The 133423-nt window shown below is 45.9% G+C and overlaps 3 protein-coding genes across 3 annotated transcripts; 2 read left to right on the top strand and 1 right to left on the bottom strand.

The window, feature by feature from the left end:
* The first annotated feature begins 3380 nt into the window (after positions 1-3380).
* Positions 3381-21256, top strand: CFAP53 (cilia and flagella associated protein 53). The gene is given in 9 exon segments (XM_027724333.2): positions 3381-3427; positions 3429-3615; positions 4637-4866; positions 7132-7308; positions 13525-13828; positions 17189-17407; positions 18471-18687; positions 19127-19229; positions 20666-21256. Coding segments are annotated over 9 exon segments (1707 nt in total). The 3' UTR covers positions 20889-21256.
* Positions 21257-26504: 5248 nt separating this feature from the next.
* On the top strand, positions 26505-132573 carry LOC120324665 (unconventional myosin-Vb-like; the record flags this gene model as incomplete). Its single annotated transcript, XM_039388403.1, has 20 exons — positions 26505-26624; positions 54967-55077; positions 58560-58731; positions 61126-61270; positions 76788-76944; positions 79426-79569; positions 80797-80878; positions 84286-84393; positions 86400-86509; positions 88069-88334; positions 93129-93210; positions 94751-94891; positions 101934-102056; positions 103312-103395; positions 108062-108211; positions 108809-108906; positions 113539-113625; positions 130811-130922; positions 132185-132445; positions 132496-132573. Coding segments are annotated over exons 1-20 (2538 nt in total), but the record flags the coding sequence as incomplete, so codon positions are not given.
* On the bottom strand, positions 115955-124042 carry LOC120324666. The gene is made up of 2 exons (XM_039388404.1): positions 123819-124042; positions 115955-119081 (listed from the first exon to the last, which is right to left on the bottom strand). The coding sequence occupies exon 2, from the start codon at positions 118951-118953 to the stop codon at positions 116221-116223; it is 2733 nt and encodes a 910-aa protein (XP_039244338.1). The 5' UTR covers positions 118954-119081; positions 123819-124042; the 3' UTR covers positions 115955-116220.
* Positions 132574-133423: the final 850 nt, after the last annotated feature.

Here is a 133423-nt window from a genome sequence, read left to right as displayed (position 1 = left end):
CAGAACCGGAGAGGAACTGGCAACTTCTGAGAGCCCCAGCATGGGAAGCCCAGGGCATGTGGGGCAGGAGGATGTTTGATCCTGCAGAAGGAAGGGGCCTTGGTGTGACCAAGCAGACACCGCAATCCCACATCAAAGGAATAGGCAGCCACTGTAGGAAAAAAAAATGGTTTTTATGAGGGGCGGGAAGGACTTTGGTTCCCTTAAATCAAGTTAATTTTTCTTCTAGAAGAAGAAGTTAAAGGTTTCTTTTGTACAAAGAGTGAATTGTTCATTAGTTGATATCAATCAACTTCTCATACTTCCTTGAAGAGCAGAAAGGCCCTTCTGTCCTTGCAATGTTTTCCCACCACAGACCATATCCTACATACATCCTATTCCCCCCCCTCATATATCCTATATCCTATACATATCCCCAGCGAGGAAAGCCAGTGACCAGGATCCCTTCTGGCATCTAAGTTAAGGAGAATCTGAGTTATTTTACATTAATGTTATATGAAACAACAGAGTGACAAGGCATCCTTAATGTCTTTGGACTAAAACCAGCTTTTTCAGGAGGAAATATTTTCAAAGCTGGTAGAGGGACTTCACAAAAAGCATTACTAGAGGGTTTAGAGGATCCACACAGCCCTGTTTATTTTTAGATTTCAAACAGATGGCAGTGCTGCACATTGGTACACATAAAACTGATCTCTGTTTTTGTATAGATGTTAAGACTAAGGCACCATTTCTCATTAAACATCCCATAAAATACTAGACAAATCAATAATATACCAAGAAAGTCATCCCTTCCTCCACTGAGATATGAGTTTTCAGTGGAAAGCTGCTCAAAGTTGTTTCTCTCCCCAGAATCTCAAAGACTTAGTCACAATACAATGACAGCATAACTCTCTACTGAAATAAACTGAAGAGATTCCAGTTCAAGCACTACCGTGGTGGTGTAACACATACTGCAGTGTCTAAATCCCATCTCTCAAACTGCTTTGTTTGATCATGCAAGGATCAAACTGACACCTGATGTAACTGCAGTGCAGTTTTCAGCTGGAAGAGAACAAGCTTTACAGCCACGTTAAACATTGACCCTTCCTCCCTGGCATCATTTTTTTCAACTTCTTATCAGCCAAGTCCTGATTATGTGCAAGAAAGCAAAGTTCCTGGCAGTGTGTGTGTGTTCCAGGGCTTCAAAGCTTCAGCAACGGCTTTTCCCTGTGGCTTCTTCGTGTGCAATGGGCTTGAAGCAATCACTGATCTACAGCCAGTGTTTTAGTTCCCATTCTCCTCCAGCCCGGGCAGCTCTGGACTCTGTCCATCAGCAGGACATGAATTGCAGGAGGTCTCTGTGACAGTCCTGACCAGGAGCTAAAGCTATGGGTTTACACCCCTCCATCACCTGTCATTAAAATCAGTTTTCATTTAATCGAATCACAGAATGATCTGGGTTTGAAGGGACCTTCAAGACCATCTTGTTCCACCCTCCTGCCATGAGCAGGGACAACTTCCACTAGACCATGTTGCTCCAAGCCCCGTCCAACCTGGCCTTGGACACTTCCAGGGATCCAGGGGCAGCCACAGCTTCTCTGGGCAACCTGTGCCAGGGCCTCCCCACCCTCACAGCCAGGTATAAAGCCCTGTCTGTTGGTCCACCCTCTGAGGTAACAACCCCCTTTGTGCCCCCTGGGGTAACAACCCCCTCTGGAACTCAAACACCGCCCAGGCACCAAGGTCAGGCTGACAGGCCTGGAGTTTTCCAGGTCTTCCTGGAAATCTCCTAGACTGCCTCTTCTCCGCTGTGTGGAGTTCCCAGCAGACGTCTGGCAGGTTAAAGTCACCCACAAGAACAAGGGCAGGTCTTCAGTTTCACCTTTCCTGCTGGCCCTAACACCTCTTAGCACAATGAACGTAAGTTAACTTCCCTCCCCTTCTCCCTTGTGTCCACGAGGTCTTATGGCTGAAGCAAAACATTATTTCGTTTCTCACACCATCATATTTCTCCTGTTTCTCCAACACTAACAAGAAATGGAAGCCAAAACAAGACTTTATCATAACCCAGTCCACAGCACCAGGAAGACTGACGTATGTGGCATTACAGCATCCAGAGAGCCTTGCCATTTACATGAAGCACCGGGACATGGACAGGAATAAATCCTAAACTCACATAGCTCCTCGTGGTCTGCTTTTTCCATGTGTGGCAAAGTTATCTCGCATCCGGAAGAGGTGTATTTACTTGGGAATAGTACAGAGTTGGCAACTTTCTCCATAGCCATATGTGAAATACTTACTTATCGATGAAACTGAGAGAGGACAAAGTTGCCGAAGCAAAACTGTTTATTGATACAAATCAGTCAGCTGAGCTGTGTCCTGGGCCTGGTTGAGAACAAAGGCCGTGCTGCCCTCCGGGAATCCTGCGGGAATCCTGTGGGAAGCCGCCTGTCCCCTGAGCCCCTGGAGACATTGAGGGCTGGAGAGTGCCCAGAGAAGGGCAACAAGGCTCGTGAAGGCCCTAGAAAACATGTTTTATGAGGGTTGGCAGAGGGAGCCGGGTTTGTTTAGCCTGGAGAAAAGGAAGCTCAGGGGGGACCTTCCCGTTCTCTGCAACTCCCTGACAGGAGGTTGTAGCAAGGTGGAGGTTGGTCCGTTCTATTGTGCTAAACAAGCCCTGGACATTTTTGAACTATGCAACTAATCCTGAGAACGCCCACTCATGCAAATTGTTGCTTAGAATGGGAATAAAAGATTATTCTGTCAGCTTTCATATCTAGGATATGTAGGACTTCACATTTTAGATTACAGAAATGTCACTAATCGTCCAGGGGAATGAAACACACTTTATCCTTGCACAAGTACTTCTTTGCTGTCTGTAAGGCAAACAGAATGAATAATAATAGCAGTGTTTGGCCTGTTTAGGATGGAAGGCAGCGTCTGTACCAAAATGCAGCTCATTACACTGAAATTGGCCTACTTGGCTAAAAATCCTTTAAGTGTATTAACATCCCAAATGCTGTGAGGAAGTAATAGGATTTTTTAAAAAGGTATGAGGGTGAATCTTCCTCCAGCATGCAGTACGAGCACAGGAGGAAATGGCCTCAACCTGAGACGGGAGAAATTCAGAGTAGCTATTAGAAAAAAACATTTTTCTCTGTTCGGGTGGCCATGCGTTATAACAGGCTGCGCAGGGAGGCGGTGGAGTCACCAGCCCCTGGAGGCGCTCCAGAGGCGCCTGCACCCACCAGGGGTGACGCGGTTTGGTGCCGGGGGGTTACAGCGGTAGCGCAGGGTTAAAAGGTTGGGCTGGACGATCCCTGAGCTCCCTTCCACCCCCGGCAGTTCTGTGACCCCGCGGTTCCACGACACTGCCCTCCCTCCCCTCAGACCCCGCCGCCATGAGGCCACTTCCGCCGCCCGCCCGTCCCCTCGGCAACGGCTGTGGCGACGCCTCCATCCGTCCGTCCGTCCGTCCGTCCGTCCGCCATGGCGGCGCCGGCCCCGCCGCGCTCCCAGCCCTGTTCCCAGCCCCGCTCCCAGCCCTATGCCCAGCCCGCTCCCCAGCCCCAGCCCCGGTCGGATCTCCCGCGACGCCGGGATGTCACCGGCCCCATGCCTCACGTCGTGGCGGTGGTGAGGGGCCGCGCCGGGGCTGCTCCGCTCCGCGGACCTGCGGGAACTGTGAAGCGGGAGCCCCAGACCGGTGTCGGGTGGTGCGGGACCCTTTGAGAGCAGCCGGGGGGGTCCCGGAGGAGCCCAGTGCAGTGTAGCGGGGTCCCCGGGAGCCCGGTTCTGTGTATGGGGGAACGAAGGAGCCCGATGTGCGGGATGCGGGTCCCGGGGAGTCCGGTGCTGCCTGTGGGGTGTCCTAGGGGAGCCCAGTGCTGTGTGGGATGGGGGTCCCAGAGAGCACAGTGCTGTGTGTGTGGTGGTCCCTGGGAGCCCAGTGTTGTGTAGGGGTGTCCTCGGGATCCTGGTGCAGTGTAGGGTCCCAGGGAGCCCTGATGTGCAGGACAGGGGTCCCGGGGAGCCTGGTGCTGTGGGGGCTCCTGGGGGATCACAGTGCTGTGGGGGGGGTCCCTGGGAGCCCGGTGCTGGGGGGGTGGGGGGTGTCCCCGGGAGCCTGGTGTTGTGCGGGATGGGGATCCCAGGGACCCCAGTGCTGTGGAGGGGTCCTGGAGGAGCCCAGTACTATGTGGGATGGGGGCCCTGGGGAGCCCGGTGCTGTGAATTCAACTGAAAAACCACTCAGAGTAACTGATTACATTTTCACCACTGACATTTCACAGAGCCATAAAATGTTAAGGATTGGATGGAACCTTTAAGCTGATCTCGTTCCACCCTCTTCCACTATCCCAGGTTGCTCCAAGCCCTGGCCATCCTGGCATTGGACGCTGCCAGGGATCCAGAGGCAGCCACAGCTTCTCTGGGCAACCTGTGCCAGGGCCTCACCACCCTCACAGCCAGGAATTTCTTCCCTGTATCTAGCCTAAATTTTCCCTCTTTCAGTTTGCATCCGTTAACCCTTGTCCTGCCATTGCAGTTCCTGTTGAAGAGTCCCCCCCCCCCCCCCCCGACTCCCCTGCAGGCCCCTTTGGATCCTGGAAGGTTGCTGTGAAGCCTCCACGCTTTCTCCATTTTCTTCCTCTTACAGATATCCAAGCCTTATAAGAAAAACACCCTTGAAGAGGAGATCTTGGCAGAGAGGGTGAGGGAGGGGGATCGGTGGGAATACGCTCGTGAGTTGCGGGTGTTCCAGCACTACCGAAACGTCTGCGACTGGCAGAAGAGCAGGGAGCACAAATGGGTGCACCGGGCGGCGGAGGAGAAGGCCCGGGCAAAAATGCGGGACTATCTGGAGGAGATCGATGTGAGAAGAGACAGGTAGCTAACAAGTAGCTAATACCAACAGCTGCCTTGCTATTTTCAACTTCACCCTGTGCTCAGAGGGCATGGGTGTGCCCTGGGGAGCCAGGCACCAGTGATAGGTGTTCAAACGCAGTAACTAGTGCTGTTTAGGTGCCATTTGGAGCCTCCTTGTCTGCCAAATGCAAGATGAAAGTAGTAGTATAGCACTTTTATTGCTTGATTTTTAGAGAGAATTAAGAGTACCTTGGTATAATCACAGAATGGTTTGAGTTGGAAGGGACCTTAAAGCTCATCTCATTCCACCCCCTGCCATGGGCAGGGACACCTTCCAGTAGACCAGGTTGCTCCAAGCCCATCTGACATGGCCTTAAATGCTTCCAGGGATGGGGAACAGAATCATAGAATCCCAGGATGGTTTGGGTTGGAAGGGACCTTAAAGATGATCTAGTTCCAACCCACCTGCCATGGACATCCACAGCTTCTCTAGGTAACAGAGAGTCAGAAATTCTATTTTTTGGGTTTAACTGAGGATTTTGTTGCAGTCTCATCAAGCTGATGTTTAGGTCTTACAAGTAACACTTTGCAGCACAGTCAACTGAAAAACTGAAATTTTTCAGAATTCTTTCAAAAATATTAAAGGTGAGGCATATTACTGCCCTGTAAACAACAAAATTGTGCTGTACTGGTCGTAGGAAAAAATCATACGGTTTAATTTCTCAGTTACTATTTCATGTCAAGTTACTTTGGAGCCATGAAGGTCATCAGCTTGGTGTCCTGGTCTGATGTGTCCCCAGAGGAATTGTACAGGGATTCCACAGAACACTGAGGTTGGATGGAACCTCCTGAGATTATCTGGTCCACCTCCTGCTCAAACAGTCACCTAGAGCAGGTTGTCCAGGAGTGTGTGTCCCTTTGGGTTTTGCTTATCTTCACACATGGAGATTCCACCACCTCTGGGCAACCTGACAAGTATCTGACCACCCTCACAGTAAAAAGGAAAAAAAAAAAAGTGTTTTCATGTGTTCATGTGGCATTCCACATGTTTAATTCATGCCCACTGCCTCATGTCCTGTCACTGGGCACTGCTGAGGAGAAGCTGTCTTTTCTGCATTCCCTCCCTTCAGGTATTTATGTACATGGATAAGATCGCCCTGAACCTTCTCTTCTCCAGGCTGAACAGTCGCAGCCCTCTCAGGAGAGAGAAAGAGATTCTCTTTTTAGGAGAGATTCTGCTGTCCCATAGTGTGCCTCCACTGGGCTCCCTCCCCTCGGGCTGCGTGTTTCTGGTGCTGGGCAGCCCAGGACTGGACCCACGCTCCGGATTTGGTCTCAGCAGCACGGAGAGGAAGGATCCCCTCCCTGCTTGCAGAGCTCCTCCTCTCGCAGCCCAAGGTGCCAGTGACTTTCTTTGCCACAAGGGTGCATTGCCGGCTTGTGCTCAGCTTGTCTGCCGGGACCCCCAAGTCCTTTTCTGTAGAGACACCGTGGCATTTGGGCTGGGATTGGTAATTTCTCAATTGTGTAGCCCCAGGTTTCTCACTGCTGGGTTTAATAGAGAGGTGAATGATGGCGTGTTTAAAAATCACCAGTTTGACATAATTTTCTCATGAAGGATATTTCAGGATGAAGCGGTTTATGGAGTGATGCTAAAATAACAAGAGGTAGTTTGAGAGAAGATACAATTATAGATGCATAGAAAAGGGAGGGATATCAGGAGAAGGCTCTTCCCCCAGAGGGTGGTGGGGCACTGAACAGATTCCCCAGGGCAGTGGGCACAGCCCCAAGGCTGACAGAGCTCCAGGAGTGTTTGGACAACGCTCTGTGGGACAGGGTGGGATTGATGGGGTGTCCTGTGCAGGGCCAGGGGTTGCACTTGGTGATCCTTGTGGGTCCCTTCCAATTCAGGAGATTCCATGATTCTGTGCTGAGGGATAACAGTGCTACAAAATCAAATTGTTATTAACTGGTGACAATTGTAGTCTGAAAATGAGATTTATTTATTTAATGGGGGACTGAAGTTGTAAAGCAACAAAGTAGGTTTGTAAGATAAAGAGTTTAAACTGTGCCTGGACAGAATCACTCGTGGTGTGCTGTAAGATTCCCTCCATGGACACAACTGGAATGATCCCCGACTTAAAATTTGATGTTCTCTTCTTTGGCATTTGCAAGAAGTGTTGAAAGGAGCCCAGTACCCATTTTTGTGCTAATAACAAATAAACTCAAACTTTATCCTTCAACAGAAGGATTTATTTAGCCTTTATTTAAATGTTTTCATTACAGGCTTCGTGAGCTTCTGGAGGAAGAGGAGATCAGGTACTTGGCTGAGATGGACACACTTGCAGCAATGGAGGCACAGGACAAAGAAGCAAAGATGAAGGAACAAACAAAATTACTGAGAGAGAAGAGGGAAAAAGAAAGACAACAACTGGTGGCTGAAAAACGAGAGCAGCAATTCAGGTATTGCCATAAGAATATCTTATGAAAGAGAATTTGCCCAAAGTAATTGTGAAGGGACAATTTAACAAGAACGTGGCAATAATAAATTGAGGAAGGAAAGACGAATGTGATTAAAACAACAAGGCAGAAAAAAATTAAAGTAGTTAATTCTTGCAAGTCTAGTGTGTCCTCCTTGTCCTGTGTGAGCATCCCTGCACTTTCACCTGCCAAGTCAGCTGTTTTTGTAATTCCTATTCCAGCTTTATAGTGTTGGAGTGAACAGGGAGCATGGAAGGTTAATTTGGCCTAAATCACACTTCCTAAGCTAATAGTAGAGTCAAAGATCCTTGAAAAGATTGTCCAAAAAACAAATGTTTTTGTTTATTGCATACTTTTCAAGAGTAGCAGCTGCAGTTCAGGTTTTAGTGTAGCCTGAAATTCTGTGCCAAGTCTTCCTGACTGAAGGCAGCAAGACTTGCAGGTGCTTATTAGGCTCTGAGGCCTTGGCATGAAATCTGAAATCTGTCTTGTTCCATTCTTGGAAATCTGGTTTTCCGAGGAAGGGATGAAAGAAATAATAATGTTATTTAATTGTAATCATTTGAAGTGTCTCTTCCCAGTCTCCCACAGTGCTGTGAAATCCACAACACCTGCTTCTCAGTGTGGAGAGGCTGGGGATAAAAGTCAACACTCGCTTTCACTTGTGCATAAACTCTAATTAACTAATTTCACAGGTAAATATCTCTTTAAATGTGGGGTTTGTTGGCTGAGGCAGGTGTTAGGCAGTGTATGCACTTCCAAGTTCACATGGTGGCTTGAAAACCTGGCCCTTGCCATTTACAGTTCCTGGTTTGTTCTCTACCTATCAGACAAAGGGATTGAAACTCACTTTTAAAATGGTTTAGAGGGGATGCTACTGGAGTGTCATTTATTTTGTCCTTGCCACTTGTCTTACACCCCAGGGAGATGTGACGTAGACACCTAAAGGTAGGTGGCTGAGTGTTGGTATCTTTATATTCCCTGGGAATCTGAATTCCTGTTCTACTTAAATCTTCACAGAGATCAGGACAGTTACAGGAACCTAATGTCACCCTCAAGGAGGTTTATCCTGCTCTGTCAGTTGAACTGCACCCTAGCCTGCACTGACTGGGATTAAGTTCCCATTGATCAGAGTGAGAATTTAGCACATATGTAGATTCGTGTTTAGATGTCTAATTTTAGGTATTTTAATTGCAAAATGAATCCCACCACCACTGGGTTGCATCATTTGGTGTCACATACTTGGATTTTCATGCTGCAGCATGAAATATCTCAGGTCCTTTGTCTTCCCAGTACAACCCTGTTGATCTATGGTTCACTCAGTCTCATGGGGTTATTTTATCCTATTATTATCCCTTTACCTTTCCCATTCTACTCTTGGATCTAAGCAATATTCATACCAAGCAGCATCCCATTAAAAGGTGTTGCTGGAGGTTTACTGGTGGTGTTCTGCTGGCTGCAGTTTTTCGGAGGATTTGGAGGCAGTGAAATCCTCTCTCTTCACAGCTGTTTTGAGTGTCAGTCTTGCAGTATCTTTGCAAATGAATCTTCATCCTGCAGGGCACAGAGTCCTTCTCTTTGACTGTCCTGATGTGATGGGAATATATTCCACAGTTAGTTTCTCTAGCTTTGTCCCTTTCTACTTTTAATTAAGGTTCCTATGATAGAGCAGAACTCTAAAATAAACACCAGCTAACAACAGTTCACTTTGTCTGTGACAGGTATCTCTCTTCATGTGTATTTTCTTAGTTATATTTTAAAGTCTTTTCTTCACTGAAAGGAAGTCTCTGCTGTGGTGATTGATTCTGATTATATTAGTAACTTCTAATATCTCAATCTGCATGTATTTTTCTTTAGGTAGCCCCAAATCTGTTTTTCCCTGGCTGTTAGCTGTTACTCTTCCTCCTAAATCATTGTAGTGGTTTGGACATCCTGGTCCAGCCAGAGATGTGGGAGCAGGCTTTGCTGCTCAGGAGACCAACACTTACTGAAAATCCACAAACAGGAATCTGTAATTGTGTCACACCTTGTCTTCTGGGGCAGTGGCCTCCAAACCTCTTTGACTGAACACCCCGAGCTGTAAAAAATTCTAGCACCACTACTACACTATTTACTTATCTATCAATTAAATACCTGTACTACTGTACTGGTATTCTGTGTGCACTATAAAACATATTCAAAAATAGAAATTAAAACAGGGTGGGGTAAAGAAGAAATAAACACTATTTTTTACTTTCTAATGTTATTTATTAATGGTACAAAACATATTCTCTTCCTGCACGCCCCACTTTGGAGATCATTACTCTAGGGCACACCCAGAGGAGCTCTGGGAAGTCAGTCCAGTAGCAGGTGGATATACACATGATTTTCTGTTCCTCTTTGCCTGTGAATTTACAACTAGTTTGAATGTCTTTCTGAAAACTGATGCAGACTTGTTTGTATTTCCTTTAACTCTAATCAAGGCGCTTCCTCAGACCTGAGGTATAGGAGCACCTTTGCTCCCATACATTATTCCAGAGTCCTAAAAGGTAGCAATTTTAGCAGCCCTGTAGGCTGGTTTGGAGCTGTGGCCTGAGGGTACAGGTTTAGCAGCTTCTCAGTAGTGATGTTAGCCAGGAGGAGTCCTTTGCCATGAGGTGACAGAGGGGACAGTCCTTGGACCACCAGAGTCCTGCTGGAATTCATGTTCATGGAGGGCTACACCTTGTATGAGAAGATATCCAGCCAGTGCTAGCCTGAGGGCTTGTTCATCACTGGTAACTTTAAAGAAAGTTGCAACAGCTTAAAATTTGCTTAAAACACGTATCACATCCTCTTTCTTGTGGTAACATCAGAAGCATCCATATGGGAATGTTGTTATCCCAGGAACTTCATACTGCAGCCATAGAATGAATAAATAACTGGTGTGGGGGGGTTCTGTCTTTGGGAAGTAGCCACATACAGACACAGTTTTAATGTTAAGAAGCTTAGGATAGCAAAGTGAGGAGGAAAACCAGCCATCTGGGGGAGCAGATGTTTATAGGTTGCTGTAAAAGCTGCTTTGAAGGAATTATTTTGATGAAATCAAGCAGTTACGGGGTTATTTTATATTAAAATTCTAGCAATGCTGAATGTAAATAATTAACTTCTCCTCCCCTCTGGGATTCAATTAATATCAGATTATTTTATAATCACAGAAAAGAATAACTAATTCTTTTGTCCTTCACTGCTGAGAGAACTTTTGAACCCATTGCGTTAAGGCAATACAGTTTTTGCTAATGGTGAAAGACTTCAAATCTTGAAAAGGCATGTGTCCCTCACAACATTTGAGAAATGTGTTTCTCATGAATACTAATTAGTGCTGTAGACTTTAATGACCACTAACTCCTGCCCAGGAGATGGAAGATAGATTCCAGTGGTAAAACATACGAAAACTAGCAATGCTGTAGTATGTTTGTTGACGTGTCCAACCTGGGCTTGGACACTTCCAGGGATCCAGAGGCAGCCACAGCTGCTCTGGGAAACCTGTGCCAGGGCCTCACCACCCTCACAGACAGCAATTCCTATCCCATCTAACCCTGCCCTCTGCCAGTGGGAAGCCATTCCCCCTTGTGCTGTCCCTCCATCCCTTGTCCCAGGTCCCTCTCCAGCTCTCCTGGAGCTCCTTTAGGCCCTGGAAGGGGCTCTCAGGTCTCCCTGGAGCCTTCTCTTCTGCAGGTGAACCCCCCCAGCTCTCCCAGCCTGGCTCCAGAGCAGAGGGGCTCCAGCCCTGGGAGCATCTCCATGGCCTCCTCTGGACTCTCTCCAGCAGCTCCACGTCCCTGTGCTGTTGTTCCCCAGGGCTGGAGGCAGCTCTGCAGGGGGGTCTCCCCTGAGGGGGCAGAGGGGCAGAAACCCCCTGCCCTACTGCCCAGGCTGTGGGATCAGCCCAGGGCATGGGGGGTTCTGGGCTGGGCCTTGTCCAGCCTCTCTCCCACCAGCCCCCAGGACCGTCTCCCTAGGGCTGCTCTTCACCCAGCCTGTGTTGATACCTGGGATCACCCCTTGTTCCATCTTGTCCAGGTCCTCTGGATGCCCCATCCCTTCCCTCCAGTGTGGGACTGCACCACACAGCTCGGTGTGATCGCCAGACTTGCTGAGGGTGCATCGATCCCACCATCCATGTCACCGACAGAGATGTTGAACAGTGTGGGATCCAATACCAACCTCTGCTCCTTCATTATGGTACTCGCTCATCCTCCTCTTCTGAAGCTGAGCTGAGGATAGTTCCTCAGTCAAGGAACAGTTTTTAGAGGATAAAAGCCCAGGTCTAGGGGAAGAGCCCAACATTTGGTTAGAGGTTGTGGCGTGTCCTAGGACTGGGGGAGAAAAGTGCAAAATGTGGCAGTTTTTTTTTTAGAGAGACCTGGTGTTGATAAAAGGGGACTTGACAACTATTGTAGTTTCTTCTCAGTGAAGAGCAGTGAAGTGGTTAGAAATAACTTATGGATATCAAGCAAAATGGCAATTTTACTTTCACAGCACTGCTCTCCCTATTATTGTTTGTGCATAGTGCCTTTCACCTTTCAGCACAGGCTCCATGGCATTGGGTGCTTTACAGATAGAGGATGAAGAGAGAAATGTCTTTGGCCCCAGAAAGTTACAGCTGAAATTTGAGGCAGCAAATGGTGAATGCCAACAGGGAGAAAATGTGGTGAGACCTCTGCTTCTTAGGCAATGGATTAATTCAGATTTTGTTTCACGAAAATTAAATAAATACGCAAATATGGAGATTGGTAATAGCATGAGGTAGTTGCCTGATGAAGATTTAATATTTTTACTACACAGGATTGTCACTAAATGTTGTATAGCATAATAGTATTTCACACTGTGCAGGTAACTACTGCTGCCATGCAGGGCTTCAAGATTCAGACAATGTCTGCCATGAATTCCTAAATAGCTTTGCAATAATCTGTAGAAGATGGTTTCATTCAGCATGAAGTTGTGAGATATCTTTTTACTTCAGAGCATTCATGTGTGTCTATCACACATCCTAAGAGCTTATATACCCTTCGCACTTGTGGGTCTTCACCATTGTCTGCCAGTTTCACATTCTGACTTTATCAAAATCTATATCTCGGTTGTAGAACAGAATTAAAATGCTTGCAGATTGTTCAAATTAAATAATGTTTGATAGCATGTGTTGATCTCAATAGTGCTTTGTTTGCAAAAATAAAAGCAGAATCTGCAATTAGTTCAATCTTCAACTGAAGATAAATTACCTCTTTATATGCAACTCAGTTGCAGAGGGTAATTGAAAATTGAAAACTGCATTACTTGTTGACTTTCTAGCTTCTTCAGGCTTTTATTGCAACTTGTCTGAATTATCCCACAAAACTTCACTTAAAAATTAATAAATTTCTAGTGGTTCCTGTTCAACCATGTAACCTACATTTCCATACTCACAGTATTTCCTGAATATGAATGAGCTTTCAGGTGACTTATAAACCTATTCTAAGTCTTCATTTGAATGAAAGAGCTACCCACATGTTTCCATAAGCATAGTGTGTGTGTATTTTATATGTAAAAAAAAAGGATATATACACAGAAACCTCCCACAACACATATTCCAGCTACATATATAATACACAATTTATACGTGGTGTGTGTATATATTGTGTGTTTAGAATCATAGAATATCCCAAGCTGGAAGGGACCCACGAGGATCATCAGTCCAACTCCTGGCCCTGCACAGGACATCCCAACAATCCTGCCCTGTCCCTGAGAGTATAATCCAAACCCTCCTGGAGCTCTGGCAGCCTTGGTGCTGTGCCCACTGCCCCGGGGAGCCTGGTCAGTGCCCAACCACCCTCTGGGGGAAGAACCTTTTCCTGAGATCCAACCTAACCCTGCCTTGACACAACTCCAGCCACTTCTTCAGCTCCTGTCACTGGTCATGGGAGTGGAAAGATCGGTGCCTGCCACTCCCCTTCCACTTTTGAGGAAGTTGAGGGAGGGTTTTTTTACAAATGCAAATTCTTCAACTCCTTAATGTCAAAATCTCCATCAAGCCAGGCTCCCTGTGGTTCCTTAGGCCTCACCCTCAGATCAGGTGCAGAACTGGGCATTCTGAGTTGTAGTCCTTTGAGTAGTTATGAGCTGGGAGCCTCCATCCATCACACACCTCCAGACTTGCTTATTGTTTTGAGACTTCTTTAAACTTTTCATGTTGCCTTTCAGAAACCGCTGCGACGAGTTCCGCACGCTGTGCGTGAGGAGGAACAAGAAGGAATCGAGTGACAGCCAGCTGGCCCAGCAGGCTCTGAAGGAGGAGCTGAAAAAGGAAGAGAAGATGGAGGAGCGGAGGCTGGAGGAGATCTGTGAAAAGGAACTCTTGGCTAAGGATCACCAAGAGGAGCTGGAGAAGCAGAAAGCGTCGTGGCGGATTCAGGAGATGCTGAATGTGCTCGATGCCCAGGTGGCCCAGCTCAGCGCCCGCAAAGAGGAGGAGGAGCAGCTGAAAAAAGAGGAGGCTGAATGGCTGGTAATTTCCATACCATTCTGTATTCAGGGTTGTGTATAAGGCCCTCCTAATGATAGGCTTACTAGACATTTAGACTAATCCATACCTTATTTGTATCTTCACTGATTCCATTAGTATCTGAGCCTGTCCTATTATGCTAAGCCTCTTTTCCAGAGCTGTGTCAAAGGCATTCCTGTTTACAGAGGGAAATACATCTTTTCAAACCTGGCATTGTAAAGGATTTTGGCCTTCAAAGCCTCTCAGAGTCGTTGTGGGAAATGGAAACATTTTTAAGCTTTTGCCAGACTTCTTTGCAGTTTTCTGATTTCCAGTTTCCTGCAGGATGGCTGGAGAATCTTGTTTCCCAGCTGGTATGTGTAACAGCAGATCTCAGACTACAACACATATGTTTAATCATCATGGTAAGTGCAGTGGAAGGAAGCAGCACAGAGGGGAAGGTGAGCCAGGAGCTGAAGGTGACGGCAGGGCAGGCAAGTAGTCTGTCCTCCTGTGCAGGAATCCCACAGCACCTGAAGGAACGGAACAGAGCAGGTCTGCTGACAGTAACTGGAGTCATCCAACAGTCCAAACTGCTTGGCATCTCTGTAGTGATGGAGTCCAAGACGAAGCCAGCAAGTCAAGTCAGCGGGTGTGGATGAGGACTGACCTCAGGCAGAGGTGCACCTGCAGCATGGCTCACGTAGGCACCAAAGGCAAGAGGCTGAGCCCAGCTGCAGCTCCTCAGCCCTTTCTCACATGCCCCTCCCAGCACTGATCCCAGGCTGGTGGGGGCTGGCCGAGGGCACAGGCACCCAGGGCCTTGCAGGGAGGCTGCAGAGCCTGTTGGTGCACTCAGGACCCAGTTACACACACAGGGAGAAACATTTATGTGAAAAATCCCAACTGCTTATGCTCCAGCTGGCTGAATTTCAGAATCCATGTCCTTTTTTTATTTATTTTATTGTTTTTAAAAATTAGCAAGCAGCACCTAAGCTCTCTCACCTATTAATCCTGGCCACTGTTGGGTGTCACATCATGAGAGTCATTTGGTTACTTTGGCCCAGCTGTTTGGCCACTACCCTCCCTTTAGCTCATACTTCCCTGTAAGTCTTGCTGGAGTGGCTTTAGTGGGGCTTGATAGTTCAGTATTCTGTGTTGACTTCGAGCTATGGGAGACTGTTTAACTCAGACTCAGTCTTCATTTTGCAGCTATTTACATGTAGAGATTGAATGATAACTCAGGATACCTTTGTTAGACACTGGAAGCTGATGTTGGCAATATATATATATTTCACTGTTATTTAAAAAATGAAGACAATAATGAATCTAAAGCTCTGACAGTCCCATCTGTGAAATGGTAGAGGCCTTATTCCAAGCTAGACTGTAATGTTTGGCTTATTGAAAAACATGCAGAATAGAGTTATTTCCTTGTAACGACTTCTAAGGCACTGCCAAACCTCCCAGGCAAAGAACGCTGCTACTTAACTGGCCTTTTCAGAAAAATGCTATTAGAATAGAAGACTGTGTAGCCTCCCCTGAAGACAGCTGCTCTGGGCTCTGTCAAGGAGATACATTTCTGGTGAAGTGGTTTATTTTCTGGGAAAAAAAAGCTTTCTTCAAAGGAGAGTTTCTGTATGGACAATGGGATGTAATCCTTTCTCAGCAGAAGAGGGATGTGGCAGATGGCCTCATTACAAGTTCCTCAGAGCAGAGCTGGTAGCCCCTAGTGATCAGGGGTTTCATCTGGGTGAAGGACACACTGTGAACAGCTAAATGTCTCTGTGTATAAAGGTTTCTCCTGTTTTTTTGCAATGAAAATAGATTATTTAGTGAAGCAAAACTCGCAGCTTCACCGTGATAGACCATATGTGTACATCAGGATATCTCAGAGAGGATGAGAAAACAGAGACAGCCATTTTTGCCTTAGCTGCATTACCTACATTAGCTACCTTCCTCCTCCTCTGTCCTTCCTCTCCCTTAAAGAATTGTGATTTCTTGAGAAAGTGGTGAAATTCGTGTTATCCTGGCTGTAGTTTCCTGAGTTTCTGCCATAGCTCTTTGGTCCTGGCTTGCAGGTGGGTGCTTGGTAACCATTTCTGTGTATATTTGCAATGTTATGTTACCCCAGTGTGTAAACTTTCATGGCTCCCATCCTTGGCTGCTCTCATACAACTTCACTGAGATCAGAATTCAGCCCAAGACATGTGCCAACTTGCACAGCAGACTGCTGACTGTTTCCACTTGCTTTCCACCTTTACTGTTCAAAGCTTTTTGGATTACTTATTCTGTTGCTCAAATTATATGTATTGAGTTTCAAAGCTGTTTTACCAGCTTCTGAAAGTGAATTTGACAGTTTGGGCAGATACAGAGTCAGCTTAGGCTCTGAAACGCTGCAAGAATCTGTGGGTGCTTTATGTCCAGCATAAAAAGGGATGTTCCTTAGGGAGTGCAGCTTCTGCTTCCTTATGGGGAAAATTAGCCATGCTGTTTATGACAAGCCTGCTGATGCATTTTAGAAGACTTATTCACATTACAAAAGAGACATTTAATTTAAAGACAGGTTAACAAAAAACTGTGTGCCTTCAAGATAGCTGAAGTATGATTTCTGAGAGCTGTAAATAAGCTAATGATGCTTCAATACTGTTTTATAACTATGCTTAAGTGCAGTTGTGCTTGTAGACTTATTCAAATGCAAGAAGTCCAGAAAACATGCTTATAAATTACTTAATGATGCTACTCTGGAATTTTGTTGGGGGCTTGAATATACACGTACCTGTTTGATCTTGAATAGTCATTTGCTATTTTTCATTGTTTCTTTCTTATGAACTCAGTTTTACTGTACATTTTTCTGTTCTTTTCAATATAAAGTGGAATGATTTCAAGCCATGGAAATCCACTAACTGCCCATCAGAACATAAGGATCCAATTATTGACTTGGTGCAACCTTATGTCCAGTAGAGATGCATCCAGGGCAGACACAGGACAGACAACATGCACAGAAACAGGAGGGACACATGACCCTGTTATTTGTTAGTGCTTGTGGCTGTATGGGAAGACTTGGATGTAGATCACACGTGCTGCAATGATATTGATTTCCCTAAAGAGGCGACTCTGTCTGTCTGCCTGAAACGTTTGGAAAACATCAGGCACACCGGTGTTTTTGTGTTGAAGCACATGTAATAATTACAGAGAAAAATCCTAAATTCTGATGAATGATATCTTAAAATATTCATGTTCTAACACCTAGTGGATGACACTAGTTCTGTGTTGTCAGCAAGAAGGGCTTTGCTCTTCAATGCTTCGGTGAAACTAACTCTATAGCCATCATTTAGTCCGAAGTTATGCAGTGATTTTACAAGCTGGCTATTTCTGCCCTTGTAGGAAGAAGAGAAGAACCTGGTCAGGCAAGAGAAAGAAGAGCTTGAGAGGCAGAAACGACACAAACAGAAGGAATGCAGGGAGACGTTGCTCAAAGCAGCAAAGGACAGGAGGGATCGTCTGAATGAAGAAAAAGAAAGCCAACTTGCCCAGGAGAAGATGATCTTGGAGCAAGATTTTCAGGACCCCCAGAGGGACGCTGAGGAGAAAACGAAAAAGAAAGTAAGGGTTTTCATTGTGAAGCTGGGGGGCAATACCTCATCTGGACTACTTTTGAGGCCCTGTGAACTGCACAGAGTAACTGAGAAGAGACACAAGCCCTTTTCCCTAGATGAGCTGATTCTTTTGTTGCACAGCCTGTTGCCTCTCCTCCTGCCAGTGCTCTGCAGCTCTGCAGAAGCCCATTATCTGTTAAAACCACAGCAAGCACTTTAAAGCATGCTTTGCAATCAGCAAGGTTACCAAGCTGGACAAAAGAAGTGGGGCTCCCAGGAAATCCTGGAATTTTGTCCCTCCATGCTGATTTCATTGTGTATAAATGACCTGAGGCTTTGCATCCTTATGCTGCATGGACGTAATGGAGGTTGGAAGAATGTTTTTTGTTTCATGGACCTGATTTAGTAAATGTTTTTAACTGCAGAAGAAAGTAAATATTTAACTTATTCTAATTAATTAATACTAAGAGACTGTTTTAAATATTTTATATCTATATCTATATATGCAAACCCTCATGTTAGATTTCTCAGAGATGCCACGAAATGATGGATATGTCTGTCACTTCTTAAATCTTAAACAAATAGATTGTCCAACTTCAGGGTGCAAATGGGTCTCAACGTAACTTTAAGACAGAGCAGGGACTTGCATCCATTGCTCTGCTCAAGGTGCTTGGAAGCTTATGTAGGTTATATGTTGTATAAACTCAGTGTTAGACCTTGGTGCAGAATTGGAGGAGGTGATATTTATTATTTTTATTGGATCCCACGGCTTCTAATGCAGGTGATGGTGAAGTAGCCTGGTCAGCTGTGGAAAATCTGTCCAATGTCTTCTGTTGTAGGCAGCAGAGCTGCTATGGGAGAAGGGATCACTCTGTATTTGTTCTGCTCATATGCTGTTGTCTGGCCAGGAAAAAGATTCTGAGCAGCTCTTTCCCATGGTGGGCTTTGGAATGGAGCTCTAGGCTCCCAGCTCCAACAATGGCTGTTGGAGAACCTCCACTTCTCTTCAGGCTTTGAAGGGCATTTTTGAACTAATTTACTCAGATCTGCAAATATCTGTGTGTTTGCAGCAAGAGCTGCTTAAGGACCAACTTACTTACCTGGCACACCTGGCTGAACAGCTGGAGAAGGACAAAGAGCAAGAAGAAATAGATGAGAAGCTTTTCAAGGAAGAGAATGATCAGGTTTGGGCCCAGAGGGTTGAGAAAATGAAACTAGAGAGGGAGGCTCGATTTCAGCTGCTGAGAGATGTCGTGAATACAAGACAAGAGCAGATGAAGGAGAAGTGTAAGTGGTAACACAGGTTGCTGCCTGTGCCCCAAACCTGAACACGTCTGTCCAGCACCCGGCCCAGCGTCCACGGGCTGTATGGTTGAGTGGACAACAGTGTGACCGTCCCCAAACCTGCCTCCCAAACTTCACTCCGACTGGCATTCCTTACGCTAATTTCCCACTGTTGTCACCAGAGCAAAGCCTGGTAAAGTAAGGATTGCATGAGCAAGCAGTCATTATTATTAATTATATTATTATGAAGTTCTGAATGTGAAAACTTTCAGATGAAACACAAATAAGCTGAGAATACACTTGCTGTTGTTTGCGTGCCTCTTCGGAAGCAACAAAACTCAGGCTTGCTCTTTAGGCTACTTGGCCTGAATGCTGTCTCACTGTCCCTTCAAGCTTAGCAGAGCTGTTATCTTCTAAAAGTATTTTGGGTTTTGTTTTTCAGTGCAGAAAAAGGCAGAGAAGCAATTAGAAGTTGCTGAAGAGAGGAAGTTATTAGCTGAAACGTTCAGAGAATACAAACGTTTGGAAGAACTAAAACGTGCAAGGTATTTTTCTTTTATGCCATCGGTTCCTTTCATTGCAGATCACTCTTTTAAACTTCTGAGTAAGCTAATTCTTATTTTTTGATAGCTCTAAGAGCACTGGGTGGGCTTTCTTCTGTTCAGAGGGGCTCTCCCACCATGCAGCTTATCAGTTCCAAACTGCTTCATACCAGACCTGTAATATTGCAGTTGGTATTAAACCACTAATTCTGATCTCAGCATGGAAATAATGGTACATAGCCTTGTTTTGGTCTTTTTGGATCATCATGTGACTTACATCAATTATGCTTATTAAATACATCCCCTCATACTCTGAGCTGTTGTTACAAGTACCAGAGGTTTGGGGAGGAGGGTTAATGCAGGGTTTGTTTGTTCCTTACCCAAGAGAACTAGTGTGTTCAGGCTTATTGCTAAACTCCACCCACACACATCCCTAAAACAATCATATATAATCAGCCACCAAAATACCAGACTAGGCCATGTAACCCAGCTGCACGGGGCTCTCCTGCCTTACAGTTCCTCTGGATGAGGGCATCCTTACACGCAGTAGCTGAAATGTTCCTCTGGGTGTCATGCAAAGCCTTGGGCAAAGGGCCTTATCTCACTTAATTCCCCTTTTGTACTCCTGCTTGTCCCCGTTTGTCTGTGGGACTGTAACAGAGCAGCTCCTTCCCGAGCTTCTGTTGTGCTCTCTGATGGCTTTGTTGGGAGCAATCTCCTGGCTGTGGCAGAAATGTCACCCTTCTGAAGGAAAACACGCTGGGCTCCAGCTGGGATATGCTCCACTTGGCCAAGATGGCATTCAGCACTGTCAGGAAGGGTTTGTGCCTCAACTCTTGTTGAGTTCCTGCACAAGTCCTGACCAGACTGTTGGCATTGTAAGTGTCTGTGTGACTCCTGCTCCAGAAGGCCTGATCATATGAGACTTCGCTGCCTCTCCAGAGGGTAGTGAAAGGAATACACGAGTCCTGAGGAGGGATGGAGGAGTGATTCCTTGTGACAGCCATTTCCAGGAACATCAGTGCAGCAGGAGCCTGGGCCCCACCGGCCCCACGGGCAGGGACTTGTTCTCCTCAGCAGAGGAGTGGGGAGGGGGGTCAGGCTGCTCAACACTGAGCCCGAGCCAGGAGAGGACTGAGACCAACACTGGTTGCAAGGGGTTGTCCTTGCTCTCGTGTTCATCAAGCACCAGTTTTTCAGTCTGCTTTATGAGATACAACAGAACGCAGTTAATTATCTGAAGAACGTAAGGTCAGCACGTGGCATTTGGTTAATAGTGGTAGTTATTCTTAACAGCTAAAACGAGTTTTGAATCGTTCTTTAGGCTAAACTCGAATGCTAACAGATATAACAATAACAATATCAATAATAATAATAATAATAACGTTTATTCTTTTTACCCACACTTCTTAAATGACCTGTCCATCTGGCATTTTCAGAAAAGTACAGAAAGCCAACGAGTACCGGGATCAGCTCACGAGTCAGATTTCCTACCGACAGCACCTCCGTGAGGAAGAGGAAAAGGAGAGGAAACGGGAATATGAGGCAGGTCTGGAAGAACAGAGGGAGTATGAAGAAAGGGTGCAGTTCATTCTGTCAGCGCCCCGGGACTCCATACTAAAAACCCACCCTATGAGAAAAGCCCTAATGTCTGACTCATAGGGGGCATCACTCACTATGGTATTTTAGCTCACTCAGTTGCCTTTAAAAACATTTTCCTAGAGTGTTTATACCTGACTAGAGTTAGCAGAAGTCTCTCCACTGTAATACTCAAAGTATTTAATTGGAATTTATAAGAAATGCAGTATTTTGAAGTTTATTTCTCCCCTGTGGATATTTTTTGGGAAAACGACTGATCCAATTCGAAGCGTTTGACATTTTAATTCAAGAATACTGTATGTTCTCTGCAGTGTAATGGTGTATTATTATGACACTTAAGACACTTCTAAGGCATTCTTTAAAATCTGCACGAAGAAAATTTGTGGAAGACTTTCAGCAAACTTTTATTAAAATGCCTTTCAAACTGAAAATATTTGCAGAATCTTTTTTTTTCTTTATATCTAGAGAAAACGTACTTGGTGACTCAATTTTAGCTGTTAAATATAAAACTATGAATCTCTTTTACTGTGGGATGGACAGTAAAGAGCTGATATTCTTTTCCATAAACTCTGATGGCTGTTGAATGATCTGTGGAATACCAGAGCCCAAAGCTAGTCTGTGAGTCCTCTGCTTGTGCAGAATTAATTGTGCAGGGCTGAAGTTATTATTTTCTTGTTATTTTCTATCACTTTCATGGCAAGTCTGCCTCTTTGGGTTCCTTGGATTGTCACCAACACCACAGTCTGAACAGATGGAATGGGGGGCCAGAGCACCAACAACACTTTAGGATGGAGCAACAAAAGAAATGGCTGGATGTCAGCAGAGGAGGGTTGGGAGGGTTTTGGCAGTGGGGAGCAGGGACACCTCCTCTCTGCCTCCTCAGCTCCCCATGTCAAAGGCCAGATTGCCCTGTGTGCAGAGGAGCAGGGGGTGACACGAGGAGGATGGGTGGGAGCAATCCATCTTCTCCCCGTGCCATTGCCCTCAACCAGCTCCTTCCTGTGTATTCAATTAGTTTTCTCTCAGTCCTTTGCAGAGGAGGGAGGTGAAGAATCCATTTAAAACCTCATATCCTTTCTTGCTCGTAGACTTTGTGGCATCTGGAAATGTTTCATATTATTTCTCTCATTTTTCCCCTTGTGTCTTTGCTGCTGCTTATCTGCAGCTATTTCTCTCTCCTTCAGCTTTTTGTCTTCTCCTCTCTTTGCTCCAGCCCCTGCTTCTCCACCCTTTTCTTCTTCCATCCATCTCTAACCACTTTCTCTACCCTTTTTGTCCTCCCTACCTTGCTTTTCAATGTTTGTTTCCCAGTTGGCAAATACCAGGACTTTTGTGTTTTTGTTTTGGGGGAGCATGAATGGTTGCACATTCATCAGAGGAGCTGATAAATGGCTCGGATCAGAGCCCAGGAGCCCCAGCTCCCAGATATCTCAGAACAAATCAGGAGTAAGCAGCCTGCAAAGTTGTCTCATCTTGGTTTAAGGCAGAAACCGAGTTCACAATTTTTATTTTTTTTTTTTCTGTGGAGAAAAAGGCCAGGTAGAGATGTATTAATCTGAAACAGTATCAGTGATCTTTGAACAACCCAGCTAATTCTGGGTGTAAATGGTGGAAGAACCTGGCCCTGCTGAGGGGAAAAGGAGCGTGGTGGGATTTTATCCTTGCTTACAGACAAAACATCTCAGAGAGGAGCGTCCTGAGTCAGCAGATGGAAGAGGGACAAGTCCACTGGCTGTTACCATCCAGGCAGGTGACCAGAGAGAGCAGAGCAGAGCCTCTTCATGTCTTATTCCTTGAATACAGATAGGGTTTGTGTCCTACAGATACTGAGAAAGGAAACCTCCAAGGAAGGGAAACGTTGCAGACTGGGAGAGGTGAGTTGTTAGTCGGGATGCTGAGCCCCTTCACGGTGCTTTTCAACAACCATTTCCAAAACCATACAGGGGATTTCAGAGCTGCTCCTCCTGTTTTGCTGATAGGAAAGGTCATCCCAGATAATGGAAATAGTTTCATCAGCCCAGAGAGCTGAGGTAGTCATAGGTCTGTCCTCTCACTGCTGGGTCAAATTGGCAGAATGATTAAGAGATTAATTTCCTGGTCTGCTGCAGACTCCAGGAGTGGCCCTATGCAAGCAATGTAGATTTTTCTTTACTACTGTGACCTCTCTTTGAAAAATGAAGATAATAGCACATTCAGAATTCCAGGATTAATTAAAGCATGTTATTAAAGGCTGTGGCATTTGTTGGGTACATATGCAATATGAGAGAGAAAAAAAATATCATATTGCTGAGCTTGGTGAATTTGAACCATCCAGAACCGTAATAAATTTCTTTTTTTAATAAAATAATAACTCAGAAGAGGTGGTCAGAGCTATCAAACATTTATAAAGTGTCTGAGCTCCTGCTCCTGGAGGCAAAATTCCTCTGCAGCGAACATGAGGTCTGCACAAAATTAAAAGATCAGACTGGAAGAAGTTTGCCTTCAGCAGGAGTGAATTCCCATGGGATAACGGGCAGCTAAGCTCTTCTGAGAGAAAACTGGTGGTGGATGAACATGCTGCTGGGGCTGAGTCCTTTGCTGCCAAGTGCTTTGTAGAATTCAGGTTGGTGCAGAAGAGCAGGTGAGGCTGGGTGGGTCAGCAGACTCCTTGAGAGGCACCCTCTCGCAGCCCCTAACAGTCAGATGAGCGATGCAGCAAGAATGGTATTCTCTGCCGAGACTGAAGAGTCTCCTCGATCCTATGGATTTCCCTCTTCTTCCAGTTCTTTTGATATCCCTGCAGTAAACTGGGCAAATAGGGCACTGAGTAGCACGTGCTTCAAAAGCATGGTCGTGCCTTTGCCTCCCTCGGGCCAGCGCTCACGTTACATTTGTGACTTACAGATCACCAGGCAATAACTGAGCAAAACGGATCTGGAATTGTGGCTCGCAGGTCCCAGGAACCTCAGGAGCGTTACCTACTGCTCATGAATGTGGTATTTCCTGCCTGAGTGAGCAATCCCGAAGCCAAACCATCTATTAAACCGAGAGCGCAGGGACAGCGCTGGTGAGGGAAGCAGCCTGGACCACGGCTGGGTGAGCTCTCCCTCCACCAGGGCTCTGAGCCACGCAGAGACAAAAACACTGGCATTTAAAAACCTGGCAGTTACAGCCTCTTCATTTATGCAGGTACTAGAGCCTTGCAAAATATTCTTCCTTGTATTTTCTAATTAAAGTTTCGACACTGACAGAGGAAGAGCAGCGTGGGTGATTTGCCTGTCCCTGATCCATCATCCCAGACCCACTCCAAGGTCTGAACCTACAGCCCTTGCCAAGGCTGTCAGACTGAGCACCCGTCTGCTCACAAGGGCTTTTATCCTGACCTCAGGGCTCTCCATGGTGATGTTTTTGGCCATGCAGAGGCACTGAGCTGTGGAGTGGTTCCTGGTGCCCCATGGCATGGTGCTGGCTTGGTCCCTGCTCCAGGGGCTGGGTTGCAGGGCTTTGGACAGAATCAGTTTTATTTGCAGGAAAATCCCTCCTTGTAAATTATTCATCGCTTTAACACCTGGAATAAGTTTTCATTACTTTAACTCAGGTAGGAGCAGTTGTTGCGGCCATGCCCAGGGTAAGGTGACACTGCCAGACCCAGCTCTCTCACATGGTGACTTCTGTGTGGCCCAGGAGGAGGGAAGTCCAGATTTGAGGTCTTTGGGGCAGCTTTGCATGCAAAAATTCAGGACCTGGCATTGTCTTTAGGAACAGTCAACTCTGTCCTGGTGACATTTGGAGCTGTCAGAATTGATGCCCCTCACTGCCCTGTGCTGTCATCTGTCCGTCCATCCATCTGTCCCTGGGGTCTCCATGTGTCATTGCAACACAGAGACAAGGCTGGGACCTTAAAATAAAGTCCAACGCCTATCCTGTACTTGCAAGGAACCCACTGGCTCTGCTTAGAGGGGAAAAAACCTAGTATTTGGTTCATTTTCACCTCTAAATGCCTTCAACGTAAATGCCAGAGGGGATACCATAAAATGCTATTTAAGAGCCAGTGCTTCTTAAATATGATCAACAGAAGTTTTGATTCCCAAACAAAAATAATCTATCTCCTGGATGAGACAACATCCAGCAACTCAGCATTTAGGATGTACTTCGGGGATTTTGTATGTATTTTGGTGGGTTTAGTTTCTGGCTTTAATTAAAATTTTAGATTAATGGAGAATCACACACGGCACCAGCTGGTATTTCATGGGAACTGCTGTGCTTTGCCTCTGGGCTATCACTGCTACCCCAGCTTCACTGAGCTTTGCTGCTGCTTGCACTGGTGCTCCATGTTTTGTTTCCACAGCTGATTTAGTGAAAGGAGAGGAGCAAGTTTTGTTTGCCTGACAAAGCTCTCTTGGAGGCTTTACAGAGATTACACTGTCAAATTTTCCCAGAGTAATTTCCAGCAGTGGTGCAGCTTTTTCTCCCCCTCTTTCCTCCTTCCCAAACTTCCCCCAGAGCCACCTGCAGTTTATTTGGATTCATCAAAGACATCAGAGCTGGAAAAGAAAGGTATCTGCGATGCCGGCTATCCTCCCACCCAATCGGTGCTGTGCTCTGCCAGGCTCTGGGGTGGAAAAAAGAAAAGATTCCGAAGGGGGGAATTTCACCCCCCAAGGGATGAGGAGCAGAGGGTAAGATGCCACCAGCAACGTCCTTAAAAGAAAGGCTGAGGGTGCTCTGTGAGCAGCACAGCCCGAAACCGCGGGAGGAGGGATCCCAGCGACGGAGCAAACAACTGTGACAGAGAACAGGATCCGCGGAGTGTGTTTTCTGCCTGCTTAGTTAATATGGAAAATGCCTTGAATGATAGAGAATGGCAATAGTGATTAATTAGGAACACTCTGCATTTGCATCATCCTTCCCGGGCTCTAAAAGTGCCTTATAAGCACGAACCGAAGCACAGGGTGCTCCCGCGGGATGGAGGGAGGCAGCATGGCCACGGATTGACAGGCTGGGATCAATTTTTGGCTGTTGCTGCCGAAGTAACAATTCCTTCAGTGTAGGAGTGTCACACAAGCAGTGTCCAGGAGCCGCGTTGGTGGTGGGACCCCAAACCCACCTCCAGACAGGAGAAGGCAGAGAAAAACCTATATCTGGCACGTTTCTTGAGTGGATTTTCAGTGGGTTCATGAGGGCAATGCTCTCGTCCCAGGGAACAGGTGTGTCTTGGCAAAGGACACCCCAGTAACGCCATTCCTCGCACCCCAAAATGTGGGTGATCCCCATGGTGAGGATGGGAGACCTCCAAACCACCGAGGGGCACCGCAGTGGGCTCAGTTACTCTTTTTCTGTGAGAAAGGAAGATGAATAAAAGGGGGGAAAAAAACCCCCAAACCCAGCACCAACCCACGGTGCCGGGGGGGTCCCTACCCCTGGCTGGGGACCGGAGCCGGGCGGGATGGTGGTGACCGCCAGGGGAAAAAAAAATTATTAAAAAGGGTTTTAAAAAGATAAATAAATTAATAATAAAATCCGAGGCGAAGCGAACCGAAAGGAGCCGAGCCGAGCCGCCCCATACCTGAGCGGGGCGCGGCGGAGGCGGAGCGGTGCTGCCTCCTCCTTCCTCTCCCCCCCCTCCTACTCCTCCTCCTCCTGCCGCCGCTCCCTTCCCTTCCCGTCCCCGCACCCCGGCCGGCCGCGGCGGGTGTAAAGGTCGGTGCGTCCGTGTGTCCGTGTGTCCGGCTGTCGGTCCGCCCGCCCGCCCGCCGCCCCCATGCTCCGCGCTTAGCGCTGCCGGCCCCAGCCATGTCCACCGTGCAGCTCTACACCAAGGTGAGCGGGGAGGGGTCTCTGTGCACGCCTGTGTTTTCCCGGGATCCCGGGCCGGGGGCTGTTTACCCGGTCCTGGAGGGGCCCCGCAACTTTCCCCGCACCCGCCGGGACGGCGCCCGCACGTGCGCGGGATGCGGAGGGGGCACCCCCCGCACCCCCACGGGGGTCCTCGTCCCCTCCCGGTCCCCTCCCGGTCCCCTCGCGGTGCCCTCGAGGTTTCACCCACCCAGGTTCTCTGCAGGAAAGGGTGAACTTCGCCCGTGGGTCGAGGTGGTGGCGGCGGCGGCCTCGCCCTCCGTGCGGTCCGTCACCTGCGCGGATAAAAGACTCTCAGCCTCCCCAAATCCTCCTGCCCCTCCCGCCCCCCCAACCTCCCGTACTCCTAACCACGGGGGGTGGAAGGAGAGGAAGACGCAGTCCGTGGAAGTGTCTTAACTCACCGAAGCGCTCCCGGGGCGCCGGGTTTCCAGAGTCCTTTTTTGTTCCGCAACTCCTGGATGTGATCCCTTGGCAGGGGTGTAAAGGGACGCACCCGCTTCCTCATGGCAGCCGGGGAAGGTGACATGGCTGGTGGCCTGGCTGGGCGCTGTGCTTCAGAGGGGCACCCAGAATTGCTCCTAAAAAGCGATCGTTGTGGTTAATGGGAGGCTCAGGTGCTGCTTTTTAAGCAAAGCCTGGGATCTAGAAAAGATATCGCCGGGTTTTTCCGTATTTTTTTTTTTTAATTTTGTTTTTATTTTATGCTATGGGATACTTGGGTATTCCCTGTCCGTGGCCAAACTGGGCTGTGGATGCATCCCACGCAGTTCGGGTCTTTCCGCCCCTCTTCCCAGCGAGAGGTCTGTGTCTGGAGAGATCTTTGCTGACTGACTTGTCCCGATGAAAGAGCTCCTCGCACGCAGCGGGAGATCTGCCCGGTACGGAGCGAGAGCGGATACGGACAGAGCCCTCTCCCTGTGCTCTGCATTTTCTCGAGGCTACCCGGGAGTGCCGCGGGCAGCCGGGATCCAGGGAATGTGCTCTGTAAAAGCCATCAATAACATTAGGCAGGGGCTCATCAGGAAAAGTGCTTGGCTTCAGAATGGGTTTTGCTGAAAGACTGTAGAGTGCCAGCATCATGTATTGTAATAATGAGAATTTTAGTGTTTTAAACTCTTCCCGTGACCGTGGTCAGCATGGAGATGCTGCCAGATTGCCACCAACCCTCTCAAGGAAGCACTTTTTGTCTCTGTGCTGGTCTCCCGGGCTTAACTTTGTTGCAGATTTCTGCTTCTCGTAACTCATTTTGCGAACAGCTTTTATGTAACATTGGGGGTTGCCACTTATTTTTTTTTTTTGGCTGTTGCTATCAAATGGGTGGAGGATGAATTGTGGTTCTGGCGGCTCCTCCTTTGAACCTGTGGGAATTGCAGAAGCCCCGCTGGACTGAGCAGGGCTGTCCGTGAAGTGGGCTGGCCTCCATCCTTCTTGGGAGCACTTTAAAAGCGGAGTCTCAGGTTTGGAAAAGCTTTTTCCCTTGGAAAATCCGAAAGGGAGCAGAAGTAAAGCTGTGGCTAAACTGCTCTGACCGCAGCATCTCTTTGGATGAGTGCATGGATGCGATAGAGCCAGCCTCCTTCCTCCCCAGGGATGCTTCCCAAGTGCTGTGGTATCCCTGGTCTCTGAGCTGATTAAAACTACCTGGTTAATTGATTCTTAACTTGATGATCAGCTAATTAACCAGTGTTGTCTTTTTATGCTGGCTTGGTTTGGTTTATATTCCTGTTGGTCTGTTGAACAAGGTGTAAGATGCCTCCTGGGGTATTACTTGGGATCCTGTTACTGTGTAGGGACTTTTCCCCTTGGGAAGTGGTGGGGATTTGGTGACCACCTGTGTGTGTTGTAAATTTTAGATTTATTTTTAACAAAAACAAAGATTCTTGGTGAGAGCAGGTGTTTCAGCACTGGCTGTTCTGCAAGTGCCTGTCTGTTTTGCAGCAACGTTTTAGGGATGCAGCTGTTTTGGTAGGTGGTGGGGCCATGGGTGATGCCTTGAACCCGCAAAGGGTCATCTGTGCAGCTGAGTCACGGTGAAATTTAGGACTGTCCTGCTGGGTTGTCTGCTGCATGGGGCCTCTGTGCCAGCTCGGGGCTTTGAAGCAGCAGGAAAATGTTTCCTGTGACTTTGAGAACACCGGGAAAAAAAAAAAAAAAGAGCAAAGAAGGCTTAAAAGTCACAACAAACCCAACAGCCTTGAGATGCTGAGCCTGGTGGTGGTTGCTGCCAGAGGTCCCTGAGAAGAGAGGGATCATTAAGGAGGGTCCTGGTTCTTGCTTGCACATCACCTCTGTGCAGAAGGTGACTTTCCAAGTGCTTCAAGAGGTGGGGCCTCCTGGGTTGCCTTGTTGGCAGGGTGGGGATGTGGCGTTTTGAGGGAGGATGCAGAAGGAGGGGAAGGCAGATGCTGTGGCTGGAATCAATAGTATCTTGCTAAGAGCCGATCGATCCAACGTGTGGTGTTGCATTAGCACAGCCACAACACTACCTCCCTTGGAGTTCTTCCTCCTTGAGCTGGAACCAGGGTGAGAGAAACTGCTGGAGAGCCACTTTGGAGTGTCCAAGTGGGACTTCTCCGGTTTTCCCACCGCTCCTTCTTACTGGACTGCAATGGGAGCTGATGTGTATTGAGTAGAGAGCCCTTAACTTCCACATGATGCTTGCAGAAGACTTTCTGAGACGTTGTGTGGACATGTAGCAGTGTCTTAGTGAATAAGTTCATCATCATGCTGGTGAGTTTGGTGTGTCAGACTGGGCACTGCCCTGAGGAACATTTTAAACTGGAGAGCAACCCATCCTTGAAACACCAGCAGCTCCAAGTTGCTGGTGGAGGCCCTCTCCATGTGATATCTCCCTATGCCCCTTTAAGATCAGGGCTGACTGGTGTTTAATAGCCCCCATCAAACAAGATAATTAGTAGCTGTGCCTAATTATGAGCATGAGAGTAGTTCCAAAACTGCATCAACCTTAAAGCACGTAGGACTCCACTTGGGTAAATAGTTATGGAGAGACCATTCGAATACCCTTCTCACTCCCAGTGCTTTATCTGGGGACTTTGGGGTTTATCTGGCTGTGGATTTTGTTCTGTGGCAGAAGCAAACAGGAGTTTAGTGCATGTCCCAGCAGAAGAGGAGCTGTGTGGCAAAGGGTGTGGACCTGGTCCTGGAGCTGCTGGCACCAGCATGTGCAAGAGGAGTAGGGCAGGTAGTGGCATCAAGGATTCCAGCTGGCAAAAACCTGTTCCAGATGGAAAGTGCTGGAGCCTTGCCCAACCGGTGTATTGCCCAGTTCCCCCAAGAAACACCTTTCTAGGGCTGCCTGGGCTGGTCCTGCTCTGCCACATCCCCGAGGTGCCCAGCTGCAGCACTGCAGGCAGACGGTTTGTTTCTGGGCAGGGCAGTTTCTCAAACCCTATTTACCTGCAGCAGGAGGCAAAGGCAGCTCCCTACATGCAGGGTTCTTTCCTTCCTCTCCAGCCAGGGCCCTCCAAAGAGACCTGTTGCTTATGCAGCTAAGCTACAGCCCAGGTAGCTGCAGTCAGTCCAGGTGAGCCTGTGCAGGTGCCAGCATTACCCTGTAATGAGGTAACGGGGATGCTCTGCTCCCTGGGCTGGGTGCTGGGCAGGATGGAGGAAGGACATCACCCAAGGAAGGTGCCATCCCCAGCAAAGGATTGATTTGCAGCATTAATTAGCAGAAATTAGAGTTGTTTGCATGGCTAGCCTTTGTTACATTGTAAGGCGAAGCTCTTCATGTGACTAAAACAACTATAATTGCTTTGGCTTCTGGGTGTTCTGCTCTCTTAAAGGTGCTTCTTAAAATATGTTAATTGTTCTTTTAAGTATAGCCTCTGAACCTCATGCAAAACAGTGCTTCTGCCAGGAGAGGGAATGAGCTGTGCCTTTCTGCTCCCGGGGTGTTGTGCAGCACAAGATATGCTCTTTGCAAGGTTTGCAAGCTCTGGGTAAATAAGAAACCAGGGTATTTATTTTTTATACTCTCTTTTTCCCTCCCATTGTACAAAGTGACTGTTACTTGCCAAGTATTTTCGCACAGAGGATAGAACTTAATGCATTAAAAAGTCTTCTTCTAATGGCTAGTGTTGAGTGTAGAAAATGCTCTGGTTTTCACTTAAAGTTGTATTAAATAAAGTAACTGGAATGAATTGGTGGTTTCTGACCCTGGGGAGAAACTTTTCAAAAGTGAATAAATGCTGCCAGTGTGATCACACACTGACTGAATCAATGAATTGGCATAAACCTTCTGGCATAAAAGCTTCTGAAAATGATTTATCCTTCAAGGCTTGGGGAGGATTCATCCTTAGTGTGTGCCTGTGTGCTGGATTGGGGCTGAGCAGCGGCTGGGAAGTGAGAGAAGATTTTCTGTGGATTGTGATGCCTAAAATCTTCGGGAGAAAAGACTCTCCAGGCAGTATTAGATAAAATAGAGAACAGCTCTTTTAATGAAGGCCTTCTGGCCACGGAGTATGAAAGGTGCTTACACTTTTGTATCTTTTGCTGATTCTGATATTAATTGGGACATCCAATCCTAAGACCCCTTTTGCTCTGGCACTACTCTCAGAACTGTCCCACTGGAGTCCCTCCAATGGTCTTGGGCCTTGTATCTTGTTTTTTCTACCATATCTCCCGCTATTCTGGTCCAGGTGCTCATCCCAACAGAATCCAATGGAATGCTCTTGCTAAACATTTATTGCCTTGAAAAAAGCTGTTGAAAAGACGGTAAACAGATGGTTAAATGGAAGCTTCAGGAATGTGACACGCAAGCTGTGAGAAAGTGGTGGTCTAAAGTGAAAGAAAACTACAGCTACGTGAAAATCTACAAAACCCCTCAAAGTTTTAAAAATTCTAAATTGTGTAGAGCAAACTTCTGGGAATAAGAGTGGGGAACAGGGCAAGTTTGGGGTTCAGCCCCCGCACATCAACAGGACCTCTGTTGCAGAGCTCCTGAACTCCTGCTGCTGCCATTTCAGCTGCTGTTAGGAAAAGCAGGTTATACTTGAAGGTTTTTGGCTTTTTTTTCCTCCTGTATTTTGGATTATGAGAACATGTCTGGGTCAGTCCACAAAGGGCAGGGACAGCTTGGAGGCCACACTGGGATTTTTATTTAAGGATGGGGCTGCCTCGCTGAAGGAGCTGAGTCTGTTGGCATCCCCGGGCTCCTCCTGATCCTGCCTCATTATGAGCTGCAGTCGCAGAGAGAAAATCATTGAAATGTAAAATATGATTGCTCCAGCCAGCTCTCTGCAGCTGGGGACCGTGCCAAGGGCACGGCCAGCGCCGCAGCAACTCGGGGGCCTCCTCGGCTTCCCCGGGATGGCACGGGGGTGATGAAGGGAGAGCCAACCTGGGGTTTAAAGACCCTCCAGTCCACTGCGTCTGAGGCCTTGAGCATAGGCAAGGAAGGTGGGAGATTGTGGCCTGGGGGGCATTTCCCCCCTCGGTGGGCATGGGATGGCCCGAGTTCACCCTGTGTCTGGCACTGCGTGGGTGCCCTCCTGGCACCACAGGGCACGCTGTTCCAGGAGCTTTGTGCTGCAAAAACAATCCCATTTTCTTTTCTGTTTGTGCAGTTTTTCGTTTTGGTTGTGCAGTTAATAGCCCCTGTGCTTGGGTTAGATGAGAGCCACTGAGCCAAGGAACATGGAGCTCAGTGCAGGTGCTGGGGCACAGCCCCAGGAGTGATTCCAGAAGGGATTAATTAGCTTGATTCCAGCTGTATGCCCTCTTGCTGGTTGGTATTAATCAGCCTGCCTATTTAAAAAATTATTTTTAAGAATTCCTGCCCTGATACTGTTTTAAGGGTGTGAAATTGGGGTGTGGAAATCCCAGTGCGTGCAAGCCCAAATGGCAGCGATTTGCTGGGTTAACTCCAGGGTGAAGTGTGGAAACCTGGGAGCATCCGTGGGGTCTGCAGCCTCAGGCTTATGCTGGTTTTTATGGGATGGGATGGGATGAATCATTCCTACCCTTTTCTGCACCGAGGAGGGAGTTTAACTGAGGTTATTTGTCACAGGCAGCCTGGCTGCTGTTGAGGAATGTATTTACAAGGGAGGATTTTTGCTTCGTTATTCTTTTCTGATGCCAATTACCTAGGCATAGAAAATAATGGCCCTGAACATGAATTTATGCATGTCTTCTGGTGACCAGGAAAGAAGTCTATGTATGTTTGTGTCCGTACTTTTATACATTATATTTTTTTTTCTTGAAGCTGATATTAGTTTGCTGTAATGTGGTGCAGTTCTGAGCAGGTTGGACTTCCAATTTACACACCACTTAATTTGTAGCTCTGTTCAGAAAAGGAGTCACATACTCTTACTGGGACAGTTGTCCAGCAAGGAATCTACAGGAGTAGCCTAACTTGAGCATGAAGGTGGACTTTGGAGCTTCCAAGTTAGCCAGCAGTGCAATGGGTATCAGGTAGCATAGATGAAACCCTGAGTTGGGTGTTTTTGTGTGGTGCTGTTGTCTGATCTTTGACCCTCTGCAAACACAGGCACTTTGTGGTGGTTAAAGGAATATCAGCGTCAACTACAATTCGGGTCGGGAAGATGACCGCTGTTACTGCAGCAAAACCTCAAGCTGTGGCAGACACCTGAAGTGTTTGCAAAACACTTTAGTGAGGAATTTGCTCTTCAGCAAAGCTGAGAAAAATTCCCTGTGAGCTTTCTGCGTCTCGAGCTGGCTGTAAAGCAGTTGCCCTCATATGCCTCTGGCCTGCTGTAAGACACGTTTTGTGGGGCTGGGTTGGGTTTTGGCTTAGCTTGATCCTTTAAATATGAGCAGGGACCTGTCCAGAGATGGTGGCAGGGCTGGGAAGGACTGGATTTGGTGGGTGATGGGCTTCATTTGGCCTTCCTCGTTGGAACACTCCTTAATGTGTTGCCTGGGTCACGGTAAACTCATCAGTTTTACTAATGAGACTTGTTAAGGGTTTGGTATTTCTGCTCTTTGCCCCTCCTGCGATATCCAGAGGGTTTGGAAAAGAGTGTCCCTACAGGAAAGAGCCTGCAGCCTGGAAATGCAACTTTATCTCCAGCTGTGCTCTCCTTTCTCCTTGGTTTGTCCATGTCCAAAATCTCTCTAGTTGACTGAAACCTGCGAGTCATGGGAATGGGTTAAACATGTCAAAGTCTGGACTGTAGGACAAGATACAAGCAATGTAGTCTATAAACCCTTACTATGGGCAATGTAAGCCCTTAATTGCAGGTTAGGACTCCAGACTTGTGGCATGATGCAGGATGACCCACATTGCCACTGTCCGCCACGACTTTTGACCAAATCCCATCTGATTTTTAAAAATTTTATTACTTATTTTCTCCTCCACAAGCAGTTTTTTGTAGTACTGACTTTTAGTCTCCTGTGTTCGTCCATGTGAAGCCAGTGGTGCTGCTGGGACCTTTACACCCTGCTCTGGCACTTTCAGCAGATCAACCACAGCACATGTAAAAGCTTTTGTTGCTGCCCCAACTGTTCATGGTGCAGGGCAGGTTGTAGGATGCCCTGTCCATCTCCTCCTTAATGTACAGGCATTGCCTCTTTCCTTTCATGTTCCCTATGTTGGCATTGGGGGTGATACCAATGGGGTGACTTTGTGTTCTCTGGGTGCTCCAGGTGTTTGGTGCTTACATGGCACCTCAACAGGAGACATGTGCTGTGTCACAGAATCCCGGAATGGTTTGGGTTGGAAGGGACCTTAAAGCTCACCCAGTCCCACGCCCTGCTGTGGGCAGGGACACCTTCCACTAGACCAGATTGCTCCAAGCCCTGTCCATCCTGGACTTGGACACTTCTAGGGATGGGTCAGCCACAGCTTCTCTGGGCAGCCTACTTCTCCAGACAACCTTTGCCCACCTATCCATCCTGATTTTTTTGATGTTCCTCTTGGCTCTCATCCATGAATCTCCATTTGCCACGTGCTTCCAGCTTAACTATTTCTTGAGAACATGCCTTTTCCAAGCTTGGGATTGACCAACCCTTTCAGCTCACGACCACTTCCCATCCTGCTGGACTATGGGCTGCCCCGTGGTGAGCGGATTTGTTTCCCTGGGTGACTCCACACCTCAGACCCAGCCAATCCATACCTTCACCCTTCCTGTGAGTCACTGCCCAAGCTCCTTGACGAAAGTGTCACCGAGGTGTGATGTGCTGGTAGGATGTGCTAACCACCACTTACAGGCAGCAGAATGTGTTGTGGGTGAATCACAGCCACCACTTATCAAAATGACACGTTACATGTCGGGGATGTGGCTCAGAGAGTCACCGCTCTTCAAAGGAAAGAGACCCTTAGTATATTTAAAGATGGGCTTTTTAAAAATCATGGGAATGTCCGGCTTCTTCCAAAAGCCCCACAGGGATGATGATTTTGGGTGGTTCAGGCAAACCTTCAGCTGCCAAATACCCGAGTGGGCTGGATGTGAGCAGGCAGTGGGGGCTGTTGACATGTGTGTTACCAAATGAGGGTTGAAAATTAATTTTTCTAAAGAAATAAAAATAAAAAAAAAAATCTGATCCTCGTGCCTGCTGTGGAGCCAGTCCTTGGTGCAACACCCCAAGCGAGCAGAAAGTCGGTGTAAGCACATCCCAGGCAGTGAGTGGCTGCTGAGATGCTGAGATGATAGAAGCTGTAATTTTCAATCTAATTAAGCTGAGTAACTCCTTGTGGATTTGTGCTTTTTAATTACTGTGAGCTCTGATAATGTGGCTGCTGTGGGCATTGCTGTTTTTTGGGCAGTGAGGGTGATGTTCCCCTGGGGTGGAGGAGTGGGTGCCCACTTTGGGGGTGGTGTGGGGCTCAGCCACGGACACCCAGTCTCCTGGTGGGGTGGGGCTGGAGAGCTGGAAGTGGCTTTCACATGGCAGTGCTGGACTGCTGTGATCTTGGATTGGTCCCCCACCTCCTGGTGTCCTGTTTGGGGAACAAGTTGTAGGAGAGCTATACAGACCTAGGTGGAAGGTAGATGTGGGAATACTGGTGTGGCTCTCACCAGCCTTTCTGTAGCTGGTGCTTGCTTTCACCACCACGTTTGGTGGTAAGAAATAAAATGCTGAAGGAAATGGAAGACCAAGTGCCATCATCCAGTGCTTGGTTGGCGCCTTGTGTCACCGTGCTGTCCCCTTGCCTTCCTGCCTCACCCGGTCTGGGAATAAATCACTTCTTTGCCTGGATAGACTGTGGACACCTGCACTCCCATCTTGTAGCTAATGGTACCATTAAGGCATGTTTTGGCTGAAGCAAGACTTTCAACAGCACTAAAAAGCTCTTCTGGAAGCCAGGTTTGCATGAGGTGTGAACATCTCACCCGGGGGCAGGTGGAGAGCTGCCCTCAGGGGTGTCTGCAGGGACTCCCCTACTCTGAATACTGGAGTTTTCTCACAATGGCTTTCAGGGGACAGAGGTCCCAGGGTGCTGGACCTGCCCTTGGCTCTCCCATAGCATGTGTTTTATGGCCCTGGGCATTATAAATACACTATCCAGAGAGATAAGAAGCTCGTGTTTTGCTCCTGTAAACCCTCGATATACCAGCTTTCAAATCTGTTGCTCTCCTTTCCTTTCTGCTTATTCTCTTTTTTTGCTTTTTCTTTCTAAAGCCTTTGTTTTTGTTTTCACCCTGCCTCAGCAAGGAGATAACTTGTTCCTCCCTGTGCAGGGTGGCGAGAGGAATGCTTCTGCTTCGTCTGCCCTGTCGTGGAGGATGGAGGCAGAGCTCTTAAATAAAATGCTTCATTTAAAAATAAACAAAAAGGAAGGAAGGAAGGAGAAAAATCTAGGTGTCTTAGGCATGCAAAATCTCAATTCTAGAAAATACTGATGATCAGGGTTAAAGGGCTGATGCTTTGGGTGCAACCAGTGGCAGGAACGGGGCTGTGGATTTCAGCCTCGGGGCAAGCCGGCCCTGCTCCTGCTCATCGGGAGCTGCTTTGAAGCCTCGTGTGCTCTTGCCATGCCAAAATAAACTCGAGGGTCAGGCTGTCAGAACTAATCTTCGTCTTTTGCTCTGCCCTCCCCGCTGTTCTTCCGGGGAGTGGTGTCTGTGCTCGCACCCCTTGCTTCAGGAGGTCCCTCCCAGGCGTGGGGACCCTCCCCTGTGATGCCAGCTGGGCAGGGGTAGTGCTTTGAGAAGCCTGAGCTGCCCGTTTGCTGGACTGTCAGAATGGGTCTGAATCATCTTTAGTCATGAAACCTGCTTGAATTTCCCTTTCAGCACGCAACGCTCCGTGCAGGAGAAGATGGGATGGCTGAGGCAACTCAGGCTGTGCAACTCTTGAGTCCCCAAAAAATGAGCTGCCAGCAGACTTTTCCTCCCCAGGCACTGCTCTGCCCAAAACAGAGGTTTGCATCCCAAAGAAGTCCAGCATCGGGCAGAAAAACCAGTGTTCTCACTCAAATGGAAACCTCCCTTTATCCAAAGTGTGGTGCAGAAATCCGTATTTAAAAAAAAAAAGACTATTCCTACAGAACAGACTATTCTGTTTGGCAATGCCAGAAAGTCTGTAGACTCTCAAAAAATAATTTTTTTTTAAATGATTTTTCTGTGTGTGTGTAAAAGGATGCTGTCTCCTGCCAGTCTTTGCTCTGGTACAAAGTTTCAGGCCCTGGAAGGTCGCGTGAGGTAAATCAGCAGAATGCAAACCCTGCTGTTACTGACTAAACTTTGTCCGGATCTCATCTAATCACCAACCTGACAAGTATTTAAGAGCTCCAGCTCTTTTCCTGTGAGAAGGGAGTTCAGTCCCAGCTCTAGTCCCTGGAGCAGCACTTGTCCCAGCTGAGCATCCTTACAGAGCCCTGGCATCGTTTGCTCCAAAGGGTGATATGTTTGCCTGAGTGATTCCTTGCTGTTATATCCCAATTTTAAATGGTATTTTCTTTTTTTTTTTCAGTAGCAGGTTTACTGTTTTTTTCCCTTTTTTAGTTTCAGATTATTCTGCTTTAATATTTAATAATTTGCAACATATTACCCAGATTTAGCCTGTCATTAATCTGTAGCAGCGTGGTTTTTTGATTTCCCTGTGTGAAGAGAAGACTGGATGTTGTGGCTGATAGAAAATCCCTGTGATATTAGTGTGCAGAAGGGCTTTAACCATTGGACCACACAGCTCATAACTAGTGAGGTTTCACCCTTCTGGCTTCTCTGAAGGCAGTTTCTTGTTTCTCTGCATTCAGTACCAAAGGCTGAATGTTTCTAAAGGAAAAACCTTCCAACAAAACAATATAATTTTCCTCGGTAATACTTTGGGGACAATCTGTTGGCGGCTGTTTTATCCAGCATGCCATCTCTCGGCTTATAACCCTCTTTGATGTGGCTCATTCAGGGGAAAAATGGCATTACACACTACCTCAATCACTCAGATGTCAGAGAGGATATCGCGTTTGACTAATCAGGGGAAATTTGGGAAGATTTAGTAATGCCAGGAGACATGACCCACTTCCAGTTAAACGCTTTTCAGACAATAGAGATTGTGCTAAGTGATGGGGGAGGGAGTAGCATTCACAGGGTAGGAATAATTAATAATTCTTCGTTATTTTACATTCATTGTGCTGACCCCTTCCCAGGTTTCGGATGGGCTTGCTTTCTTTTTCCGTTTCCCTTTTTTTAGAATAAGAAAATACTGGTGCTAACTGGTTTTCAGCAGACGTGTGTTACCTGGAGATGTCCGTCCCTGGGCTGCAAATACCTGTCCTCTTTGGGATGTGGCTGATGGATGCTGGGATGTGGCCTTTTTGGGTGGCTGTTGGGATGGAGGGTGTTGAGAGCTGTGGTGCAGCTGTTGGTGACCAATGTTGGCTGGGGATGGGGAACCTGGTGTGGGAGTTTGCCACTCAGAAGGTGCCCACCTGATGATGTGCATCTTAAGTACATAAAAACTAAAGAATATTAACCCATAAAGCCAGCTTTCAGTGCTTTCTTCATACCACAAACCACCTATGTAGCACATTCCTGTTCCTGTGAGCTTCTGGCCAAAACAGCAACAGAAACTGCAGAGTTGTAGCACTGTGATGTTGTAAAAGTGTGAGAAAGCCAAACCTTGATGCTTAAGTTTGTAGTATATAAACCTCTCCTTCAAAGACAACAAAAGAGAATGTTCCTTAAGAGGTAACTCCATAATTTTCAGCGGTGCAAGTTCTGTCAGGCAACTCGTGGCTGTTGCTTTGCGCAAGGTTTTATCTTTGCAGCCATGTGAGCTGAGCAAAAGCAACTTACTCTGCCTAAAGCTTATTAAACCCCTTATTAAAAATAGTTCCGTAATCCTTCCGGAGTACAGCAGCAACACTTCTGCCTTAATTTCATATTGCAGCTAAACTCTGGCAGTACCTTGCAATTTGCTGTGCTGGTAAGAATGTCCAACGTGATGGGGCAATGTCAGAGCCCACCTGAAAATGGGAAGAGGAGCTGTGCTGCATGGGCAGCCTTTTGGGGGAAAAACTCCTGTGCTGGAACTGCTCCTGGCTTCTAGAAGGGGGTCCAAGTTTTCAACCATTTGTTGTGATTTTTGAAACCAAGCTTTTGAGCGATCATTCAGGTTTAGGTGGGTTTTAATGCTCTGGTTTTGCCTGCGGCCGTGGGCTCTGTTGCTCTTTTTCCACAGTATAAAATCAGCTCTTGTTTTCCAAGTAGTTCCCCAAATTCTGTCCTTTGAAGAGCCACGTTACAGTAAGCTTTTAGTATCTTTACCAAGGAAATTAACACCTTCCTTGGGTTAAAGTCTCATTTCTTCTGCCTTCGAGCTTCGAAGTCAGTAGGCTGACATTTTTGGCTGCATCTCTGTTGATAAATTCTGCTTTTACATGCAGCTACAGACACAGCTGGAAGATACGTAGCCCTGACGCTTGTCTAGATAGATTAATTTCCTTTGCACACCTCTGGGTGTTTGGTGAATTGGTCTCTGGGGGCTCTGAACTCCAAATGGTCCTTGTGTCCCCAGAGTGACTCGAGAGGAGTTTCTGAAGCAGTAGCAGTGGATGTTGAAGCCCTGATGGATTGAAGTCATGTGTGATGCTGAGAGCATATGTGGTCTTTGGGTGACTCAGGAGTGATGGTACCTGGCTGGGCAGGAAGGTGGTCTTGCTGACACCTCTCCTCTCTCTCATGTGCTTGGGAAGAGTTAAAATATATCTGGGGTCTGGACAAACCTGTCCTGGAGTCAGGCTAAACTTCAGTGTAGTTAATTTATCTGGAAGGGGAAGGGGGTGTTTTGGAAGGACTTGGCTCCATTCCTCACACAAAACACATGTAATTTTTCAAGTCAGAGCAGAGCAAAATACAGAGGCCAAGGCCTGAGACAGCCAGCCCAGCAGCTCGGTGTGCTGCAGATGTGTGCAGATTTGAACCAGGGCTCATAATTGGAAAGATGAAGAGCTTTTGAAGTACCCCAGGCGATGGAAGAGGCCCCGACTGCATCTGCCTCACCTGCTTTAACCCCACAATGAGCACTGACCCTTGTCTCTCACAGGCTTTGTGCATAATTTATGTCTGATTTGAAAGTTGGCTGCTGTGTTAACACAGTTGTCCATGAGTGAGGCTTGGAGGAGTCCCTTGGGAGCTGCGGCGCCCATCCACAGGGTTCATGTTGGATCGCTGAGATGCATTAAAGATGTTTAAGTTGTTTTATGGAAGCAGACCAGTTAAAAATGGAGACATGGCTTTTTTCACCTTTTGTTTCAAGGCAGAGCTTAAAGAAATCTGAAGCCACCAGAGAAGCATGTGTGGATCTTGTGCCCTGGTAATAAACTGGCATGAGGGGGTGGATGGGGCCTCCTTCATCCCACAAACCCTTGACTGCACTAAATGTGGGTGTGAAAATACAGTAGTGGCCTTTAGCCACTAAACAAACCAGCTGTTTGTGGGGCTGAAGTGACACCTGAAATCTAGATGGGTCTCTTCAGGATTCATGTGTTGCTTCAGTAACCAAGCTGCTGGTGCTGGTGGTGATGCCCTGGAGCTGCGTCCTGTGTTGTCCTTCCCACGAGGCACGAACCTGTGAGGATGCTCTGAGCCCCCCCCCCCAGACTGGGGAGGCCTGAGGTCCCCTGTACAGGGTGAGCAGCTGCTGAACTCTCTGCTTGTGTTGAACATCCCTTCCACATACTCACAAAACTCCCCATTTTGGGGGATTTAAGCCTTTTCTGGGGATGTCTCTCGCACTTTATTTTCTGCAGACTGAGCGTGTGACTCTGGGGATAAATTTACTGTGGTGATAAAGCACACATTAGGAGGGATAATGATATTAACTGTGGCAGTCTGTCTCACTGCCGGAGCATCCTCTCTATTTTTTTGTCTTGTGATGAGGAGAGATTTGTGGCTTATTTCCCCCAGTGTCAGTGCAAAACGAGACATGGGCTTTCTCCCGTGCGTGCAAATCCTGGAGGGAGTTCAGAAGTGTTGGAGGGACAAGGAAATCCCAGCTCGTGAGCTTTCCCAGCTGGTGTTTCTGGCTGGAATCAGGCTGTGGGGATGCTGAGGTTTGCTGGCTTCCTTTCAAACAGAGCCCAGACTTTTGACAGTGCTTTGCTGGTAGCTGGACAGAGGGGAAGCGTCCTCTGAGAACAGGATAAAATGCCCTTTAAACAGGTTAAACTGCTTTCCTGTGAGAAGGGCTGTTGTGAAAACCAGTCCCCTGGGGTTTCTCATCAGAGCTGGCAGTCTGAACGAGCTCACTTTGTGGACATGCTGTGCCCATCAGTGCTTCTCTGGGCAACCTGTGCCAGGGCCTCACCACCCTCACAGGCAAGAATTTCTTCCCTCTGTCAGTGGGAAGCCACTCCCCCTTGTCCTGTCACTCGAGGCCCTTGTCTGAAGTCCCTCTCCGCTGACTGAAGTGAATGACTTAAAGCATCAAGGAAAATCCAACAGGAGGTGAGCGCTGGGCCAGGCTGGATTTGCTCTGCAGGGTTGCTTGGCATGTGGCTTTCCAGCATGATGCAGTCGGTGCTGGAGCCATCCTTTAGCTCTGCAGGTGGAAGTGAGGCTGTTTTGCAAACACAGCAAGGGGAGGACAAGGGAGAGGAGCGGAAAGCAAATATTTGCCTTTTGGAGGTTGAACCCACCCCTCTGATGCTCTGATAGACCCTGCTCCTCTCACATTGGAGTCTCTGCCCTTACTAAAGCGGTTCCAAATGTACCATTTGTTTATAGAAAGTGGGTCTTATTCCACTGTGGCTGGGAACTGGGAGGCTGTGCTCTGACACTGCCTTTAATAATGCTCTGATAAGGGCTCCCTGCCGTCCTTGCAGGGAGAAAGAGGCTTATCAGGGAGCAGTGAGCAAGGTGATAGGTGCCACGGGGGGGGAGGAGGGAAACTGGAATGATGGCAAAGACTGTTTGGAGTTTGGTAGCCTGCCTGGCTGGTGAGTGAAGAGGGTGGGCATGGTATTAGGTTGGAAGGCACCTGTGCACTGCTCATCCCCACACTCTGGGAGGAACAGAGGTTAGGGCATCACTTCTCTGATCAAACATCAGCCCCCCAGTATCAGAAGGACATGAAGCCAGAGGAGATGATCCAAGGGCTGGAGCCCCTCTGCTCTGGAGCCAGGCTGGGAGAGCTGGGGGGGTTCAGCTGGAGAAGAGAAGGATCCAGGGAGACCTGAGAGCCCCTTCCAGAGCCTAAAGGGGCTCCACGAGAGCTGGAGAGGGACTGGGGACAAGGGCTGGAGGGACAGGACAAGGGGGAATGGCTTCCCACTGGCAGAGGGCAGGGTTAGATGGAATATTGGGAAGGGATTGCTGTCTGTGAGGATGGTGAGGCCCTGGCACAGGTTTCCCAGAGAAGCTGTGGCTGCCCCTGGATCCCTGGGAGTGTCCAAGGCCAGGTTGGACGTGTCTTGGAGCAACCTGGGATAGTGGAAGGTGTCCCTGCCCATCACAGGGGCTGGAATGATCCATAAGGAGATAATCTTTAACGTCTCTTGCAAACCAAACCATTTGGGGGTTTAGTGATTCTGTGATCATGGAATGGGATGCCTCTAGAAGCAAGAGGTGCTTGTGGTTTTAGGTCTGAAAAACTGTCTTTATTTGGGGCAGTAAGTTTGAAAGTGCCTTCAAATGTGCAAGTTGAAGGTTAAAATACCACAGTGTGTGGGCAGCCCCAACACAACCTTCAATTTGGCATTTCCCAGGACTGACACATTGGTATGTTGTTCCCAGGTTGGAGGGCCATAAATGATGGCCAGATGCACTGATCCAAATAGGGATTTTTTTTTTTTTCCTTAAGAAGGCACCTAAAAATACCCATCTGAAAGTTTGCAGCAGCATCCAGTTTCACCATAGTGTGGGACAGGGGAAAAGACCTGCTGCTGCCCAGAGGCATCTGAAATAAAGAGCAGCTGTGAGGGGGCATGTTGCTTCAGCAACTCTCTGCTTTTTGTAGATCCATCCTCTTCAGAGACAGTCCTAAATCCCTGCTGCATCCATGGATATGCGTGACCCCTAATGCCTCTTCTGATCCATTTGGATTTTAGGGGAAATTTCTTCATGGAAAAGGGTTCTTAAGCCCTGGCAGTGGTGGAGTCCCCATCCCTGGAGGGATTGAAAAGCTGTGTGAATGTGGCACTTGAGGACATGGGTTGTTGGTGGGCTTGGAGATGCTGTGGGAACACTTGGACTCAATGATCTTAGAGGGCTCTTCCAACCTAAAGGATTCTGGGATTCTATGATTCAGAGGTTCTGTAAGACAAACCTATAACGTGAGTAATGCTGTGGGTTATTATGTGTGCTGGTTTGCCCATGGGAGTGGCTGAAAGCATCCACACAAGTTCAGGTAGCCCTATCCAACCACTGGCCCATGGATTTTGAAGGAACTCAGCTATTGGGACTGACCATTTTGTTAGAAAGGGCAGAAAGAAACTTTTTGTTTTGGGCATTCTGAGCTGGGAACTGGCAGCACAGTTTGCAAAAGCTTCGCTTTTATAACAGAATGAAGTGGGATAATGTAGTGTTTCTTCAATTTATTTTTCTTCCCCTTGTTTTATTCATGTGCCTAAAAAAGCATTCCCTAGAGGAGAGAGAAAAGTCACAGTGCAATGTTTGGTGGAGATGGATTTGAGTTAGTGTTGGGCTCTAACTTGAGTGAGATGCCCTACATCTCTCCTGAGTTGTCTTCATGCACTCCTAAACTGCTTTAACTTCAGGGTGTATTTTCATGTGTTTTGCTGCCTTTTATTTTATAATTAATAATAATTCCCACACACACACTTTGTGTGGTAAGAGTACGTGTAACTAAACCTTGAAACAGGTTTAGTCCTCAGCCCGTGCTGATGGGGCTTCAAGGCAAGTGGCATCAGGTGTAGTGTGACCGTAGATGCATGTCCTTCCCAAAGGGAAATGCATCCCTTGGATGAGAACTGCATTTCCTGGTCTTGGAGCAAAACTCCTGGGGCCTGAACTGGGGAACAGGTAGTGGGAATAGAAATCTTACAGCTGGAGTGTCCCTGGGATGATGTGGTGCTGGGATGAGCCAGAGCTGAGTCTTTCCTTGATGGAAACTCTGCAGCCACAGCCAATGCCCAGAGGTAGCCTGTAACTTGGGGGAAGGAAGAAATGCTCCTGTAACACAGGGAGGGATGTTTATATGGGTAAATACATCTCCTGTTGGGATATGAACGTTGCCTTGTGCAAGAGACACGCAAGAGAGGGGCTTTGTTTTGGGGATGGGGAAGGCAGAAGTAGCACCCAATGGCTGAGAGAGCTTTTTTTTTCCATTTTTTTTTTTTTTAAATCTATTTTTATTTTCCCCTTCTGATTGGACTGTTTTGTTCTACGGGCACTTCAGTATTTCATGAGAGCTTGTTGTTTGATCTGTGTGTTAGTGTGCAGCTGGGGCACCCGCCCTTCCGAGGAGAAGAGATAACCTTAGATTTGCCTAATGCACAGGGGATGTTGCCAAGTCAGGGGAGAAATTCAATCCTGAAGGCGAAGGCTAGAAAAGATGCATTTAGTGGTGTGGTAGTGTTTTTTGGTTGTTGTTTTGTTTTGGTTTTTCTGTTTGTTTGTTTGTTTTTCGTTTTGCTTTTTCGGTTTTGTCTGTTTGTTTGTTTTTGTGTGTGTGTTTATTTTTATTTTAATTTTTATTTTAATTTTTATTTAAATTTTAATTTTAATTTTAATTTTAATTTTTTTTAAATTTTACTTTAATTTTATTTTAAGTGGGTGCCTGTGCCCTTCTTGCAACCCTTTTGCCACTTGGACAGTCTTCTGCACGTTGATCTCCTTCCCTGAGCCCTTCCTGCAGAACACAAATGCTGTTTTGCTAATGGCATCACCTCCTGAGACTCAGGATTCACCGGGTGATGGAGATGGTTTGTCCTGCATCCCTCCTTACTTAAGCTTTTTTCTCTCCTACGTCTGTTAGAGGAGATTGAATATGGGATTTAGGGGATGGTTTTCCAGGGGGTTGCTGTGTGGTGTAAACAAGAGGCTGCAGGATATCAATGCTGGTAGATCTGGAGAGCCAAAATCTCAGTATTTTAGCTGGACATCTAAAATTATAAGGAAATAAAGAAGAAAACGTAGGTGACTGTCCAGCCATCCTGTACTTTCCATTTTACAAATTAAAAATATTTATATATTAAAACCTCCTTTCATTTGAGTTTCCTCAGTGATATGTTTTAAGCCAATTTCAGTTTAGTGATTGCAAGATCATACTTATTTTCAATGTCTCACTGGGGAGAAGAGACAAAATCTGTAAATTATTACAAAGTAACCCACCATCCAAGTGTGCATCTGAGGTCTGGCACATGGATGTTCCTGGGAGAAGCAGAGCCAGGTACAAATCACATTCCCAAATACCCAGAAATTACTGCAATGAGATAAAAGAGATTGAGGAAGAAATTCTTGGCAGTGAGGGTGGTTCCAAACCAAACCATTCTGTCATTGTATGAAAGTGCAGGAGCAGTTTTTCCCTCCAGGAGACCTTTTCTCTGCCCTCCCATTCTTAAGCAACTGGGGGTGTATGGGTGTTTGTTCACTGCTTCAGTTATTTTAATTAAACATATTTATTCCAGCTTTGTGTCTAGCTCACTGGTGCAGTTCTCCAGGTGTCTTAATGTCTCCTTGCTCACAGACCTTATTGCTGGAATTTTTTAATTATAACTGGTAAAATGTTGCCTGTTTAAATCCTCAGTAATCAATTTGTTTTCCTTCAGTTGCTCGGCAATGACAGTGATGCAGAGGTGGCCCGGGGGTGTTTCCAGCACACCCCTCTGGTTGGAAAATGCTGGAAAAATGTCCTAGAACTTCAATTCAACCCCCCTTTGAATTATGTATGCATGAGTGATGTCCCAAAGAGGGTTTTTAACGCATGAGTTCTGGAGATGTGAGGGGTAACTACACAGGTTGATTAATCCAATTACTACTTTCTAATAAGGTTAAAAATCCAGTCTGGTGGAGAGCTTGCACTGCAATTAAAGGTGAATTTTGGTGGTGCTGTCTGGGCACAGTAGTGTGCAGGATATCAATGCTGGTAGATCTGGAGAACCAAAATCTCAGTATTTTAGCTGGACGTCTAAAATTATAAGGAAATAAAGAAGAAAACGTAGGTGACTGTCCAGCCATCCTGTACTTTCCATTTTACAAATTAAAAATATTTATATATTAAAACCTCCTTTCATTTGAGTTTCCTCAGTGATATGTTTTAAGCCAATTTCAGTAGTGCCCCACAGTAGTGCCCAGTGGGGAGGACGGCTGAGAGTTTGATATGCTGTGCACCCTGAATTTTGGGAGGTGCTTGTCACACTGTGAATGTCACTGGTGTCACCACAATTACAGCCAAAAATCAGACGCTGTTTTTTAGTATTTTTAGCTGAAAGCTCTGGTGTCCCCCGGCTGCATCCCTGCATCACCAAGCTGGGCTCCTCCCAGGACCATTTTCATATAAAATCATGTAACAGAGCGTGGTCACTGCACTGGGGAGTGAACATGATGATTAATTTCCCTAAAGCATCACAAGGCTGCGTTATAGATAGAGGACTGTGAAAACCCAGGGTGAAAGGCCATTTTGGACTACTTAATTAAACTCAAAGGCCGTTTTTTAACTATTTATCAACAATCAGGTATACATGGTGTATATAGAGCATGTTTTGGATCCATCTTATGTTCATCAAGGAGCTTACTTGGAGTTTGGATGGAAAACAGGAAGACAAAGACAAGGTTAAACCACAACACTGCTCAAAGTTTTGATTAATTGAGAATTACATGAGAGAAGGGTAATTAGTGCCAATCAACAGGGATTTGCAGAAAGTAGCCTGGAAGGATTTCACTTTTTCAGTATGACAGGCTGTTTGGTGCAAGTCATGCTACGGAGACACTTGGCCCCTGCGTGGGGTTTTTAATTAAAAAAGAAAAAAAGTCTGTAAAACTCCAGTAACCATTACTGGAATGAAAAAAATTGGCTGCGTGGCTGAGTTAGGACCATGGGGCTCATCCTGGGTCAAGGATTTTTTCATGATCCTGTGCAATGTGCTGATTTTTTTAATCAATGGCTTGTAAGAGGAGGTAAGGAGCGCTGGAGGAGCTGGGTCAGCTGGGTGGTACTAGAATGTGGCCATGAGCATCCTATGGGTTCTGGAACCAGGGGAGACGCTTGGGAAAGGGGTGTTGAGCCCCCTGCTCCAAATTGCTGCTGCCCTGATGCCCACAGTTCTTGCAGGAGGATCTGCAAGTCAAGTGCATCATTACCTGGGTCAGCTTTGTCACCGGGCCGTTTGTGCTCCTCCAGGGGCTCTGCAGTGATTTAGAGGGGGTTGCAGAGCATCCCTCTTTCTGTCAGTGTGACAGTGGATGGATGGTGATGGTAAGCATCTGGTAGAGCAAATGGTGAGTGCTTTGCAGGGCTGAGCCAGGCCTGATAGAGCTACTCAGTGCTGTCTGTGGGGTGGTGATCTGCTTGAGGAACCTCAGGAACTGGGGAAAGGATTCCCACCAGCAGACTGGTGGCTGGCATCTCGTAGTGCTGCTCTAATACTGGTGAATATTAAGTTTTGCAGGGCCCTTTCCAGGGTTTGTTAAATTCTCCCATGGAGTACATGCTTTAAATCCAGGCTTAAATACCCAGAGGAGCAGCCCTGCCTTGTACCCCGTGATTTCATCAGGCTCCTGGCTGTGTCCTCGCTGCCAGCCCTCAGCCTTCCCCAGTGCTGCTTCAGAGCCACCAAAGGCCAAGGGCTCCTGTGCTCAACCTCATCCAAGGCTGGAAAGGACCACAGAGAGACCCCAAGTGCTGCCAGCTCCAATTAACCGGGCACAGCTCTCCTCCTGGAACATCTTGGGCTGCTGTGGGATGATGGCAGTGCAGGTGACAATGCACAGCCCCTGCGGGTGAAGGCTTGCTGACCCTGGCAGAGGGGTTTGGTCTTGTTGTTTTTGAAAGGGTAGAGGGGCAAAGTGAAAATACAAGAGTTGTTGCACTGCCCAGAGCAAATCTCGGTCTTGCAGCCCACGAGTGAGTCGCTCCACAGCCCAGGAGGGACTGCTTTTTATACTCCAAATTAACACCAAATTGTTTATTTGCACTGTCCCAAAGCACCTGGGTCTTTACCTAGTTTTGCAACATCTAATGATGTACTGCAAGAGGAATTTTGCAGTGAGAGACCAGGGCTGTGTGTGCACTCAAGACCTTGATGCTGAACTTGTCACTCTTAATTAAACCTGCAGTAACGAGCAATGCTGAGATGCCATGGAAGAAGTGGCAGGGGAGAGGATGGGAATACACGAGCTGGCTGTTAGTTACATGTAAGACTATTGATTAGTCTTGGAAATCATCCTGAAAATCATGCTTAATTAAGTAAAGGCTTCAAGTGTACCCCCAGTATTCCTATCCTGGTGTCAGGGCTTGCCTGCAGCCCCACTCTGCTCGGTGCCAGTTTTCTGTCTGCCCTTGGTGACATGAAGTTTGTGCAGTGATGAACTGAAGCCCTTTAGTGCCCCTTCATTAGAAATGCTGCTAATGAGCCAGTGGATAAATGCTGCAGATGCTGCTTGTCCAAGTCCTGCTCAGCTGCTCTGACACTTTATGCAAATCATCATCTGAGTTAATTTGGGCAGGGGAGTAAAATTCCGCAAGGAAAAATAGAGTGAACTTAGTGCTGGTGGGAGACTCGGAGCCATCCATCAGTGTGACATCTCTTCAGGGGCAGAGGATAATATCCCTGTACCCAGGAGGCATCAGCAAAGCACATGCTTTGTTAGCTCAAAGCCAGGCACCCCTGTAGCCATCTGGGATGGGGAGATGCTCCCCAGGATTTGGGAGCCCTGCCCTAAACAGGGCAAGGTCTGAGTGTGCCTTTGTGTGCTTCTCCTGGGACCGTCTATCCGGGCTGATAGCAAGAGGATGGTGGAGAATGTGAGGGATGGTGTAGGTTATGCTCACCTCCCTTGGCTCAGCTGTTTGAGATTGTGTGTTTTTATCAACCTGGGAAACACAAAGATTGCTCATTCTCATGTTGGAGAATTAGAGACTCTACTGCAGTGTGCCACTCTCTTTCCCTTTGCACTGAACACTTTCAGCAGGTTAACACTTGCATTCTGTAGCTCAAAACGATGTTTTCTTGTGCTTTTTAAGAAGTAAAACCCTATTATTTTTTTGCCCTACCCCTTGAGCGTGGTGTTATTGTAGTGTACATCCCCTGCTGTGAGTTGAAACATTGATTTGCCAGTCGTAACCTCTCCTTTCAGTGTTTTCGGGTTTTTAGAGTGAGGAAGAAGTTGATCTTTTCCTAGCAGAGGTCCTTGTTGTGAGTAGATGCCCTTTGGGGTCGTCAGAGCTGCTGGGCTGGTGTGTGTCTTCCCAGCATCGAGTGCCGGCACTGGGCAGTGGAGAGATGTGCAACACAGGGACATTCTTGCCTGCTCTGTACCAAGCAGTGAAAGCCTCTGCCATCCCCTCCTGCCCCTTGTGAGGGTTTGCCAGCTGGTGGTACCCCGCAGCAAGTGGAGAAGCCAGACCAGGGTGAGATACAGAGGTCAGGAGGTCCTGGAGTCATGGCACAGCTTAGGGAGCTCTGACCTAAATATGGGCTTTGCTTGTCTGTCAGGCGGGGGAGAAATCATTCCTGGGGTGAAAAATCTCATTCAGAGGATGGGAAAGGGAGGATTATGGCTTGCCATCTGCCTCTATATTCAATATTGTAAATAATAATAAAAAAGGTAATGATCCACAAGTCCCTTAATGGAGAGGTTTTTGCCCTGCTGCCAAAGCACCTCACCTGTGCCTCGCTGCGCCACAGGCAAAGCAGATTTTTCTCCTGAGTCACTGCCAAGTGGGGCAGAAGGGAATTTTAAGGCTGCAGGGCACCCGAGAGAGCCTTGGAGCTGGTGCCTTTCCATGGTCCCCTCCTGCCAGCACCCTTTAAGCAGCTCTTGCCAGCACTGACAGGCGCAGCGGTTTGCACAAACACATTTACCACTTACCACGGCTACATAACTCCGTAAGCAACCACCTGTAACTCGTGGGGGACGTGGGATCCTGCTGCCTTGGGCATAATGCCAGTGGATGGGCAAAAACACGTGGGCTGGTGACTCCAATTCAGCCCAGGACTGCACCCCCAGTGCAAATTAATGCAGAGAAGTTTGTTTGATCTGGTGCAGAGCTGGAAGGGGATGCCGTAAGCAAGTAAAGTCCTTTGGGTTGGTTTTTTTTTATCTGCAAGATCCTCTTTAAATGATCTCTGTGGAGGGATCTTTAATACTAGTTTAAAGAAAAAGTAAGGGAAAGAAAATTACATCCAGAGTGTGTGGTATGACAGCGTTTTAATTTAAAGTACAGCTTGTGCTTTCCTCTTACTTGGGAAGAGCACAGTTTGGGGAAACTTTGATCTTAGTAACAGATAGCCTGTGAGAGCTGGGGGGGAGTAGTTATTGGACTGTTTCAGTGTAAGCTGCTTAACCATTCACGTGCTGTTTGTGTATTCTTGGGAAGCCAGGGCTGAAGCTCATGCTGGTTTTTCTTTTGTATGCATTTTTTTTTTTTCCCTCTTCAAAAGCATCCAGCAATACTTGGGCCACTGAACAATACAGAATGAGGATGGCAATAAGACCGCTACAAAGGGGTAAAGGTGGAAGAGTGCTTGCTTTACAGAGAAAAATATACAGAGGTTTGTCTCAATTTCCACCTCGTTCTAGTTGACATTTCCGTGTTCACCTTCAAGTTTCTGACAAATCACTGTCTGTGGTTTCTACTAGAGTCCTTTCATAAGATTTGCTTAACCAGTGTGGAAGTCTTTGTAAGGAGATCCTGTATCTTAATCTCTATTACTGAATTCCTAATTGTGAGGTGGTTGGTGCTGTTGTATTGCCAGTATTGTGGGTTTTCTGCTGTGCCCTCCCTCTGTCTGCAGCTTGTTGGAAGACTGTCCCCGGCAAAATGCCTTTGACTCAGGAGCAATGAAAACTTCCCAGGGTCAGCTGTGAGCATTGCCATTCCTGAAATAACTCAGGGGATTAAAACCCAATCATAATAAACATGGATTTTGCTGACTTCAAGCTTGCCATAAAGACTTGCAACCACCAAACAGCCCAGACTAAACCGAGATAGCTAATTTTTAATACTTATTGCATAATGAGAGATTATACAATTTTCTTAATGTAATGAAAATTATACTCTGTCCCCACAGTTGTAACTCCTTCTATGCAGACCAACATCCCTTTATGGAGCATCCTCCAAGCACATTGCCTGGAGCTTGCTGGGACTGCCTTTGGCCAGCACCAAGAGCTTCAAAACAGTAAAACACGACCTGCCTCTTCTAATTTAATGTTGGTTTTAATCTGCATCCGCAGTGGCAGCCTGCTAAAATCTAAATCAAATCAAGAGGTGGAGATTGAATTTATTAAGCTTCTGCTTAAGCTGAGTAGAATAAGGCATGAGGCTTCAAGAGCATTGAATGGCTTTAGTTTTATTTGGGATCTGGTTTAAAAAGACCCAAAGCGAACCAGAATTTTTGTTTTGTTTTGTTTTGTTTTTTTCCTTGAGAGGCTGAACGTGCAGAGCTATTTCCAGTTAATTTTAACACATCATTTAAAGGCATCCTCGAGGATTGAAGAAAATGTTTTTCTTTAAAGAAAAAGAAGAGAAAATGGATGGAGATACTGGAGTGTTGGGACGTTAAGTGGTTTGCCCAGGGTTGTGTGTGCTGAGCCTAAAGTCAATTAATCCTTTGTTCCCAGTGCTTTGAGATGGATCCACCTGCCTTTTTCCTTTATAACAAGCTCCAGCAGAAGACCAGGAGGCTGTTAAAGCTCACAAAGCCAGCACATGGCATACGGAGATACGGAGTGGTATAATTGTGTTAGAGGTGTGACTATGGAAGTAGGGGTTCACAGGGATGCTCTCCTCCTGCCTGGGTGGATAGCTGCCAGGGTTGCTGGTTTTGGTGACCTGGTGGCTCTATCTCTATGGATTTAATTGGCAAATATGTGGTGTATATTTGGAGGGACCAGGTTGGAGGCAGGGAATGCAGGAGGGATGAGTGTGGTGCTCCAGGTGCCCCCACCATGGGCTGCCTCCAAGCCTCGTCAGGTTTTAATTAAAGCTCTCCTTGTAAAGATGTAACAATGACAAAGTGCTTTTATTCCAGCGCTGTGCTGGACATATTTGGGATTTACGGGTCAAAGGGAAGGCTTGGGTGGGGGTTTGTACAGCAGCCTGCCCTGCCTGGAGGGCTGAGCACTTGTGTCTCTGCTGGAGCACAGCAAGGAGGGGAGGACGGTGAAAAAGCACAACAAAACAAATGTAATAAGTCTTCCCCTTCTCGGGTGCGTGTGTGTGCACGCGCGAGAGGACAGCATTATAGATGCTTGGGGAAATGCATTCATAGCAGCCTCTTCCAGCAGCCCCTGGCTGTTTAGCAGGATGGGAAGCACTTGGAGCGTGGAGACCTTGATCACATTTGGAATCTCACAGCCAGGGACCAAGAGACCCCCGGGGCTCCTGAGACCTGGCAAACATCTCTGTCCTGTTGCCCCCCGTACTGTGTGAGCCCTTGCACATGTGTGTATACACAAAGTCCTGGAAAATCAGTTTTAAAATTCTGTGGTTTTTTTGGTCAGGGTGGCTGATGGGGTATGAGGTCTCCCACCACTGGGTTTTGGGCAGTGGATGCTGAGAGCTGCCACCCTCTACCAGCAGTTCAGAGCCTCCTGTGGCACCTGAGTCTTGGGTGGCTCCTGGCCATGGCTGGTGATGAACTGCTGAGGATGACCACTGTGACCTCTTACTGCTGCTGGAGGTGCACCCAAATTTCATTTACCGAAACGTTCACAAGCACCACTGTGGTTTTTGGGTTGCTTTGGGGTCAGCGTGTCTCTGTCTGCACCTGCCTGTCCAGGCAGGTCCGTGGCTCAGCCTAGCCCTGTGCACAGGTGGAGAATTTGCAAGGTTGGCAAGACCAGCAACATCTTGTCTTTGAAGCTGCCTTGAGCTGGGAACATCTTGATCCTTGGCTATTCTGGGCATTTCTAGAGCATGTCTGAATCTCTCTTCTGCCAGGAGAGAGCTGGCACTGGATGAATCCACAGTGGTGGAGATGAAAGAGCAGGCAAAGTGCTTTGCAGAGGGATGAGAGCTGCAGGAACGGTCTGTAAAGCACTTTCTGTAGTCTCAGAGTCTGGAGAAGCAGGTGAGGAAGGATGAGTGATGCATTGTCATCTCGCCAGCTGCACCTACTTCTTCTTTCAAGGGCCAGCCAAAGATGGGGTTCCTGGCCATGCTGCAGGGATGTGTCAGCTCTTTTTGTTTGCTGGAGGGGACAATGGAGATTGGGCTGGGGGTCCTGAACCAGCCCCTTCCTCATTGCAGCCTCCCTCCCTCGTGGTGGGGTGAGCACTGAAGGCTCATGGGATCTAGAGGTGGTGTGATGAAGGGGGGGGGGGATTATTTATTTATTTATTAATTTGCTTCATGATAAAACTGCTGTTCTGGCAATACAATTGTGTAGCTCCAATAACATCTAAAGGTTCCTGCTGCTGTAGCTATTGAGCAGCTCTAAAAATAATTACAAGTGATACATATAAAAAAATCCATTGCTTTTCAGCTGCAGAGCGGACTGTCAGATGGATGCCGCTGCTGTTTTAGCTGGTGGGTTGCTACAAAATGTTACTTGGCCGTCATGTGCTTGGGTTTGGTTTTAAGGTGAAGGCCGAAACTTACCTTTGATGCTCCGGTGCTTTGGATCTTCTGGAATCTCCCCCAACCCCTTGTGTTTGGAGTAAGAATAAGGTTATACGGTTCTTATTTCAGTCAACAGGCGGGAGACATGCCCCCCAAATGCCAATAAATTAGTGACAATTGAGGTGTTCCCATTGCCTCCTGTGTTGGGCTGTCTGAGTCCAGCATCAGGCTGGCTTCGTGGGTCCGTGGCCAGCAACCAAAGCCTGATTTGTGATGCAAAGACGAAGCAAATTGGGGTTCCTCGTTATCAGGACCTTGCCCTGGCAGCACTGTGTGCAGGAAAACTGCTCTGGCAAAAGAAAGGCGGATGTAGAGGGTAAGGGGAGACCCACGGGTGGAGGTGAATGTGTTTCTGGTTGGCCTGCAGGACTTTTGTCCCAGCTCCCAGAAGAAGTCCTGGAGGTCTCAGCACAGCAGTGGCTACTTGCTGAGCACGAGGGGATGTTTTTATGCAGCCTGGGCAGAATCTCTTTATCACAGAAGCAATTAAACCTCGTTAGCAGGAGGTGCGGTGCCCGGAGTGTGCTGCTCACACTTGGGTTTTATCCCTTCACGCACACTTTGGCTGGGCTGTGCAGGTCTGCCTTGGGGATTTTGGTGGCAAAAGAGGTTAAATGTTGCATTTTCCTGGAGCCCTGAAGCCTGTTTGCAGGTTTGCCTCCAACTGAAGGAGCTGGCATTGGTGTCGTCTTTTGCCTGCTCCATGGCAGTGGGTTTGGGTGGGGGCTTGCTCTGTGGGAACCAAACTGTCCTGTTCTGTGCAAAATAAATACACCCTGGCGTATGGTCTGCTGGGGCTGAATTGTGTTATTTCATAAAAGCTTCTGGAAGGCTGTTTTTTTCCCAGGGAAATTAAATTCCATGTTTGCCTCGAGGCTCTACCTTGCTTTGTCAGATTAGTAACAAGCCAGCATACACCTCATCCAGGAGAAGCTTGACTGAAAACCAGACTTTTAAAAACTAAAACTGGAATTTATGTTGTTTTTTTTTTTTTTTCTGAAATCATTGGTTTAGCTGCACTGACTTTACAATGAGTGTGGGATTGTATTAATAGAGAATTAATTTATTTCTCATTTAATTTCCTGAGGTTTCCTCATATTTAAACTTTTTCTTTCTTCCCCTCCCTCTACAGTACACTAGGGTTTGGATTCCTGACCCTGATGAAGTTTGGAGATCAGCAGAAATTGTCAAGGATTACAAAGAGGGAGATAAAAGCCTCCAGCTGAAACTTGAAGATGAAACTGTAAGCTTTTGAACGTCGTTATTCTTTTTAGTAATTTAAAGCTTCAAATTAATGTGTGAAGAAGCCTGATCCATCTCATAGTTTCTGTGAAGCAGTTTAAAATGTGTTTTATTGCCTCAACACTTCCAACTCTTCCCTGCCCGCTCCCTCCCTAGACACTTGTGTTAAAGTAGGTTGTGAGAAAAGCCCTTGACCTCCATCATCTCTTTTCATCCCCTGGCAAACTTGTAATAGTCTGTGATATCAGAATGTATTCTTTTTTTTTAGTAGTAGCAATATGTTAGAAATACCAGTTTACGCTCTTTGCTGCTGAACAAACTGTGAAGAGCACGGCTGGTGGCATCTACTCAACCTTGGGTACCGATGAAAAAATCACACAGAGCACAGAACTGACTGCTGTGTAACAGCTTTCTCCACGCCTTTGTTTTTCTCTTTAAGTATAATCTTATGTAAAGCTCTCTTTTACCTCCATTTTACTTTTAACAAATGGGTTTTAAAAGGCAAGACCCACAAAACTCATTTAAATGTAGATGTTTTCTAGCAAGCGCTGCTTCCGAACGCACACGCAGCCAGCAATAAATCATTCCCAAAGCAGGATGGAGGCTGGGGAAAAGCAGCTGCTTTCTGTTCCGCACAAAAAGCTCACGGAGTGGGACTTTGGGTGACAGCAAGGAATTGCAGATGAAGTTAACCATGGCATTTGCATCAGCTGCAGATTTGGGTGGTTTATGGAAAGGGGGCAGCCGTGCTATGTACCCACCACGAGGTGCCTGGTGTAGCAGGAAGAATAAATACATTTTTCATGAAGAATTTCACCCAAACCAACCTTCTTCACCGAGCAGGTAGGGTTTACTCAATAGTCTAGAAGATGATCTGCTCTGTTGCATAAAAGAGCACTTCAAATTGAACATGCTCCAAGGAGGGCAAGTAATCCACATCCACTGCCAGCCAACCATTTCGACACTTTGGGGAATATCTTGACCATGTTGCTTAATGGGCAGATGGAGAACAGGAATGAGATGTGGTTGATGAGGCTGTTCATCAAAACAGCTTTTCTTTCACAGCAGGGCAAGCACAGGCTGTTGCCAGTGTGTGAATGTGCCAGGTTTGCAAAGAAATTCAGTGATGCTGGAATCTGCGCCCAGGACTTGGTGCTGTGGCTTTTTCCTGGCTCAGCTGTGTCTGCTTTTGTTGTCCTCCACAGTTTGCTCTTCCAGCATAGGGCAGCTTTGGAGAAGGGTAAAGGATGGATGATCCTACTCTTGGAGGTGCTTTTTTTACCCTCCATGGTGATAAATCTGGATGAGGAGATGCACAGAAGCCACCCCACTATTCCTTGGAAGCACCAGGCACCAAGTTGCAAGAGACCTTAAAGTTCAGCCAGTTCCACTGCCACGGGCAGGGGCACCTTTCACTATCCCAGGTTGCTAAAAGCCCCATCCAACCTGGCTTTGTACACTTGCAGGGATCCACGGGCAGCCGCAGCTTCTCTGGGCAACCTGTGCCAGGGCCTCACCACCCCCACAGCCAAGAATTTCTTCCTAATATCTAATCTAAACCTACCATCCTTCATCTTAAGGCCATTCCCCCTTGTCCTGTCCCTCCATCCCCTGTCCCAAGTCCACGTTGATCTCTCCTGGAGTCCCTTTAGGCCCTGGAAGGGGCTCTCAGGTCTCCCTGGATCCTTCTCTTCTCCAGGTGAACACCCCCAGCTCTCCCAGCCTGGCTCCAGAGCAGAGGGGCTCCAGCCCTCGGAGCATTTCTGTGGCCTCCTCTGTTATCACTCCAGTAGCTCCAGGACCTTCTGATGTTGGGAACCCCAGAGCTGGGCACAGATGGGTGTCTGGGTGCAGATGGGTGCCCATCTCATTCACAGCAGCTCCTTCCTACCACCTCTTGTGCTCAGGCTGCCAAAGTATGTCTGCTCATATTTCTGAGTGCTACAACCTCCATCCTTCTTTTCTGGTTGAGATCTCCAGCAGTTCTAGTGCTTGGGAGGGTTTTTTTCCCTATCTTTAATCTGGATATTTCCCTGGAAACCAAAGGGGCTAAGAAATCCTGCAAGGTCTACTCAAGAGCTGAGTATCAGCAACATTAAAGTACAAAGAGACTACTAGGTGTTGTAGGTAGTAGCTTAATAAGCATGTCACTGTCATGGTGAGATGTGGAACATCTCATTTAGGGGTTGTGTAAGACACCCAAGGTCTCTGGGAGCACCCTGTTTGATTCTCTTCTGTATGAAGCCCTGCCTGGATCTGAGTCATGTTGGACTGAAAAGCTTTAGGAAAGGGAGAGAGCACTCCTGTCCATCAGATTGGAGATACCCAGCATACATATCTTCAGGGGATTCAAAGCTGTTGAAAGCCTTTTGTTCCTGACAGCCAACATGCATTACCCAACAGTTTAATGCTTCTCTTTTGTCCTTGTGCTTTAAGTGAATTTTCATGGGTTTTGTGTTTTCTGGCTCTGCTCTGTATGCAAGAGTACTCCCTCTGAATGAAGAGCTGACTTTTAAATATCACAAGGCATCCCTGGTGTGTTTGCCATTAAGATGTGAGACTGAGTGCAAACTCTTGAAAATTGGCATTGACAACATGGAATTGGAGAATAAAACCAGCCTGAGGTTGTCAGACGTGCTGAGAGACCCCGTCCTCGTGCACTTGGGTCAGCTTTCCTTGTGCTGTTTCCATGGGCAGTGTTCCAGTGCTCTTTTGCTTGCAAACTGGGGTTCTTCCCTTCTGCTGGGACCTGAGCATCAGGACCCCTTTGTGAGGCACCCTGTGGGAACTAACATCACAGGAAAAATTTTTTCCTCCACTGTAAAAAAAAAATAAATTACAGTTTTTCTTTAGTTGGTGGCTCTGCTGCTCACTTGGGGATGAGTCAAAAATAGCATAAGGCTGCCCATATGGTAACTTCAGCAGCGTAAACTGGCTCCTCAGACACCGAAGCAGCAGGGACTCCATGATTCTCCATGTCCTCTCTGCCTGAAGAGGTGTCAGGTTTTGGGTATGGAAGTAACTTGAATTAAAAATGAGTTGAGAAATCGTTCTGATGGTAAGAACGTGGTCTAGTTTGAAATGAGGCTGCTTTTCAAAGAGCATGAAGGTGCTTAGATCAGATGAAGCTGTGCTTGTCTGTGTGGTGCCTGTTACTGCTCAGAGCTGGCTAAAGGCTGTTTGCCCCAAGGTTGGCCTGAAAACAACTCAGATATGCTCAGGTTGGTGCTTGTGGACCATCATGGTACTCCAGGACCTTGGTTGGCCACCTCAAAGCCATTTACCAGAAGGATGACCTGTCACCTGGTAGCGCATCATCCAGGTCCCTATAGCATGTAGCATAAAGGGGCTTTTAATTTCATTTAGAGCAGGATGTGTAAGTATTTTATACTATCAGACTGGAGTTATGCTTGGATAAGTTATTAGATATTAAAGGAGCTGTTGTTTGTTGTGTTCTCATGTTCCTCATGTGTTTCTCTTCAGCTCTACGAATATCGTCTTGACCTCCAAGGAAATGAGCTGCCTCTCCTATGCAATCCAGATATCCTGGTCAGAGAGAATGACCTGACAGCCCTCAGCTACTTGCACGAGCCTGCAGTCCTGCACAACCTCAAAGTCAGGTTCCTGGAGAGCAACTTTGTCTACACGTACTGCGGTGAGTGTCCAGGCCACAGGTTCAGCTCCTGGAAAGCTGTGGGTCCACAGAGAAACCCCTTGAGATCACAAGCCAGAGGCTGCAGCACGAGGAAGGTCTGGGGACTGTGATTTTGGGGTGGGTGGGAGACACAAGTGTGTGTCAGCAGGCTTTAGTTTGTAAAACCACAGGTGGTTTTTGAGGGTTGGTGCACTGTGAACTTCCTGAGCTCATGGTCCAGCTGATCCAGTTCCACAGCAGCTGGTGTTTCCTCTAACTCTTGGTGGGAACATCTTGTCAGATGAGTTTGAGGCCAACTTTTTGTGTGCTTGGCAACCCCCCCAGGGAAAAAGTAGGATATAGCAAATCACCAAAGAACAGCAGCATGCCAGAAAGAGTGATCCAACTGAGAAATGTTCATAGTGGGTTTTCCTCCTGAAAGACTGCAAAAAACCTTCTTGTGTTCTTATTTCCTTCCTTTTCTTAATGACTTTGGGAGTCATATAAGCCTCGAATTCAAGGTGGAAGGAGGGCAGGTGTGAACTTGGGTTTGTCCTTTTTGGGGCGGGTGGCTTGCCAAAGCTATTCAGGACTGCAGTTACCTGTGAATAAATAGCAACAAATTGCAACTTAAAAAAATCCAAAAAAAGGAAGAAGGCAGTTCATAAAATCCCAGGATGGTTTGGGTTGGAAGGGACCTCAAAGCTCCTCTCGTTCCAACCCCCTGCCATGGGGCAGGGACACCTTCCACTAGACCAGGTTGCTCCAAGCCCCATCCAACCTGGCCTTGGACACTTGCAGGGATCCAGGGGCAGCCACAGCTTCTCTGGGCAACCTGTGCCAGGGCCTCACCATCCTCACAGACAGCAATTCCTTCCCAAAATCCCATCTAACCCTGCTCTGTGTCAGTTTGAAGCTGTTCCCCCTTGTCCTGTGATGAGTTGCAGGATTTCAGCAAAATCCATGGGACCACTTGCATGGCAGGGCAAGGCCTGGTGTGTGATGAAGTGTTTCAGTTTAGGGTTGTTGAGGAAATGCTTGGCAGGAGGAGGTGACTTTTTAAAATAGTTCCCTTGAAATATGTAGCCTCTGTGGCTGTTGTAGTGGTGACTTTCCTCCCAGTGTTTAATGATGTGTAATGTGGGACTGCTGGCATAACTTGCAGCCTTTTGCAGCTGCACGTGTGCCTTCAGTCAGCTGCAAACCTGCTCCCATCCAAAATCAGTGAGGTTTCATTTGTGCAGCTTCTCGTGAAGGTTTATGATAACCTTGAGCACAGCATCACATTAATGAAGATAAAGGGGTTTGGGCTTAGCAAGTGTAGGTTTAGCTACAGAGCTCTGCGTGGGTACAAAATACCCCGTGCTCTGGTTATAAAGTGGTTGAGAAGGGTGGAAGAGTGCTTATCTGGGGTAACAACAGCCCTTCAGCTTGGCTTGCGTGGTGTTTTTTGGTGACTGAGGGAAATTGGGGCACGCCCCCAACAGAACCAGGAAGCAAACAGGCAGGAGGAGGGCACAGGGAGGTGAAGCAGCTGGGTTAATGTCCTGCAGAGGCAGGTGATGTCGCTGACCTTTGCCTCCCACGGCGGGGTGAAGTCACGTCTCCTGGTGTTCGCTGCCAGCTGAGGGTTCCCGTGCTCCGCTGTAATTTCAGGGTGCCCAAGCCCTGAATTGGCTGGGGCCCACTCCCACCAGCCACCTGCTCCCCAGAGCCCCTCACAGTAGCGGTTTAAACCTGCAGAACCTGAAGGTGCTTCAGAGGTGGAACTTTGTCAGCGCTTACATGCAGGGCAGCTCCCTCGAGCGCACAGGGAACACCACAGGTGGCTCTGCCTCTCATTAATTCCAAGGCTCACTGCCTCCTCTGGGCAGGCACAGCATTCCTAGAGCTGGAGAGGAGGCAGACATTAAAGCTTTAATGCAGGCTCTGGCATTCCTTTCCTATGATTTATGCGTATCAGTTTGATTTCGGGTACATTCTTTGTTATGAGCTTTCACTTGAGATTTAAGCCAGGGGAACCCCCAGCATGTTTGTTTGGGTCTAGCAGAGCTTTGGTTGCTTTTCTGAAGTGATCGCTCAGGCTCTATTTAGCTTTCCTCGCTCCTTCTGCAAAGCCTGGCTTCACACAATGTAAGTTATTATAAATTTTTGCTCTTATCACTAGTTTTGTAGGCCTCCTGTGCAGCTGTATGGGAGCTTATTGCCTTGCTATGAAAGCGTAGCCCTTAAAAGGAGATGCTGAGATAAGAATCAGGAGTCCTCCCCCATTCAATTCTCATCTTTTTTTTTTCCCTTCAAGCATCATATTTAAAAGAAAAAAATGATCAAAACAACTAATGCACACCCTGAAAAGCCTGAAATATTAACTCCCTGCTTGGTTTGTGATATACCTGCCTATTTATCTGTTCTAAGGTATCGTGCTTGTGGCCATCAACCCATACGAGGAGCTGCCAATCTATGAAGAAGATGCCATCTATGCATACAGTGGCCAAAACATGGGGGACATGGATCCCCATATCTTCGCAGTGGCCGAGGAAGCCTACAAGCAGATGGCCAGGTGAGTGGGTGCTCAAAGTGGGAAAAGATGCAATTAAACGCGGGAATTGTGCAGTGAAAGGGAAGTTGTGGAATTCTACTTGCTGGCTGGACCCCGTCATTGCTTTCCAAGGCTGCTGGGCTCATGGGGATCCCTGTGGTCCTCAGGAACTCAGGGATTTGGTGCAGCCGTGATTCTGATAGGGATCCTTCTCCTGCTGCTGCTTGGGTGAGCTTCCTGGAACAGGTTCAAACCACTCTGCAAATGTCATGTTTAATAGCTTGGAGGAAACCACATTTCAGATAATTTGGTGAGATAATCCAGCTAAACCCAGGAGCTAATGTTAGTTGTTTTTACGGAGCCGTTGTGATTTTGAGTCAGGAGGTGACTGGCAGATATTTGGGGGTATTTATGGATCTTTCAAAGCAGTGTCTTCACCAGATGGATGTGGTGGGAGTTCTACTTCATTTGTTTCTGTGTTTGTTGTGTTGCTGAAGACAGATGTAGGATTTTGTTCTTAGCAGATAAGTCACGATCTAAAAGAGAATTTGGGAGGCAGCTGAAAGTTGTTGCACCAGGGATCATTTTATTATAGTTGTCAGGACTCTCACAGTGTGTTTATGTTTGCTTGTGGATTAGCTGAGATTTTTGTACAACCCCGGCTTTTAATAGCAAGAGTAAGCACTGAACCACTTTCCAAGGGTTGCAACCTGTTTTCTGGGCTTTAGTGGTGAGTTAGGATGCATTTCTAATCAATGGTGTGCCAGAGTTCAATCCAGAAATGCATCTGGAGGAGCACTGCCGTGAGTGGACATCAGAGGGATTGTGTCCAAACTGAGTGCAGTTCACTCCCGTGAGTGCTTGTGCTTTGGGCAGATCTGCTTTGAGAAGGGTTCAGGAATTTGGAAAGCTGTCTAAAGGGAAGAGGAAGGCTTAGAATTTTGTCCTTGTGTGAGTCCAGGCTGAGCAGCAAGCTGCACGGGTTTTTTTAGAAGATATCAGAGCTTTGCTGACCAACATGGACAGGACCCATGGATTTTCCTGGGCAGGTGTCTAAAATATAAGGCTTTTCTGAAACTGAAGTTTGTGTATTTTTGCAGGCAGTGGGCTAACAGTAAGCTCTAGCCAAAGATGCTTGACTCTGCTTTCCTTCTTGTCAGAATAAAGCTACTTTTGACAAGCAACTCATAATTGATAACTGCTGCCTCTGGGTGGTTAAGACTGCTCTGTTTTCAAGAGGACAGGAAAATAACCACCTTCAAAGCTCTTAAATAAGATCCTCACTGATCAATGCTCCTCTAGTGCTTGCTGTTTTGGGCTGTTATTATGGTAATTGCGGGTTTGGGTACAAAAGAGTGTTTCAAACGGGGCTGAGAGGAGATTGGGATGTGGATTACAGGAATCTACCTGTTTATTTGAAATGTACCTTAAAATGTAGCACACTGTATTTTAAATCTGAAAGCTTCTGGGTGGAAGTTGTGTTTTCCACAGTTTGATCCGAGCTTTTCCCTCTGCAGTGCTCCAGGGAGAGGGGTGGAGCTGCTTGAACAGGGTGTGTGGATGGCAGGGCTCATGAGTGATGGATGAAGGGCATTGAACAGGACTTCTTTTTGCCTTTTTTTAAACTGAAATACTGACTCTGTGGGATGCCTTCTGCCTGCAGCTCAGCTTTAGGCAATTGGGGTACACGTGAGGTGGGCCATGGGTGCTTGGGCAGCTCAGCCATCAGGGTGGAGGTTTGTGAGCATGTTAAACCTGAACTGGTGCAAAAACCTCACTTCCTTTGCAGTGTCAGAGCTTTTAAACAATTGGATTATGTCTGGTGCATCCTATAGACCAGGAAAAAAATTCAAACTCTCCATCTCAGAAGGTCAAACTTGCAATGTGATTGAGAGCAGAAGAACAGTCTTCTGGATTCTTCTGAATATTTTAGCTTCATTAGTGGCCCAGAACACACTGGAAAGGCACAGTGGAGGTGACTGAATGGGATTGAGTAGATGGCAAGGGAAAAGGGCACAAAATCTAAGACTCTCTGTAAAATGAGAAAAATTGAGGTAATTAGATTTTTAATTCTCTGAGCTTCTAGTATACCATGGCCATTTAGAGACAGGGTGCCAGGGCAGAGCTTAAGATACTGGTGGTGCACAAGTGTTAGTGAAGTCCTGTGCCTTCTCCCCTGCCTCAAGCCAATAGTGTCCATGAGATGGGACTGGGGACTCTGCTGGATCCCGTGTTTGGTTTTGTCCCGTCATCAGAAAATGCCAATTTAAAAAGAAGGAAAAAAAGACGTGGGTGAGCGGGATAAAGGGGCTGCAGAGAGTGTACAGCAACATCTGATCCCTTTTTTGAGTCTAAGTAGTTCACAAAGCATCTGAACACTTACAGTTATTTCAGCACGTGTTAAAACTCCCCTTTAAATATGAGCTTTTACCCGAGGAGGATGTTTTGTAGAGAGTTGCTTTGTAGCACCTGCATGTAAAACAGCTTAAACAAAAAGAAAGGCAAGTGATTAAAATTCATATGTGACAGCCTCTAATTTTTGCACTGACCAGCTCTTTAGAAACTCCCTGCATACCCAGCGTGAGACTAAATGCACTCAATTCACTGAAAGAATGTTGTTTTAAGCAAAATACACAGCACTGAGTTAATTTGCAGCAAGTCTGCTACTGGAGGTGGTGGAGTCAAGCGTTGGGAGGGTGGAGGGAGGGATCATTTGGTGATTTTTAACAGCTGAGGCTGTGGGTTCAGAGCAGTGAGTGCTTTGGGTCACACGTTACCTGCAGGGCAACGCAGCCACCTCCTCCCCTGGTCACGATCTCTGTCCTGGTGAGGTGCAGTGGGTGTTGCTGCCTTTTACACCTTCGGGGGTGCCAGGGGTGTTTGCAGTCCTGAAAGCAGACTGAAAGCTCTGCCATGGTCACAGGGAGAGCCAGCACAGCCGCTGGTGCCTTGGCTGATTGGTTCTTGCTTTTCTCACAGAGGAACAAAAGATCCCTTGTGTGCCCAAATCCCGGTGGCAGCTCTGGTTTCCTTGTGTGTCACTGTTCTGGGCAGAAGCAAAAATTCCCTTTGAAACTTTCCCTTTCGTCTGAAGTCAGCCTGACCAGCAGCTTTCCACACATGGGCAAGGGTTGTTCCACACTTCTCTGTGCTGGGCACTGGTGAGGCCACACCTCAAGTCCTTTGTCCAGATCTGGGCCCCTCAATTCAGGAAGGACCTTGAGGGGCTGGAGCGTGTGCAGGGAAGGGAACGGAGCTGGGGAAGGGTCTGGAGCAGCAGGAGGGGCTGAGGGAGCTGGGGGGGCTCATCCTGGAGGAAAGGAGGCTCAGGGGGGACCTTCTGGCTCTGCAACTCCCTGATGGGAGGGGTGAGCCAGGGCAGGGTCAGGCTCTGCTGCCAGGGAACAAGGGAAAGGAGGAGAGGAAACGGCCTCAAACTGTGCCAGGAGAGGTTTAGGTTGGACATCAGGAGGAATTTCTTAGTGAAAAGGGTTGTTAAATGTTGAAATAGGCTGCTCAGGGAGGTAGTGGAGTCCCCATCCCTGGAGGTGTTCAAGGAGTGACTGGATGTGGCACTCAGTGCTCTGGGCTGGGTGACAAGGTGAGGATCAGTCACAAGTTGGACTTGATGACCTTGGAGCTCTATTCCAACCTTAAAGATTTCATTATTCTCACCCTGACCTGTGTCCCTCTCCATGAAAATGTACCATCAGTTATTTCCAGCTCCATGGAGGTGACCAAAGTTTGGATGGTGACAGTGCAACACCAGCTTCCCCTTCCCAGCCTTTGGGAGCTTTAGTTAGATGTTTAGTTAGATATTCCCCTTTGTGTCTGCAGCTCCGTTTTTCTTCTTCCCAGCTTTTCTCAGCCAGCTTGAGTTGTTGGTGTGGTCACTGTGTTGTCTTCCTGATGCTGAGCTGAGTCTATTAGGAAAATCACTGCAGTGTGCTTCAGCAGTGAATATATTTGTGTGACTTTGCTCTCTTTGGCCCCTGTCCCTTCATTTTGTCCCACCTGGCTTCACTCTGGGCACTGGTTGGGAGCTGCTAGTCCAAGTAAGGTTTCATAATGCTTTGGGGTTTGTGGTTGTTTTTTTTTTGTTTGTTTTGTTTTTTTTTTTTGTTGTTTTGTTTGGTTGGTGTTTTTTTGTTTTGTTTTTTTGTGTGTACTTTTTGTTTGTTTGTTTTTAAATAAAAATCATGCATTTTACTTAATAAAATACAGAATTGAACAGCACCAGGTGAGAGAGGTATGTGGTATGAATAGCGCTGCTGTGGGCAATGGAGCAGAAGAATGGGCTCTCCAAAGGTTGTCAAACGTCTTTCAAAAGCAGGGAGCAGGTAGTAAAGGTGATCTTTGCTCAAATCATAAATCAAATATTGGAGGTATTATAACCCCCTTGCTGTATATTCTGTGTGTTTTCCCGTTAGCACATCTGGATCTTGTGGTAATAGGAACATTACCTCAATTTTGTGGGCCTCCTAACAGGTGTGATGTGGCAGCAGCCTGTGTCAGATAATAACACAAAATAATTTCAGTGTTCAGGTCTTACCCTGGGAAAGACCTGGGGTACTTAAGGAGTTGTGAAAGCCTCCTAAGAGCATGGACTGGGTGAAGTGCCATAGCCTTTATTCCCTTGGGCATCTATCAGGCTGATGCTTTCACAGATACATGGTGTCTGCAGAACTGTTTCATGTGGCCAGGCACAAATATCTTGATCTGATTCACGTATAACTCTGCTAAACTGGAAATGTAGAATATTTTAATGTTTTTCCAGGAGCGTGAAAGGGCTCTGCAGAGCTTACCTGACCCTTGCAACGTCAGTGGGAAAGCAAGTGTTTTTGTAACCTGTTGGTTAGACTAGATCTTCCTCCCTCTCAGTGTGAGGATCCCCTCACGGTGTAGTGTTGTTGATAGTTCTTACAGAACAAATAAAAAAAATAATTCAGGAGTGATTTGATGAGTGAGTTCAGCTTCTGCATATCTGGTCTAAACTGCAGCTCTCTGGGTACCAGATAATTAATCCCCTGTCTCTGCAGTTCAAATCAGGGTCAGCATCTACTGTGTGATTCCTAAATTAGAAGTTATATGGAAATAGAATGTCTCCCCTGTTCAGCCCCACTGCCCACATGCTGTTTCTGGCACTAACTGCCCAAACACTTGGACTGCAGACAGGTTACTCTGTTTAGTAGTGGCTTTCCATTTTTATTGGAAGTTAGTGTACCCAGGCTTTGCATTGCACTGTCAAAAGCATATGTCAAAGTGTAAGAATCACTGCTCGCCTGCAGCAGCAGACAAAGTATCTGTGTCTTGCAGAGATACAGGTGCCAGTGCGGCTGTGTGTGTGGTGACAACTGCTCTCTTTCCTGCCGTGGGGTGCAATGCTGGAGCTGGAAAAGAGCAGGAATTGCAGCATCCACCCTGCACATAAGCAAACAGACTCAGGGAGGGATGTGGGCACGGTGGGGGATGTCCTTTGATAGCACTTCAAATTTCAAGCTTTACAGGAGGATTTAAAGCTGTACAATGAGAGAACAGATAGGAGTTAAAAGAGAGATTAACCCCCGACGGAGATGCAAGAGGAGTCAGACTGGCACAATAAATAAGGCTGGATCCTGCGTTATATTAAAAGCAGGGAAGGGTTTAGGTCTCCTGATGAATGAGACTATGTTGGGGGTTTTCAGGGAGCTGTGGGGCTGAGCTGTGCTGCAACTTAGCAGGGCCTTGTAGCAGGTACCATCTCAAAACTAAAGCTTTGGTCTAAGAAAGGGATCAGAGCAAAAAGCAATGTATAGCCTTGAATTTAGGAGTGAGTAAAACTGAGGGATTTCTCTTCTGTTTAGGTTTAAAAGTGGGATAGGGATGAGGGGAGAAGGTTTTGGAAGAGTGTTGCCATAAACATACTGGTGCTGGTCTTACACCTCAGGGTTTGCTTTTCTTCTCCAGAGGTGATATACATAAAAAAAAAATTAAACTGGGAGGGACTCCAGATGTTTCCAAAGGATTGGAGGAGTGACCCTCTGGTCTTTCTTGCCTAGTTATGGGAGAGGACAGAGAGATGCTCTGAGGATAAGTAACCAACTATTTAGTCCATTATTTTATTTTATTTTATTTTATTTTATTTTATTTTATTTTATTTTATTATTTTATTTATTTTATTTATTTTATTTTAATTTTATTTTATATTAATTTAATTTAATTTTATTTTATCCTATTTTATTTTTTATTTAATTTTAATTTTTATTCTATTTTTTCTTTTTTTTTCTTTTTGACAATTCAGAATGAGAACTGTGCTACTTGCTAGCAGACTTAATAATGAATGAAACATCCCTTACAGAGAGATCATAAATACTCATAAATGGGACACAACTGGCATGAGAGAGCTTAAGGTAGAGAAAGGTCAGTGCCTGAGTGAGAGTAATGATTGTGCGTGTGTGAAATATCACCATCTGGGAAGGAGTGATAATAACCTACATCAGATGTGTAATCGCTGCTGTGATGCAGGAGAACTGTTGGAGCTCTGAGGTAAGAAGTCTATAACACCAAATACAATTAAACATTAAAAACAGTGTTTATGAGCATCATAATTACGTCAGAGCTCAAAGACTTGTGATTGGCCTCGCCCACCTCCCAGTCACTGCTTGCCATCCCACATCCTCAGTTCTGGAGGCCTCAGGATGGAGAACCCAGAGCACACACCCAAAAGCCAACCGGTTTCTGAAAAAATCTCTTTCCGGAGTTTTCCCACTCTTTCCCGATTTAATTAATCAGATGGCAGTGTAGGATTTCTCCAACCATGAGTGGGTGGCTGATGATGGTGGAGGCGATGAAGTCCATCAGAAGGACCATCTTTCTGGGACTGCCATGGGGTGGAAGAAAACTGACTTGCCCTCCTGGCGCCCCCAGAGCTGATCTGCTGGGGTAGCATCGCACATGATTCTTGCCCCTGTGTGGTTATTTTTGGGACGGTGCTGTACCAAACCTCCTCCCTCTGTAGTGCTCCACAGGGGCCAGCGGCTTGCAGGCTGTTGGGTCGGAGCCAGGGGTTCTCTGTGGTGCGATCCCAGCTCGGAAAAGAGCATCAGGGTGCCAGAGAGCTGAGAAAACCGGCCAGGTGTGTGTTTTGCTCTCCCTAGAGACAGCGCACAAAAGAGCTGCCGACCCCGTTTCCGTGTGGCCGAGGAGCTTGTGTTCTTCCCCGCCGCGGTGTGCAAAGCATAAATCCTGGGAGAAGGTCATCCTGCCTGCCCCCAGGAATTGGTGGGAAGACTGGAGACAGCTCAGCATCTTGCAGACACTTGGAGCTCTTGGGATTTTCTTTGCCGTTGCAGGAGCATTTCCAGCTGGCTGCACAGAGAACTGGGGGGGAGAAAGTACTTTAATGAGCCGGGACCGGCGGGACTCCCGCGGCTCCCGCAGGAGGGGGGACTGGTCTGCTGGGGCGTCGCATGAAAGAGCTCTGACCTCTGCAAAGACATCTTAATTTGCACCGGGATGTTTGATCTCTGCGCTGGAAACGTCACATTGATGTGTGTTAAACAGTGTTGCACAGAGGGAGTAGCACTGCACAGCAGAGCTGATGGTGACCACTGCAGAGGATGAGGTTAATTTGCACCGTACCTGCTCCTTGAGCATCGTGCTTTGTGCCCATCCTTTCCCATCCAGGGCCAGACTGGTACTTTTAGGCTTTTTCCCAGCAACTGAGAAATTCAAGTCCATATTTTCTCTCTGCCTTTTTGCTAAAACCCAAGGGGCTGTGTGTGAGCAAATCTGCTCCAAAGCTGCTCAGGACGGACCCTGGGGGATACATTATCTGTGATGCACCTTCTTGAGTAAGACCTTGCATGATCTAACATCCCCCAGGGACACCTGCAGCAGATGAGTGATGTTACACCAGGCTTAGGCCTTGCCGAGGTGGGATATTGCTGTTTTCTTTCTCTGATTTCTCTGCCTTCCAGTGTAATGTTATCCTTACAGTTGTAATGGTACCAGGATGGGGAAGGGCTGCAGCAGTTCTGTGGCCAAAATGAATTTTGAAGCTCTGATGTGGCCCATGTGGGTGTAGGTTATTGGTGAAAACAGTATTATTTTCCCCCATCAGTATAAGCCACTGTATGAAAAGTTATCTCTCTATAAAAAAGAAGTTATCTATATTAAAAAAATTATCTGCATAAAGAAAGGACAAAAAAATCTTGTATAGGATAATCCATGCTGTTTATGAAAGATACAGTGTAAAAAAAGACTCAAATGAATATATAACACTCAAAAATCTGTCCTTATGGTACTGCTGGCTCCAGCAGCTGCAGCATAAAATGTGCATTTGCAGCTGATGTTTGATAATGCAAACAGAAAACATGTCCTTAGACACTCTTGTTCGACTGGATGCTGAATAACATCTTCTTGGGTTTCTCTGAGGGAAAAGTCTAACTACCCCAAAGTTGTGGGTTTTTATTTGCTTTGACTAACAATACCAAGTGTGGTACTCTAAAAACCCAAATTAAAGCAAACAAGTAAAACAAGTTGCTGCCACTCTTGACAGTGATGCTGCTCCGAATTCCAGTTATCCTACTGAAATGGGAACAATTCCTGGCTTGGAAATTTCATAGATGGCTTTTCTCTGAGTTACAATGCTGCAACACTCTGAGTTTTACCTTCGCAGTGTGCAACTTTTGTTTATTGATTTGAAGGCAAAGTTAGACCATCTTGGTTTTTCATCACTTTTGGGATGCAGTGAGGGATGCATTTGAGGGATGCAGCCTAGCGGTAATTAAATGATTGCATTTTTTTATATCACTAACAACACAATGCAGTATTTATGCTCATCTTTAGCCTGTGCAGCACTGTCAGTAGAGAAGTGTATTAGAGCCTGTTGTGTGTCTGGGCTTTACGGGCATTCTTGTTATGGTCAGGCTCGATTCAAACTGCAGTACTTAAAGGATTTTTAATCTTCAGATTGCTTTATGAACACTAATCCTCCCAGCATCCTGAAAGAAGTAGGTTAAATATGATTTCCATGGTGGAGAGACTTACTGACTCGTTCCACGACGTGGAGAATTAGTGTCAGATCTGGGATTAAAGCTGGAGTGACCCCTGACAATTGTTCACAGGGTCTGGCTCTGCTGTCATTTGCATCAGATATTTTTCCCTCCTGGAAGAGCTGTGTTTTTAGTGCAATTGGTTTTGCTCCCACTACAGAAATCATCCCTGGAAGTGTCCAAGGCCAGGCTGGGCAGGCCTTGGAGCAACCTGGGATACTGGAAGGCCTGTGACCTTTAAAAGTTACTCCCAGCCCTGGCAATTCTGCGATTCCATGACATTTTTCATGTATTGTAAAAACACCAGTGACTCTCTACTTAGTTTTGCTGACCTGGGCACCTCACCCATCTCTTACTCTGTGTGTGGGTTAGAGTGTTGATGTGTTTTGCTCCTAAGATGTCTGCAAAATCGACTGTGTTACTCACCTCCATAGCATGTTTGGAGGTGCTGTTTCCTCTTGCTTTGAGGAAACAATTCTGGATTTTGTTCTGCTTGGAATTCTGCTCCCTGATGGTTTTGTTTGCATCTCTGATGGATGGAGGCTGTTGCACAGATCCTGGTGTTAGTTTTCCAGGCTTTGAATCAACTTGTAAAGCTGCTGTAAGTGAAGAAATGAAAGTACTGGAGACCAGTGGGGGTGAAGGTCGTCGTGGAGTTGCATCTTTAAGTGCCTCATACCTAGTTTTGAGCTGCAGCTGTGGTGTGTGGTGGGAACAGCATCTTTGGCCATCGTTGAAGCCTAATCCCAAAGGCAATCCCTGAGTAGCCCCCCGCAGGAGATGTGACAGTATTGCCATGCTGCAGCAGAGATGGTATTCACCCTTAACATTTCACTTTATTCAGGCTTTTTTCCCATAAAAATTTTCTTCCATTCTGGTGCTGCTAAAATTGACTGTATTTCAGGCAGCTGTGTTGCACACTGTGCCTGCAAGGTGGCCAGACATTTCAGTATGTTTTATTCCATGCTGGATACAAACACCCCCCGCCTGGTTTTAACCATTTCTTCTCTCTGAGCATCCTGTTTGCTACCAACTGCTCCGTGAGGTTCATCGATTTTTCCCTGCTGGCACCAGCAGTTGGTTAACTTTTACACTGAAGAAGGGAAAGTCTCTGTAGCCTTTGTTCCTGAAGGCTTTTATTCCTGAAGTTGGAAAAGAAATGTCTGAACATGCATTATATCCAACAACAAAAATAAACCAACAGAAGAGACACATTACTGCAAATGCAGGAGATGGAGTGACCTGCTAAAAAGCATCTTTCTTTTTATTTTGTGTTATTAATATAACCCGGAAGTTTTTTGTGCCATGGAGAGCCCACCTGGGCCATTTCACATTGCAGCACATCAGCCATTAGGGCAAACTAATGAGAAACTCTGGGAAAATGTGACCTGTCAGAGTGGCTGCAATAGGAGCAAATGGTGTTGGCCATGGTTTTATCCCTGTGTTCAGGGTCTTTTGGAGAATGATGGTTCTTTTAAAAAGAGACAAGGCAGAGGGAGGAATAACCACTCAGAATGCCACTTAAAGTCATTTTTTGATGGGATCTGGACCCCATGGGGACTGTGGGTGTCATGGTTTGAGATAGTCCCAAAATCCAATTCCCTAGCTCCATCCCCCCCTCCCACATCTCAACCTAATGTGAGAGAGGTTTTTCCAGACAAAACACACCAGACTCCAAAGTGGGGGAAAGGGAAATATATTACAATGACTGTACAAATAAATACCATATCACATTATACACATGATCATAACTATCTCTACCATGACATATATATTTACAATGGATCAGATCTCTTCTCCCCTCCAAATAAAAGTCTAGGAGGGAAAGAAGGACAGATCCCTTCCAGTCTCTGAACAGCAGCATCTTCTGAGGCAGCAGGTTTCTTCTCATCTCATGCAGCAGCTGATAGCTGGCTTTCTGCCAGCGTCCACGAGGGAGGTATTCAAGCTCCCCCGGCCCCATCGCCTCACAACCGAGGGGTCTTCCGTGGGCTTCGTAACCCCAGACAAGGGGTTTCACCACGTCATATCACGAAGACACAGGGGAGTCTTCGTGACGGTCTGGTATCTCTTGCAGGGCCTCTGTGCCCTGTCTCTCAGGCTGCCACCGTGGCAGCAGTGCGAGGGGGGAGCCAAGGTCAACTCCCCCTGCATTCCTCTCGGAGCTCTCTAGCTCCTTTCTACAGTGCATGTCGCACTTCAAGGCTCTTTCAAGTACGAGTCCATCATCTTCCTCCTTCCAGGAGGTCTCAAAGGAGTTTTGGGGATCTGGTATCAGTCTTACCCCCAAGAACTCTGTAGCTCTCAGCTGCTGGCTCTCCTTTCCTCGACTCTCCTTCCAGGAGTCTTTTCTCCGGTGCTGCATGTTGTTTCTGCTGCTTCTTCAGTTCAGGTCTTATCTCTGGCTCTCTGCCACCGTTTCTCTGGTCAGCGTCGGCTGCTGCTCTGTGCCCATGGAGAAAACATCTCCCGGCATACTACAGGCACCTAGCCCAGCTTTATGCTGTGCCAGGTCCCTGCAGCCCCCAGCCAGGGGCTGGGAGGGGGCCAGAGGCCCCAAGGGGCTCAGAGCCCCTTCCTCGTGGCTCTACAACATGGCCACCTCTCCTACCACAACCAAACTACAACCCTTCTTTTCCGGTCTGGTTGTGATATGTTTACATTTCTGCAGGAGCGCCCATTGGGCAGAACTTCAAAACTTCCAGGGGTTTCCACCCCTTGGGGTCTACCACTTCTCTTAGCCTCTGGGGAGAACAAGGTTCAAACCACTACAGTGGGTCTGGGTTGCTCCTTGGCTGGGCTCCCACCTGGGTTGTTCTCTGCCTTCTGCATCCAGGTGAAATCCATTAGCTGATAGGGGGAAATTATGAGAGAGGTCAGATTTGGTATCAAGAAGTCTTGATGTGAATCTTAATGGTAACCAGAAAAAAGTAGGTTACCAAATATTACGTTGTAGCGGTGCTGTGTGCATGCCAAGTAACGAGATTTTGAGATTTTTGAGATTTTGGCTTCATTCAACTGGAGACCCACTCCCTGAAGAATGGTGGAGTTTTCATCTTCAGGATTAAGGAGAAGAGTGGTAGGGAAATGCTTTTTGAAATGTGCTGCCAGGGCTGTACCTGTCACGGAGAGAAGGATAAGAAACAATAATTCTCAAGTAACTTTTAGGCAAGTGTGGCTCTAGGCCACGCCAGCTGTGCATTTGCAGAGTTCCAGGGATTTTGGTTGTCACCTCTTTCTCCTGCTTCTCCCTCACCTCTGATAAAGGATAATCTGTTCATCCACCCTTGCAGCCCATGACAAAGCCTCTGTCTGCCACTTCCTTGTAGCTGATGTGAATTTTTTCCGTTGCATCCTACTGATGGCCAACATGGGAGCTAAGTGAGTGGTTGTCCATGAATCATAGAATCATGGAATCATTAAGGCTGGAAAAAGCCTCTAAGATCGAGTACAGCCATCAACCCAGTACCACCACCGTGTCTACCGTTAAACCATGTCCTCAGTTGCCATATCCACATATTTATTTAATGCTTCCAGGGCTGGGGATTCCACCACTTCCCTGGGCAGCCTGTGCCAGGGCTGGACAGCCCTTTCCCTGAAGAAATTTTCCCTCATACCTATCGTAAACCTTTCCCTGGCACAACTTGAAGTTGTTTCCTCTTGTCCTTTCACTTGTTACCTGGGAGGAGAGACTGACAGGGCACCTCGTTGAAGATCATCAAAGCATGTGGAAGTTGATGACCACAAAAAAGAACAGTATCAGAGATGGAAGAAAGCATTACAAGAATCCATGGAGGAAGAAGATGACCTTTAAACATAGTGGACTTTCATCAAAGACAATGGACTGTTGTATGAATGCACGGGTTATAGTGTTTGTTACACTTCTCTATTTTGTACCCCTGTATTACTATAGAAATCCCCCGAGGTTGTTTGTTCCTTCTACCCCCATGTTCTGATTGGTTGTGTAGCTGCCACAGTGCAGATGTTCCACACAAGGTTATGCCTCTCCCCTTTATCCCTTATAGAGATGTAACCCCTCCTTGTTTTTCCTGTTAAGGCGAGTTCCCTCCTTCTCTTTCCCTATATGTCATGTTCACACTTCCAGTTCCAGAATGTTCCTTTCCTCCCCTATATAAAGGGGAAGCCATGTTAATAAAGTGCTTACTTGCTTACCTTTTCACTGACCTACAAACCTGTAACAAACCCTGAGTAAGCATCCCTTATTTCCCCGCCGGGCCATAGCAAAAGCAGAGGTGAAACTTGTCATCTACTTTAACCAGAGATAAACCATGCCAAATCACTGTCATCAGCTGTCCCAGGAACCACTGCTATGGACGTTTTCCAGTGTACTTCTGGGTTTGGTGCTTAGTTTTCCTTTCTCACCATGGAGTTGGCCCTGGTTTTCCTCTGCTGGGTTCATGTGTCTGACGGCTCATGCTACAAAAAGAGTTTTATTGCACACCTGTGGAAGGCCAAAGGTGTGAGACTGCTGCATTGGCAGCCTTGTGCCTGGATCCTTCCAGCTGGCTGTGGGAGAGTCGTGGTGGCTTTGCCAAGCCCTGGGGAGGGCATGACACCATGACTTAGCAAGACCAGGCTGTTCCCACCCAGGATGAGTCACCGGGAACACCGGCTCCAGGATGTTGAGTGCCTGGGTGAGGTTTTGCTCAACTCCCAGCCTCTGTTTTTGCATTAACTCCCTGATAGCTAGAGTAGCTGATGGTTCCTCTTACCCTCCTGCCGGTCCATGCCCAGGACAACAGTGTAACTGGCCAGAGGATGGACTAAGATACACTTCACGAATCGGTGCTCTGAAAAAACCCTGCGCAAGTCATCATTAAACACCCAGCCCTTCCCAGCATGGGTGCACAGCATGGTAGCCACTAGATACATCCCAACAATTAATCAGTTTATTGTGCTTGAGCTGCAAGGCACAGAAAGGGCCAGGACAGTAATAGGAGCTCATTTTCAGAACTACATCCCTCTAGGCAAAGATTTGCTGGCTCCAGGACCAAGTAGCTCTGCTGCAGTGGGATTCACTCCCCAGGCTATTGTCAGGACACTACAAACCCAGCACCTCTGCAACTTGGCCGTGGATTTTGGGAAGGAGAGAGTTTTCACTGCAGGATTTGCTGTAAGATCCCCAAATACCCAAGCCATTGGGTAATCTGTAAGAATGTAATTGGGTATGTTTTTAAATAAGATCAAATTAATCTTCCCAGACTCTGCCCGGCTTTCATGAATCACAGCTGAAAGCAGGCGCAGAAAATCCTATATACAACTACAACAACCTTGACATCAGGAAACACCATACAAACACATTTCAATTTAAGATACTCAGTTCAAGTTTATACCAGCAGGAGATCAGAACAGAGGCTAAATGATTGCCATATACCACTTCTACACTTCCAACCGAAACACATCACACCATTACTGTCCTTCACTGTCAGGCACATACATCTTAATTCCTTCCAGGCTCAAGGTAATTGGTTTGAGAAAAAAACCTCAGCCAAATCCCATGTAACATTTTAGTGCAAACCACAACTTTGTGACACTTTCAGCAGGAGAAGAACGACAAGATGATTTCCAACTCTATATAAACTTTTCTGTTCTCCAGAGCTTCAGGACCTGAACAAACTTGACTTAGTGATGTCTGACATGGATTGTTTTTAGACTATGTATCCTCTTTTTGTTACCCCTTGGTCCTAGAAGTACCCCTGCACTTCAGATCAATGACTTAACAACTTGACAGGATTTAGAGATGAGTAGCTGCTGTGGGCCTGATGTCAGAGACATGCTTTGTATTGTTGTTGTCAATGATTTAGCCAGATGTTGGGAGCTGTGTGAAAATATTGATATTCATGTAATTGCTTAGGGAATCAAATTATTTCTTCTGTGCCCTAATTGTGGGGTACTAGATTTTGCAACTTCAATATTTTTAACACGTTTTGAGCATAGAGGATGCTTTTTGGGTATCTGTGCTTTAAAGGCTACTTGAGCAAGATTCACAATGAATTGCTCATGTTTTATTGGGCAAAAATCTCAAATTCTTGAGTGAAGGCGTTGGAGGGAAAACTTAAATGTTTGATATTAGAAGCTGATATTCAACCAATTCCTGTTAATAGTTTTCCAGACAGATATCAAGCAGCAGGGGTTTGGGATTGTGGCGTGGAGGGAATGGGCTTCCCAGCACTGGGGTACTCGGTTTAGGGGTGAAGAAGGCAGCAGTGCTTCATGCAGGGATTCATCTCCCACTGTCTCTGCAGGCCTCTGGAGGTGTTCTGGAGATGTCCAGTGTCCTTTGTGCTTTTGGTGAGATGTGTCACAGTTGTGTGTTATTCACTGTTGCTTCTGTAAACCCAGAGAAAATCCAGCGTCCGTAACGTAGGTGGCAACAAGGTGAGGGACCAACCACACGTGAAGGCGGAAGACTGTTGCATGGTGCAAACAGTGAACAAGAAAATGGATTGGCTTACAAAGGTTTGACTCCTCTGCCTCAACAGGGATGAGAAGAACCAGTCCATCATTGTGAGCGGGGAGTCGGGCGCTGGGAAGACGGTCTCTGCCAAATACGCCATGCGCTTCTTCACCACCGTCGGGGGCTCTGCCAGCAAGACTAACATCGAGGCCAAAGTCCTCGCATCGAACCCAATTATGGAGGTAAAATCGACGCAATTTCCTTTGCCCTGCTTGCAGTGGTCACTGTGTGACTCCAGAAGTCACAAAACCGGTGAGAACCGTGGGGGGTTGTGAGCCGGATCTGATTTACGGCGTCACAGCATCCTTGAGCTGGATTGAAAACGCAGAAATACAGTGACAGTCTTAATTTAACCCACCCTGATTGCTCCTGTATTTGATGGTCTTAAAGCTGAGCCTGTGTAACCCCAGCACAGCTCCAGGAGCCGGGCTTTGATGGGGCTCCAGAGAGGGGAGCCTGAGCAGTGCTGCTGGCACCATTAGTATTTTGCCATCTTCCTCCTCCTTTTGTCACTGCATGGTACCTCCTAATCTTCTTTAATTGTGTAGACGTGGTATAGAAAAGAAAGGGATTAATCTATTTGAGATACTTTAATACGGTTTTATTTTTTGTTAATTTTCTGTTGCTATCAATCATATGGGGGAATGAAAAGTCCTATTATAGGGAAATCCCTGCTTTGAAGGAAAATAATTCCTTTTATAAATATAAATGAAAGGGGAAAAGCAGCTTTGTTTTCCTTGCACTGTGGCCAGCTGCTGAAAATAGATGTTTGGGTGCCTAAATCCCGTTTTCCAAACAGATTTTGGAGTCAGGGTGCAAAATTTTGGAGGCATTTGTAAAATACTCAAGTCAGTATGAAGACAAGATTTGGGCTTTTCCAAAGTCAGCTGAGGACTTCAGACTCATGATTATTATTTTTTTTTTTTTAAAGGCAGGAACTAGGGAGTACAGCATTGTCCTGCACTTAACCTTAGGCTTGGCTTAACCTTCAGAGAGGCTTCCCACTGAAAGTGGTGCCTGATGGCCAAACTGTCTCTCAGACATGGAGGTTGTGGCTGATCCAGGATAAAAACCAAGCCTGAGAGGCAGCACGTGTGATCTAACACTGTGCTGCCTGAAGTGGGGTGTGAGCTGGAATGTTGAAAGAAGAGATGGTGCAGGTGATCAGTAAGAAAAGCCACACAGGTGTACAACTGGCAGGGGACACGATGCTTTTCTGTAGTTAGTTTTCTTCATGCTGGTTTACTCCTTTCCTCACCCATCTCCTCTGCCTCTGTGAAAAGTAGCTGCAATACCAGGGGACACCTAAAACAATGCAGGGAAAAAAATTCACAGTGCATGCTATTCTTCTATATGACCCCAGAATTTTATTGCTCTAATTTTCTTGCCTGTGTTCTGTTCTGGCTGTAATTTCTAAGTGCTGGGGCCAGGCAACGTGCCTGTCTTTATTGGAAATTGATGAGAACATTGCCTATGCAGGAAAAAAACCATAAAAATAACCTGCTGGGTTTGCAGAAAAACCTGAAGTTAAATGGGCTTGGGGGAAAGAAGGTGCCTTAGCTAGAAGAGGAGTTGTGTGGGTGGATGGATAGGGCAGGTAGCAGGCAGGGCTTGCTCTGGGTGTGATGCTGAGGCCATCAGACCATGGAGCCCTCAGCCCTGGATGGAAGGGTGGAGCAGCTGAGGGGTCAGGCAGCTTTGCATGTGCAACAGTCTCTTTGTTGGTTGTACTGCACAGAGTACAATCCCTGGGGATTTCCGTCACGTGCAACTGGAGGCGTCAGGTCCTGTGATCAAAAGTTTTGGGTGGTGCTGTAGGTAGTGCTGTGATTCTTGGTGAGTGTGCATGCTTGCTGTGTTCCCCAGGAGCTGCATACAGGTAAAGGTGATCGGCAAGGATTGCCTGGGAAAGGCAGACAGCCTTCTAGAGGGGCCTGAGGGATCTTTCCTGTACGTGTCCCTTCCCTTCCCTCACTTTTTCTGTGCTTGCTTGAAGCTCATCATCTCAGGACAGGGGAATGTTGGTAAAAAGTAAGCTGCTGTATCCATGAAGGGGAATGTTGCCTTTCTCTGGCCCTCTTGCATCACCATGAGTCACTCCTTCATGGATTTCCCTGTTTGCAGTGCTGCAACCCTGATGTTTGTACTTTGGGTTGGATTCTCTCCTCTCCCTTCTGCCCCAGTGTGTGGCAGCATTACCTGGAGCACTGGAGAGGCACAGGGAGACTCTGTCATGTCATCAAATCCGTGTGCCAGAGCCTGAACATCTGGAAATGGACTGCATCTTGTTCCCTTCTTCTTGCAAGGCTTCATTGCTTATGACTCCTCCAGGAAAGCTGCCAGTGTTGACTATGGACAAAGGTGGGGGCATCCTGTAAAACAAAACAGGAGTGTTAAGGCTGTTGGGATGTAGGTGATTTAATTACTGTACAGACACTCATTTCTGTTCATATGCATTTTTCTTCTATAAAAATCCTGGAGACACCACATTTTCAGTGAAGAGTCCTCCCCAAAGTCACATTGTTGCTCTGCCTTCTGCATCTGGGAAGGGGTTTTCCTTAAATCCCCCTGTAACTGTTTATATAACACTGATTACAAATTTAAATGCTTAAAACATTTCAAAAATTAAATTAAAAATTAATGTTTGATTTACTTTTATGCAGGCCATTGGAAATGCTAGAACAACAAGGAATGACAACAGCAGTCGATTTGGGAAATACATTGAGATTGGTTTTGATAAAAGATACCACATCATTGGTGCCAACATGAGGACGTATCTGTTGGAAAAATCTCGGGTTGTATTTCAGGTGAGCAGCTGCAGGGTTTTTTCCTTCTTTTGTTCCTTTTGGGCGCTGTACTCTGGGAATTCAATGCTCTGGAATTTTTCTATGAATTAAAAAGAATCTCTTCAAAAAGCGGAATCACAGAATCATTTAGGTTGGAGAAGACCCCTAAGATCATTGAGTCCAACTGTACCCCAGCACTGCCAAGGCCACCACTAACCCTTGTCCCCAGGTGCCACATCCACATGGCTTTTAAATCCCTCCAGGGATGGGGACTCCAACACTGCCCTAGGAAGCTGTGCCAGGGCTGGACAACCTCTTTGGTGAAAATATCATTCCTAGTATCCAATCTGAATCTTCCTTGGCACAACCTGGGGTCGTTTCCTTTCGTCCATCGCTTTCCTGGTAGACACAGCTCCCAGACGTGTCTTTCAGACTCAATCTTTTGCAGTTGTTCTTCATGATCCCAATGTGATGACCCTCATTCTGGGATAATTTGTACTTGGGAGACTCGTTTGTTGGCCTTGGGTTGTTCCCTCTGAACCTGAGGCTGGAGCCTTGGGGAGGGATCACTGCTGCTGGCGTGGCTGCTGGGCAGGGATGGAAAACCTTTCTCTGGGCAACTGCTTTGTTTTTGCTGAGCCTTTTAAAGTGCTAGGGAGCACAAACTGCAGGCAACTGTCTTCAGTTTTGAAGATGGAGGGGAGGCAGGAGAAGGGCTGAGGAGGCTGATGTCTCTGCTGTGACACATCCCTTGGGTTTTTTGTGCAGGGCTCAGGACAAGCTTTCTTGGTTCGTGCTCAGAAGCACCTGCAAAACTTTTGTCCTTAAACACAAAAAAAGAAAAAAAAAAAAAGAAAAGCACCAAATACAAAAATCCTAAAAAATTTACAACTTTGGGAAGCCATGAGAATAGGCCACCTTTTTTTTTATATTGCTATTGGTTTGCACCACAGTGCTTGCTGGCTAATGGAGCTGGGTTATCCCAGAGAGGGATAAGATGTGGAAAGTAATACAGAGCTATTTGTTTTCTTTGCAAGAGGGGCAATGTGTGTTGGTCAGGGCAAGCCTTGGCACCTCCTTTCTCTCTGGTGGCAAGAAAATGTCCCTGTCCTGGTGGCACTGAGGGGGTGTCAACAGTGGGAAGCAAGGAATGGGATCAGTGTAGCCCTGGGCTCAGTGGGCACCAGGCTGAGGGTGGGAGCACCACTGTAACCTCTTTGTGCCTCTAACTCAGAACTTTCCCCATAGGCAGAGCATGAGCGCAACTACCACATCTTCTATCAGCTCTGTGCCTCCTCAAGCCTTCCAGAATTCAAAGATCTCGGACTCAGTAAGTACTGGAACCTCCCTGTGCACTGGCAGCTGTTGCCTAGATCTGATGGCATCAGGACAACGTGGTGAGGTCAGAAATTTGGGTCGTTGGTGAGGTCACATGTCCCTGTTCAGTGGGAAGAGGTGAAGGGAGATGAGCTTGAAGGGCTTCTTCTCCCCGGTGGTGCACAGGTTTGCTTGTGCCATCACCAGGGATGTGGCACCCGGGATGAGGGTGGGCAGGCCCTGGCACAGGTTTCCCAGAGAAGCTGTGGCTGCCCCTGGATCCCTGCAAGTGTCCAAGGCCAGGCTGGACGAGGCTTGGAGCAACCTGGGCTAGTGGAAGGTGTCCTGACTGTGGCAGCGGTTGAAACAGGATGATCTTTAAGGTCCCTTCCAAACCAAACCATTCCAGGATTTTATAAAAATTTACAGCAGAGCTACAGTGAAACTATGTGCCCTGGTAGATGCCAGCTGATGCAGGGAGATCACGTGTTAATATTGTACCAAGCTTGCATAAAGATGTGAGTAGGGGTTGATCTGGCCAAAGCCTTGGCAGGAGCGGTTGTGTGCTTTGAATTCATTGTTATTTTTTTCAATGGTTAACTCCTGATATGGGTTAGAGTTCTTTTCCCAGAATTTGCAGCAAAACCTCTGTAGAACACCTGATTCAGAGGGTTTGCACTTGCAGCAGGGGGTGCAGAAATGTACTTTAGTTTATTCTTTTATCTTGGATATTTGCTATTGCTTAGAAAAAGTAGCAAGGCTTAAAATAGGCTTTTTCAGTATTTAAAATAGTGAGCAAGGCAGGCTGTGATCCCAACACAAAGACTTGCAGAGGTTTTCATCCTGGCTACAGAGGAATGGCAGATCCAAGAGAGAGTTTTCAGTTTCTGGGTAATTCTGGGCTTGTCTTTCTGACTTTTTGTGTCACTGTAGGCATATTGCCCACACGGAGCACATCACTTTGAGCACTTTCAAGAGTTGCTGCCATGTGGTTATGTGCTTCATTTTTGCAAAGATACCCTGAGTAATGGCTGTGTCTGCTGGCATCTTAAAATTCAGACACAGATGCTTTCAGCTCAGACTGGGATATGAGCTGATGTGTGAGAGCTCCAGCTGTGCAACCACCCCTCTCATCCTGGGAACATGTGGATCAGAGGAAACACCAGTCTTACTCATCACAGCTCTCTAAAAGCATCATCTGTGTTGGTGGTGACTGGTAACAGTGTAGGCTGAGAGGTCTTTGCTCTGCTGGTGGATTATCCAAGATGCAAAAGCATCTTTGTGCTGTTGTGACTGTGGCTCTCAACTTCTCAATTCAATAGCAACAGCTGGTGGTGTAGGAGGCAGTGGGTGCCAGGGCAGCTAGCCCCCAAGGGAGCCTTCTTGGGTCATTTTTAATCAAAATTTGGTGTTGTCAATGCACATCAGTCTCCAGCTGCACTTTTCATTGGTGCTTGTGCACAGGTATCCACCAGGTGAAACGCAAAACTGGAAAAGGAGGTAATTCTTTCCAAAGTTGAAGGTGTGTGTCCTTGGTGTTTCCTCCACTATCACCTTGCAATAGCGTAAAAATGAGTCTTCAAAATGTTTTGGTAGCCGGCAGATGTGGGACTGCTCACGCAGTCTGTGGGGACAGACATGTGGGTGCCGTGAGCTGCTCTTGTTGGCCCGATGGAGGCTCTGCCTTGACCTGTGGAATAGCTAGTGCTGGGCAGTGTTCTGTGAGTGCAGATGTGCACGATTCACTTATTTTTCTTTCTCTTGAGTGATTTTTTTTTTTTTTTTTAATTTCCAACTTTGCCTCAGGTTTACTAGCCTGTATTTCAAGATGACTAGTCGAAACTCAAATTTGTTTCCTTGTGTGAGGTGTACTTACCTTACGTGTCAGCCTTTTCTCCCCAGGACTTATACAAAACAAGGGGTATCTTGCTGTGAAAATCCACCATTTATTAGGCATGGGGGAGGATGTATATTTTTCCATATAAAAAATAAGAGCTTTTGCTTCTCCTTTGGCCCTTGCACGTACAAAGAGTTGTCGTTACTCTCTTGTATGTTGCAAAATGCTCAAAAACAGAGAGAGTCTCTAAACACAGGTGAGCCCAGCAGAGCAAACCAGTTTTGCTCAGTCAGAGTGATCCTAAAGGCTTAATCTGAAACTAGAAGGTAAATATTTGATTTAAAATGTCAGTGTGCAGTGCAAGTGTCTTTTGAGGTGTGGTGTCTAATTTTATGATGCCTCGGCAGTGGTGCAAAGCAGGGATGTGTTTTAGTTGTTTGCAGTGAATCAAAGGGTTTATGTGGTTGTTAAAATAATGATACATATATTGAAATGTAAAGATTGGAGTCAGTTATACCAGAGATGACTTGAGGCAGAAACAGATCTCAGTGTGGATGTTTAAAATCGGAAGCTGGTGTTGCGGTCCCATCAGCCACCACCAGCCCTGGGTGCATCTTGCAAGGTGCAAGATGTGCAGAAACAGCAAGTTGTTAACGTGATGTGCTCCATCTGGGGCTGGGTGAGCTCCTGTTGTGCTGGGGGACCAGGATGGACATAGTCTGCCCGACCCCAATCAATGTTTTCTGCCCCTTATTCCTGATGCTCCATCAATGAGCAGAATTACCAAAACCTCTGTGCCCCTGGGCTTTCTGTGTCAAAAAGACTTAAATGTTTTCTTTACAGCTTGAAAGTACAGCTAATGCAAAAGCCTACGGGAGGGCAGGGAAGGGATGGGGAGCTTCTGGTGGCAATTTGAGTCAAAAATTGCAAATTGCAGTGGTTTTAAAGGTTACCAGTAGGCTGATGTGGAACACACAGTAGGCTTTTTCTCTTTACATTCACGATGCTTGGGAAATATGTTTTAAGGTGGAGTGATTGCATGTGCAGCTTTTTAAAGTGGATATAAGCCCTGCAATCTGCATTTGAAATGCCTCTCTGTCTCCACTCGATTTATTGGTGTTGTCCTGAAATAACTTTGGTAAAGCACAGATGTTTACATGGTGTAATGCTGGCACTGCAAGCCATTCTCCGCTCCCTCTGCTCCCAAGGTTTAAGGCTTTATGTGGGAAAGGTGTTAAAGTATCTCAGTCAGTCATGGGTGTGTTAAACAGGATGAAAAATTATCGAAAGCAGTAACCTCAGTATCTGAAATAATCTTCACCCCTGTGATGGAGCAGTTATTAGAATACCAAATATACCATAGCACTGGCCTGACTGAGCTTGCTTTGAATGGGGAAGAGGTTTCATCACTGCAAGAAGTAGTTACAGTCACCTATCAAGGTTCTACTTCATCCATTTCTGAGTAACTGGGGTTTGAAGGGGACAGGTGCCCTTTGGGGAGCATCCCAGTCCATGTTCCAGGGGGTGGCTGCGGGGGATGAGTACTGCTTGGTGATGTATTGCTCCTCTTCCTTCTTTCCTAGCCTGTGCAGAAGACTTTTTCTACATTTCTCAGGGAGGTGACACGTCCATCAGTGGTGTGGATGATGCTGATGACTTTGAGAAAACGAGGCATGCCTTCACCCTGCTTGGTAAGGGTTTGCTCTGCTTGGAGCCTGCCCGGCAGAAGTCTCTTGCAATTGTTTTCAGTGTTTTGCCTGAATTATAATGTTCCTGTTGACCTAGTTGGCTTTACTTTGTTCTTCAGTATGAGCTGCAGAAGTGTTTCTTACAGCAGCCTGCAAAGCAGCAGTGAAATGGAGAAGGACACGGAATTTAAGAGCAACTTAAATAAACCATTCTGAAGGCAAAGCTGTGCTGCAGCTATTTTTTACACTTGTTTACAAGCAGGAAAAGAGCAATTACTCTGCAGTTCAATCTGTGCTGGGGCTGAGGGTGATGTCACTTCTCAGACCATCACAGTATTGTACCAAGTAGCTGATTTCCTGGAAATAATGAGCTGAGTACATCCCTGCTGTGCAGAGTCCATGTCTGTGTGGCAGCTGCGAAATCCATGCATGTTGCAGTGGAACAGTGCTGCAGCCTGCCTGCAGCAGTGGCTGTTGGAAAGGAAAAACAATTTTTGCTGGGGAAAACTTCCCTGGTTTATTAATATTTATCTGAAACCACGTTTTTAAATCCTGTTCAGTTTCGGTGCCTCTCAGATGCATTTCATATGTTGTGAGAGGAGTTCATGATGTTCACAGTTGGCTGTGAAATCCCCTGACCAGCTGTGCCAACAGTGAGCATGGACACTCATTTCAAGTGTTGGAACTGCAAGTGTTTCCCAAAAATTTGCCCTATTTGTGTTCAGATAGGCTCAATCTCTTTTTCTTTGGGGCGATAGTGGGGTCTTGTCATTACCCTCTTCTTGTACAGCTTGTGTGACTTCTAACTGTTAACTACTCAAAAAATAAGGCTTCTGTTTGCTCCAGATTTGCCCACAGGACTGTAATCCCCAGGAAACTCTCTTCCCATCCCCTTGGCATGTCTCTTTGTTCCCCTTCTCCACCTCCCCAAGCAGCCCCCCTGTCTCCTTGCTGATCCCTGGGAAGAACTGTGAGAGCATCTTCCTCTGCTGCCAGTTTGATGATGTTTTCTTTCTCTTCACATGCTTCCTCTGGCTCTGCCTTTCCTCATTTTTCCTTCAGTGTTTCTCAGCTCTGTTTCTGTTCAGGGCCTGGTGATACTGCTACTACACTTTTCAGCCTTTCCTTTCTGTGTGTAACTAGAAGAAGTCAGATTTATCTGCAAATCCCCACCCTAGCCAGGTTTAACTCCAATTAAGAGTTCCAAGTCACAGCAGAGCATTGCTCCTTTTAGTAACCTTGAAACCTTTCTCACTGTGCTGATAACAGAAAAGTCCCAAGAGAGAGAAAGGGAAGCTCTGGGTAATTCAGAAACCAGCAGGTGATGTCTTGGACCTTGGGTGGATAATTAGGACACCAGCCCTGAACACAAAAGGGACGCAGAAACCCAGCTGGAATGGAAAAAGAATGCAGGATACAGCGAGAAGGCCGTGTGCAGGCTGCTGCTGAGCAAAGCTCCTGCTGGGAATGCCTGTAAATCCTGCCAGAAAAAAAATATATAAAGCAATAACATCTTACACCCCCAATAAAGACTCACCAACACGTAGCTCTTTTTGAGGCACTGGGGACAGTGAGACAGAGTTCTGCATCACCTCCCTGGTGCCCTGCTGTATCCAGCTGTAGCACCAGCGTGGAGGCGTTTGTGCATCATGTGCAGGCCTTTAATTTTCTCTTCTGTTTGTGGGACACTGGCAATATGTTGTAATTTCTGTGCTTCAGTTGTCAGCCGACTACGATCACACAAAACAACCCCTTGTTCTGTAAAAGCCACAAGAGCTCTTACAGCTCTGACCCTGTTTGATCATAATGGAGCAGCATCCTTGGTTTTGTGTGTGTTAAACCCGTCTGTGTTAAAATTGACTGTTTACGGTGTGTTGATTGGAAGAAGTCTCATAATTCTGAAAACCAGCAGCCTGGGAAGGAAATCAAACACCTTGAGCATCTTCAAACAAAGTGAAAATTGCTGTTTGTTTTCTGGTGTGACAATCAGCTATCAATTGTTCACGCAGGAGTGAAGGAGTCTCATCAGATGACCATTTTTAGGATAATAGCGGCCATTCTGCACCTTGGGAACTTGGAAATCCAAGTGGAACGAGGAAGTGAAGCCTGTAGTCTGTCGGTAGGTCACCAGCTGGAGTGGGGCATGTGGGGAGTTTGCTATGTTCATAAATCAGGACATGTTGGATGTGTTGAGCTTCACAGCAGTATGCTTTAGTAGAAAGCCCTTTTCCTCCTGATTTTCTTTGCCTTTTTTTTTGGAAACACATTATAATTTCCTAGTCGCTTTGTTTTTTCCTTGGAGACAGTGAATTGCTCCTCCTCTCCGGCCAGCCTGTAGGCAAGATAAATCAAAGATTATCATCTTACATCCCAACACATCTTTAACTCTTCCTGCTTCCTTAGAACACCTAGTGCACACTGTTGGGGAACGGTGACTCCACCAGCAGAAGGTGTGATGCTCTAAAACCACTTTCCTGCAGGCAAAGCCATGGAGCTGCTGCTTGTGATGCAGCCAATCCAGCATCCAAAGGAGCACTGCCCAGTAAATTAGCAAGAATAAATAATACAAAACATGCCTTAGCGGCAATTTTTCTGTTTCTGTTTGTTCAGAGGTAGGGGGGAAAAAAAGCAATTATTTGGAAAATACTGTCCTGTAAATTATCATTGCATCTCAGGCTGGGTAGTTTGTTCCTAGTAAAAGTATTAAAATGGGTTCTGCACACAGTTTTAGCGTTACCCTTGAGACACCTTGGTGTTCGATGCATTAGGTGCTGGGGTAATTTACTTGATATTTGGCAACATGGATATGTTGAAAGAGGTCTGCTTTGACAATGTTGAGTTCTGCTAATTAAGTTCATATTGTTTAATTACCTACAGATGTAACTGCAAGGTGTTAAATCAGTTCTGTTATGCCTTTGAATCTGTAGTCAAAAGGGTATGATAGCAATAAAGCATTCTAGAATTCTCGTAAAGTGCACTTTTATTCTCCATCCCCAAACCCATTCAGCATTTGTATGTGCACGGATCTAACTGGAAACAATTTACTGCCTTTACATATATATTATTACATGGAAAAAAAGGAAACTCTTTTCTCCTTGTCCAAAAGGCAGTGCCCACTATCTTAGCACAACATCTTGCCTTAGTTTGATGGGGGGGGAAAATACATTGCACTGGGGAAAATGAAGTTCACATATAATTTTATTAATTGTTCAAAGCCCAGGCCCTTCTTGTAACGCACAATTTATAACTTTGTTATTCAAAATGGAGTTAGTTTGTAAAAGGTGTCATGGCAAAGCCTAAGCTTTAGCTTAAGAGCTTAATCCAGGTTGCTCTGAAGGAGTGTGTGGTTGCAGCTCAAGGAGTAGTAAAGTGGAGGTTGCTCTGTCCTCTGGAAATCTGCTCTTAGTGAAAACTGAGACCTCAAGGATAACCAGAGCAGAGCAGAGCTGTGGTGCCACTGTTTGGAGCTCTGTGTGAGCTGTTCCACTCATGTCCATGAAGACTGGCACAACTGGATGAGTGTCATTGCTTCTCCATTCCTGCCAACCACAGAGGGACACAGTCTCTCCCTAGATAGTTATGGAATGCCGCTAATTCCTTGCAAAGGTCTTGGGGGTTAAAGCTCCAGTTTGGGGTGTCACCAGCCTGCTGACTTTGCTTCTCATCCCCCTCTCTCAGAGCGAGGACGAGCACTTGAAGAACTTCTGTGGCTTGCTGGGCGTGGAGCTCAGCCAGATGCAGCACTGGCTTTGCAACCGCAAGCTCGTCACCACGGCTGAGACCTACGTCAAGAACATGTCCCTGCACCAGGTGGTGAACGCCAGGAACGCCCTGGCCAAGCACATCTACGCCCAGCTCTTCAACTGGATCGTGCAGCACATCAACAAGGCCCTGCACACCACTGTCAAGCAGCACTCCTTCATCGGCGTGCTCGATATCTATGGGTAGGCACGGTTTCTGCTTTTTAGGGCAGTTTAATTTGCCCTTGTTTTGCCCTTTGTAATTTGTCTTGCCCTTTGTAATTTGCCTTGCACATCATAATTTGCTTTGCCCTTCTTTCAAGGCACTCTTGGCCTTGGCTTATGCAGGTGATGGGAATGATGGGAAAGAAGCACAAAAAAGCACCATTCATGTGTGGTTTGCAGTTTGGATCCTCCTTTAGATTGTCCAATCCGACCCCAAAACCGTTCTGTTTGAGTGCTGGCTTTTGGGATTTACATCCCTTGCTGTTCTCATTTGGGATTTCTGTCTCGTGTGCATCGAGCTCAGGGTGAGCTCATGGTAAAGGTGCCAATGTGGAGACCAAAGACTGCACTTGGCTCTGCCTGAGGTTGCTCTGAGATTTGAGGAAAGCACTTTGCTTCTTCAGCTGTGAACCGCTGTTGCAGGGCCCTTGTGCCAGTGAGAGCTTTTGGAGGAGTTTGTGAACCTGTGGCATAAGGGCCATAAGGTGCAAAAAGCTCTTACAAGGCTTGCAGCCTCAGGGGCAATGAGCTTCTTCAAATTTGGGCTGGGTACCAGTCACTGCTTGGTCTGTCCTCCCAGCACTTGAGTGCTGGTAGATGAGGGATGTGAGAGTTGTTTGCGAAGAGTTCATTTTAGCTGAAGTGCTGCAAAGTAGGAGAAGGTGGAGGAGAAAAAAGGGATTCTGTCATTTATGGGGTGGAAAAGGAAAGAGATCTTGTGGGTTTGGATTTTACCCTTCACTCTTTCAACACTGTCTTTTTTCTGTCTCTCTGGGGAGCAAGGATAAGGGGAGAAGTCCAAGGTTTCCCAGAGAGGTGGTGTCCAAGGGCAGGTTGGAGGGGGCTTGGAGCAACCTGGGATAGGGGAAGGTGTCCCTGCCTATGGCAGGGGGGCTGGACTAGATGACCTTCAAAGAACCCTTTCAACCCAAATCATTTGATGGTTCCGTTGTTCTAAATGGGACAGCAGTGGCCTGCTGTGTTGCCTTAATATATTAAAATGCTGAGCTGTTCCTGTTTTGGAGGGGGAGGTGGAATGCATAAGTTGTAGCTGCTCCAGGAACCAGTCCCTAAGCCAGTGCAGTCGCTGTGCTTGCTCAGTCCCAAATCTCCTCTCATACCAGGCTCCTCGCAAGGTCTGTCAGATCTAAATGAACCTGGAGTTCAGAATGAAACCCTGCCAAAGCAGTGCTGGGTCAGAACAAAAAGACAGAAAGCTTTTATGGCTGTAATGCCCATACAATTGTCTGAGTTGGATCTTGTGTATAAACCCTCCCATGCGGTTTCTACAGCTGCTGGTGTTTGGGATGTTGATTTTCACATCTGCTGGACAAACACAGCAGCAGAAAGGAGGCTAGAAAGTGCTGGAGCATCAGTTCAACCCGCTCTGCTCATCTCCATCAGCAACTGCTGCCATATGGCAAGGCTTACAGGAACACTTCTATCAAGAATGATAAGATTACTGTTCTGTTTGTTTGGGGATTTCAGTGGGATAGCTTGAGATGGTGAGGTGGCTCTTACAGGTTTGCAAGTTTCTGGGCTCTCCTCAGTAGGTAGCACAGGACCTGGAAGATCTTAAATAGCTAAATGGGAATGGCACAGTCTTATTCGAAGACTGTATGAGGTAGAGAAGCTGTTTCCCATAAGTGTCTCCACAGATGAAAATTTCTGCAGGCTGGGATGTGATAAATAAAGCTCTGACATGGAACCATGTGGGCGGTAGTGGGTCAATACAGAAAATTGGATGCCTGAGTTAGGAAATCAGGCTTTCAGAAATCTGAATGAAAAGAGACTTGAGGATAATGCTCATGAAAGATTAAGCTGGGCTTGAAAACCTGTTAGTGTGGAAGAAAAGCCTCCTTTAGCTGCAGGTCTGTGCATCACATCCAGCGCGTGGGCAAACTGATGGTTTTACAGCACTGCTGTCACCATGGGGTGCAGCAGGGTTTTTTCCCACAAGGATCTGCAGGTCCTGTTGAAAGAGGCAGATTTGCAGGGGAAGGATGTCTGTGTTCTGCCTGTAGTGCTTGTGAGAATCTGGTGTCCTAAAAATCCCTTTTGGAAATGGGTGTTGCTGTCTAAATGCTGAGTGATTAACAATGCAGGGAATTTGGGTAATGATAACCTGACTCTGCAGTCCTTAAAAGCAGTTTGGTTCCCCAAACATGGATTTTTAGGGAGTTTTAATGCGTTTTGCCAAATATTAGAAGTTTTTTTCCAAATGTCTATTGTTTTTTCTTTTCATCTGGGAGAGGGATTGAGCTCTGAGAGAAAATGCAGAGGCCGTAGGATTTGTCTCCTAATTTTCTAATGCTCGACTTTGCACCCCTAATTCTCTATTAACATTGAGGTGACAGGGTGCAGCATTGAAAGCCTTCCATTGTATTTATTGAAAGCCATAGCAGCAGTACTGCAGTCTGTCTGAGGAGTGGGTTCACGTGGCATTCCTGGACTTGGCGGGGATGGCTTGTTTTTGCCATGTGAAGGGAAGTGTGAACACCCAGGTGGCCAGCTGTATGCTGGACTTATTTATGAACTTTAAATATTTTAGTATACACCCTGGTGCTACAGCGGATTTAGGAGATACAAGTCACACAGCAGAATAGGGAGCAGTAGAAAAACCAAAATATAGTGTTTGCCCCCTGAAGTCTACTGCCTCCAAGCTGAATGTGCCTCCTGGGGAGTCACAGGGATGGGCTGGAGTGGTGAATATGCTTATTTTTTGCATCAAGATCTAGTGCACTAAAATGAATAGAAACCAAACAGGCTCTGGTTTGCTTTTCCTATTAGGATGTTGCCTTGGTGCAGTCACTCTGAGCAGGTGGAACCTCCTGGCCAGCACACATGTAGAGCTGGTGACTGATCTGCTCTGTCAATCAGAAAATTGAGCTGGTAGAGTCCCTTAATAAGCAATTTAGTGAGATCTCCCTTGGAGCTGATGTTGTACAGCTGCTCTGCCCCTGGCTGGCACTCACTGAGAAGGTTCATAAACCTCATCTGGTGTCTCTGAAGTGGATATAAAGTTTCTACTCCGATTTCTTTTCCTCTTGCAGTCCCGCTCTTGTGTTTTTCTACCCAGCTCACCATCCCTCTTCATCTGTGTTTTAGTTAAATCTTTTCTTGCCCTGTTGCTGTGATCATGAACCTGCAGGAGTTGTGTTTCCAAGGAATCTTGGGCAAGTCACATCCCTTTAGCTGCAAGAGCTGAAGGTACCGACCTGCTCGGCACGATGGCTGTGCAACCAAGATCAGACACAGTGGGAGCTCTTCAAGGACATGCTCATCACTGAGGCTCAGACCACGTGTTTAATATAAATAGTTGTTGTCCCAGAGACCAGATTTCATTGTGTTAAAGACTGTAAGGGAAAGGATTGAGCATTCTCTGCTTGGCACAGGCTGCACCAACTGCGGGGGCAATGCCAGCCCTGGACAGGCAGAGGGGAAGCAGTCCCAGGTTTCCTCAAGGGCTGTGGGACTGATAAAAGCACAAAAGCAGCTCGTTTCTCCCATTCTCATTTCTCTTTTGCCTTTTTGTGTTGTATTTCCCCAAGGTCTCAAGCATTTTATGTGGTGAGGGCACCTGGTAATACCTGGGGAATAACTGCATGACCTGGGTAATGTGCAGATAATCCTCAGAAAGCAGCAGAAATACTGATTATTTTGGGGAGGGGTGATGGGAAAAAAAGGGCTTCATTTATTTAGTGCTTTAAGATTGTTCTGCCGGCTCCTACAGTGCCTATTACCCGAACAATTATTTAGCCACGTATTTATCCTTACAGCAGCTTACTCATTAAACACAGGGAGCCTTCCCACTTCTCCCCTTATTTTAATCCTTACAGTCACGTGTCAAAGATTTCCTTCCCTCCTCCCCCTTCCAACTGTGCCTTAAAAATAGAAATAAATAAAAAATAATTCCCTGTGTAGCTGAAAAAGTCTTCTTTGTTTTTTTTAAGAGCAGGCCTGGCTCCCTGTGCCTGTCCCTGGATGTCATGTCCTTCAGCCCCAGGGGCTCTGCTGGCTCTCTGCTGCTTACCTGTAGTTCACGTTACTAAAACTGCATATTTTTTTCCCTTCTAATTGTGACTAGGAAGCCAGTTTTGAGCTTGGTTTGGAGTCAATATGTGGAAAGGTGGGATAATGATTTGGTGAGCGGAGTTTTGGAAGCTGGTGAAGAGAGGGACCAGTGAGTCCAGCTCCAAACTTCCTCTAAGGAACATGGAATTGGAGCTGAAATCATCATTTTTCCCCTCTGCCTTCCAGAAGTTGCTTGCTCACGTGTGCCCAGGTTTTGTGCTAACAGGGATGCAGTACAGAAGCTATAGTTACAAATTCAGTTCCTTCTTTTTCTGCTCTCTTGAATTCCATTAAAAATAGCTCCTTGGGTCTTTTAGGACAGTGGCTCCTGTTTCTTCATCGCCTTTGCAGTGAATATATTTGGACTTAATATTTCATAATATTTTTCCCCAAGAGAGGCTGTTACATTTCTTGTCTCAGACAGCGCTTCTGCCTGACGGGCAGGAAGCTGCAGTTGTGCCAAGTATCTCATTCGTGCATAGCAGGAGAGACCTCTTGAATCCCTTGAGTTGTGCCAAGGAGAGGGAGATGTTTTGAGGAATAAAGTGTAGATCTGGGATAGAAGGAATGCAAGGAGACAGCTGAATACCTGCCGTTCCCCATCACACAGATGACACCGTTGTGGGGCGGGGGGGGGGGAGGAAAAGTAGATTTTGAGACAAAGCAACATTTAATGCTGATTTATTCATTGCTTTGCAGGTTTGAAACTTTTGAAGTGAATAGCTTTGAACAGTTCTGTATCAACTACGCCAACGAAAAGCTCCAGCAGCAGTTCAACTTGGTAAGGTCAGCTTGGAAGTGTTCCACAGAACTTAGCAGAAAATGTAACAAGGCAAGATTGTTGTATGTCTGGCTTCTGTTTAATGGCATTCACCTGCAGTGTGGACAGATCGTGTGGTCAGTAGGAATGCAGTCCCTGGGATACCTCTCTCCCAAGCATTGCACTGAAATGGCACTTAATATTCCCATCAGGTTGAAAAATGTTGCTCTGTTGATGTATAAGCTTGATACTGGAAATAGGTTTTATGTTTTATGCAAAGGTTCACTAGGGTTTTGAGTAAGCATATAATTTGCCTTTTTCTTGGTGTAGTTTCAGTCCTAAAGCAAAATCTGGATCGTCTTGTGCCAGGTCCTGATTTCCAGTGTAAGTTAAAGTATGGGTGTGGAAACCTGCCCATTAAGTGTGGCTTAAATCTGTGAAATGAAAACTCTGTATTAAATAGCAGGATTGGACACACTCCCCGCTTTTCACTTGGACATGCCTCACAAAACCCGGAGATTTTCCTATTTTATTAGAAACAAGTGCTTGCCTGCACTGGAAATGAAACCAGTAAGGGGGTTGTCTTCTACTTTGGTTGTAAGCAGGGGAGAAATTGCTATCAGTTTCAGGATGCAAGGGAAAACTTGTTAAATTTGAGCAACTAAGTACTGCAGATTAGTTTGGCCCTTTGAAACCATATCATATGCATGGCCATGAACATTTGCAGTCTATCTAAGGCATCAGATAGATCACTGCTGCTAAAAATGAAAAGTAAATTATGGATTGTATTTGCACTATTCATATCTTACTTGGTATGTCTAACTATCACTTCTGAAGCTTATAAATCCAAACTCCGAGATGACATGTTTGAAGAGATTTTAAAGAGCTATCTTTGAGGGAAAAAAGTGCATTTGAAAAATCATTTTTAATATGCTTTAGAGTATCTCAGAAATAGCCAGAGACAATTTATCTGCTTGGGCAGAGTTCTGAGATACGTAAGCCACACAGAGGTTTTTTTTTTTTTTTTTTAACCATTTTTTTGAATAAGAGGCTGCAATAGAAGTGTCCCTGATTTGGTCAGATGCTGCTGCTGATATCCCTTCTAGGATGATGGGTGCTCTTTGTGAAGCAGATGGGGGGATGCACTCTTAGCCCTGGCTGAGCTCCTACTGCAGGTCATTGCTTTAATCAGCAGAGCAATAAAGGAGAGAGGGATTTTTGTCAGCCCAGGAGATATATGTGTCATTGCCACTTCAATATATGGCTTCCACCTCAATGTAGTGACAGCTTCAGTCATTTTCTAGTGAAAGTCATTTAAAGCCTTATTTTCCCCTACCCCATGGCAGGGAGTGGTTTCCGAGTGTAATGCTTTTATTTCCCTTGCCAGAAGCTAAATTGTGTAGATGGCAGAGCCTGCATAGGCTGAATGTGAGGGCACCTAAACCTCTATGGCTTCTGGATGTTCTCGTGGAATACTGCACTCCAGAGGGGACAGGGGGGTGGATGTGGAAGGGGCTGGCTGGGGTCACGGCCAGTAACTCTGCTGTTCTTCCACTCTCAGCACGTGTTTAAACTGGAACAAGAAGAGTACATGAAGGAGGGAATCCCTTGGACTCTCATAGATTTCTACGATAACCAGCCCTGCATAGACCTTATAGAGGCCAAACTTGGGATCCTGGACCTGCTGGATGAAGAGTGCAAGGTAAAAAGTGTTTTTCTAAAAGGTTAAATAATAGGCTTTAACCTGAGGCATCTTGCAAGAGGGTAAAAACCTCCTTCATGTGTGTTGCTGGGGTGCCTGTGGCAAGGGGAGGCTGTTGGCATTTGCTTTGCTTTAGAACACTCCAGAGCCTCCTTGGCAGGTATTTGCTACCGGCCTGGTGCCTGATCTCACCATGTGCTGCCAGTGCTGATGTTTCTGGCCTGGCTGTAGTTAGGAATAGCCATTGCTCCAGACTTGATTGCTTTGGTGTTATCCAGGAGCTGGAGTTCCTCTTTGCCTCAAGCCTTATTTTGTCTCAAGGGAAATCTGAGTCCTCTTGCAGTAGCTATTTGGGGTGAAGCTGATTGCATTCAGTGCACAGACTTCAGAGACTTGCAGTGTTGGAGAGCAGTTTGCTCTCTTTTGCACTCTATCTCTGTCTCTCATACTGGCCAAAACTAAATCTTGTTTAAAAGTTAAGAAAGGCCAGAATGGCAAACCTTCATGAGAATCCATAAGAAAGGTTGGACTTCTTATTCACTCCTTGTTCAGTCATGAATTACCAAATATACCTAGGAACAAGAAGGGTCAGATGGGAGATTTTCTTGAGAAGCTGGGATGCCTGTTTTGAAGGTCTTTTTTTTTGGAAGGGGATGGGAACAGCCTTCCTGCTGGATGTACCTGCCCTGAGGAGCCTCAGACTGGTTTTGCTATGGTGTGATCCAGCAAGTTGTCCTTTGGGAGGAGTTTCCATTGAGACTTGAATATATTCTGTGACTGGAAATGTCGTACTGGTTGTGGAAGATCTTTGAGCATTTTTGAACAAAGGCAGGGAGGGATGAGACAAAGGGTGGTGAGAGAGCTGAAGTAGGGAAGGGGCCCTGGCCAGGATAGCCAACGTGATAAGGACACAAGGAATTCCTGTTGGCTCTGTGGGATCCATGAGTAGAGGACAGATCTGGTGGCCCGAGAACAGGAATATCATGTTGCATCAGAAAGAAAGGTTTTGGATCCATTATTTAGACTAATGCCCCTGCTGGGATGGATTTAAGGAGGTGTATGACCTGTCCTTGTCTGGGAAGAGGGTGACCTGTCAAGCGTTTGCCTTCCCAGGCACGATGGGGCTGCCCCAGCCTGCACATCCCCAGCTCAGCTGGGGTACAGACACTCCATCTATCTCCTTGTGATGAGCCAGAGTTGGGACTTTGACTTTTCAAATCTTCTCTCAGGAATACTCCTTAAAAATGAGAACAAATTAAACTTAATTTGATGTCCTTAAAAATAGCATCTCAACCAGAGCTGGCTCGGAAGGAGGTCAGAGTGTTTGCTTGATACTCAGTACCATTTCTTCTGGTGTCTGTGCTATTAGGCCTGCTAAATTTTTCAGTCTCAAACTGTCTCTTGGATAACTTTGAGGATCTTAAATGAAATTACCCTTGTGTCTTGTTGGGAGTAACACCCTAGGCTCCTCTCTGGGGCACGTGGCACTGGTTGCTGCAGGTGACATTGCATGAGATAGAGCAACTCCCATGCACCACCTACTAATGTGGGCAACTTTGCTGCAGATCTACCCGGTACTATTTCTTTTTGTCTGTGCTTATTTTTTTACCAAAAAACCCCCCCGAATCATGAGATCTATTCCCCCCCACATAAAATGTCAATTCTCTGGTTATTTACCTGTCAGTGGGGGATGCTGCCATTAGTCAGAGGCCCTTATTATAGGCCCTGTAATCACCTCTTTTATAATAACATGTAAGTGTTCTTCAGTTTTATGAAAATTTCAGCAAAACCTGTCAACTGAAAGCACCAGTTTATGGATGAAAACCTTTACCCCCATGGAAGTGTTTCACCTCTCAGGGTGGGACCACAATAGGGTAATTGCACATCACCTCGTTAGGACACAGGGTGGTGGATAAATGTACTCTGGGACTTGAAAGGGCATCGAGGGGATCTTGGCTACATGATGACTCACTAGCACAAATGCAGAGGGTTTGTCACTAATGTTCTTGTTTCACAGTATGGATTTTTTTTTTTTTTTCATCTTTAGTGTGTGGATGGGGAGGAGGTGGCTGGGAACGTGCTGAAGCAGTTCAGCTAGTGAAGGTCATATGAGAGTTTTGTCCCTGTTTAGAGAAAAATTGAAACAGGAATCAGCAATGAAAGAGAGGACTCTTGAACTGAGATTGGAGCGTTAAGGACTAAACCTGTCTCATGAAAGCAAATGAGAAAAGCCTTAGTTCTTAAAAAAGATTTTAAGATATAGAATCATAGAATGGTTTGGGTTGGAAGGGACCTTAGAGCTCATCCAGTTCTACCCCCCTGCCATGGGCAGGGACATCTTCCACTAGCCCAGGTTACTCCAAGCCCCATCCAACCTGGCCTTGGACACTTCCAGGGCTGGGGCAGCCACAGCTTCTCTGGGCAACCTGTACCAGGGCCTCACAGGGAAGACTTTCTTCCCAAAATCCCATCTAAGCCTGCCCTCTGGCAGTGTGGAGCCATTCCCCCTTGTTCTGTCACTTCATGCCTTCGTGAAAAATCCCTCTCCAGGAGGTAGATATTTATGTTTGGGGTTTTTTTTAAACAGCTTTGAAATCTTAGGATTTGGAAGCTGTTGTAGAATCGTTAAGGTTGGAGGTGGCCTCTGGAGGTCATTTGGTCCTACCTCCAGTTACACCCTTGGTCTGCCCAGGAATCCTTATAATCTCCATGGGCTGTGATCTGTGTCCTCTGCTGAGTGACTGTGGAGTTCTTGAAGTGCCTTTTCCCTGTTTCCTGCACTGGAGTTTCATCTCCCCGGAGCTTTTGGAATCTCTTAGTTTTGCTTTGACCTAAAAACGTGTCAGAGGAACAGCAAGAGTTCATGTCCCATGCACCACGATGGCATGATGTTGAAGCGCTCAAGCACAGACTGATGACCCTGAAGAGATGGGAAAGGGCAGAAGGGCATCCAGGAGAACCTCCCTGTGGAGAGATGTGAAGTGTGCATGGAGTCACCGCGGGACAAAGTGAGGTGGTGGGAAATAATTTGGGATGAGAGCAAAGTCCTTGAGGGGAGCAAGTAGAGTCTGTCAGAAGAAATGCGCATGAAAGAGGGAGTCTGTCTTCTGAAAATCCAGCTGTGAGAGGATTGCTTGGATGTCTGGAATGCATTTAGGTTATGGTCGCACTAGTTGTGAAGGAAATTACTTTGGTGGAGGGGGGTTGGTTTTTCAAGAGACCTTAATTATCTTCAGAGGAAACGGAAAACTCTCTGAGAAATGCAGTGAAGCCTCTGAGTCAAAGTTGGATAAGCTGTCCTGCTTTTTGGGGCTGAAACTGCTTGCCCTGTGGGAGTGCTGCTTGTCTTCCACATGCTTCCCAAGTGCCTTGGACATGACTTTCAGGGACTTGGGGTGATTCTTGGGTGGTCCTGGGCAGGGCCAGGAGTTGGAGTTGATGATCCTTGTGGGTCCATTCCAGCTCAGGACACTCTGTGATTCTGTGATTTGGGAGTACAGTCAGAGGTTGCTCTCGATGCCCAAGTTTCTCTGTAAGGTGTCCTGCAGCCTCACTGCTTTCGTGCTTTTGCCTGTGCTGTTGGGATGGTAGTGGGAATGAAAAGTTAATGAAAAAAACCCCTGTCTGTTAGCATGGAATGCATCGAAAAGGGTTCTGTCAAGAACAGGCTGGTTGGAAGGGTTCATGTGTCAATTGCAGAACAAGATTTTGCAGAACAATTGTCCAAGATTTGTTAGGGATCTTGGTGAAATCCTTTCTGCTGAGGAGCAGCCTGACCCCGAGGCTGCCGAAGGGGGATGTTTCTCACCAAACCCACAGACTCCCTCACGTTCTTGAGCTCTTCTTTTGTGGCTCTGTTTTGTGTTTGATGGCACGTTGCCATTGTGTTATGCTGTTAATGTGCCAAATGCATTTTCTAGTGTTGTTCAAAAGATGCTCTTTAACCTTTCCCGTGTCCTTCTGTCAAGTGCCAGAAACACTGAAGTCTGTTTCTGGCTGACTGGTTTTCAATCCTGCTTGTCTCCGCGCGTCGCTGTGAACTTGGGTATCTGAGCAAATGTGTTTTCCTTGTCTGGACTCGTTAGTTTTTTGAGCATCAGAAATGAGCACATCGCCTTCCTGTGCTGCCCTGTCCTGTCCAGGGGGATTTCTGCTCCACGGGCAGAGGTTGGACCTCTGGGCTTTCCTTTCGGGCGGGCCGCCCGATCCGATGGCAGAACAACCTCCCCCATGTCATGCTGTCAGCTTTGATGACTTTAAAGTCAGGCACATCACTTGCACTGGAACGTGGCTCTGGAGTGCAGAGGAAGCCCAGGCTTTTTTCAGGCTTTAACTTGTACTGGAGCTAAGGACAAAAGAAATAATATGTAAATGACTTTCAGGGGGTTCACTTTTAGATCATTAGGTTTGAATTTTAGAATCTCAGAATGGTTTGGGTTGGAAGGGACCTTAAAGACCACCTCTTTCCAATCCCTTGCCATGGAGGGGCATGACCTCCCACTATCTCAGGTTGCAAAATGGGAGGACTTGAGCCTGTGGGGTGACCCTGGCCGTGCTGGGTGGGTTTGATTTCGGTTGCAGTAGCTCCTGACAACTCAGAGGACAGTGTATGGAGGGATTACACTGTCCCACCCATTTTGTGAGGAGTGACAGAGGCACGACAAGGAGGACGAGCAGAAGCGCTGACCTTGTGTGCTATTCCTGGTGTAAGTTTTACCTTGTTTAAAGATTCCATGCAAAACTTGCAAGGCAGTCGCTTTTCGTCTTCCCCAGCCCCTAAAAAAGAGATGAGATAGTCTCTAAATAACTTTCTCCGTGGCTCTAAAGGCCTTAAACTGCCAAGCTAATACCAAAAGCTGTTATAATAGTGCAGATAATGGCCCTGTTAGTTTTTATCTCTGGAACTTGGTCCCAGTCAGGTGCTCCTCAGGCAGCTAAAAATACTCTGGCTGCAGGATGGTGAGCAGGGTAGGGCAAAACCCTCTTTCTGGGAGGCAGGAGCGAGGCCTTTGAAGTTCAGCTCTGAGATAAGCAGGTTTTTCAGCAAAGTGGATGGCCTAGAAGAGAGCCTGGTGCAGGGTAAATCTGCTCTCTGCAGCATCCCACGGCTCAGGTGCTCCTGCTCTGCACCTGTGGCTTAGTCCTGAGCAGGATGTAAAAGAATATATTTAATATTTATATGTAAAAGAATGTCTTTTACATATAAATATTAAATATAACTGATGAAAAGAAACCCATCTGCATTTATATAACCCTGTAGTTTAAACATGCAAGTCTATCTGGCGTAAATAAAACATGTATATAATTGCATAACTGAGTGCCATTTTAATATTTATATATGCTCTCTGTTATTTCTATGCGTGTCCATAATTGGCTACACTTAAAACCTGTGAAATATAAATAAATCTGGGGTAGCATGGCATGCATGAGTGGCTGCTGCATTTAATTCACCCCCCTTACTGGGGATAGGCAGGAGATGCTTATCCCAGTGTCCAGAGCCCTTCTGGTGTGTTTTGGTTTGCTGTCATGAAATCAAAGGCTGCTTCAGAGCAGCGCTGAGAAGTATTCCTCAACTGTCTTGAGGTTTCCTTCTCACTGTTTGCTGCCCCTATTTCCTCTGTCATTTTTCATATAAAGATCTATGTAAAGTCCTGATGGATGATCCAGAGCTCTGCCTGATGCTGCACAGTTATTCTGTGGTTTCTAGGCTTTTGTCCCATCCAGTTTTAAATATTGCCTAACACTTCTCTTCCAGCTCTTCTCTTTTTCTAACCTAAATTATCCAGTCAGTCATTTTCTGTTAAAACTTGTGTGTGTATATGTGCCCTACTGGCAGTGATCCATGGGATGGACCCATCAGCTGTGGCTCTTCAGCCCTCAAGAACAACAATTTCACTCCTTGTTTCCTTTGATTTTCAAGAATTTTGTTTTGTGTCGAGCTCGTTGGGCTAGAAAAGCACAAAATAAAATATATGTACAAGTAGGTGCTTTCCTCGAACGCCCTTATGTTTTTTCTGTAAAGTTTTTGGGCTTTTGGCTGGTTAGCAGAGAAGGACCTAAATATATCCTGGAAGAATGAGTCTGCATGGGAAGTGTAATGATGTATTTAATATTAGAAATCACAGCATATTTTTATATGCTGCTATACAGCTGTATGTGCTTAGAAAATAACAAAACAAAACAAAATTTTCCTGATCTTGACAATATGTTGCATTAACTTAATTTTACCATTATTTAGTGGGTAAAAACTGCAGATGCTGGGGAGGATGGTAAGCTCAAGCATTCTTTAACTGTTAATGTGTGAACAGTAGCCCAGGTAGTGCTGTGAGGTGTTCTTTTAAGTCATTGCAGTTTTTTAGGATTTCTCCATTCTCTGCCCTATTCTACCAAAGCAATTTCTTGGGCAACACCTGATATCTTGCTGTACCGTGGCCAAATTTTTTCAAATTTTGCGTCCTGATTTCAGTCTAAATAGAAGGCAGAGGGAGGGTTTGGTATCCAGGACATCCGTGGCACAGGAGATTTGGATGTGTGGGAAGGGGACATGGCAATCATTCGGCTGTGGCAGGACAGGTATGTGGGTCTGAAGTCCCAGCCTTGTGTGTAACTGGGGTTAAAACATCATGGGATTGGAATCCAAGTGATCCCAAAAAGGCAGAGATTTCTTAAGAATTACGATTTTAGTATTATTTAATTTTAGTATCTAAGAATTGTTATTGTACTGCTATTATTATTTTAAATGAGATAGACCAGAACTTCCCGCATGTTTTCTCAGGTGGCAGTTTCTGGAAGTACTCGTTCACCGAAAATAGCACTAAAAAAAGTAATGCTGGTGCCTGAGTAACTAATGTAACTTAAGTGTAAAAATACTCCCTTAATCTTTGGGTATTTTTTTCCTGCAAGAGCAGTTCTGGCTGTTGGAACAGAACCAGCATTTGGGTGTTTTTTCACTGGCAGTGAAATTTTAGTGCGTTTGTCAGGAGTATACAAGAAAATAGAGTAGCACGCGCTCCTAGAACTGGTCCATCTTCCCACCTTGCAGGTTCCCAGGGGCACTGACCAGAACTGGGCACAGAAGCTGTATGACCGCCACGGCTCCAGCCAGCACTTCCAGAAGCCCCGCATGTCCAACACCTCCTTCATCATCCTGCACTTCGCTGATAAGGTACCCAGGGCTGGAAACGGGAAGTGCCCGGAAGGGAAATAAACAGTCACGTGAGGGAAAATTAGTTCACAGCCCCAGCGAGCTGCTTTTCGGTGACAGGGGTGCCTGGGTGGCAGATATCTCGGCTCGGTGCTCGAGTCTAGGTCAGCTCCAAGGACTTCAGCCTCAGAACTGTTGCTCTAAGCTGTAAATTGTCGTGGTTTCTAGAGGAGAGTAAAATCCTCTTTTTCAAAGCTGCGGCGAAATGAATTTCTGTAAGGGCAGCTTGACACAAAATGTATTGGAAAAAGGAATTACTTCTGAAGGGCAGGAGCTGCGAGTGTCAGTGAGGCACAGTGTGGGGAGGAGGTGAGAGGTGATCCTCTCTGATCCCACCTTTCTGAGGGAGAAGATACCAACTGTGGGACTAAACTAAACTAAATCCCAGTGTCTGGAGCTGTAGGGGCATCTCCATGGGCTCCAACTTCATCAAAACCCTGATGTGACAGGTGTCACTCACAGCAAATGACAATCTCAAAAGCCTGCAGTTATCCCAAAGATCCATTTGTTGGGAAAAAAAAAAATACCAGGGATGTGTCTGAGGAGCCAGACAACAAGCAGGTGCTTTGCTGCCATACAGGTGCTTCTCCTAACCAGATTTGCCCTGGATGTGAGAGGCACTTTTCATGGCAAAGGTTGGTACTCACCTTTCCTTAGGCATTTGGTTTTGCACTTGTATCCCTCACAATCTATATCTCTCTGCAAGTTCCCCCCCCCTTTTTTTTTTGTGGTCAGTTATTTCAGCCAACTTCAAATGTAAAAAATGAAATTTTCTTCTGTCCTCTCTAAAGTATACTTTAAAGAATGTTTTTCTAAGTTCCTTTGCATCCCAACCCTCTGCAATTTCAAAAACTAAGAGACCTACAAGAGACATAGCCAAGACATCTTTTGAGGTTTATTGATTAGCTTGCAAGAAGATGAGGAATGAACAAAAGAGCTTGTAGAGTTACTGATGAACTTTGCATTTTTTTTTCCCCTCTGGTTTCCATACAGAGCAATTCAATGACTAAGAAACAGTCTGCGTTTGCAGCAAGAGTTTTGCTTTTATTCAGATTCACTTCTTCTGATTTAAAAGTGACCTTTAAATTCCAGTTGTTCTCCCCTTTCCCTCTCTCAGGTTTTTCGGGTGAACTCTGGGTAGCAGGGGAGCAGTGGGAGCACCTCGTCCCTGTGTGGTCTGACTTTACCCTCTGAACTTCCTTTTGTCTCCTGCTAGGTGGAATACCAGAGTGAGGGATTTCTGGAGAAGAACAGGGACACCGTGTATGAGGAGCAGATCAGCATCCTGAAAGCCAGCAAGGTAAAAGCAGTAAATCATGGCAGTGGTCCTGGTTGGAGCTAAATTGTGTGTTCCTGTGCCATGCCACAGCATGTTGGGTATGTGAACATGTAACAGCAGCGAAAGAGGCAAATACATGGATGTGGAGGAGGGAGGAAGGGGGTAGAGGAGAGTGCTGGGGGCTATAGTCACACCCATGTGTGGGTCTGTATGGTTATACATGTTCTTTCACCCTGGTGTTGGTATCCTGTCATCACAAAAATCGTTTCCAAACCTGCTGATCCTCTTCTTTTTTGGTCACCAAGGACCAAAATTAGGAACAGCTAGTTACTGGGCATTGTATATCCCACTTAACTCTTGCTTGGAGCTCCCAATCATCAGCTGGCACTGAAGGTGTTATCATAGAATCACAGAATGGTTTTGATTGGAAGGGACCTTAGAGATCATCTTGTTCCAACCCCCTGCCGTGGGCAAGTATACCTTCCACTGGACTAGGTTGCTCAAAACTAAGGTGATCCTGGGGTTAAAAGCCATGGTCAGCAGTGTAGTCTGTATATTGTGGGTAGCTTTGATGACCCTATCACCCTTCCATACGAAAATTGCTGTTTGTCTTAGCTGTAGTCCATCATACATGTCCCTGTGTCTTCTAATTACTTTAATAATTAGTATGCAAAAGATAGGGTTAATACACAACGCTGGAAATGTTACCCAAACTCTGAGGCATCCCAGCTGCTGTGGAGCTGTTTTACACCACTGCCAGTACACAGTTTTAACAAATAAACTCATATTCGTGATCACGCTGCCACTCCTGTGTTACAAGATTTCGTGCCTTGTGCCTTTCTTCTCTTGAGTGTTGTACAAACAACTTGTCAACATCTCATTGCTTCAAGTGCCAGCGGGGGTGTATTGACTGACTTTGAATACCAGGTCTCCTGCTAAAGAGCATTTTGGCTCTCAGTGTTAAAAATCTCTGGTATTTCTGTGGGCTGGGGATTTGGTGGGATGTTGGAAGCAGAAGAGCAGTAGCTGTGGGGCTCTGCAGGCTTTGGTGTGGGTCCTGTCTGCAGTGAAAGGGCATTTGGCAATGGGCTTCAGGTTGGACACTTCACAGCTCTATGTATAAATTGAGCAGATTTTACACTGACTTCCAGTATCACACTCTTGTCTCCATGAGCACTTGGGGGGATTGGGTTAAAGGTGTCAATAGCACAGACATCTAAGGAATTTCAAATACTTGCTGTTTTAAAACCAGACCAAAAGTTCTTCCCTGCAGCCTTGAGTCTTTCATTGTCAAGTAATGAGCTGAAACTTCATAGACAGCCTCATCCCTTCCAGGGGCAGCTTTTATTAAAGAGTTAGAATGAAAACCCGGCCCTGCAAAGTCCAACACCTGCATCCTGCATCCAAAATAAAGGCTGCGTGACTTTGGGGCACTGCTGTCCCACCAAACCTTGTGCATGGTTTAAGGAAGGAATGTATCTGCTTTTCTACAAAACTTTTTGAAGCCTACCACAGCATGGGCCAGTATGTTAAATTGGTTTTGGGGGTTTTTTTGCATTACAGATTCTGGACCCCCCTGCATATTGCAAGCAAACGTGTCACATATCCAGACCTCTCTTTGTGCCACCCTCCCTTGGGTTTACTTCTGACTGTCACCTTCCAAAGGCACCCTAAAGAAGGAGTGGGGTGAGGGGAGGTGGAGGAAATAGTGGTTTTAGAAGCATTTTAAGCAGGAGCTTGTTCCTGTCAAAGTTCTGAGATGAGGATGGGAAATTATTTGACTGTTGTCAGTGGCTTGCCCTGTGTCCCCGCCAGGAATTCATATGAAGAATGAGCAAATTTCTCATCCGTGGGGGTAATTTTGAGACTAATAACTGTGAAGCTGTCTCAGGGCAAAATCTGGGCATGATTAGAGCTTATTAGAAATGCCAGGTAGCCTCCAGGAATAATTGATGCTGTATGATGAATTATTTAGCCAGTGCTGAACTTGCTGTTGAAATCAGTGCTGCAGAACTGGCAGTGTCTGGTAGGGATTTCTGTTTGACTTGGTTGCAGAGGAGAGATGTGATCTATTGTTGTAGAGTGTTGGGGATCCTGGAACTCCCTCTGTGAAAATAAGATATTTTTAAAAAATGGTGAAATAGGTCTCTCTGTCCTATACAGGGACTATAATATAATACCAGAGCAGGCTGGACTTTCATTTAATAGCTGAAAAAACCACCAAACCCTGCTCCTTGCAACTAGTTTGCTTGACCTAAAAAAACCCCAAACAAATCAAACCATAAAAAATGAATGTGAATGTCTTGGGACCCAAGATTTAAGTTTACCCGTCCTGCAAACGAGGGTAATGGTCCTTGGGGTCAGGTGTTAGGACCTTGTGGCTTCATGGTGGCAGCTTTGTAGGCGACACCAGCATTGCATTTGTGATCATGGAATCACAGAATGGTTTGGGTTGGAATGGACCTTAATCGCCATCTCGTTCCAAACCCCTGCCATGGGCAGGGACACCTTCCACTAGACCTGGTTGCTCCAAGCCCTGTCCAGCCTGGCCTTGGACACTCCCAGGGATGGGTCAGCCACAGCTTCTCTGATCCAGCACAAAACACTCTCAAATGCACTTGGCTCTGAGAACATTTGGGAGATAGTTTGAAGAATTTCTGCCTTTAAGCCATTTCTTTAGTGACATGGGGGCAGTGACTGTTATCGGCCTGCGCTTATGCTGTGCTGTCCTGGGAAAAAGAGCAGCAGGAACATCCTCACTTTCCTCCTGAAAAGCCTCTAAAAGCTGATGATCTGCTCTTGGTTTCCCTAACCCCTGTTTGCCAGCAGATTGTGTTATCCTGTTTTTTTGTTTGATTTTTTTTTTTGCCTCTTGACTGCCATGTACCTCCCAGGGCTATAAACAAATAAAACCAATTTTCTTTTGCTGCAAAAAGCAACCTGGTCTCTCTGAACCGAAGAGAGCAGCAGTGACAGTGCCGAGTCTGCTGCTCATATGTGCTAGTTTGATTAAAACTTAAATTTGTACTGCAAAAAGCTGTGCTGTGAGGACTTTGTCCTGTCCTCAGGACCAGGCCTGCATACAGTATTCACTGCTTTCTTGTTTGTATTCCCACCAAATCTATGTGGAGGGCAAGGGGGAACACTCAGTTTAACACAGCAAGGACCTAAACACCTCTCCATCAACAACCACATCTCTGATGAAGCGCTCCCACCAAGGCAGAACTGCCTTCTGCTAATTAGAATGCAATTAATGCCATCAACAGGACAGTGAAAGAAACTTTATAGAGCAGCTAATTAGTTCTGTTAGTGCTGGTCAGCTAAAACAGTTGAGAGTTGATGTTCTTTGAATTAGGGAAACTGATTTGACTACTGATGGAGAGGAGAGCATACAGGTATGCTGCATAGGTATTGTACTCCAGTTCCTTTGTAATTATGAATAATGCACTGATGGTTTTGACTCTGCCAGTTGGGAAGGAGGGATCTGTCCTTCTTGCTTATCCCCCAGCACCTGTGGAATAGATCCTGGGCTGCTAAGGATGATCCCAGCGTTGCATTATGCGAGCTGAAAGCTCAGCTCTGAGATCCTTCTCCAGGAATAAGCAATGCTGTTATTGATTAGGAAGTGGATGGCACTTCCAGCTATGTGTTCAGAGGATATTTCAAAATCCAAAATTACAGACAGGGGTTTTACCACATTGTGAAGTGTGAGATAGTGATGCAGAGCCCGTGTTGGATATCTTACAGTATCAAGCCTATGCCATCCAGACATCCCAAGTTTGCAGGAGTCAAAGCATCCAAGGCAGTGACATGTCATCCAAGTACAACAGCTGTCAGGATGTCTCTTTTTTGGGGATAGAGGGTCAGGCAAAGAAGGTGAGAGCCTTTGTTCTGGTAGGAGTTGAGTGAGCCCCAGAGATCAAAATAAAAACTGTGAGTATGAAGCAGATCCTTAGCAGGCACTGTCCTGGAGTCCAAGATGTGAAAATTTAACAGCCCTGCTAACCATGCCAGATTTAAGGTGGCTTGCTTAATATTCAAGTTCCCCAGTCTAATGCAAATTTGAATATCCTGCTCCTTAAATAATAATAATTAAAAAAAAGACATTAAGTGCATTTGCCAGCTCACCTGTTCTCCTGTTTATGAAGTGGAAATGTTGCTGCTGGCTTGCCAGAAATCCCAGACTTTAGGGATCTGAGGAGCCAAATGTGGTGCATCCAGGGCTGTGGAATGGTGTTCCTTGCTTGTTCAGCTGATAGGCAGGTAGTGAGGAAGTGCTGGTGTATCTTTAATTGTTAGAGAAGCAAGGGTGCCTCTGAGGCCATGGTGGGACCTTCTCACATGGAGACCCCATTACTGGGGTGTGTGCTGTTCAGGCAGCATCCTTGATGAGGCCAGGGCTGGATGAGTATTCTGAAAACAAGCCCACAAAACTCTGGGGTTTTGTGTCTTGACAAGATTTCAGCCTCTTTTTTTTGCACATTCAGGGTCTGATGAACTATGAGACAGAATGGCCAATGGTCCTGATGTGGGTTATGTAGACAATGCTTCTTGCTTTCACTTTTCTCGCCCTTTTTCCCCTTCCAGGCTCAAGATGGGTAAAAAATGACCTGACCAACGTGACTTGGGTGGGTTCATTCCCCAGTGAGCAGGTCCAGAGTTGCTCAAGTGTTGTTGTTTGTTTTAGTATCCAATGGTGGCAGACTTATTCCACGAAGAGAAGGGTGCTGTGCCCGTCACTCCCGTGGGAAAGGGAACATCCAAAATCAGCGTCCGTTCTGCCAGGCCAGCCATCAAAGCTGCCAACAAGGAGCACAAGAAAACAGTGGGACACCAGGTAATGTATGATTTGAGTGAGTCAGTCAACAACAGGGGAATCCAGTTAAGATCTTGTTGCCTCAGTTTGAGTCAGAGATAAATGAAAAGCTGTTGGGGATGGAAAGGCACTTTCCCGCGACCCGTGTTTGGCTGTTGCATTTTGGGTGACTTGTAGCAGTGTCTCTGGAAGAGGAGGCTTGAGTAGTCATGACTGGAAGTAGTTGAGAGGTTTAAGGAGGGTGGAACCACTCTGTGATTCACTGGAATGTGTCCCACTGTACTATGGAACTCATAAATTGAAACAATTTCAGAAAAAGAGCAATTTTCCCCTTGTGTGGACAGTCAGATGGTGCAACAAGGGCCCAGAGAGGTTGTGCTGTCTCCACCCTTGGAGATATTTCAGAGACCCAACTGTGTAGAGTCCTGAGCAGACACTTGTTGCTCGTGAACCTTAAGCTGGAAGTTCTCAACCCACCAGTTGCTGAATGCGCTGGGCAGGCGGGGAGGTTCACGCTGCATCACATCCAGGGGCTGGTGCCTTGTGGCACCTTGCAGCTTGGGCTGCAGGGCTGCATCACCTTCCTCCCTCCTCAAAATGAGTGGCTTTTTCTTCCAGTTCCGCAATTCGCTGCATTTGCTGATGGAGACCCTGAATGCCACCACCCCACACTACGTGCGCTGCATCAAACCCAACGACGAGAAGCTGCCCTTTAAGTAAGTGGGCTTTCACGTGAGAAAATATGTTCAGCTTTAGAGCAACAGAGTGTGCTTTGGGACCTTCCCCTTGCTAGGGACATTGCCCCCTCCTTGTAACGTTGTTCCTGTAACTGGAAGGTTGCAGGAGTATTTTGCTGGAGTCACTTTTTTGGGTTTCGTTATGTGCGTTTTGTGCCTGTGAAATGAAGACTAATTCAGGTTATAGTAATTCATAGATATACTCTGCTAATAATACTGAGCATCCTTGCTTTGCAGTAATAGGGTCTTTGTACAATTTCTTCTTAGACTTGCTTTGATTTAAATAGTTACGGTTCTAAGCAGTGAAAAGATGAAGAAATTAAAATGCAGAGAAAAGTAGTGGGCTTGCAAAATGAACAAAAATGTCTTGGTGCTTCCAAAATAAATGTGGAAAAAGTAAAGACGTGACTTGTATCAACTTCAGGCAGGTTTCCAGGTGAGTGAACAGCTGAAACAAAAAGCCAGTCTTGATCTTCCTCTGTAGTTCAGAGACGTACCGTGAGCGGCAAGCGCTGTGAGCAGAGAGCTTTTAGCCTTGCTTGACCTCTTGGTCGTGTCTTTGTACCCAGTTTTGTTCCCTTCAGCTCCAAAACCCTTGTCTGTTAGCATGTAGGAGCCTCATAGATCATGTTGTGATGTCCTTTAAGGGCATAAACTGCAGGTGGTGACCTTTAAGAAAGCAGCTTATGATTGTAACCCATCAGCAGAGAGGCATTTCCCTCCAGCTGATCCAACGCAGGCTGAGGGCTCCCAGTGAGCACAGTGCAGCCTCAGGGTGCAGAGGCAGCTCCAACAGTGTCCTGAGAGGAGGGTGAAGCACCTGTAAACAGGCTCACCTTTGGTCACAATGTGCTGGTGGAGATGTATCCACCAGGAAGCTTCCTGGCTTGACTCTTCTTCCCCTGCAAACAGCAAAGTGAAGGGTATTAATGGTTAGAAGATGTTCAGACACGGGTTTATATTTAACTGATTCCTTAGATGATTAGTTATCAGCTCTGTGTTGGCTGCCTGTGCTGGGATGGCAGTTCCTGTACTCTGCTGTATCTGTTTCATGTACCTTTTTGTAGGTACTGGAGATGCTTAGGGCCACACCTCAGTCTCCTGTTGCCTATTGCAGTGTTTTTCTATTTAAATGAAATTCAGGAGTAACACTTTGTGATTGATTGTTTTCTTTAGCTAAAACACAGAAGTATTTTCTGAATTGCTGTAGTGAAAGTGTCAAGGATGTTCCACGTGGTGAAATGTCTTCACATTTCCAAAGGGTGTTTCCAATACTCCATGTCCATACTCTGCTATACTTTCAGCCCATCCATCTTCACTTCTTTAGCTTTTAACTTTTCAATTCAGTTTTTCATGTGATGCTCAGGATACAGTTAATATAATTTCACAAATGTGTAAGCTCCTGATGGGGAAGGTGCAGTAATTGTCTGAATTAACTCAGTTGTACTTCTAAGCTGTTATGTGTAGCAAATAATAAGAGGATAATTCTGCCAGTGTCTGCTGGCAGTTTAAGTGATGGCTTGGCCTGATGTGATGTTCCCCGTCTGGTGAATGTCAGAGTTGTCCAAGCTCAGGGTTTTGAGAACAAAGGATAAACTAAAATAACACACAGGAATGGTTCTGGTTCAGGTGTCTCCCACTGGGGGGTTCTGCAAGAGATGATTTCCCTCCTCACCTGCCATGGATTGCTTAATTGACATGTGATCTGAGAATCTTGGTCAGTATTGGTCTTGCTGCCACAAGCTTGAGGAATTTGTATCCTGAGCTTGGCTTGAAGGAAGTCACAGAATCATTAAGGTTGGAAAAGCCCCTCCCAGACCATCGAGTCCAACCCGTGCCTGACCCCCACCTTGTCCCCCAGCGCCATGTCCAGTTGTTCCTTGGACACCTCCAGGAGTGGGGACTCCACCAACTCCCTGGGCAGCCCCTTCCAAGGCCTGACCACCCTTTCCATGAAGAAATTCCTTCTGATGACCAACCTGACCCTCCCCTGGCACAGCTTGAGGACGTTTCCCCTTGTCTTGTCCCTTGTTCCCTGGGAGCAGAGCCTGACTTCCCCCGGCTCCCCCCTCCTGTCAGGGAGTTGCAGAGAGCCAGAAGGTCCCCCCTGAGCCTCCTTTTCTCCAGGCTGAGCCCCCCCAGCTCCCTCAGCTGCTCCTCATCAGATTTACCCTCTAAACTCTATTTGCTTATAAGTAAAACTTGAGTCTGGAGAATACTGGGATGGCTGTAAAGGACTCTGTGTTTCAGAACCACATACTGGAAAATACACAGTGCTGGGAGGCATCTGTGAAGTGAAACACCAGTGGCACTGCTCCAGGTTAGCACTGAAGTGATATCTTGTAGCATGCAGAACACTCAGCATTATGTTTGTTGTTCAGTGAGAAAACAAATCTTCTCTTCCTAAAACATAACATTTTTCAACTCACAGGAGCATTACATTTTTTTGCTAAAATGAGGTGTTTGTCCTGGAGAAGAGAAAGGACCTGATAGTAGCCTTTCAGTACTTACAGGGGCTACCAAGAGGACAAACCCTTGCTCTTAACAGTAGTGTGCAGTGGGAGGACAGGAGTCAACGGCCCCAAATTGACACCAGAGGTTCAGAATGGGGATGGGTAAACATGTTTTTTTCTCCCTGAGGACAGTCCATCAATGGAACAGTCTGCCCAGAGGGATTGTGCAACTTCCGTCTTCGGAGGTTTTCAGCTTCTGATGGGTTAAAGCCCTGAGCTATGGGTCTGCCCCCGTAGCTGTCCCAGCTTTTAAACACAGGAGGTTGATTTCATCAGGTTTCTAGCACCCTGCATTACTTCCATTCCTACTTTACAGCTTGGTGAAAACATAAGATCTATAATGAGGGTGAGGGGTGTTAGGCTTCCATCCTGGAGGAAACATTGGCACCATGCAGTGATATTTGCTGCATCTGGCCGCAGGCTGTGTCTGAGGTTAATCCCTAATGGAGAAGACCGCAAAAGGCAGATGTGCAAGGGGAATGCCTGACTTCAGGTTGTTCCTTTGTCAATTTTTCTTTTAAATTCTGTTTCGGGCAGGGTTTGTGATCTTTCACTTGGGTTTCCAGGCCAAAAGCAACCTTCTGCCAGTTGCTTCTACCTGCCATGGCAAGGAAAAGAAGTTTTTAATAGTGCGTATGGTGCCACTTTGAAGCTCTTTATTTCAGTGTTAGCCCATAGCTGGAGTTTTTGCAGATAGACAACTGTAGCCTCTCTGGTTACTGCATTCCACCTTCTCTGAGCAGGGCTTGTCTGCTTCGGAGAGAGTTTCCCTTGTGTACGACGTAGATTGCCCTGGGATCTTCCAGGTCTGAAGCTTCCCCGTCGATCTGCCAGTCCTGTTTATTATTTATTGTTATGGAAATTGTACCCTTGTGGTTTCTTCCTTGAAGTGAGTGACAGCCCAGACTTGATTTTTCACCCTACGCAGTGTTTGTGGTGTTGCAGTGAATAACTTGCTGGTAGTCTTGACAGATCCAGGGAATTTAAAAAAGCACAGAGAAGAAGAGAAGTATTTTCCATTCTGCTTTTGTACTGCAGAGACCAGGCAGAATTATTCATGTAGTCTTGACTTGTGGGTGTAAATATTTTGGGCTTTCAGGGAGAGACAAGCAGATACCTGAGAAGCTTTTGCTTCTCACCCTTGCTGTGGAAACCTCACACAGCTGTGTACATCTGCACTGTATGAGTCCAAGCTTGATCCAAGGAACTCTTCCAGGATCTTCCAGGGCTGAAGAGCTGGGACCTCGTTGTGCATTCTGTGTTGGGGTGGAAGGAGGGAGCAGCAATGGAGGACACTGGTACCTGGACTCACTCTGTGCAAAGATAGACTGATCTGGGAGTGGGCTCATGCCAGGAACCAGAGAGAGCACAGCCCAGGTATTCAGCTGGAAGTTGTCATGAAGTTTTCTGGCACAAATTGCTGATGGAAATGAGATGCCAGTGGTAAGGGATGATGCCAGCTAAAAAGAGGAGGGCAGAAACCCCTTGCATTATTCAGGAACCCCTCGATGTTAGTCAGGAGCATGAGCACCACTGTTCTTGGTAAATGTAGTCTGTAAATCCATGGGACCTGGTTTTGGTATGGAGTTCAATATATCAGACTTATTTTGCTGTTGAATTTGATTTCTGGACCTTATAACTGCAGAAGTAGTACTGTCTGGTTCATCAGGCAGCTTGAGGTGGGGTAGCCTGTTCCCTTCTGTATTGTAATTGTATTGCTTTACGAAGCTGGGTAGATTATGGCTGTAGGGACTAATTAATTGCAGCAGACTCTCATCTTATCCCAAGAAAACCCCTAGAGATTGATAGCAGGGTGGTAGCAAAGCCTGTTATGCTTGAAAAGTACAGCAACTTGTGACATGGAGAGGAAATGTGTGACATCTGTGCAGTGTGTTCCCAAAGCAAGGCATGAGTCATACTAGGACTTGTGAGGGAATGGCTCTGGACTAAAAAGTACAGAAGATGGTTTTATTCAACCCCTACTCTCTAATGATGAGAGCTGAAGACAATTCCTGTCTCTGCAAGAGTCGCTGTCAGGTGGGTTGAAAGTGTGGGTTCCTTTTCGCTGTGTTAATCTCTGTCCTAAATATAATTGCAGATTTGATCCAAAGAGGGCAGTGCAGCAGCTGAGAGCCTGTGGAGTGCTGGAGACCGTCCGGATCAGTGCAGCTGGATTCCCATCCAGGTACTGGGCTGGGAGTTTGCTGGGGTGTTGTGCTGCTGGTGTGATTTACTCAGCAAGTTCCTTATCCCGCATCCTTGGAAGTGCTGAAGGCCAGGTTGGACAAGGCTTGGAGCAACCTGGGTTAGTGGAAGGTGTCTGCCCGTGGCAGGGGAGTGGAACAAGATGAACTTTAAGGTCCCTTCCAACCCAAACCATTCTGTGATTACCTGAGGCGAAAGAGAGAGAGAAGGACACACTGGTGTTTTCAGGAAAAACAGTGTTTATTTAGATTGGTTTGTATCCAGGGTAGATTTTCTCCTTTTTATATTTTTTTTTTTTTTACAGTTTGCCAAACTCCCGTTAGGTCCTGGGTTCCTCAAATCTAAGAGATTCATTATCAGGCAAAGAGCTGCAAAGTGAGGCTGACAGAGGGTGTGTTGTGCTGTGCCCAGCGTTTCAGCTGGTGCTTTCAGTTTGGTCCTGAGATGTAATTTGATGTGGTGAAATACCTGAAAAAGCTGATGCCTGGCAGATAAAGGAATCCAGCTCTGATCCCAAATGGAGGTGGACATCAAGTAGCAAAACAACAGCTTTGTATCCTCTGCACCCATCTTGCCTGGAAGCAAGCGTTGCCCTAGAGGACTTCTTCCCTGCTTGCCTGAAGCTCCTTCCACTGTACAATTTACTTTCCTTTGTGAGTTTTTTTTTTCCTGGCATCAGACAGCTGTTGCAATTGTCATTTCAGAAAAAAAAAAAAGATTGTACTTGCAGAGAAAGAAAATAAGGATTGTAAATTATTACTATAGACTTCCGCACTGCACATCCAAAGCATGCAAGGCTTCAAAATCTTGCATCATAAAAAGGAAGGGTTATGGTTGGTGTGGCTCTTGCTGATTGTGTGATATAAAATTCAAAAGAGGTTTTTAAGGCATAATAAATCAGGAAACATAAACTATAAATAAGCCCTGAAGATGACAAGGGCAAATAATTCTAAAAATGCATCAATTGCGTTTTAGTGCCAAGCAGCTTTGTGTTCATGTCAGCAAAGCCATCAGCCTTTTTATATGGGACAAAGAAGTTATAAATATGCTCAGTGAAGAGTCGACTGAGCGTGGTGATGTGCACCATGAGAAACTCCCTGCCCTGGACTCTGGGGAGGACTCTGCTACTCTCATCTCCTGCAAAGCTGCAAAGACCTTCTGGCAATTGATGGCACTTGTCTGCATGTTGAGATCAGGTGGCTCTGCTGCACTTCTCCTGTGTTGGCCAGTGACCTCTATGGACAGACACAAACTGGTGATGGGCTTCTTCTTGACCAGCTGAGCCCAAATACTTAAGGAGGAAAAAAGGAAAAAAAGAAGAAGAAATTTTTCATAGAAACCAATTCCTCTCTTTCCTCTGCCAGTGTGGAAGGGTGGCAGAGGTATGTGGAGATTTAGGTCCTCATTGTGGGGGTCTGACCCTGTTAGAAAACCCAGAATCACCTTTGGGTCTTATCTCAGACGTCTCGAAGGTACTTGTGGAAGTAACTAATAAAAAGTTGCTCCTAAATTTCATGATCTCTAAGCCACAGCGAGGAATTAAAAACCAGCCCATGGGTCATCTTTTATTATTATTTTTGTTGCAGGGCCAAATCTGTCTGTCCTCTTGCAGTGAAAACCCTAAAGCAATGAAAAAGCTGGGTTTTTTACATGGAAGAGGCCACTGGAAGGCAGCTCTGTGCTAAGCAAGCAGTCACACTCCCCAGTGCAGGTTTGGGGAGCTCTAACTTGAGGGTTGTCCACGAGTTTTGTTACTGGTCTTGTCACGGCTTCAGGGATACCCTGTTCCTCTCCATTCATAACTATACTACAGACTTTTATCCTTTTTCTACTCATCTAGCTGCAGTTTAGACCCTACAGCACTAAAATCAATGTATAATTAGTAACTGTGGAGGGGGAAAGGAGGGGAGAAACCACTGCAAATCCTGGAGACCAGCCAGGATCTATTTACAGCAAATAATTGATTGTTGCAAAGACCCCTCCACCCTGAAAAACTCAAAAGTGATACTCTCAGCTCTGCTTGTGTGCTTTTGGTTATGAGATCTTTTCCCAGTGTTGCCCGTAACCAGAAGAAACACAAACCAACAGAGTGCCGGTTTATGCGGTGCTTTATTCGGGGCCCCGGGAACCTGAGGACTAGCGTCCAAAGTCAGGATTCCGAAGACCCTCATTTTCAGTTCAGCTTTTATACACAAACAAGTTTACGTGCAGTTTCCACGGCAAAACAGTTACAGTTTCCACAGCAAACCAGGTGCAGTTGCAAACAAGCTCATACTTCATACTGATAACAATTAATAATCATCTACTCCAATCATAAATCTGCTTAAGTTGTCTTATCCCTAGAAACTGTTTAACAGACCTTAACCACATCCTAGGTAACAAATCGTTGCATACATGCCTGACTAGATCCTTTGATTATGGTTTCCACTTCACACACAAACAAAGTTGCTTTCTAGGCCTACTCTTCTACTAAGCCTTAGCCATTCTACTACTAATTTAAATTGCTGTGCAACATGTCCCCCCTTTTGAGCATTCTTCAGGCTTTGCTTGCAAGGATGCTCAAATACAGCAATCTTCAGGCTGTAGTTTCTTGGTAGGTAGGAGGTGATTCATTTTGCGGTGAGATTATTTCTTTCCTTGTAATAGCTTTCATGATGCGTCTCGTATGTTGACCTTCTTTTACAATCATTCCTAAAAGACACTTGTAAACAGTTATGGCTATGACAATAATTATTACAATTAATATTCCGTACTGGATAACAGAAGATATCCATCCTGACACATGAAGACCTAGGGAGCTGAATAATTGCCCTATCCAATTATGTTCTGCTTCTTTTTGCAGTTCATGAACATTCTCGTCAATTTGTTCTAATTGGCTAATATCTTTTTCTACTTCTTGAGTGACATTTGGGATGTGTACACAACAATGCTCGTCCTTTGCATGCAGGTAGCCGCAAACTCCATGTTCCTTAAGTAATATTAAATCTAATGCCATGCGGTTTTGTATGGTCATTCTAGAGGTGGCTTGTAATTGTAAATTTAGATCTTTAAATCCCTTCTTAGTGACTGCTGCTAACCTTTCAGTTTGTCCCATTAATTTAAACAACATTTCTCTGTTCCGGTATGTTGAGATTGGTGCGAATAGAGACTCTAATGCCCATCCAAATTTAACTCCTGCTGATGGTTCATGCCAATCTCCCAACCTCAGGTCATCAATATCTTTACTAACTTCTCTTTTCCTCCGTGGTTGTATTTCCATTGATGTTAACTTATTTTGCTTCCAGAATGGACAGAGAGTAGGTATCCCTAGTGTGACAGGTACAACCGGACCATTTATGGGTATGTGGGTGGTCCACTGGCCATGTCCCATTACCCATACCAAATTTCCTGGGCTCCTAACTGTAGTGGTACGGCAATCAATGTTATTCACAGATCCTTTAATCGTATGATTATATCCCCGACATTCACATCCCAACTGCAAGAGTGTTTTGACTGGCGTTAAACCTATCTCATCGTCTGGGGTATCACATGTGTATATTCGAGTACAATTCCAATCCTCTTTTGTACGTGTTTCTGTCCTCCAATTATGATTCCCTCTATTTCCTATAGAATAAGTTTGATTCTTTTTCCCTTTCCAGTGAATGCACCACTGTACTTTTCCAATGTAACTATATGTCTCTAGTAAGCTGGGTCCCCAAATTGTTTGCCATTCCTCCATGGTTGTAGAACTTGTAGTATTTTGACACACTTCTTCTTGCTTTTCTCGTTTTATTCGAACTTGTACTTTAAAACATGGGTATGTTACTGAACCTGAGATCAAACAATTTCCTTCTAACTTTCCAATTTTCTCACTTTCTACCCAGCGAAAATATCCAGGCATCTGTTCACATTGTTTTTTAGTCACTTTGTCTCTCAATAAACATGCATCTGTCATTTCATTCCATGTTCTAGTTACAAATCTGCAATTCCATGTAGTATTCTTAAACATTCTAGGGATTTCCGGTACTGGAATTATTCCCCATGGGATTGGGTCTCCTGCAGCATGAGGCATAGGGAGACATGCAGTGATTTTTGTGACATTCTGTGCTTTCCCAAAATCACGAATTAAGCCTACAACTAGGTTTTCTTGTTCTACTTCTCTATCTGGAATCTGCAGGTTACTTACTTGTCGGGTTATTCTTTCAGTCCTTACGTGGACGACAGTAATTCCAGTCTCCCACCAGTCATCTCTACTTATCCAGCAAGTATACTGGCCCTCATCTTCTCTTCTTTGAATTTCTTTGATTTTCAAAACTATTGTATCTGCTCTCTTCTCAATCTGATGTCTTTTTCCAACTTTCAAGTTCTGTCCCTTAAACCACCACCCATATTCAAAATACTGTCCTTCTGGAATTTTGCAGCTTAGAATCAGATCTCTTCCTTCCTGGGCCGAATAAACACTATGTTCTGGTCTAACTCTTATTCCTTGATGTGGTACGGCTACTGCTGTCCTTATCCCGTGATCTTTTTCTTCTCCACATGAGACTACACAAAGAAATGTACCTTCTGTCTTTCCTACTCTGGGATTAGAAATATTCAGCCACCCTTTGCCTCCCTTACTATTTGACCACCAGCTAACTCCTTGACTTTGTGATTCCCAAGATTGATTTGCCACATTTAATTTCCACCACTTTACTTTAACTGATTTTCGACAATCATCAAATTGGAAGGTACAATTGATTTTTAAAGGAGGACCATCCCACATGTCTGATTGTTTCCTAGTGGGTAAAACTCGCACTTTGGTCACCGTCTTCTGAGTCGTGTTTATTGTTTGTATTTCTATATGTCCATAATCAAAACTTTCCCAAATCCAAACTACACACATATATGTCCCTTCCATAGCTTTGTACACTTTGGGTACCTGCAGAACGGTGTAACCTTTTTGTTGTGTAGCATCCCAAACTGTTGTCACTCCTTCTGTCATGATTTGGTCTTGATCTCTCCATCTCCACTTGACATGGACATCTCTTAATTCAGCTCCCTGGTCATCTGAAAATAGACAAGTTAAGTTTACATCAGTGTGTTCTGGTACAAATAAATAAGGATCCGGGGTCTCAATTCTCACGGTGGTTTCTGCTAAACTTATCAACCCCAGGAACACTATGATCCTCAATGGTTGGCTCGAAATACCATTCTTGTGGGTGAGAGAGGTTCTACCGACCACGAAACTGGAACCTTCTTGACCCGAGTATAATGGATCCAGCTGTCGATTCCTTCGACTTTCACTGCCGTGTAGGTCGTCATGATCACCTGGCGAGGACCGTCCCATGTTTCTTTCAGCGGCTCCACCGACCAGTTTCTCACGTAGACATGATCTCCCGGAGAAATGTCATGCACTGGATTCTCCAGGGGCAAAGGTCGATTCCACTGCAACGCTCCTCTGAGGGCTGTGAGAGTCTTATTTAAAGATAACACATAATTAAACACTGCTTGATCACCTACTATATGAGGATCCCCTTGGTAAGTAGCTGCATGATAAGGTTTGCCATATAATATTTCATATGGACTTACTCCTATTCTCTCCCTTGGTTTGATCCTAATTCTCAACAAGGCAATGGATACTGCTTGGGGCCACGGAATCTTTGCCTCCTGACAAATTTTCTTCAATTGACCTTTCAATGTCTGATTCATCCTTTCAACTTGTCCACTAGACTGTGGTCTCCATGGTGTATGGAGATTCCATGTTATCCCTAATACAACTGACACATCTTGTACTATTCCTGCTATAAAGTGCGGTCCTCGATCAGAGGACAACCCTAGGGGAACTCCAAATCTTGGGATGATTTCCCTCAAGAGAGTTTTTACCACTTCCTTTGCTTGATTAGTCCTACAGGGAAAAGCCTCAGGCCATCCTGAAAAGGTGCAGACATATACTAACAAATACTTATAGGATTGGGCTTTAGGCAACTCAGAAAAATCTACTTGCCAGTAATCTCCCGGTAACTGACCTATCTGTAATTTTCCCATCTGCACTTGCTTTCTGACTACTGGGTTATTCTTTATGCACATAGGACACATTGCATTTACCCTTTTTGCCAATGTTAACATCTGGTTTGAGAAAACCTCATTTTTCAAAAATTTTACCAATGCTTCTGCACCCCAGTGGCACTTATTGTGTTCTGTTTCAAGCACTGCTTTCATTATTCTGACAGGTAGAATCACTTGTCCTATGGGGGAAATGTACCACCCTTTAACATTTTTCTTTGCATTTGTCATTTGAGCTAATTTCTCATCTTCCTGTGAATAATGTGGTTTTTCTTCCATATATGGTATTGCTGGATTATTTTGAACAGGCAAAAGAACCATCTGAGTCCATACTTCTCTCGCGGCTTGCTTAGCCGCTTGGTCAGCCTGTCGATTACCTCGAAATTCTCGTCCGGGATCTCTCTGATGTCCTTTAACATGCATTATTGCCACTGCTGAGGGCTTGTGTATTGCCTCTAGCAATTGTAAAATTTCTTCCCGATGTTTAATCGTTGTCCCTTGAGAGGTAAGAAGTCGTCTCTCTTTCCAGAGTGCTCCGTGAACATGAACTACCCCAAAAGCATATTTGGAGTCAGTCCATATGTTAACTCTCTTTCTTTGGCTTAATATTAAAGCTCTCACCAATGCCCATATTTCGGCCTTTTGTGCAGACGTACCTGGGGGTAGTGCATTTGCTTCTATCACTTCTTGTTCAGTGACCACTGCATACCCAGCATACCTGGTGCCGTTCTCCACAAAGCTAGATCCATCAGTGAACAATTCCCAGTCAGGATCTGCCAATGGCTCGTCCTTCAAGTCTCTTCTGCTCGCGTAGACTTGTTCAATGGTCTCTACACAGTCATGCTCCAGAATACCTTCTTCCTGTGTAGACCTAAGGAATTCTGCTGGGTTGAGATGGTTAGTGATTTTCAGTTCAACATCATCTTGTTCTCTCAACAAAGCTTGATACTGTAACATACGGCTAGATGAAAGCCAATGCCCCCCTTTTTGTTCCAAAACTGCTATGACCATGTGGGGTACGTACACTACCATGTGTTTTCCCAGAGTCAATTTTCGTGCTTCTTGTATTAAAATAACCGTTGCTGCCACAGCTCTGAGACACCCTGGCCATCCCCCACTTACTGCGTCTAGCCGTTTGGAGAAATATCCAACCGGTCTTTTCCAGGATCCTAGATGCTGAGTGAGGACTCCTAGAGCCATTCGTTGTCTCTCGCAGACATAGAGCTGAAACTCCTTGGTTGGGTCCGGCAGTCCCAGGGCAGGTGCTTCTTGGAGGGCTCTCTTCAATTCCTGGAACGCTTTCTCTTGCTTCGTCCCCCAGGTCAGCTTGGGCTCCTTTACTGCTTCATATAAAGGTCTGGCAGTTAGTCCAAAGTTGGGGATCCACGGTCTGCACCATCCGACCATTTCTAAAAAAGATCTCAGTTCCTGATTATTTCGGGGCATAGGGATAACACATATTGCTTGAACCCTATTTGTTCCTAAGCGCCGGGTTCCTTGGGAGATTTCACATCCCAGATAAATAACTTTCTGGTTTACTAGTTGTGCTTTTTCTTTTGAGACTCGATAGCCTGCTTGCCCCAGCATGTTTAACAGTTCAATGGTTAATTGACGGCAGAGTCCCTGCTCTGTATTTCTCAAAAAGATGTCATCAACATATTGAAGTATTATATATGAAAAAAAGAGATTCTTTTACCTGAGTAGTCTTCCATTCTTCAAGTTCCTTTGCTAACTGATTACCAAATATCGTGGGTGAGCATTTGAATCCTTGTGGTAATCGAGTCCAAGTAAGTTGTAGCTTCCGTCCAGTCTCTGGGTTCTCCCATTCAAAGGCAAAGATTTTCCAACTTTCCCGTGCCAGTGGTATGCAGAAGAAGGCATCCTTTAGATCAATCACTGTAAACCACTGAAATCTCTCAGAAACAGATGTTAACAAGGTGTAAGGGTTAGCTACAATGTCTTTTGTGATACGGTTTACTGCTCTAAAGTCTTGCACTAACCTATACTTACCATTTTGCTTTTTATCGGAAAAATGGGAGTATTAAATTCTGACTCACATTCTTTTAATATCCCTAAAATTAAAAACTATGTGATCATAGGAGCTATTCCTTTCCTGGCTTCTAAACTAATTAGGTATTGTCGCACTCTAACGGGTTGTGCTCCTTCTTTCTCTTAAAGAAAACAAGTAAATATCTTCACTGGCTTCTAACTATATATCGGCATAAAAACTCTCCTCTGGACAAAAGGGTTTTTATTGCTAACATACCAAGTTAAAAGTTCACAGACCCAATTCTTAAAAGTACCATATACGGGCCAGTAAGTATTATTTCCTATTCTTCTACCTCCCCACACTTCAATACAATACTTAATCATTTTCTCCTTTGATCTTCTATAAGTGCTGGAATAACAACTCCGGTTCTCTAAGAGGTTCCCCAAGGGACTTTCAGGGGGAATCCTCAGCGTCCTAGCCTCAAAGTCACCTTTTACTAATCTTCTTATCAGAGGGCTATTTGTAATCTCTCTCTGAGGTTCCTCTTTTTTTTTACTACTTTTAACTTCATTCAGAGGTTCCTCTTTTAACTTCTCTAAAAAGGCTGAAAGAGATTCTCCCCTATTCCGTCCCACCGAGCACAGCCCTGACCAGTCCAGCGTCCCTGGTATCTCACTTTGCACTCCCTCCACCAACAATTCTCGGTAATTTCTCAACTTTCTACAATCTCCAGACACATTTGGATCCCACCCGGGATCCTCCCGCGGCACAAAATCATCCACTGCTCCCCCCGCCGCCCGGGACAGAGTTCGCATTCTTTCTTTCGCTCTTTCCACCATCACTCTTAATACCATTTCTTTTTCAGTTGAATCTAGAATTGTATCTAACAATACCTGTAAATCATTCCAGTCTAGATTTTGAGTTTTTCTAACCATTTTTATAATACAAGTCACCTGCTCTGTATTTTCTCTGTATGACCCAGCTGACTGTTTCCAAATTAATATATCATTAGGTAAAAAAGAAACTTTCATCATGACTTTTCTCCCGTCCGCTCCAACTGCTTCCCGCGAAGGGGCCATTAATCTCGGGGGTGAAAGCGAAACTTCCCTCAACTTTCCCCCCCCTCGCTGTCTTTCTCTACTCCTCCCTCGTTCTCTTCGTGCTCTCCGCGTTCGTTCAGCTAAAGGAGTTCTATCAAAATCACATTCTCCCTTTTCTCTTTTCTTCCTCATCCGAGGACGATTCTAGCGGGGGCATGGTGGGTGATTGTGCCCTCACACGTGAAGGGAGACTATCTCCCGAGGGCGCACTTGGAGTTCTACCGGGGGAGACTAACAAAGACACATCCTCCTCTGGTTCTGAAAACCGTATTTTCCGCTCATATTTATCATCCAATCCTTTCAATATCATTATACTCCGCTCTTGACATTCTTTACATTTATCATCCTCCAGTTTCAGTTCTTTCAACACTAAAATACCACATTCCTTTTGCCACTCAGTGTTATGTTCTAAATAATAAAACAAGTCCAGATACGGTATTTCATCCCACTTCTCATTCTCTCGTAAATATCGCATCAAAGGGGTTATAATTTCCAAAGTCAATGAACCATTTCTAGGCCACTGCATTCCTTCTGTCTCATATTGAGGCCATACATTATTACAGTAATCAATCAATTGTTTCTTGTTTAACTCCTGTCCAAAATTTCCCTCCTTCCAATGTTTTAACAAGCAACCAAGCGGAGAATCGCTAGGGATATCTTTTTCTGCACAAGATAATGCTCTAAAAGTTTTAAACGGCATCATACCGGCTCACACATACACCGTAATGTGAATTCCTCAAATTCACAATACACCACAATGTGAATTCCTCAAATTCACAATACCACAACCATACAAAACAATACGTTTAACGACCAACACGACAACACAACAACATAAACCAAGTACATATTCCAAAACCAAAACCAAAACCAACTCGCCAATTCTCCCTCTGAGTGGCGAGTGCTGGTACAGCGCGGCTTTCGCTACGTCTTACGACCAGCGCCTAGGCTTCCCAACCGAGGTACCTTTAGCCCAACCTAGCGGGTAACTTGCGGTCCCGTCTTATAGGCAGGCTCCCAACCAACAAACCTAAAAGAATAAAGCACCTCCGGGCTTACCTGGATGGGTTGTCCGGCGGGCGCGGGGTCGGGCACGGGTCGATGTCTCCCCAGAAATCACCTGGTTGCCGGCGTGGAGTAGATCAGCGCGTGAGCCGCCCCAGCTACCCCCGGAGTCCCCAGTCTGGGTCGCCAGAAAACTGTTGCCCGTAACCAGAAGAAACACAAACCAACAGAGTGCCGGTTTATGCGGTGCTTTATTCGGGGCCCCGGGAACCTGAGGACTAGCGTCCAAAGTCAGGATTCCGAAGACCCTCATTTTCAGTTCAGCTTTTATACACAAACAAGTTTACTTGCAGTTTCCACGGCAAAACAGTTACAGTTTCCACAGCAAACCAGGTGCAGTTGCAAACAAGCTCATACTTCATACTGATAACAATTAATAATCATCTACTCCAATCATAAATCTGCTTAAGTTGTCTTATCCCTAGAAACTGTTTAACAGACCTTAACCACATCCTAGGTAACAAATCGTTGCATACATGCCTGACTAGATCCTTTGATTATGGTTTCCACTTCACACACAAACAAAGTTGCTTTCTAGGCCTACTCTTCTACTAAGCCTTAGCCATTCTACTACTAATTTAAATTGCTGTGCAACACCAGGACACTGAGAATACATAACTCTTCAATCACTGCAACTTGTCACCTCTTGTTCTTCGTGCGGGGGGGGGAGGAAGTGTAAATTCCTATTTCAGCCTTTTAGAGTGACCTTCTCCAGTGTTTGTGATGCTTCAAGGACAGATTTTTTTCGTGTATTTTAGTGTTTCCAGAAGATAATTGTATATAGGAACAGCTCTGCACTAAATAAAATACTCACTTTGGGCTTTGGTAGCTCTTCACCCTCATTGGTCATAAAATTCCAGTCTTGAAAATCCAGACCCAGGAGCTGGACAACATCCTTGAAAGACTGTGAATAATCTGTGTATTTGAATTGGCTTTATAAACCAGCTTGGGAAAAGGTGCTTCAACAGGATCCTGTTTTGTGGGAAATAGTTGCTTCTGCATTTTTATGTGCCATCTGTAAGTGAGCATTGATTATTCCTCTGTATTTCCTTATATTTTGAGATAAGTCGATTTATATTGGTTGATTAATGATAAAACCAAAAAGGAGAGTCATTGCTTTAAATTTAAATCCCATGTGAAGGCTCTAAATTTAAACCACTTTAAAATAATAAGAGAAAACTTGATCTTTGTGAGTTTTGTTTCACTTTGGTGTAAGCAATTTACCTTTAAAGCAATAGGGAATTTTCAAATTTGTTTATCTCAATCTAAGTTTTATTACAGAAGCTGTAGAAAATGTTTACTTTCATCCTGTAGTGCTTACATCTGAATATTTTCCATCATACTGTTACAAGAGTAGCTTTTGAGAGTGATGTGGCTTTGGGTCAGAGATCTCTGGATAAAGACACCTGCTCCAATTTCACATCAACTCCTTCATGGGTTGAAGAATTCAATGTTTTGAGTATTTAATAATTTATTTTTTTTTACCTTTAGGAAAATAAATAATTTTTTAATGTAGGTTGTAGTTCCTCAGCCCGTGTGAGTCACTGGAAGATGAAGCCATGTGCTCCCCACTTCGGTTGCACCTGGTTTTATTTTGTCATTTCCATGGTGCACTGCACTCTGCCTCTGTCTCAAGTAAATTGAAAATGTATCATTTGGTTTGAAATGCTGCACAGCAGTTAAGAAATTTATTTGTTAGCATGTACATAAATGGCTGTGATGAATGGGCTGTCTGAGGTGTGCAGATAGTAAATCTATCATCAGCTTCCCAGGGTAAAGCGTGGAAGATGTCTCTATGCTATACAACCATTCATCTTCTTTATAGAAACTGGCTGCATAAAGATGAGTCTGTAGAGAATTAATTGGTGTGGATCTCCATGAATCACAAAATACTCTCTAAAATAAGTTTTCAACTTGCGTTTTATCAAAACTCTACATTTTTCTTCTTGCTGGTTCTGGTGGTTTCCAGTCAGTGCTCCAACAGTGACAGTCTCCCACTGTGCCATCACTCTGAATAACCTCACCACTGCAGCCTCTCTGAAATACTGTTGTTGTAATTGTTATGTATTTATAGTTTAAGCATTCTTGGCATTTGGCTGCTTCCCCTGGTCCCCGAATCTGACTGTCAGATGCAGCATTTTTGTATCAATTCAGTGTGAAATCCCAGCTGCTAAACTCCATAAACATTAAACATTTATAATTGAAACCTATCATGGGCATCCTTGGATATAGAGGGTTTTTTTAATATAATGTGCCTTTAGCTGTCATTTCAAAGTAACAAAACCTATAAATGACTGTGGCTACCAGCAGTTCTGTTTGCCCACTCCCAAAAAAAGGTGTAATGTGTAAATGGAGGGGTTTTTCCCCTCCTTGTTCTTCTCTTTGAATATATTCCAGCTAATTTCAAGCCAGGCCAGCCTGCATGTTTTAGAGCTAATTGAAAGGCAAATCTGTTCTGCTGCAATAAACAAGACAAGCGAAATTTTCTCCCTGAGCCACAGTTTTAAAAATAATTTCATGTCAAATCTTGGCTGAGAGATTCAACCTGCATCCTCCTAAACAGGCTTTGGATCCTATGGAAAGATCACTGTAGTCCAGCTCCTCACTGCTTAAAATTTTGGCCCATTCAGTGGAAGGTACCACGTGGTGCTGGCAGGATTTCTTACACAAAAGGGATTGCTCAGCACATGGGATGGTCTTGGGTGATGGGGTTAATTAATTTAGTTACCCTGAATGGAAACATTTTACATTAAGTTATTTTAGGCTACCAAAAGAAAACCATAATATGGTCAAGAGTTTGAAGCTTTGCTGACTTATTATACTCCTTTCAGCTCTTAATTCAGCACACAGCTGACATAACACTGCTGTAATCACCCTGAAACAATGAGTTGGAGATATTTTGGGCAGTTGCTGACTGCTTGGAGAGATGCTTTTCAGAGGCTTCCTTAGAATGTCACCCCTGGTTTCTTACACAAGCCCTGCCTTTAATTTGAGGTTGTAATAAACCCAGCTTGGCTCTGCAGCAGAGGGGCTGTGCTTGGGTTCATAACCCCTTGATTTGGGGCAGGAGCAGCCCCTTTGCTCTGTACCTTGTAGTTTTCTATAAAACATCCCAATCTTGTTCTTTAAAATACAGAAAAAAGAATAAATTTATTTAATAAAAATTAAAGTAAATAAAAACAAAAATTAATAAAAATAAAATTAATTTGCAATGTGTGTTATGGCTTATTCCTTCTTTATAATTCCTGTAAAATGACAAAGAAATTGCTGGGATGACCAAGCGTCCTGCTCCCGGCCAAGCCCTTGAGCATCCTCCTTGCTGCTGGAGCCCAGGGAGGACTTTTTTCCACAGGCATAAGTTATTTTCCTGTATCCTTCCATTCCTTTTATTGCCTTTTCCCCTTAGTGACCTGTGCTAACTTCAAAGCAAAACATAGATGTTTGAGGTTTGGTTGTGCTTGATCTCAGTCTCAAAATTATTCTTTTTTTTACCTTGGGAAAGTTTGAGAAGCATCTGTCCAGTTCTTCATGTCTCCTTCTTCGTCTTTCTCAGCTGTGCAGGTATAAAAATCCTCCTAATTCCAGCTCTTTCTCTGCACTACCTATCTGGATCTTATAACTTGACAATTATATGGAATCGTATTTATTCAGTGGCCCTTGGTGGTTTCCAGGTCCCAGCACTGAGCCATGCCCATGCTGTGTGTTGCCATGCCCATGCTGTGTGTTGCGTGGCAGCATCCTGAAAACCTGTGATCTGCATTTTTTTATTTAATACCTGTCAGCAAGTTGAACTGAAGTGTAACCTTCCCATAATGTCTCCCAGCCTGCTAAGCTGTGGGGTGACATGGCACATCCTTTGTCCCCGACTGGGAATCAGTGTGTGGTTTAGCAGGTGGGAGACAAGTTTTCTCCTTTTTCTTTTTTTTCTGAAAACGAAAGTGTTGAACCTAAAGAAGAGACGTATATATGTGCAGAAGAATAATTTAAAGTGAGCTTCAGCATTTCTGCACCGGTGAGCTCTCCCTTGCAGGGGTGGGGGATCATGTTTGCTTCTCCCGAAGCACGTTGTTGTAAGGAAATTTTATACAGCTTTGAGCCTCAAGAGGTTCAGTGAGGCATGTTACATTAAACCTGAGTGCTTTAATTGTTCCTTTCTCCGGGGAGGATCCTGTAACAGCACCTATGAGCCCCTGCAGCTTTCTTTTGCTTGTGAACTGGGATGGCAAATATTCCAGCCAAACTCCTGATGGACCAGCTGAGCCCCAGCCAGGCAGGGATTTTGTGTTGATACTCCATGGACAATAGCACAAGCAGTGTTATCTCAGGGCTGTCATCTCCTGCTGAATCAGCAAGGATGGTGAGAGCGTGAGTTCTGTGCTGTGGATGTGCAGCACTGGGCTGGGAACCTCTGGGAGATGTGAATAGAGGACTGTGGACACCACCAGCCCAGATAAACACCTGGGCAGCAATCACTGAGTGTATTCCCTGCCACTTCCAATATCTCATGTGAGACTTACTCCTAAAAAGTGAGTCATTTATGTTCAAGATGGACTCAAATGGAAACACGTGGAAAATCAATTTTTGCCACGTTGTGAAATGAGAGCAACGGGCTCCGAAGAAAGACCCATTATATAGTGACTTATGATCTATTTTTAAGGAATTCCTGCAGGTGCCTGACTCCTGCTTGAGAGTGGCTGCGGGATCTCCCTCTCTTTCTCGATGCTGGAAGATGATGGATTTTGCTTTCTGCCCAGCTTGGACCTGTGCCCTCAGTTTCTGGTGTTGCCTCTTCACCATCTGCTCTTACTGGAGGAACCTGGGTGGCACCTGTAGGATGATTTTTTTCGGCAAATAGTAGCAGTTCATAATATCAGCACCTAAACTGACTTTTTTTCCCCTGATCAAGCTCTCCCTGGCTTGAGCAATACCTCAGCCAGGCAGGATGTCTCCAGCATCGTGTGCTTGGCTGGGTGCCTCGGGCACTGCATGCTCTGCTTCTCCTCTCAGGTTTGATTTGGAGCTGTGTAAACCTCAGACGTGCTTAAAATGAAAATGGGTTTTATTTGCACAAAGCAAAGTGGGAAATGTAATTATAAAACCGAGGCACTGGGAAAGCAAAGAGAAAGCGAGTTCAGGCTTAAACCCTACAGGACACAAAGCTCATAGTCTTGCATAATCTTTGTGTTCAGTTTTCATCCCAGAGAGAGCTCCTCATAGCTGGTATCTTAGGTTTTTTGTTGACAATCCAGTACTTTTGGTCATTTGAAGGTGGGATGGGGATTAAATCAGCGCTAAATCTGGATGCTCCAGAACTAATCTGAGCAATCCGAGTATTGGAAATCCTCTCACGACAGTTTCCCTCATTCCTCTGTCTCCAGGAGCTCTCCACCTTACCTTTGGCTTCAGGTGCAGTACGGAGCATTCCCTAGTTTTTGCCAGTCCCATATTCTTTGCCAGTTGTGTCCATGCAGGAGTTGCATGTTGCTTCCCAATCCTTATCAGTCCATTTTTTTCCCTTTTTCTCCGTTCTGTTTGCAAACACTTTCTTCTACTGTACTCTTTCAATTAGACTATCGCTTTTAATCAGACTGGCTTTCTTCCCCCGACTGCATTTTCTGAAGTGACATGAAACTGTGTTTTGGTCGTGTATTTTGGAATAAGCAATATGCCTGTCTAAGTAAATACCCCATCTTCCAATCTTCAAGATGTTTCATGAGAGGTATCTGCAGCTGATAGCTGATGATTGTGCAGGTCCTTTGTTTTATGGAGTGTTTTATAGAGCTGGCAGCCTTGGCTGCTTGGGTGGTGTGGTGTCTCGCCCAGCCCCACCACTGCAGACTAGCCAAGGATAAGGACCTACCACGAGCATCACTCTGGGCATTTACAATTTATTTTTCCTTTCCGCCCGCTCCTCTCTTAATCTCTAGAAGTGGAAAATTAGGAAGAATTTAGTGTAATGACACAAAAAATACAGGCGTTTATGGGGCTGCTGGGTGCAGGAGGTGTTTATAGCAGCTCTTCATGCAGTGTGTTCTCATCCTGGCTGCCACAGCATCCATGTGGGTGAGGATCAGGCTCACAGGTGGTTGAGTAAGGGCAGGAACCAAATTCTCTGCAATTCTCTCCCTTTGATGTTTGTTATTTTTTTAAAATAACGATGACCGCTCTGGACATCACTGGAAAAGCCTGATGTTTTAATTAAGAACTCAGGTTTTGAGGGCATTTATAACTCACTATGTTAAATTACAGAAGACTGAAACTTGGCAGATGCTGAAGCAATTTCAGGATCCCAGTCTGCAGGCTCTTCATCTAACAGGAGCAGCAGGAGATGTTATTTCCTAGCAGTAGGATGCAGTGCTCTAATTCCTTCAATTAGTGTTGCCTGTTTGGAAGCTTCGCTGCTGGTGACAGTGAGGCATCTTCCAAGGGGCTGGCTTTGTCTTTTCAGCATCAAAAGATTTTATGTTTGTTTCCAGGGCCTATATCACAGACCTCAAGGTGGAGCAGTTAATGAATTAATGTGTTGTAATCAATATTCAGCAAAATTTGGAAACACAAAATAAAAAAGCATATCTTTTTAATTCATTCTCCGTGACTATCAAGATTGCTTTTTTTCGGCCAGTCAGAACATACATGATTTCTCCAAAATTATCATCTCCTTCCTGAAGGGAACGGAGTTGTTGCATTTGAGTGGTAAAGTGCAGCAGACTGGGAAGCACATCAGGAGGACTGAAAACAAGGTGATCTGTGGCCTTTCTGTTCCAGGCTAGAAAGGCCCTGATAAGGTCATTCAGTGACTGAGAGTGAGGGTGAGGTTGAGGGTGACCAAGCTCCTTTCAGGTGTCTTTGATCCATTCTGTGGGTAGTGGTGAGAGATCCCCCAAAATATGAGTTCCATATTTTGACTCACCTATGACTCCAAACGCTTTATTTTAGGGAAATATTGCCAAGCATGCAGACTAATCCAGTGCATGCTTTGCTTTCAGGTGGTCCTACCACGACTTTTTAAAGAGGTATCGTGTGCTTATGAAGAAGACAGACCTCGCTAAGAACGACAAGAAGCAGATCTGTAAGACCCTGTTGGAAGACCTCATTAAGGTGAGCTGGGACCAGATCTTTGGCAGTGATTTTAACAGCGCAGAAGTTGGTGGCCTTCGTGTGCGCTGAAGTTGCTGCTCCTGCTCCAGCTTCACCTGCTGCTTGTGCAGGTGCTTCTTCATCCCGGGCAGCCTGGGGATTTTTTCCAAAATGAGATAATCTTGCAAGGAGGCAGAGGGAGCAAGCGTGACATGGGATCTCATGGTTGTGGTCAAGATGCACGTACCATTCCAGTGCTGGTGAAGTCCTGAGTTTGCTGTCACTGGCTGGACATGATCAACTGGCCACTTTTTAAAAATGTGACATCCCAACCCCTCCTTCTGTTTTTGGCTAGCCATAGCTGGAGCATGTGTTAGAGCTCCAGCTTGGGACAACATCATGAACCTTAATGAATCATTAAATTACTCTTTGCCTTAACGAGTAAGAGAAAAGTGCAATAAATGCCTTATCTTGATGTATGGGAGACTTGTAATAGCCCTATGTGGAAAAAGCATCCCATAGATTGGGATTCTTTTCCCATAAGCAAATTGGAAGTTTTTGCCCCCTCTCCTTACCAAAACCTTGCCGCTCCTCCGTGCTTTATTTTTAAATAGCAAATGTGCACGCAGAGGTTTCTTGCTGTTGGGTAGCCCCAAATTTGCACAACACCTTAGCCAGGTTTTAATGTTTGATCTCTTGTTTTCCTGTGGTTTTTGAGGAGTGTACCTAACTGGATTCCTCTCTGCAAAAGCTGTTTTCCTTATGCGCCAAGTGTTTCCCTTGGCTGCAGCACCTTTTGAATGACTTTGCAGATGAAAACATTAATCTTTTTTAGAAACAAATCCTTTCTTTAAATGCTCTGATGTTGCATTTTTGGTTTAGAATGTGTCCCTGCCCATGACAGGGGCACTGGAACTAGATGATCCTTAAGGTCCCTTCCAACCCAAACCATTCTAGGATTCTATGATTTCTCTATTCAACTTTAAAGAAACCCAAGAAAAAAACCAAACAAACCAAATACAAACCAAACCAAACCGAAAACTTCCCAAGCCATTCAAAATCTGTGTAAATACATGGAATTTAAGACTGAATTGTAGTGCTTGAGTAGCTTGGGGTCTAGTAATATCTTCATCACCCAATTAAGAAGGGATGTGAGCTGACAAATTTTATTCAAAGGGGGATTTTTACTCTGTGTCTTACTGAGCAACACAGACTGAAAATAAATAAATAAATAAATAATGTTTACGTTAATTAAATGTCGTTTCCCTTGTGCTTTTGAAAAGGATCCAGACAAGTTCCAGTTTGGACATACCAAGATCTTCTTCCGCGCAGGCCAGGTGGCGTACCTGGAGAAACTGCGGGCAGACAAGTTCAGAGCTGCCATCATCATGATTGAGAAGACGGTGCGGGGGTGGCTGCAGAGGGTCAAGTACCAGAGGCTGAGACAAGCCACAGTCGTCCTCCAGCGCTACACACGCGGGCACCTGGCACGGAGGTGGGTCGTGGGGAGCCCTCCGAGGAAAGAGCTGGCTGGGAACTCGAGTGTAAAAAAACCACCTCTGCCCACTCGTGCTTTCGATTTTCCGTCTTGTAGGTCTTCAACTTGAGGTTTTCGTACAAAAACACCTTTGAAAACGCCCTGCGTGGGGTGTTGCCTTTTAACCCCTTGAATGTAAGGCACGTACTGTGCACGTGGATAACAATGTAGTGAAAGTTTCTGTGCTGAAGTCAGGACTCGTTCCTGGTCCCTCTCTTCAGCTTTACTTGGGGGCAAGAGATAAAAATTCTTTACCTCAAACTGGTTTCATGTCTACACTAGTTTAGTTTCTAGGTGCTGGGCCAAGGTCATAGCATAGGCAGCTGGGTTATAATCGGATGACTAAAGTACTCTGAAGTATTTAGGTGAAGGTATTTCACAGAACTAATATTTTCCTGGGACTACCTGTGGTAAAGGGCATTTGGATCAGCCAGGGAGCAGTTGGCTAGTTGATATGCACTGTCTTCTGCAGGGACCAGCTTTGTTCCTCCTTAATGTCCAAGGGGAGCTCTCAGAATTGATTGGCTGTATCCTTTTTAATGAGAAAAATCACTCCGAATCACTGGCAGTGGGGCTGTTTGCAGTACAGAATAACAGAGCTCAGTGTTTAACTCTTCATGTGAAGGAACCTCAAGCTCCCTCGTGCCAGTGGCTTGCTGGGGTTTCTGTAGATAACACTGTGCTGGGCTGCTGGTGTCAGATGTGTGGTGAATGTGAGGGAGCAGAAAATCAAAGGAATAGCGTCCCAACACAGCAATCACTTTCCATCTCTTGCCCCTTATTCAAGTCTGACACTGCTGTGTACAGTCACACTGTGTTTTGGAAGAGCGTCAGAGGTACTGGCTGAATTTGTGGTGTTACTTGTGATTGTGAAAGGGATTGGTGTCATGGAGAATCCAGGGATGAGAAGGTCTAGGAGAAGCAAAGATGGGCAGTTTGGTGACTTTTATTTAAAACTGAGTGTGGGTTTTTCTTGTATTCATAA

The sequence above is a fragment of the Pipra filicauda genome, unplaced genomic scaffold, assembly GCF_003945595.2.
Source record: "Pipra filicauda isolate LSUMZ 115617 unplaced genomic scaffold, ASM394559v2 scaffold645_size190756_pilon, whole genome shotgun sequence".
NCBI classification, from domain to species: domain Eukaryota; kingdom Metazoa; phylum Chordata; class Aves; order Passeriformes; family Pipridae; genus Pipra; species Pipra filicauda.
The sequence above is the reverse complement of the archived record's forward strand: the minus strand, read 5'-3'. Positions and strand labels throughout refer to the sequence as shown.

Bases quoted from the DNA above. Each gene is read 5' to 3' on its own strand.
- LOC120324666 (XM_039388404.1), bottom strand. From the start codon at position 118,953: ATGGGACGGTCCTCGCCAGGTGATCATGACGACCTACACGGCAGTGAA.